The 144179-nt window shown below is 41.2% G+C and overlaps 3 protein-coding genes, 2 long non-coding RNA genes and 1 pseudogene across 7 annotated transcripts; 3 read left to right on the top strand and 3 right to left on the bottom strand.

Moving 5' to 3' along the window:
* The first annotated feature begins 16939 nt into the window (after positions 1–16939).
* On the top strand, positions 16940–19792 carry LOC118643841 (annotated as a pseudogene).
* A 2842-nt stretch (positions 19793–22634) lies between these two features.
* Positions 22635–23185, bottom strand: LOC118643840 (ferritin, heavy subunit-like). Its single transcript, XM_036282206.1, has one exon. It carries the CDS (start codon positions 23163–23165, stop codon positions 22635–22637), a length of 531 nt encoding a protein of 176 aa, XP_036138099.1. The 5' UTR covers positions 23166–23185.
* Positions 23186–33336: 10151 nt separating this feature from the next.
* Positions 33337–72908, bottom strand: LOC118643839 (zinc finger protein 709-like). The gene is made up of 5 exons (XM_036282205.1): positions 72828–72908; positions 35401–35527; positions 35137–35197; positions 34464–34759; positions 33337–34382 (listed from the first exon to the last, which is right to left on the bottom strand). Exons 1-5 carry the CDS (start codon positions 72906–72908, stop codon positions 33337–33339), a joined length of 1611 nt encoding a protein of 536 aa, XP_036138098.1.
* A 10352-nt stretch (positions 72909–83260) lies between these two features.
* On the top strand, positions 83261–89452 carry LOC118615642. The gene is made up of 3 exons (XR_004956464.1): positions 83261–83351; positions 84365–84540; positions 89338–89452. It is a non-coding gene; the product is annotated as an uncharacterized LOC118615642 (long non-coding RNA).
* A 6226-nt stretch (positions 89453–95678) lies between these two features.
* Positions 95679–99110, top strand: LOC118615641. Of its 2 annotated transcripts, none has more exons than XR_004956462.1 (3): positions 95679–95809; positions 96049–96146; positions 98489–99110. It is a non-coding gene; the product is annotated as an uncharacterized LOC118615641 (long non-coding RNA). The 2 variants fall into 2 exon arrangements; XR_004956463.1 differs by having other exon boundaries at positions 96049–96258.
* Positions 99111–130976: 31866 nt separating this feature from the next.
* LOC118616034 (olfactory receptor 7A10-like) lies at positions 130977–136086 on the bottom strand. 2 transcript variants are annotated; one of them, XM_036241379.1, is made up of 3 exons: positions 135954–136086; positions 131676–132074; positions 130977–131390 (listed from the first exon to the last, which is right to left on the bottom strand). In XM_036241379.1, exons 1-3 carry the CDS (start codon positions 136069–136071, stop codon positions 131161–131163), a joined length of 747 nt encoding a protein of 248 aa, XP_036097272.1. In that variant the 5' UTR covers positions 136072–136086; the 3' UTR covers positions 130977–131160. The 2 variants fall into 2 exon arrangements, with proteins under 2 accessions (XP_036097272.1, XP_036097271.1); XM_036241378.1 differs by having other exon boundaries at positions 130977–132074.
* Between the last annotated feature and the right edge of the window lie 8093 nt (positions 136087–144179).

Raw genomic sequence — 144179 nt, 5'->3', positions numbered from 1 at the left:
GCTCTAACCACCAAGCCAAACCAGCCAGGGCCTCAATGGGGATTTAAATTTCCTTGAGAACTAAAGAGGTTCAGCATCTTTTCATGTGCTCTTGGCCATTTATATATCTTCCTTGGGAAAATGTCTATTTATATCCTTTGACAGTTTATAATTTGATTATTTGGGTTTTTATTATTGAGTTATAAGAGTTTGTTACTTTCATTCTGTGAATTGTTTTCACTCTCTTGCTTCAAAATTTTACTTTTAATTGTAGTAATATGTACCTAGTATAAAATTTACATCTTAAGTGTACAGTGTAGAAGTGAGCAGTACATTGACATTGGGAAATTGATCTCAGAACTCTATTCATCTTAAACAAATTTAAAAATTTTAATTACAGTTGACATACAATATCATATTAGATTCATGTGTACTACATGGTATTAGACATTTCTATAATTTGCAAAGTGATCATCTTGATAAGTCTAGTACCCATCTGACACCATACACAGTTGTTACAATATTATGGACTCCATTTCTTATGCTGTAATTTATATCCTGTGACTATATTTATAACTGGCAATTTGTACTTCTTAATCCCTTCACCTTTTTCCAAACCCCCCAAATTCATGGCAACTATGAATTTGTTCTCTGTATCTATCTGTTTCTTCATTTATTTTGTGTTTTAGATTCTACATACAAATGAAATCATATGGTACTTACCTTTTGCTGTCTACCTTATTTCACTTAGCATAACACCCTCTAGGTCCATTAATGTTGTCACAAACGGCAACATCTCATTCTTTTTTATGGCTGAGTAATATTCCATTGTTATATGTACAACACTTTCTTTATCCAATCATTTATTAATAGATACTTAGGTTCTTTCCATATCTTGGCTGTTGTAAGTATTCTTCTCAAACTATTCTAAAAAATTAGAGGAAGGAAGGGCTCCCAAATTCATTTTATGAAGCCAACATTACCCTCAAACCAAAAACCTATTAGAATAAATGAATTCAGTAGTGTTTTTATTTTTCAAAACAGAAAATCCCTACACATTAACATCTCCCTATCCCAGCTTCCCTTAGGAACTGGCAACCACCATTCTACTTTCTGTCTTTAGGAATGTCACTATTCATGGTCAGTATCTCACACAAGTGGATTTATATAGCAGTTTTTCTTTTGTGACTGAAAATCCTCTCAAATGACATAAACACAGAAAGATACTACAAATATCTGTGGTCAAAATCAATAGGACCCTGGCAAGTGTGATTCAGTTGGTTGGAGCATCGTACTATGCACTGAAAGGTCATGGGTTTGATTCCCCCTCAGGGAATACATACCTGGGTTCGAAGGCAACTGATGAATGTCCCCCCCAACCTCCCTTCCTCTCTCTAAATCAATAAAAAAAAACATATCCTCGGTGGGATTGAAAATAAACAAACAAATAAAATAAAATAAATAGGAAGTCTCAAGTTCCAGAAAACAATGTCCAAACTTATGACCACATGTTATATACATACATTTGTAACAACTGTATAATTGAAGATGAACCATGTCTGTATCTTTATCTCTATGGTGAATCTTTATTTTTAAAATTAATTAATTTATTTTTGTTATAGATGTTTCCCCCCGCCCCTGACTCCCCCCCATCCCTGCCCTTTCCCCAGCTTTGTTGTCCATGTTCATTGTTCATGCACACATGCATATAAGTTTTGTGGTTTATTTCTCCCCTACCATCCCCTCTTCTAGGGGTTGTCAGTCTGTACCCCACTTCCACGTCTCTGGGACTACCCCATTCCTCAGACTGTTATGTTCATTATATTCCACAAATAAGTGAGATCATATGATACTTGTCTTTCCCTGTTTGGCTTGTTTCGCTTAGGATAATATTTTCCAGGTCCCTCCATGTCATCTCAAAGGATAAGAGATCTTTCTTTCTTACAGCTGCATAGTACTCCATTGTGTATATGTACCACACCTTTTTTTTTGGAACTTATAGAGAAATGAAACTTTATTTGATACAGTAATGACCTGTGGTGTATCACTTGAGAACTACAGTCACAATCCCACTCTTTTCAGAACACTGGCTCATCCTGGCTGCTGAAAATGGTTTTGAGCTTCTGGGCCCCAGTTCTGGAGGGCAGAGACTCTTGTCCAGACCACTGATTTTGGTTCCTTTGCAACAAAAGAGAACTTCTTATACAGGAATTTTTGTTGTTGTGGTTGCAACTGTTGCTTATAACATACACTGTATAGAATGTAGTGTGCTTTTTTATTTATTTTTATTTTTTGCTATTTTATTTTATTCATTCATATTTTTAAAAATTAATTTATTTTTGTTACCAATGTGTCTCCTTTCCCCCCCACTGATTCCCCCCTTCCTGCCCTGTCCCCAGCTTTGTTGTCCATGTCCATTGTTCATGCATATATGCATATAAGTTCTGTGGTGTATCTCCCCCCCCTTTCAGGGGACTGTCAGTCTGTACCCCACTTCCACGTCTCTGGGACTACCCCATTCCTCAGACTGTTATGTTCCTTATATTTCAAAAATAAGTGAGATCATGTGATATTTGTCTTTCTCTGCTTGGCTTGTTTCGCTTAGGATAATACTTTCCAGTTCCTCTATGTTGTCTCAAAGGATAAGAAATCTTTCTTTCTTACAGCTGCATAGTACTCCATTGTGTATATATGTAACACAGCTTTTTTATTCATTCGTCTACTGATGGACATTTGGGCTGTTTCCAGATCTTAGCTATTGTAAACAGTGCTGCTACGAACACAGGGGTACATATATTCTTTCTGATTGGTGTTTCAGGCTTCTTAGGGTATATTCCTAGAAGTGGGATCACTGGGTCAAATGGCAGTTCAATTTTTAATTTTTTGAGATAACACCATATTGTTTTCCATAGTGGCTGCACCAGTCTGCATTCCCACCAACAGTGTACTAGAGTCCCCTTTTCTCCACACCCTCGCCAACACTTGTTTTTTGATGATTTGTTGATGGTGGCCATTCTGACAGATGTGTTGTTTTAATTTGCATCTCTCTGATGATTAGTGATGATGAGCATTTCTTCATATGTCTCTTAGCCATTTGTATGTCCTGTTTGGAGAGGTGTCTATTTAGTTCCTCTGTCCATTTTTAAATTAGGTTCTTTGTCTTCCTTTTGTTGAGTTGTATGAGCACTCTCTATATATTGGAAATTAACTCCTTATCTGATATATCATTGGCAATTATGCTCTCCCATAGAGTGGGTTGCCTTTCCATTTTATGATTGTTTCTTTTGCTGTGCAGAAGCTTTGGAGTTTGATGTAGTTCCATGTGTTCATTTTCTCCTTTGTTTCTGTTGCCTTATGTGATGTATCAGTGAAAATTCTGCTGCGTATGATGTCTGAAATTTTGTTGCGTACATTTTCTTCTAAGATTTTTATGGATTCATGAGTCACATTTAAGTCTTTTATCCACTTTGAGTTTATTCTTGTGTATGGTGTAAGCTGATGGTCTAGTTTCATTTTTTTGCATGTAGCTGTCCAATTTTCCCAACATCTATGGTGAATCTTTAAAGTGAATCAATGAAAACAGGGCATTCTGTATTGCTGCCTATATTTATTTCCATAGTCAAGAAGTTCCTGCAACAGTGTTTAAGATGTATTACATGGTCGAAATCCAAGTAAGCAATAATGATATCTTCCTTCACTGAGGCTGCTACTCTTATAGAACAGAAATATATACACACTACCCTCCCTATTATGTAATATCAATTTTTACTTTCCTTCACAGCCCTCATTTCCTTCTTATAAACTAAAGCTTTACCATTTGTTGACCATCTCTCTTTTCCCACAAAAACATAAGCACCAGGACTACAAGAACAAGGTTGTCTCATGTCACTGTATCCAGATCCTACAGGGCCTTGATTATTTGTGCTTAATTGGATACAATGACTCTAAAATGCATGGAATTGAGGGATGTTGAAATATCAGTGTCAAGAGTACAGTGTCTGAGCAAGAAAGGACTGATTGGACCAGTGGTCCTGTCTTCTCTCTTGCTAGGTTTGTATTTGCTCACCATTTACCTAAACTTAGAGGTCTCAGTCGAGTCAGAAAGGTGATATTAAAAATATTATGCAGTATACTAAGAAGTGAATTTATATATTTTAACTGAGGTACTTTATGGTGAATGTTCTAACAACCATAGGGAATGCATCAGTGTTCAGATAATAAATACTAAAGCAAAAGTTTCAGAAGGCGGGGAGCTGGCCCACAATCACTGCATGGTCAAGTCTCATCCTGTTGAGAAAGATATCACAAACCTCCTTCATCAAAGCTACTGGGTGACTGTAATGAATTAAGACAAAAAGAAATATATTTTGTAACCATGTCTCAAAAAATGGTAAAAGTGATAATTTCAAATCATAAAACTATTTCCTTTTTCTTACTAATATGATTGACTGCAGCTTCTTACAAATTAAGTTAGCTTCACTATGTTGTTTTTGCCTTCTAGAAGACAAGGTTTATGATTACCAATTACATAATAAGTTTACCTCCTCATAGCATTCAATGTACAAAAACATCACAGTGCCTTGGATAGCCATCAAATCATCTAACACAGGCCAAATTCTATAAAAGTTCTGAGCCCACCCCAGTCATGTGTATTTTGTGGTCATTCTTATTATTAGAATTCATTACACCTCTCTCTTTGACTCCATTCATGATCCTGCAGGTCACTGGTAACAGGGCACCAAAACCATGATTTAAGGTTTTGTTATAAGTGAATGAAAATTAATGGCAATGTAACCATGGAACCAGCTCAAATTGAGCCCTTTACTGCTCCTAACTAGATACTAAGTTGTTTTTCAGAGATAACAGAACAAGACTGCAAATCAGACAGTTGGACAGTCAGCCATGGGCATTAGAGAGAGAATTCATTCTAGAATAACCTTCCAAAGTCGCCAGGTCCACCAAATCCACTGGGGACTGCATGCTAACCCCCCCAAATTCAAACATGGGAAGCATGAAAAGCCCTAATCCTCCTACCCACTAGGCTCTCATTATATTGAAGCAATGTAAGTATAGAAGATGCATAAACCCTTCTTCCTTTAAATGTAACCCAAAAACTTCAGTGGGAGAGACAGATTTGAGCCTTGCCTCCTGCCTCTTTGCTAGTCAAATATGCAATAAAAAGTCTTGTCTTTTCTCAAATCCATTCCATAATATTGATTTCTATTCATGTCAGGCAGTGAGCCCTTGCTCAGTGACAATTTTGGCAACCGAGATGGGACTCAGGCCTTGTGACCACCTGCCTGAGGCATTGTAGCCCCCACAAGGTGTAGGCCCTTGCAAATGACCCTGAGTGGCCACCTAGGCCAGTTTGTCTAGAGGTTCAGCTGCTGGGTTTCTGTTTCCCCCACTATGTGCTCCAGGCCCCTTGCACTACTTTAAGTTGTGAGGGAAGAAACAGTTCTTGGATCAGACAGCTCCTGGGTGAGAGATATTGCTAACATGCTCTTGTGCCTAAATTGTTGAGAAATTTCTGGGGGATGTGGGCTCAAGTCACACCCTAGGGAGACTATTGGAAGAAAGGTTACAACTATTGAGGTCTTCAAAGGTCAGGTTCAAGATTTGCACCTTGGGTTCAAATTCCAGAGTCTTGGATTTCTTTGCTTGGAAGAACACGATTCAATCTACTCTGTTGTATATGTGTTGAACTTGTTTCCTGCGCACTTTGTTCAATCCAAAGTTTCTGTAACTTGCCACATATAAAACCCTGGGGTAGTTGCCAGCAACTGCCAAGCAGGCCTAACTCAGGGTGGCTGTTCATTTAATTTCCACCGTACTGAGTGAATACTGGAGGTCAGCCCTCCCCACCCTGACTGGATATAAAGTGTCTGGCAATGGCAAGGAGAAGCCTGGGTTGTTAGTTCACCCCAGTGAGGGGATCAAACTCAGGGTCCAAAGCCTTGTAGTAAGTTCAGATACTGGAGCCCCCCCATTAATTGGCTTGAAAGTGGGAAATCATTGAGCCAGACACCTTAAACAAAATTCTCTCAAAATCACAGGGTAAATAAAATGGACATTGATGGGTTCAATCAAAAGTTTTTAATACAGCACTACCTAAGATAGGGTGATCTAAAATAAACTGCTGGCCAGCCACCATCTAGCACCCCTGCAAGATTTATAGTCAGGTAGATTGCAACTGGCTTAATCCATGAACAAGAAATATATGAGGTAACTTAAAATGTTTTTGGCCAATTTGGGGCTCCTTTTGAAATTTCCAAATTAGCTTATTTGAGATCTTAACCCAAACAGCGAGGCTTTCGAACCTGCCAAAGAAAATGGGAGGCTTTCTTTAATTGGTTATTTCGAGGTCTCACAATGAAACTAGGAGGCAACTACTGTCTCCCTCCAAGAAAATAATTCTTAATGTAATAAATGCCTCCAGAAATTTGAAGATAAAACTTGCGTGAGGATCCTTCTCTTCCAAAATTCCTCTTCTCTTCCAAGCCTTCAGCCCTCCTTTAGCTACCTCCTTCAGCCCACCAAGCCTACAGCCCACAGCTGCCTGAAACTAAACTAAAGGGGACAAAAAAAAAAAAAAAAGGTGGGGTGGAGAGAGAAGACAGCTTTTTAAAACAAGCAAAAGTGGCTGAAAAGGCTCCATTGCCTAACCAACCCCCATCCCCCAGTTTCCTTAACAATTGTTTTATCAAGGACAAATAAAAATCTTAAAAGCCTTAACCATCTAAAGAAATAAACTTAGCTTATTACAACTGTTGTAAATTAATATTTTTGTTGTTGTACTTGTTTTATGGCTAAAATATTTTTAAGTGAAATTATCACACTTCTGGTGTGTCTGTCTATGTATATGTATGTTTGTCTATCTTTGGAGGAAATTATTAAAATTGGTTAATATAAAAATAGCTCTGTTAATTGGCTTAAATCAATTAAGTGCTTATATAAATTAATATAATAGAAACTAACTCAAATGCTTTTCACAATCACATGATCTGGGAAAATATTTGATATTAAAGCTGGTGTAAATCTGGTTTGGTTAAATAGAAGTTTTTTAGAGTTAACATTAAATATATTATTTTGTTTTACCTGGGTTTACAAAAATAGATTGATGTTGTCTCTGTTAAAAAATAACTTGATATAATGAAGTTTCAGAAGTAATCTGGACATAATTGTTGACAGCAAATAAATTAAACAGATGTAAGTAAAATGTTTTTATTTTTTTATTTTTTTGAAGAGAGAGAAGAAAGGAGAGGGAGAGAGAGAAACATTGATGTGAGAGCAAAACATCAATTGGCTGCCTCCTGCATGTCCCCCACCAGGGATCAAACCTGAAACCTAGGCATGTGCCCTGAATGGAAATCGAACTGGCAACCTTTTTGGGCATGGGACAATGCCCAACCAATGAAGCCACACTGGCCAGGGCAGTAAAGTTTTTAGATGAAACTGATTTTTAGCAATAATTATATAATATATGTACTTTGAAATGGTTTCCTAGGTAGCTTGAAACTTTAAAGTTTATGGGCTAAACTGGGTGATGGATGGCCATTAACTGTCTAGATTATTTCTGGATAAGATAAAAATGCCCAAACAGCCCTGGACAGGTGACTCAGTTGGTTGGAGCATCATCCCATATACCAAAGGGTTTTGGGTTTGATTCCTGATCATGGTACATATCTAGGTTGCAGGTTTGATCCCCGGTCAGGGCACTATGGAAGGTAACCAATCAATGTTTCTCTCTTGCTCTAAAAAAAAAAAAAAAAATGCCCTGGCCAGTTTGGCTCAGCGGTTAGAGCGTCGGCCTGCGGTCCGGAGAGGCCCGGGTTCGGTTCCCGCTCAGGGCACGTACTTCGGTTGCAGTTTGTCCCCGGCCCTGGTTGGTCGTGCGGGTGGCAGCCACTCGATGTGTCCCTTCACGTCGATGTTTCTCTCTCTCTCTCCCTTCCTGTCTCTCCCTCCCACTCTATCTGTACAAAAAATGGAAAAATATCCTCGGGTGAGGATAAAAAAAAAAAAAATCAATAAAAACATATTCTCGTGTGAGTATTAAAAAAATAAAAGCCCAAACATTAATTTGTTAGATTAATTTAAGTTATCTATTTTTGGCTTGTTATTAGAGATATTAAGAGATAAATTTGGATCTGTTGCTGATTGTCTTGTACTTTGTTGAGGAAACATATTTCTAATTTATGATTCTAGACGTTATAAAATATATTCATAAGTTTGTCAATCTAAAGAATACTAATTGTTTACTTTTTAGTTTTCATTAGAAATTAAAGTTAAAAATGCCAATATACAAAGTAGGGAAAAAGTAGGTTTACAGATGTTCATATGGAAAACAATAGAACTAATAAATAATAATACAAGAATAAACTTTGTTTAGAGTACTCACAAATATAAACCTATTTTTTTCCCATAGTAGTAATTAAAACTGCTATGAATAATAAGGTAAATAACTTTGCATACAACAAATTATATATTTTTGGTAATAAAAAGTATAAGGTATGAAAATACATCTTGAAAAAAAATTCTTGCCTGAGGACATGCTTAGAAAAAGAAAGAGAGAGAAAGAAACATCAATCTGCTGCTGCCTTCCATACTTGTCCCAACCAAGGATCAAACCTGCAACCTGGGTATATGCCCTGACCTGGAGTCAAACCTGCAACCTTTCAGTGCACAGGATGCTGCTCAACCAACTGAGCCACTCTGGGCTGAAAATACATCTTAAATTAAGAAAATTAATAGAAAGTGATTTGTTCTGAGCTGTATACTTCTAGATAAGCATTGAGACAAAATAAAAATGGAAGGGAGGGAAGGGCTTACATTCACAGACAGCAAAAAAAGACAAACTAAACTGGACAAGGAAAGTTATAGAATGTTTATGAAAAGAAATCTTGAGAAAGAAAATTTTATATATGGTCAAGGTGAATAAGATTGGAATAAATTTAATAAAGTAAGTTAATTTAAGTATCAAAAGTAAGCTAATACAGAATGTTTCTTTTTCACTCTATTAAAAGGACAAAGTTTTCCTGTATTGTTCTGTCCAGATATTATGAAGTTTCCTGCTTAGAAAGCAAAGATTCTGTGTTTTATTGAAATAGTATCCTGACATAGAAAACCCTAAAGACTCCATCAAAAATCTACTAGATTTAACAAATGAATTTGGTAAAGTAGCAGGATACAAAATTAACATCCAGCAATTAATGGCATTCTTATACACCAATAATGAACACTAAGAAAGGGAAACAAAAACAAAAACAAAACCCATTTACCATGGCAACAACAACAACAACAACAAAATACCTAGGAATAAACTTAACCAAGGAGGTAAAAGACCTATTCTCAGAAAACTACAGGACATTGAAAAAAGATGTAGAGGAAGATATAAAAATGTGGAAACACATACCATGTTCATGAATTGGAAAAATCAACATCCTTAAAATGTCCATATTACTTGGGGGTGGGGTGGGGGAGGAAGGGAATGGGATCAGGAAAAGGATGTCTAGGTGGGAAAAAGGAGAAACATCTGTAACAAAAATAAATAAATTAATATAAATAAATAAAAAGAAAAAGAAAAATGAGCCCGGCAGGTGTGGCTCAGTGGCTGAGCATCGACCCATGCACCAAGAGCTTGCCAGTTCAATTCCCAGTCAGGGCACATGTTGTGGGCATGATCCCCAGTGGGTGGCATGCAAAAGGTTGCCAATCTGGCATAGGTAAATGCAGTATCACCTCCTCCCACAATCACATCAAAATTACAACTGAACTACAACACAGCCATCATTCAGAACCACCTGAAATTGAGCTGAATGGAAGCCCTACAACTACAAAATTAAAGCAGACGCCACACCGAGACTGGTAGGAGGGGTGGAGGAGTGGAAGAGTTGGTCCCACACCCATGTGTGGTGGATAATAAACATCAGGAGGGTACATCAGCTGGGAATGTCCTCACTGAGGAGTGAGGGGTCCCCATCCCACACCAGGCACCCAGCTCAGGGTTCTGGTGCCAGGAAGAGAAGTCCCCATAACTTCTGGTTGGAAAAACCAGCGGGAATTGAGGCTGAGAGAGGCTGTGGCTGTGGGAGCCCCAGGCAGATCCTCTTAAAAGGCCCACTCATAGACTTACTCGAACTTGCTCCCTCTAAGCTCTGAGGGGAGGCAGCTTGAGGGGTGCCAGAGACATACAGGAAGAACTAAGTTGTTGGCCTCAGGATGAGGGCTGGAGAGGTGGCTTTCTCCTGGATAGACTGCTGGTGGAGGCAGATGTTCCTTTGGTGGGCCCTTCCCTGGGGTGGCAGATGGTCACCATTTCTGGGATGCCAGCAACCTGGCTCACACTGTTTGCCCCACCCCAGTCATTCCCTGAGGCCCTGATCCACTCAACTTTTGGGCCAACCCAAGGTGTTTCCAAAGGCTTTACCATACAATTGGCCTGTATTGGATCCTGCTCCAGAGTTCCCTAAAATCTCTCAAACAAGCAGCATCTGGTCTCAGCAAGCCCCATACCTCCTATTATGTGACCCCAGGCCTGGCACTAGAACCAACCAGCCTTGGTCCACAACTTGACTTTTTCTGGGCACCTTTAAACCCAGCACAAGAAGCAGCCATCTGCAGATCACTCTGTAGCTTATTCCAGGTGGCCAGGGATAGAACACAGGCAGTGGCTGACCTTGCCCCAGAGCTAGCACACCCAGTGGACAGCTTCAGACCACATCAAAACATCACCACCCAACCATCTCCACAAAGGACACATTCAATGAGCAAACTCAGTGGGTACTAGAGCCCTGATGAAGTAAATTTTGCTCTGTGTGGTGGGTCCCTATGCAGCTGATCCTCCAAGGAAGTCAGAGGCCAGTGGTCAGTGGGCAAAGCCAGTCCCAGTAGCTAATCAGCCTGAGTAAATCCCTCCCATTGATGTGCCAATAGCAATCAAGACTCAATTACAACAGAAGGGTGTACAGTCCACACAAGGGGTGCACCTCGAGGGCCCAGCTAGGGTGATCAGGGAGGCTGTGCCACTGGATCCTTCAGGACACCTACAACAATAGGCAACCCTATGAGGCCTAGGAGACATAGCAACTCTACTTAATACATAGAAACAGTCACAGGGAAGCAACCAAAATGAGGAGACAAAGAAACATGTCCCAAATGAAAGAAAAGAACAAGACTCCAGGAAAAGAATTAAACAAAATGGAGATAAGCAATCAATCAGATGGAGAGTTCAAAACACTGCTTATAAGGTTGCTCAAGGAACGTGGTGAGACATTCAGGGAACCTAGTGAGACCTTCAAGGAACTTAAGGAGACCTACAAAGAACTTAGTGGGAACATCAACAACCTAAAAAAGGACCAGTCAGAAATGAAGAAAGCACTAACTGAAATAAAGAATAATTTATAGGGAGTCAAAAGTAGAGTAGGTAAAGCCAAGAAGCAAACCATTGATTTGGAATATAAGGAAGCAAAAAACACCCAATCAGAACAGCAAAAAGAAAAAAGAATCCAAAAAAATAAGGATAGTGTAAGGAGCCTCTGGGACAACTTAAAGCGTGCCAACATTCACATCATAGGGGTGCCAGATGGAGAAGAGAGAGAACAAGAAATCAAAAACCTATTTGAAACAATAATGGCAGAAAACTTTCCCAACTTGGTGAAGGAAACAGACATACAAGTCCAGGAAGCACAAAGAGGTCCACACCAAGACACATCATCATCAAAATGCCAAAGGTTAAATACAAAGAGAGAATCTTAAAAGCAGCAAGAGAAAAGCAGTTAGTTACCTACAAGGGAGTTGCCATAAGACTGTCAGCTGATTTCTCAAAAGAAACTTTGCAGGCCACAAAGGAGTAGCAAGAGATATTCAAGGTGATAAAAAGCAACAGCCTACGACCAAGATTACTCTATCCTGCAAAACTATCATTTAGAGTTGATGGACATATCAAGAGTTTCCCAGACAAGAAAAAGCTAAAGGAGTTCATCACCACCAAACCAGTATTATACAAAATGTCGAAGGGTCTTCTTGAAGGAGAAGAAGAACAAAACTATAAACAATAAAATGAAAATTAATACATATCTATCAACAATTGAATCTACAAACAAAATGAGCAAGCAGAACAGAAACAGACTCATAGATACAGAGGACTTTTTGTTGCTTGCCAGATGGGTGGAGGCTGGGGGGATGGGTGAAAATATGAAGGAATTAAAAAGTACAAATTGATTGTTAGACTGATGAACCTCAAAGGGGAGAGGGGAGAGGGGAGAGAAGGTGGGATGAGATAAACCAAACTTCTATGCATATATGCATAACCAATGGACACCAACAAATAGCAGGGGAAGGCAGGAGGGAGGTGGGATTGGGGAGGAGGTGGTCAATGGGGAAAAAGGGGGGGAGGGCATCTGTAATACATTAAACAATAAAGATGAATTAAAAAGAAAAAGAGCCCTGGCTGGTTTGGCTTAGCAGTTAGAGCATCGGCCTGTGGACCAGGGAGTCCTGGGTTCAATTCTGGCCAAGGGCATGTACCTCGGTTGCAGTTAGTCCCTGGCCCTGGCTGGAGTCGTGTGGGTGGCAACCAATCAATGTGTCTTTCTCACATAGATGTTTCTCTCTCTCTCTCCCTCCCTTCCTCTCTGTCTAAAAAAAAAAAAAAAAAAAAAGATAAAAGAAAAACAGAATCCATATTACTGAAAGCAATCTACAGAGTCAGTGCCATCCCTATTAAAACACCAACAGCATATTTCACAGATCTAGAACATATACTCCAAATATTCATATGGAATCATAAAAGACCCCAAATAGCTACAGCAATCTTGAAAAAGAAGAACAAAGTGGGAGGGATCACAAGACCGGATATCAAGTTATACTACAAAGCCATTGTAATCAAAGCAGCCTGGTACTGGCACAAGAACAGGCAAACAGATCAATGGAACAGAAGAGAGAACCCAGATATCGACCCAAGACAGAATGCAAAATTAATATTCAACAAAGGAGAAAAGACAGTTTCTTCAACAAATTGTGTTGGGAAAATTGGACAGCTACATGCAAAAAAAAATGAACGTAGACTACCAACTTACACTATACACAAGAATAAACTCAACACGGATAAAAGAATTAAATGTAACCTGTGAAACCATAAAACCCCTAGAAGTAAATGTAGGCAGAAAAATCTCAGACATCGTATGTAGTGGAATTTTCACTGATACATCGCTTAGGGAAAGAGAAACAAAGGAAAAATTAATAAAGGGGACTATTAGAAAGCTTGTGCATGGCAAAAGAAACCAGCATCAAAATGAAAAGGGAACCCATATTTACCAATGATACATTGGATAAGAGGTTAATATCCAAAATACATAGAGTAGTCATACAACTCAACAAAAGAAAGACAAACAATCCAATTAAAAAATGGATAGAGGACCTGAATGGACATTTCTCCAAACAGGACATACAAATGGCCAGGAGACATAAAAAAAAATGCTCAACATCTCTAATCATCAGAGAAATGCAAATTAAAATGGCTATGAGATATCACCTCACACCTCCAGAATAGTGGCCATCAAATCCTCAAATAACAAATACTGGCAAGGATATGGAGAAAAGGGTACTCTAGTACATTGCTACTGGGAATGCAGGCTGGTGCATCCACTATGGAAAACAATATGGTGTTTCCTCAAAAAATTAAAAATGGAAATGCCATTTGGCCCAGTGATCCCACTTCTTGGAATATATCCTAAGAAACTTGAAACACTTATCAGGAAGAATATATGAACTCTTATGTTCACAGTTTATAAGAGCTGAGATCTGGAAATAGCCCAAGTGCCCATAAGTAGATGAGTGGATAAAAAAAGCTGTGGTACATTTACACAATGGAATACTATGCAGCTGTAAGAAAGATCTCTTACCCTTTGAGACGACATGGAAAGACCTAGAGGGTATTACTCTAAGTGAAATAAGCCAATCAGAGAAAGACAAATATCACATAATCTCACTTATTTGTAGAACATAATGAACAAAATAAACCAAAAGAGATCTAGAGTCATGGAAGTAGAAAAGAGATTAACAAACCTCAGAGGGATGGGGTGTGGGAGAGGTGGGAAGAGATAAACCAAAGAATTTATATGCATATATACGCAAGACATTAGGTTGGGGAAACCAGGAGGGCGGTGGGAGCGGGAAGGAGGGGGTCAATGGGAAGAAAAAGAGGGACATCTGTAATACTTTTAACAATAAAAAAAAAAAAAGTATCCTGCGTATACATTTTCTTAATCAGGTACTTGATTACTCAAGAAAACAATTTCAATCCTAAGAACTAAAGTCTTGCTAACAATAGGCAACCTATGTTTATGTTTGATAGCTCTACTTACACTTTGGATAAATGAATAACTTAACATGATCTTTTTGGTCAGGCATGTTTGACAAACTCCTCAAGGTTCAGGTTTTAGAAGGAGACTTTTCCTTAACTTGGATATGGCTTTGGGTTATTACAGAAGGCCCCTGAAATACTTAAAAAATTTGTTCTAACCTAGTAAAAGAGAAATTTCAAACTAAATAGGTCTATTTGATATACTAAAATTTTATGGAAAGATTTGTCAAATAAAAATTGTTTTATTTGTACACATATATTCTTTTTTTTTTTTTTCTTGTGGGTGATGGAATGGTTTTGTATCTTTTTTTTTTTTTATGAATTTTTATTTATTTTTTTGTTACAGATATTTTACCTTTTTACCCCATTGGCACCCCCCACCCTACCCCCCCTCCACCCTGACCCCGGCTTAGTTGTCCATGTCCATTGGTCATGCATACATGCATATAAGTTCTGTGGTTTATCTCTTCCCACCCCCCCACCCCCATCCCCTCTTCTGAGGGATGTCAGTCTATGCCCTACTTCCATGTGTCTGGGTCTACTGTATTCCTCAGACTGTTATGTTCATTATATTCCGTATATAAGTGAGATCATGGGTACACATATATTCTTATTACTAAAAATAAATGTTCTCAAGATTATATAAAAATCTCCAATCATCTACAAAGTCCTGATATATTTTCTTTTGTAATAGTAGGCATCTTAAAAATATAATGTTACAGAGAAAAGCAAACTTCTTTGTCAACTGAATTATAACCAGATCTATAACTGTCATTTTGAGTTATTTTGTCATTTATAGGCAGTCATTGTTTTACTTTGATGATTTTACAAATATGTTTCATCTTTAGGAAGATCAATGGAGAGGACTCTAACTTATTCAAAAATACAGGTTTCTGATAATAAACTTTCAGATCAGACTTTTAAACTAGATAAAGATTTATAGAACTTGAAGGAATAACTGGATTTGTGAAAATGCTGGCAAATAATCAAGATAAGAATAGATTATATACAACTAAATGAACTGAGGTTAATAATATTTTTTTAAAATTCTCACCCGAGTACATTTTTGCATTTTTCTTGAGATGGAGCAAGAGAGAGAGAAGGAGGGAGAGAGGGAGGAAGAGAGAGAAACGTTGATGTGAGAGAGACACATCAAGTGGTCGCTACCCACACGACCCCAACCTGGCCGGGGACAAACTGTAACCAAGGTACATGCCCTTAGCAGGAACTGAACCCGGGACTCTCTGGTCCATGGGCCAACGCTCTAACCGCTGAGCCAAACCAGCCAGGGCGATAATTTTTATGATTTTTGTTTGAAATATTGCCTTTTCAATTTTTTATTTTTCAGATACAAGGAAACTTGTTTCTCTTAAACTACCTATAACTTAGAGCAATTTGGTAAATTACACCATTTTCTTCCTATCTGATCCCTCCAGAATTTGGAAACTCTTAATAGTATTTTTATTTTCATGGTGATATGATTATTTGCGTTAAGTTCAATACGAACCTGTTATCTTTATAGCAGATCGCAATTGTAGACTAGCTTTATTACCAAGGTTTTGACTAAAATGTCATGTTTGACAGAGACATGCATAGACTCAGCCTTAAGGAATTGACTGATTTTGGAAACTAATTAAAGCCCCTTGGGAAAAAAGCGTGATACCTTGCTTGTATAATTCTCAGCAGTCATTCCAGGTGAAGAATAAAGGCTGCTTTTTGGGAGATGCAAAGAAACCTCAAGATATATTGGAGAACTGGAGAAGAGAGGAATTCACCCAAACCTATACATTTTGCAGGCGAAGGCTGATGGTAAGTATGTGGCTTGGCTTTGTTATAATGTGTCAGTGAGATAATCAGAGACGCACAGCCAAATTGTAAAGGAGCACTTCATTCTCCCTGGCGAGCTGCAGAGGGCATAGTCTCCCCTCAGATCAGCAGCCAGGATTCTTCCTGCTTGTGGATTTTAAAGACAGAAGCCCCATCCTCCTTTTTCCCCCCTTCCCTCCAAGGACCGAGGACTGGTACAATAGTGGGTGTGACAGCGATTACAGAAGTCAAAATTAGCAATATTCACCAGGCTCACCAATACCTGCAAATGCCTGCAGTTACCGATACTGGAAACTGCAAATGCCTCCCAACACGTGGAGCAACTATAATCTTAGGGAAAATTCCTTTACTTCTGGGGGTAATTAACCTATTATTGGAAAAATATTGAAGAAGGTCCATTGATGATAAAAATGGAGTTATTGAGTTGCCTTAGCCAAGAGGCCTACATGAGAATGGAATCTGGTTGCCTTAGCCTTGGGGCCCAGGTCAGCTTCTTAGCCTTGAGATGTATTTAAAGTTCAATCTGGCCCAGCCGGTGTGGCTCAGTGGTTGAGAGAAGACCCATGCACCAAAAGATCGCTGATTTGATTCCCGGTCAGGGCACATGCCCAGGATGTGGGCCAAATCCTCAGTGAGGGGCATGCTGGAGGTAGACAATCGATGTTCTCTCATCGATGTTTCTCTCTCTCTCTCCCTCCCTCAAAAATCAATTAAGAAAAAACAAAAGTTCAATCTGAAGATTCCTTATAAGCATATTTAAAAGCCTATATGGGCCTCTGTGCCTGGGCACCCCTGCAGCCCCTGTGTAGTAAATGCAAACATTTACTTTCCCCATCCACTTCCCGCAGAGGCCGTGGAGCTGGCAGGGTCAAGTGTGCTGCAGAGCCGTGTGTCATGGGCAACATCCAGAAGATGACAGGCAAAAGTGAGGCCAGCAAGAGGCTGGAGAGGGGTGCTCCGGCAGGGTCACGTGCCAGGGGCCAGTGCAGATAAGCAGGGCTGCCCGCAGGCCCCAGCCACAGCTGACAGTGCCCATGGGCACCCAGGTGGTGGGAGGGGTGCCTGAGACCCGGTCACAGCCCACGCATCCCTGAGGCCAACGTGTTGCCTCCTGCCCCTGCTGCCCCAGTGGGCCCCTTGGCCTGAAGAGCCAGGGCAAGGAGCTGTTCAGAACTGAGGAAGGGGCACTCAAGTATTCCCATGGTGGTGATAGTACAGCTGGAGCCAGCAGGAGTTGGAAATGCAAATGATCTAAGTCTTTTATATTCAAATAGAGCAGCATGTTATCTAAAGGAAAGAAACTACAGTGGCTGCATTCAAGATTGTAACAGGGCTCTGGAACATCATCCATTCTCAATTAAACCTCTTCTTCCTGAGCAATGGCTTATGAAACTTTACAGCAGTATCAGAAAGCCTACTTGGATTATAAAACAGTGTTGCCAATAGACTAAGGAATCCAGATAGCGAATGACAGTATTAATAGAATAACAAGAATTTTAGTCTGGCTGGTGTGGTTCAGTGGTTGAGCACAGACTCATGCACTAAGAGGTCACCGGTTTGATTCCGGTCAGGGCACATGCCCAGGTTGTGGGCCAAATCCCCAGTGGTGGGCATGCAGGAGGTGGCCAGCTGATATTCTCTCTCATCAATGTTTCTATCTCTCCCTTCCTCTCTCTGTAAAATAAATAAATAAAAAATTAAAATTAATATATATTAAAAATTTTTTTTAATGGATCGGGATAGACCAAGCAGGCAGGAGAAGCTGTCACACATACCTTCTGTGCCCACTTCTGCACAGTTGTGAGCTTGGCAGCCTACAGCAGAGATGCCCCCAGACCAAGTGGGAGATTTCTGTAGCCATCACCAATGGGGCAGCATAGATGAAAAAAATGTTTAATACCCTTAAAGAAGAATAAAATCAATGTGTAAAGAACAAAAACTATAAAGATGTTCTTAGTAAATGTTAGGACTTACATGGCAATATAATTCCTAATGGACATTTTGCAAGCTTCCCACCATGGGAGAACAAACTTCTGGCCACAGGAGAAATGGCTGATAAGAAATGCAGGACACAAAGAATCAATCAAACCATATAAGGAACTAAAACTGCAAAATAAGCACCCGAGTGCACATCTGCATTCCTGTAGACCCAACACTTCTGCCCAAACCCACCAACTAAGACCCCAAAACCCACTGACAACAAAAGCTTCCCTCTAGTGGATGCACATAAGCATAGAGGGGCTGCCATCATCGACCCAACAACCCATGGCTCGGTACTGTGTAACCCTTCCCTTTGGATATCTCCTTTTCTTTAAATAAACCCAATTTTTCTTTATTCATCATCTGAGATTGCTACTTAGCATGCCTGCACACTGGGAACCACCAACTCTAACCTTTCAGTAAATACAGTGAATGTTTAAAGATGAATAATAAAGAGTGTGCCATTTATACAAACAGAACTCTCTGTTACATGAAGCTGTCCAGTTTTTTTTTTAATCCTCACCCGAGGACATTTTTCCATTTTTTGTTCAGATAGAGAGAGAGGGAGAGAGAGGAAGAGAGACAGAGAAACATCAGCGTGAAAGGGACACATCAAGTGGCTGCCACCCGCACGACCCAACCAGGGCTGGGGACAAACTGCAACCGAGGTACATGCCCTTAGCGGGAACCAAACCTGGGTCTCTCTAGACTGCAGGCTGATGCTCTAACCACTGAGACAAACTGGCCAGGGTGAAGATGTGCCAGTTTTAAGAGGTGAAGCAGGACTGTGACTAGGTGCTTCAGACAGATAACGGAAAAGTGTGCTATAGATGAGCTCTTGCTCATGAAGGACTCAAGGTGAATGAAGGCCATGAAAAGCTTGAAAGTACGCCCAAGGAGGTCTGCACTGGCTGCCATGCTTCTGAGCAGGAAGACACAAGCCCCGGGCTACCAGAATACTATGAGAAACTACCGATCACCAAGCCTAACAATGCCTACAAATCTGGGCAGGTTATAAACGCTATCAGTACTAGAAAAGATAAAGAAACTTGTGCACATCTGTTAGCCATCACTGAACCAAAAGATTTGCCAATGTTGTTGAGTAACAAAGTTGAAGGGGATATATTCCTTCTCATTCAGTCTCTGAAAAATGATCTTATTGATAAAGATCCCTCACTGACATATAAGCATCTTTTTTCAAAAAAATCTTTTTAAAAAATCCTCACCCAAGTATATTTTCCCAAATATCTTCAGATAGAGTGGGAGGGAAGAAGGAAGGGAGAGAGAGAGAGAGAGACACACACACACACACACACACACACACACACACACACACACACACAGAAACATCGATTGGCTTCCTCCCCCATAACCCTCACCAGGGTTGGGGACGTGCCCTTGGCCGTAATTGAACCTGTGCCTCTCTGCTCCGTGGGCCAACACTCTAACCGCTGAGCAAAACCGACCAGGGCAACATCTTTTATATCCGAGTAAAGCAGAAGGTTTAAGATGATGTTGACACTAATTCGCAAGGGCCAAAAGGAACAAATTGAACAGCTTTTTGATGACCTCGCAGACACACCAAAGAAACATTTTACCTTAGAAGATGTACAAGCCCAGAAAAGGCAGTATGAGCTTTAAATCATGATTATTGTTAGATTTCTTCCATGCATGCATGTGTTCCAGTAATACTGATGAGATGGTATTGTAGTACAGTTGCATGGATAAAACCTTGTCTAGAAAAGATCCCTGGGTCTGGAGATAAAATATTTTACTTATTTTTATACATAAAACATGTATATTCTACAATCTGCTTTTTATTAGTTGTAAATATTTTCTTAGGTACCAGAGCTAACATCTTTATATTTAATAAGTATATTTGGAAAATATTAAGATACATTTTACTTTACATTATATATCTTCTTTTATTAACTTAAAGTATGAGTTAAATTACATTTCTTTGGGCTATGAAGGAGTTCACTTAAGTGACAAAAATGTATTTCTTTATATTTTTCCATTTATTTTCAGATATAGTAGGAGGGAGAGAGAGAGAAACATTGGTGTGAGAGGGACACATTGACCGGTTGCCTCCTGCACAACCCCAACCAGTGCCGGGGACGAACTGCAACCGAGGTACTTGCCCTTGACTGGAATCAAACCTGCGACTCATTGGTCCGCAGGCCAACAGTCTAACCACTGGGCCAAACCAGTCAGGGCTAAAATGCATTTTTAAAAGTGATTATTAGATCACTTTTTTTTTTCCTGCTAACATATTTTATACTACTTGTATATTGCCTTCTGCTAAGATAAAATGCAATGCTTAAAGCCATAATATAAAATAATTTAAATAAATTGTGATGATCAATTTAGAGCTATAAGAGGAACTTATTTTTTCTAATATGGAAGCACTGCCTAATAATTAAGAACAAAAATTGCCAAATTTTCTGCCACATTTTACTAGACTCTGAAAAACTTCTTTCCTTATAAATTGCTTATATAAGCATAAACAAAACAACAAATATATCAAAGCAAACTAAGCCTTCATTTCTGTATGAATTGTCATCCCCATATTTTTCCCAAATATTTAAATGTCTTCTTCCTCCCTCTTTTAAGCATGACCATATTTATTCTCTTAATATAAAAGGGAAAGGGAAAGTGAAGAACTCATTATATTGAAGCTCTTTTGTTAACCGAGTCAAAGTATTTTTTAAAACATTTGGGTTTCTATCGGTAAAAAAACAAACAAAAAACGAACCTATATGATTGTTTCTTCTTGTATTTATTCAAATAATCAGGCCAAATTTATTGAAAGCAGACTCACACAATAAACAAATTAGTCTTAATTTGCCTATCTTTATTAAAAACAAAGATAGTTTTAAGGATAAAAATTGTTTCAATAGAAAGTGTAGCCCTGGTCAGTTTGGCTCAGTGGTTAAGAGTGTCGGTCCGCGGACCAGAGTTGCAGTTTGCAGTTTGTCCCCGGCCCCAGCTGGGGTCATGTGGGTGGCAACCACTTGAAGTGTCTCTCTCATGTCGATGTTTCTCTCTCTCTCTCTCTTCCTCCCGCTCTATCTGAAGATAAATGCAAAAATGTCCTCGGGTGAGAATTAAAAAGTGTAATACACTTACGGATATTAGATTTTAGATCAGTTCATTTTCTTTTTTTAAATCTTTATTGTTGAATGTAAAATGGATTACAGATGTTCCACATTTTTTCCCCATTGACCCCTTCCTCCCCACTCCCGCCCCCCTCCCACCTTTTCCCACACTATTGTCTGTGTCCATTGGTTATGCATATAAGTTCTTTGGTTTATTTCTTCCCACCCCCCCAACCCCTTTCCCGTTGAGGTTTGTCAGTCTAGCAATGAATTTGTACTTCTTAATCTCTTCACCTTTTTCACCCATTTCCCCAACCTCCCTCCCAACTGGCAACCAACAAAATGTTCTCTGTATCTATGAGAATGTTTCTGTTCTACCTGTTCATTTTGTTTGTAGATTCCATTGTTGATAGATATGTATTCATTGCCACTTTGTTTGTTCATATATTTTATCTTTTTCTTCAAAAAGACCCTTCATCATTTCATATAATAACGGTTTGGTGGTGATGAACTCCTTTAACTTTTTCTTGTCTGGGAAAGTTTTTATATGTCCATCAATTCTAAATGACAGCTTTGCAGGATAGAGTAATCTTGGTTGTAGGTTCTTGGTTTTCATCACTCTGAATATTTCTTGCCACTCCCTTCTGGCCTGCAAAGTTTCTTTTGAGAAATCAGCTGACAGTCTTATGGCAACTCCCTTGTAGGTAACTAGCTGCCTTTCTCTTGCTGCTTTTAAGATTCTCTCTTTGTCTTGAACCTTTTGCATTTTGATGATGATGTGTCTTGGTGTGGGCCTCTTGGGGTTCATCTTGTTTGGGACTCTCTGTGCTTCCTGGACTTGTATGTCTGTTTCCTTCACCAAGTTAGGGAAGTTTTCTGCCATTATTGTTTCAAACAGGTTTTCGATTTCTTGTTCTTGCTCTTTTCCTTCCGGCACCCCCAAGATGTGAATGTTGGCACACTTGAAGTTGTCCCAGAGGCTCCTTACACTATCCTCATTTTTTGGATTCTTTTTGCTGTTCTGATTGGGGATTTTTTGCTTCCTTATATTCCAAATCGATGGTTTGTTCCTTGGATTTACGTACTCTATTATTGAAGCTGTGTAAATTATTCTTTATTTCAGTTAATGCCTCCTTCAATTCTAACTGTGCATCCATGATTTCTGACTGGTCCTTTTTTATGCTCTTAAGGCCCTCACTAAGTTCACTGAGGTTCTCACTAAGTTCATTGAGCATCCTTTTTTATTTATTTTTTATAATGCAAAAACAGGTTTATTTGTACACACACTAATGAAGGAAAGCCATCTTCTGTCAAATGGAGACAATTAAGATTCTTAAGTAGCTGATTTTGGGACCTACTACAATGGAAGACCTGCTTTGTTGCCTTCAGACGTCTGTCTCTTTACCTGACACTTGAGCAGGCTTTTTAAAAGGGTCTTCCTCCTGGGCCTGTTGTTCTAATCTCTTATGATATGCAAGCTGTTGTTTCAGGTAGTTTGTGTTCCTCTTCTGTTTATCCAGGTACTTTCCCATGAAGTGTAAGAGATCGGTTTCCTCATTGGCAGAAGCTATGGTCTTCAGGTTTTGCAGGAGGTTGGTTAACTTGTTCTCCAACTCCAGAGGAGACTCTAGAGCTTGTATTCCAGTTCCCCAGTTATCTATGTCAGGCCTCTTTATCACCGGAAGACAGATTTTACTCTCCCGTTTTCTTAGATATCTTAGGAATTGCTTTGCATGTTCCCTCTTCACCTCAGCTTGGTCTTCAAAGAATGCGGCAAAAAGAGGTGCTCCTATGTCTTGGTTGTAATAACAGGCCATAGATAAATAAGCATCACTGATGTGCAGCTCATAAGATGCCACATGATTAATAGCAACCCTACAGTCTTCAGAGAGGAGGTTGTGCCTCGGGGAGGCCATCTCAGCGTCAGAGAAAACCAGGCAGAAGCAGTGCTCTCATTGAGCATCCTTATAAGCAGTATTTTGAACAGTTCTTTTCTTGGGGTTTTGTTCTGTTCTTTCATTTGGGACCTGTTTCTTTGTCTCCTCATTTTAGCTGCCTCCCTGTGTTTGTTTCTGTGTATTACTTAACGACAGGTATGGGGCTAGCTGAGACCAGATGCTGCTCGTCTGAAAGAATTTAGGAAAAATCTGAAGCAGGATCCAAGACAGGCCAATCCTATGGTTAAGCAAGTGGCAACTGCTTGGGTGGGCCTGAAAGTTGGGTGGGGCGGGGCGGGGCCTCAGGGAGTCAGCAGGGCGGGGCTACCAGTGTGAGCCAGGTTGCTGGAGTCCCAGATATGGCTTCTGTCTGCCGCCCCAGGGAAGGGCTCACCAAAGGAACAAAGGCCTCCTACAGCACGTTTGTCCCGGAGAAAGCCCCCTCTCCAGCCCTGGCTCCAGTGCCAAACAGCTCAGTTCTTCCCTGTATGTCTCTGGCGCCCCTCGAGCTGCCTCCCCTCCAAGCTTAGAGGGACAGAGTCCGATAAGTCTGTGTGCGGGCCCTTTAAGGAGCTGCCTGGGGCTCCAGCCGCTTCAGCTTCCCTGAGCCTCAGTTCCCGCTGGTTTTTCCAGCCATAAGTTATGGGGACTTCTCTTCCTGGCACTGGAACCCTGAGCGGGGCACCTGGTGTGGGACAGGGACCCCTCAGTCCTCAGGAAGGACCTTCCCAGCCGAGGTGTCCTCCTGATTTTTATCCTCCACATGTGGGTGTGGGACCAGCCCGTCCCGTCGCTCCGTCGCAGCCGCCCCTCCTACCAGTCTGGATGTGGCTGCTGCTTTAATTCTGTAGTTGTAGGATTTTTATTCGGCTTGTTTCAGGTGGTTTTGAAAGATGGTTGTTCTGTAGTTTAGTTGTAACTTTGATGTGGTTGTGGGAGGACACGATACCGCGTTTATCTACGCCGCCATCTTGACCGGGAGTCTCAGTTCATTTTCTTTGAGGCTTTATTTTCACCTGTAAACTGGGCTGCATCCTGAATTCTAGCTTTCTTTTTTTAAAGTATGTTTTATTGATTTTTAGAGAGAGAGTCAGATAGAAACATTGGCGTGAGAGAGAAACATTGATCGGTTGCCTCCTGCATGCTCCCCACTGGAGATCAGGCCCACAACCTGTGCCCTGACCGGGAATCGAACCAGCAACCTCTTGGTGCATGGATCGATGCTCATCCACTGAGACACACCGGCCAGGCTTTTCCACTTTTTAACTTTAAGTTATTGAAAACTAATACCACCCTTTTCTCTGAGCTTTATAATTACAAACTAAAACTAGACAATGTGATATAACTTCAAAGAAATTGCTACAGCAACTCATGTTTAGACAATTTCAGTGATTGATGCTTAGTAAGCCACCGTTTACCTGAGCACATGATGCAATCATCAGAGACATTTCAAATTGCAAAAGATGCTTCTAGCCTTACATCTAGAAATCTTGACAGACAGTTTTACAGACTCAGGGCCTGGTTTATAATTTACTCTGATCATTAACATCTGTTTTTCTTTTGTTTTCATAGACATACCTGTTATTAAATACCTGATTACTTTATTTATTTATTTATTTTTTTTATGAATTTTTATTTATTTTTTTGTTACAGATATTTTACCTTTTCACCCCATTGGCACCCCCCACCTCCCCCCTCCACCCCGTCCCCGGCTTAGTTGTCCATGTCCATTGGTCATGCATACATGCATATAAGTTCTGTGGTTTTCTCTTCCCACCCCCCCACCCCCCATCCCCTCTTCTGAGGGATGTCAGTCTATGCCCTACTTCCATGTGTCTGGGTCTACTGTATTCCTCAGACTGTTATGTTCATTATATTCCGTATATAAGTGAGATCATGTGGTACTTGTCTTTTTCTGCTTGGCTTCTTTCACTTAGGATAATACTTTCCAGGTCCCTCCATGTCGTCTCAAAGGATAAGAGATCTTTCTTTCTTACCGCTGCATAGTACTCCATTGTGTATATGTACCACAGCTTTTTTATCCATTCGTCTACTGGTGGACATTTGGGCTGTTTCCAGATCTTAGCTATTGTAAATAGTGCTGCTATGAACATGGGGGTACATATATTCTTCCTGATTGGTGTTTCAGGCTTCTTAGGGTATATTCCTAGAAGTGGGATCACTGGGTCAAATGGAAGTTCAATTTTTAATTTTTTGAGGTAGCACCATATTGTTTTCCATAGCGGCTGCACCAGTCTGCATTCCCACCAGCAGTGTATTAGAGTCCCCTTTTCTCCACACCCTCGCCAACACTTGTTGTTTGATGATTTGTTGATGGCGGCCATTCTGACAGGTGTGAGGTGATACCTCATTGTTGTTTTAATTTGCATCTCTCTGATGATTAGTGATGTTGAGCATTTCTTCATATGTCTCTTAGCCATTTGTATGTCCTGTTTGGAGAGGTGTCTATTCAGCTCCTCTGCCCATTTTTTAATTGGGTTCTTTGTCTTCCTTTTGTGGAGTTGTATGAGCACTCTGTATATATTGGAAATTAACCCCTTATCTGATACATCATTGGCAATGATGTTCTCCCATACAGTGGGTTGCCTTTCCATTTTGATGATTGTTTCTTTTGCTGTGCAGAAGCTTTTTAGTTTGATGTAGTCGCATGTGTTCATTTTCTCCTTTATTTCTGTTGCCTTAGGTGATGTATCTGTGAAAATTCTGCTCCGTATGATGTCCGAAATTTTGTTGCCTACATTTTCTTCTAGAATTTTTATGGATTCACGGGTCACATTTAAGTCTTTTATCTATTTTGAGTTTATTTTTGTGTATGGTGTAAGTTGATGGTCTAGTTTCATTTTTTTGCATGTAGCTGTCCAATTTTCCCAACACCATTTATTAAAGAGGCTGTCTTTACTCCACTGTATGCTCTTGCCACCTTTGTCAAATATTAATTGAGCGTATTGCCTTGGGTCCATTTCTGGGTTTTCAGTTCTGTTCCACTGGTCTATATGCCTGTTCTTGTGCCAGTACCAGGCTGTTTTGGTTACAGTGGCTTTGTAGTATAACCTGATATCTGGTATTGTGATCCCACCTACTTTGTTCTTCTTTTCCAAGATTGCTGTGGCTATTCGTGGTCTTTTTTGGTTCCATATGAACTTTTGAAGTATTTGTTCTAGTTCTATGAAATATGTTGTTGGTATTTTGATGGGGATTGCATTGAATCTATAGATTGCTTTGGGTAGTATGGACATTTTAATGATGTTAATTCTTCCAATCCATGAACAGGGTATGTGCTTCCACTTTTTTATATCTTCCTCTATTTCTTTTTTCAATGACCTGTAGTTTTCTGCGAATAGGTCCTTTATTTCTTTGGTTAAGTTTAGTCCTAGGTATCTTAATTTTTTTGGCGCAATGGTAAATGGGATTGTTTTTTCAGTTTCTCTTTCTGTGAGTTCATCATTGATGTACAAGAATGCCGTCGATTTCTTGATGTTAATTTTGTATCCTGCTACTTTGCCAAATTCATTTATTAAGTCTAATAGATTTTTGATGGAGTCTTTAGGGTTTTCAATGTACAATATCATGTCATCTGCAAATAATGACAGTTTCACTTCCTCCTTTCCAATTTGGATCCCTTTTATTTTTTCTTCACGTCTGATTTCTGTGGCTAAGACTTCCAGTACAATGTTAAATAAGAGTGGTGAAAGTGGACATCCCTGTCTTGTTCCTGTTCTTAATGGAAATGTTTCTAGTTTCTGTCCATTGAGTATGATGTTGGCTGTAGGTCTTTCATATATGGCCTTTATTATGTCGAGATATGATCCCTCTATTCCTACATTGCTGAGCGTTTTTATCAAAAATGGATGCTGGATTTTGTCGAATGCTTTTTCAGCATCTATTGATATGATCATGTGGTTTTTATTCTTCATTTTGTTTATGTGGTGTATCACGTTTATTGATTTGCGAATATTGTACCAGCCTAGCATCCCTGGAATGAATCCCACTTGGTCATGGTGAATAATTTTTTTGATGTATTTCTGGATCCGATTTGCTAATATTTTGTTCAGGATTTTGGCGTCTATGTTCATCAGGGATATTGGCCTGTAGTTTTCTTTCTTCGTAGTGTCTTTTTCTGGTTTTGGAATTAGAATTATGCTGGCCTCATAGAACGTGTTTGGAAGTCTTCCTTCTTCTTGAATTGTTTGAAATAGTTTGAGGAGAATGGGTGTTAGTTCTTTTTTGAATGTTCAGTAAAACTCCCCCGTGAAACCATCTGGGCCTGGGCTTTTGTTTGCTGGGAGAGTCTTGATTACCTCTTCAATTTCCTTAGTTGTTATTGGTCTGTTCAAGTTTTCTATCTCTTCCGGGAATAGTTTTGGGAGATTGTGTGTTTGTAGAAATTTGTCCATTTCACTTAGATTGTCGAATTTGTTGCCATATAGTTGTTCATAGTAGTTGTTAATGATCTTTTGTATTTCCGTGGTGTTGGTTGTTACTTCTCCTCTTTCATTTCTGATTTTGTGTATTTGGGTTCTCTCTCTTTGTTTCTTGGTGAGTCTAGCTAAGGGTCCATCAATCTTGTTTATCTTTTTGAAAAACCAGCTCTTTGTTTCATTGATCCTTTGAATTGATTTTTGGTCTCTATGTCATTTATTTCTGCTCTGATCTTTACTATTTCCTTCCTTCTACTTACTCTGGGGTTTTCTTTTGGTTTGCTTTCTAATTCTTTAAGTTGTGAGGTTAGACAGTCAATTAGAAATTTTTCTTGTTTTTTGAGGTAGGCCTGTAGTGCTATGAACTTCCCTCTCAGAACTGCTTTCGCTGCATCCCATAGATTTTGTGTTGTTGTGTGTTCATTTTTATTGTTTTCCAGGAAGTTTTCAATTTCTTCCTTGATCTCCTCGGTGACCCATTCATTGTTTAATAACATGCTATTTAGCCTCCATGTGTTGAAATGTCTTTGCATGTTCTTGTTGCAATTGATTTCTAGTTTCATGCCATTGTGATCTGAGAAGATGCTTGATATGATTTCAATCTTCTTGAACTTGTAGAGATTTAGTTTGTGTCCTATCATGTGGTCTATCTTTGAGAATGTCCCCTGTGCACTTGAGAAGAATGTGTATTCTGTAGTTTTGGGGTGTAATTCTCTGTAGATATCTATTAAATCCTTTTGGTCTAGTGCTTCATTTAGAGTCTCTGTTTCCTTGCTAATTTTTTGCCTAGAGGATCTATCCAGTGCTGTCAACGGGGTGTTGAAGTCCCCTGCTATGATTGTATTGTTGTCGATTTCTCCTTGGAAGTCCTCCAGAAGATTTTTAATATATTTTGGTGCTCCTATATTGGGTGCATATATGTTTATCAAGGTTATATCTTCCTGTTGGATAGATCCTTTCAATATTATGTAGTGGCCGTCTTTGTCTCTAGTTATGGTCTTCATTTTGAAATCTATTTTATCAGATATGAGAATTGCTACCCCAGCTTTTTTTTGCTTTCCATTTGCTTGGAAAATTTTTTTCCATCCCTTCACTTTCAACCTATGTGAGTCTTTTGTTGAGAGGTGGGTCTCTTGTAAACAACATATAGATGAGTCATGCTTTCTTATCCAATCAGCTACTCTGTGTCTCTTTATGGGAGCGTTCAATCCATTTACGTTTAAGGTGATTATTGATATGTACTTATTTATTGCCATTTTTGTTTAGTGTGGTTCTATTTTTCTTCCATTTCTACTGCTAATTACAGCAGTCCTTTTAACATTTCTTGCAGTGCTGGTTTGGTGCTCATGTATTCCCTTAGCCTTTTGTTTGTCTGGGAAGCTCTTTATTTGATCTTCTATTTTGAATGATAGCCTTGCTGGGTAGAGTAGTCTTGGATTCAGATTCTTGTTTTTCATGACTTTGATTACTTCATGCCATTCTCTTCTGGCCTGTAGTGTTTCTTGTGAGAAGTCAGATGAGAGCCTATGGGTTCCCTTTGTAGGTAACCTGTTGCTTATCTCTTGCTGCTTTTAGGATTCTCTCTTTGTCTTTAATTTGTGGCATTTTGATTACTATGTGTCTTGGTGTGGGCCTGTTTGGGTTCTTCTTACTTGGGACTCTCTGTGCTTCTTGAACTTGAATGCCTTCTTCCTTCACCAAATTAGGGAAGTTTTCTCTCACTATTTTTTTGAATATATTCTCTATCCCTTGCTCCTTTTCTTCTTCTTCGGGGACTCCTATGATGCGAATATTATTACGTTTCCAGTTGTCCCATCGTTCTCTTAAGCTGTCTTCCTGTTTTTTAATAGTTTTTTCCTTTTGTTTTTCTGATTGGTTGATTTTTTCTACCCTGTCTTCTAATTCACTGATCCGGTCCTCAGCTTCCCCTACTCTACTTTTTAAACCTTCCAATGTGTTTTTCATTTCTGATATGTCATTTTTTATCTCTTCTTGTTGGTTTTTAATTTCCAATTGGCTTATTTTCAGTGTCTCTATGTCCTTACTCATGGTATTCAGCTTCCTCAAGATCATGGCTCTGAATTCTAGCTCTGTTAACATGCCTAATTGCTCCACATTGATCTCATCTTCGGTGGAGGTGTCTTGCTCTTTCATTTGGCTTCTGTTTCTGTGTTTCACCATTTTGGCTATCACTGTGGGCTTTGGAGCCTGTCAAGTTCTCCCTGTGGGTGTTGGTGTTCTGCTGTTTGTGGCTCCCTCTCCTGTGTTTAGATGAGCGAGGGAGGATCCACGTTGAACACCACTGTCAAGTCTTACTTTCCTGGTTAAAGTTGCCAGCCCAGGAAACGTACTGTTATCCTCTAGCTTTTTGCCTGGAGGCTAGCAGTCTAGGTTAATTGATGAGTTTTGGGTTGTCAGTTGATTGAAAAACTCCCTTTGGTGCTCAGCCAAGGGGCTTTCATGAGGGTGGGGCAGATGCTGGTTGTTAGTGAGCCTCAATTAGCACTTCAATGGCCCACAGGGTGGGGTTGGATCTCTGAGGGAGGGGCTGCTGCCTCTCCTCAGAGCCCTGGGAAGGAGCAATGTGGCCACCATCCTGAGTGGCTGCACTCAGCCAAAGCTCTGAGCGCCCTCCAGATCCCGAGTGTCCCGACACAGTTCCAGTCCAGCCTGCCCTCCCTCTGCCGGAACCCAAGGTGAGTGGCTGTGGCTGTTTCAGCCTCTGTCCCGGCTGCGCTGTGGGGCCGCCTGGGAGTGTAACCCGAGGGCGCTGCTTCCAGCTGAGGCCGCTGCCGAGCTGCTGACCGTGGGCTCCCAGCCCCGGCTCGCGCCTTCGCAAGCCTACCGGGATGGAGTCAGTGTCCCTCATTGTAATGTACTCGCAAGCTGCTTTTCAGTTGGTTTTTCCCGTCGATTTGTCTGTGTTATAGTTGTAAATCCAGTTTGGTTCTGGGAGACGGTCTGTGTAGCTCCATTCACTCCGCCGCCATTTTTCGGTTCCTCCAATACCTGATTACTTTAATAAATGTATGTCAGCTCTCCCATTCACAACCCTACAAATAGAACTACATATATTAAAGATGGAACTGGTGAATATTTGCAACTAAATGCAAAACAAGTTAATTCTTCAAACCCGGACCTGTGCCCCTTATCAGCAGGAGGAAACTAGTTTCAATATTGAAGAATGAACAACAAAAAGGGGAAAGGTTTGTAACCATAGAACAAGCTCAAATTGAACCCTGTCCTGCTTCTAACTGGATACTAAGTTGTTTTTTTAAAGATAACAGAACAAGCCTGCAAATCAGGTAGTTGGACAATCAGACATGCTCACTAGAGAAATAATTCATCCTAGAAAAACCTTTCAATGTCATGGGGTCAAAATCCACAGAGGATTGCATACTACTCCCACCCCAATTTAAACATGTACTACAGAAAAGTCATGATCCCCAAGTCTCTGCCCACTTGGCTCTCATTATGTTGAAACAATGTTACTCTACAGAATATACATAACTCCCCCTCTCTGCTGCTGCTGCTTATTTTTAATCCTCACTAGAGAATATGTTTTATTGATTTTTTGGAGAGAGGGGAAGGGAGAAGGAGAGAGAGAGATCAATGTGAGAGGCAAACATAGATAGGTTGCTTCCCCTAAGTACCCTGACAGGGGGATCAAACCCAAAGCTAGGTAGGTGTCCTGACTGGGAATAAACTGGCAGTCCTTTGGTGTGCAGGACAAGGACCCAACTAACTGAACTACCTAGCTAGGGCTCCACGTCTTCAAATGTAACCCAAAACTCTGCTGGAGACACAGACTTGACCCTTGCACCCTGTCTCTTTGCTGGCTGACTGTGCAATAAAAAGCCTTTTCTTTTCCAAAGTATTGGCTTCTCTGTGTGTTGGGTAAAGAAGTAAGCTCTTGCTTGATAACATGACAAAAACTCTAACTATAAAAGAAACCAAATATACCAGGAGAAATATTACTTAAGTTTTAATGCACATGATAAAATTGACTCATAGAGTATAATGATTATAATAAAAACCTACTGAAACTTGAAGAAAACATAACCAGTCAGTAGGGTCTATGGAAGGAGCTAGGGCTCATGGAAGTTCTCACGCTGTATGTAATCGCGAGAACCTTACAGCTCTATGGTTGTAATACCTCCTTCTCTTAACTTCCTTTGACCTTCCAGGAATGCTCCTCTGTCTTGGCACACAGAGTGCACGTGGCTGCCACGTCTGCATGCACTGGGATGCAACCCTTTCTTTTTCCTGAATGAATCCTTTTTGGTGAAAAAAACACCTAGTTGATATTAATTTTTAGTGGATCATTCTATAAAGAGATTTGCAAAGTTTATTTGAAAATATATAATTATAATGGGGTATTTTAACACACTTTCTCAGGGAATGAAAAACACAATATTTGATAGCATAGAACAGCTGAGAAAACAGCTACTGAAATGTTTTTATGAAACAGCTACAGAAGTGTGCATTTGACAAAAAATACACATATTTTTAATCATATACAATCAAACAATTGAAAACATACTGACCTCCTAACACAGAACAAATAAAAAAAGCATTATAAAAATTTAACTTACCTGTATATAAGAAATACACTTTAATTCACTCATTGGATCTAACAGGCTTCAAAATGGTGAGGAAGTATTATATGTTTTAAAGAAACACCACTACCTATTAATCCTATGTGCTACTGTTGAAAAAACAACAACAAAACTCTCAGAATTATCACACCTGACTAATCATTTCTGAAAGTAATTAGAAGTCCACACTCCAATGATGCACTTTAAACAAATGTTTAATAAACACAATCTATTTACAACTTTAATAAGAGCTCTTTCATGCTGAAATTTTTCTGGCACCTTATACAGAGATTAATTTCTATCAAGCTTTCTCATGTTACTTACATTTCTATTTGTCTTCCATGGGAGTTTTCACATGTAAGAATGTGGACTTCAAATGTTTCCCTGTGTTTACATTCAAGGCATTTGATCCACTGAGTCTTTTTATGCTTTTGATAGGCAGCGGAATAACTGAAGCCTTTCCCACATTCTGTACTTTTATGTTTTTTTCTCCAGAGTGCCCTGTCATGTGTTTTCTAAAGGTTGTGGTCAATGAAGGCTTTTCTATATTTCTTACATTCATGGGGTCCCTTTCCAGTGTGAGTTCTTTCATCTGTTTTGAAGGAACTGTGATTGCTGTAGGCTTTACCACATTGTTTACATTCAAAGGGTTTCTTTCCAGTGAGAGTTCTTTCATGTTTTCAAAGATAACTAAGACAACTGAATGCTTTATATATTTTTAAAAATACATATGATTTCTCTTCAGGTTGATTCCTTTCATGGGTTTAAAAACTTGTTAATATCTGAAGGCTTTTCCAATTACTTATCATCACAGGGTTTTTCTCTAGTTGGAGTCATTTTGTACTTCTCTGAAAGGTACTGCTATGTCTATAGGTTTTCTCATGCTTCGCATGTTCACAGGGTTTCTTTCCAGTATGAGTTCTTTCATGTGTTTTTAAGGAACTCTGACTTCTGTAGGCTTTACCTTCATTGCTAACATTCATAGGGTTTTTCGCCAGTGTGAGTTCTGTCATGTGTTCCAAGATCACTGGGATACCACATATCTTACATTCATAGTGTGTCTGCAGTGTGACTTCCTTTATGTATTTGGAAATCCTTATGAAAACGGAAAGTTTAACCACATTGCTTACATTCATAGGGTTCCTCTCTATTATGTCTTCTTTCATGTTTCTGAAGATAACTGTGATCTCTGAAGGCTTTACCACATTGTTTACACTCATGGGGTTTCTCTCCAGTATGTGTTCTTTCATGTTTTTGAAGATAACTGTGATCTCTGAAAGCTTTACCACATTGCTTACATTCACAGGGTTTCTCTCCTGTGTGAGTTTTTTTGTGTATGTGCAAGGAACTGTAAAATTTGAAGAATTTATTACATTGTTTACATTCATAGGGTTTCTCTCCAGTATGTGTTCTTTTATGTTTTTGAAGAGAAGTGGGGTAAGTGAATGCTTTGCTACATATTTTACATTTGTAGGGTTTCTCTCCAGTGTGAGTTCTTTCATGTATTTGAACATAACTGGATGAACTGAAGGCTTTATCACATATTTTACATTCATAGGGTTTTTCTCCAGTGTGAGTTCTTCCATGTACTTGAACTTGACTGGAAGAACTAAAAGCTTTACCACATATTTTACAGTCATAGGGTTTTTCTCCAGTATGTGTTCTTTTATGTTTTTGAAGAGAACTGGGATAAGTGAATGCTTTGCTACATATTTTACATTCATATGGTTTCTCTCCAGTATGAGTTCTTTCATGGGTTTTTAAGGAACTGTGATCTCTGTAGGCTTTACCACATTGTTTACATTCATAGGGTTTCTCTCCAGTATGAATTCTTTCATGTATTTTTAAGGAACTGGGATCTCTGTGGGCTTTACCACATTGTTTACACTCATAGGGTTTCTCTCCAGTGTGAGTTCTTTCATGGGTTTTTAAGGAACTGTGATCTCTGTAGGCTTTACCACATTGTTTACATTCATAGAGTTTCTCTCCAGTGAGGGTTATTTCATGTGCTTGAACATGACTAAAAGCATGGGAGGTTTTATCACATATCTTACATACATAGGGTTTCTCTCCTGTATGAATCCTTTTGTGTCTCTGTAAGGAACTGTGGTCTCTGTTGGCTTTACCAGATTGTTTACACTCATAGGGTTTGTCTCCAGTGAGAGTTAGTCCATGTAATTGAAGTGAACATGGACAACTACAGGCTTTCCCATGTTCCTTATGTTTGTAGGATTTCTCTACACTATGATTTACTTCATGTTTTTCAAAATACTGCAGATAACTGAAGGCTTTCCCACACTCTTTGCACTTATATGACTTCTCTCCACATTTTTGAAATTCATATGTTTTGTGTCCAGTGTGACATCTGATGTGTCTACTAAGGGATGAATGATGCATGAAGACTTTCCCACACACACTGCATTCACATGGCTTCACTCCAGTGGTTTTCTTGTTCAGATTGAGATTTGAAGAAAGGCTGAAGTTTTCTCCACATTTACCCTCTTTACTTCCACAGACTTTCTCTACCATGTGACTTCTGTAAACAATGAAAAGTAAAGTATTAATGATTCTTTACTGATAATTTTATATTCATTATATTTTTACGATTTACAGGAAAAGTATAGGTACTCTGTCTTGCCTGCGTTGTCTGAAATTAAATATACTGAATGTTCTTTAAAAAGACTTCATCCTTGCTATTATCAAACTGTGATATTCATATATAGGGTTTATTATATTGTTTACAAGTGAATTATTTTGCAAACACTGAACATGTATGGCACATTTAAGAAAATATTTTTGGTAAAAAATTTATAAGAAGACATTTGAAGCAGGGTTTATTAGTTTTGCTTCTTTTAAAATTTTCACAACATACTAGAATTCCCACGAGACAATGCTTTCTACTGTGCAACTCACCTTATTTTTCTCCCCTGGCTTTTGTAGTAATTTTCAATGTCATGTTCTTCCCACCTTTTCCCTAAAATGCAGACCCAGAAAAATGAGTCCAAAGAATTCATATTATAGAAAAAGAATTAGCTTCTAGACTTTTGATGAGCTGTGACCATGCCAAGTTAATTTACCAACGTCCTCCTTTTCCACATTGCACATCTTGGAACAACACTGATGAGACAGAAACAATTGTTCTCTAATTGACAAATGAAGAAATGTCATCATCCTTACCTATGGAGGCCAGGTTCCTGAAAGTTTCTCTCATCACATCTCTGTAGAGTTTCCTCTGTGAAGGATCCAGTAAGGCCCACTCCTCCAGGGTGAAGTTCACAGCTACATCCTCAAAGGCCACTGAGTCCTAAAACACCCCAATTTGTGTAGAGTAGGGTGTGTGAGACTGACAGCACTGGACACCCAGACTCCATTTATAGGAAGGTTACATATGGTTCTCTCATCTCCAAACATTTTATCTATGACTTGATCATCAGAAACTTATTCTCTGTCCACACTTACTTTCTCATAAATTTAATATAATCATGAACACATGGAAATGACTTACATATTGTTACCATGATCACATTCCATTTTCTTTTCTAATGGCAGGGTTCAGAGAATGTTTGGAAATGACAGAAATGCTATTCAAACGAAACAAATATTATTTTAAGACCATCAATTTCTTGTGAGAAAATTATTTCATGTTCTTCTTTATTATCCACAATTTTCAGCACTCCATGAGGTAGAGGCTTAAACCTGCATGAAGTGTTAATAAATAAAATATAGTGAAGAACTGGAAGCTTTTCCTTCTATTCCTATCACCAAAAAAGAGAGTCCAGGAGGCCTGTGTGAATTACTTTCAACAAAGCCAGCTGACCATGTCATCCTAAAGTCCTCCAGGCCTTTACTAGCAATCAGGTGTGGCTGGCTCAATGTAAATATGCTTGTGGAGAATCATTACTTGTAGCTTGTGTAGTCTGTATCACAGACTAGGTTTTTCCTTTCTCTCTCTGTCCAATTTAATGGGTCTGGAGAATTATTTGGAGCTTACAGCCAAGACACAATGAAGGTGTGAAAAGTTAGACCACAAAATCCCTATACTCATGTGCTCAGGGCTGAGAGTTCATTTAAGTCCACATAATTTGATGATAAATTTGCCTATGATTGTAGAATACATAAAAGGACAGTGCTCTCCTCTAAAAGAACACAACATTCCCATTCTTGAATTTCTGGAGAAAAAATTTTTCTGAAAAATCATTTTAGAGGCTGCCCTGTTCCCTTTTGGCACTTAAGGAACTTGGGAGCTGCCACACTCAATTTCAGAGAGAGAGGGAGAGAGAGAGAAGAAAAAGAAAATAACGTAAAACGAATTACTCTCCTTAGAGCCACCAGAATTAGGAAAGAGAAAAGATGGTATTTGGAACTATGCTCCAATATATTCTTTTTTTTTTTTTTTTTTTATCCTCACCTGAGGACATTTTTCCACTTTTTGTTGAGATAGAGTGGGAGGGAGAGAGAGGAAGAGAAAGAGAGAGAGAAACATCGATGTGAAAGGGACACATCGAGTGGCTGCCACTCACACGACCAACCAGGGCTGGGGACAAACTGCAACTGAGGTATGTGTCCTTAGCGGGAACTGAACCCGGGTCTCTCTGGACCGCAGGCCAATGCTCTAACTGCTGAGCCAAACCGGCCAGGACTATTTTTAATGAGGTCTGTACTAAAAAAAATTCGATTTCACCAGAGTCTAATGCAAAGACAATGAACAACAACAACAACAGGACACAATGTCCATGAAGCCTAAAACAACCTTCCTCAACAGGAGGATAGGAATAAACATAATGGGAATATCTGAAAAAAAGAAAGACAGAAACAGGAGATAAGTGGAGTAATTACACTGAAATTTCCTAAAATGAATGATAGATAACACACTGTAGATTCAGAAAGCTCTAAAACACTAAAAATGCACAACCAAGTACATCCTACTTAAATTAGACAAAAGGAATATATTGAAAAAAGCCAGAGGAGAAAACAGACCTTAGGTATAAACCAAGATCTGAATTACATCCAACTTTTCAGAAACCATGCAAGCAAGAACAGAATGGAGTAAAATACTGAATGTTTTGGAATTAATAAGACACTGTGCAAAATGTTGTATCAAGAACAATAATCTTTAAAAAAATAAAAAAGCAAAAATGACTTTCTGAGACAAATATTGAGGGGATTAGTCACTAGTATACCTACTTTAAATGAAATATTAAAAAATTCATCACAAAGAATATAAATGATAAAAGGGGAAGGATTAGAAAAGAAATAAATAAAGATAAAAATCTTTTGTATTTCTTAAAATATTAGCAATATGTATTTGGTATTATAAGCTTATGTGTAGTAGAAATAAATGACAACAATGTGCCCTGGCCGGTTTGGCTCAGCAGTTAGAGCGTTGGCCTGTGGTTCGGCTCCCTCTAAGGGCGCATACCTCGGTTGCAGTTTGTCCCCAGCCCTGGTTGGGTTATGCAGGTGGCAGCCACTTGATGTGTCCCTTTCACATCAATGTTTCTTTCTCTCTCTCCCTCCCACTCTATCTGAACAAAAAATGGAAAAATGTCCTCAGGTGAGGATTAAAAAAAAATGATAACAATGTGACAAGGGATAGTGATGGTGGAATTAGGTGGTAGTGTGGTAGGAGATACTTGCACAAACAGCAAAGTGGTACAGTGTGACTTGACAGAGGATGTGGGTTAGTTGTAAATGTATATTCAAAAATTAAGGGAAACCAATATAAAAGCTTTTTATTTAAAATTTTTCACTATTATTATTTTTAAAGTATTCTTAGTTCTTTTTTTAAATAATATTTTTCTTTAATGATTTTAGAGAGAGAGGAAGGGAGAGGGAGAGAGATGGAAACATTGATGAGAGAGAACATCGATTGGTTGCCTCCTGAATGCCCCCCACTGGGAATCTGGCCCACATCCTGGGCATGTGCCCTGACAGGGAATTGAACTGCTGACCTCTTGGTGCATGGGTTGACACTCAACTGCTGAGCCATATTGGCCGGGCAATATAAAAACTTAAAAAAAAAAAATGCCACTGATTTGCAGAGAGAGGAGAAAAACAATTAGGAAAATCCCCAATTAAAGCCAAAGAAGACCAAAAAAAAGGCTGAAGACAGAAACAAATAACAAGGGCAACAGACAGAAAACAGTTAAGGTTTGGCAAATATAAATCCAATTGTATCAACAACCACTTTATTTATTTATTTATTTATTTATTTATTTATTTATTTATTCCTCACCTGAGGATATTTTCCCATTGATTTTTAGAGAAAGTGGAAGGGGTATTGGGGGTATTGGTGGGCGTTGGGGGGGGGAGAGAGAGAGAGAGAGAGAGAGAGACATTGATTAGCTGCCCCCTGAAGGACCCCAACTGGGGTTGAGGATTGAATCTGCAACCCAGGTGTGTGCCCTTGACCAGAATCAAACCTATGACCCTTCAATCTGAGAGCCAATGCTCTAACTGTTGAACCAAACTGGCCTGGACTCAAAAACCACTTTAATCATCAAAGGTCTGAATAGAATTGAAAGATAGAGGATTCAAAAATGGTGATGGAATGAATGGAAACTACACAGACCATCTCCTGGACCAAACTGAAATTACAACTAAAATAAAGACAAATTGTAGGCAAAAAGCAACAGAAAAGCAGCTGGAGAGGACCCATATAACCAGGGACAGGATAAAGGACACCAAATCGATCCTGGTAGGACCTGTGGAGGTGTAAGAGGGTGGGCTGGGAGCCCACGGACAGCAGATATTTTAGCTGTGAGCAGCTGCCTCAGGGTTAAAATCCCAAGCTGGCTACACACCACAAAGGGCCAGGACAGAGCACTAAATTAGGTACAGTCACTCACCTTGGGCTCTGGCAGAGGGAGGGTGGACTGGTCTGGAACTGTGTGGAGAGACTCGGGATTTGGAGGGAACTGGGAGTTTTCTGCTAAATCATGCCCTCACAGGACAGTAGACACAGGACAGAAAGGGCTCTTCCTAAAGGAGCCCTTTCCCAGAGCCTGGGGGAGAAGCAACAGCCCCTCCCTCAGAAATTTAAAACCACCCAGCTGGGCCAGAGAAATGCAAATTGAGACTCATTAACAGCCAGCATCTGCCCCACCCTCTGGAAATCCTCTTACCCTGAACACCCGAGAAAGTTTTTCATTCAGTTAAGGGCTACAACCCAAGCCTCATCAAGTAACTGAGACTAGTAGCCTCCAGGCAAAAAGCTAGAGGACAACTGAACCTTTCCTGGACTTGCAAATCGACCCAGGAAAGTAAGACTTGACAGTGGTGTTTAACATGGGTCCTCCCACACTCATCCAAATCCAGTAGAGGGAGCCACAAACAGCGAACCATCCACACCCACAGGGAAAATTTGGCAGGCTCCAAAACCCACCGAGACAACCAAAATGGTGAAACAAAGAAACAAATCCCAAATGAAAGAACAAGAGATCTCTACTGAAAATGAGATAAATGAAATGCAGTTAAGCAAGTTATCAGAGGTAGAGTTCAGAGTGATGACAATGAGGAAGGTCAACAGCATTACTAAAGAGCTCAATACCATGAGTAAAGATATAGAAACATTGACAATCAACCAATTGGATATGAAGAATGACATAGCAGAAATAAAAAACACATTGGAAGGACTAACTAGCAAAGTAGAGGAAGCCGAGGACCAGATCAGTGAAGATAGGGTAGAAAAAAATTACCCAATCAGAAAACTAAAAAGAAAAAACAATTAAAAAACAGGAAGACAGCTTAAGGGAACTGTGGGACAACTGGAAACATTCACATCGTAGGAGTGCCAGAAGAAGAATAAAATGAGCAAGGGTTACAGAATACATTTGAAGAAATAGTGACAGAAAACTTCCCTAACCTGGTGAAGGAAGAAGGCATTCAAGTTCAAGAAGCACAGAGAGCCCCAAGTAAGAAAAACCCAAACAGGCCCATTCCAAGATGCATCATAATTAAAATGCCATAAATTAAAGACAAAGAGAGAATCCTAAAGGCAGCAAGAGATAAGCAATAGGTTACCTACAAAGAAATCCCCATAAGGCTATCAGTTGACTTCGCCACAGAAGCTCTACAGGCCAGAAGGGAATGGCATGACATAATCAAGGTAATGAAAAATAAGGATCTGAATCCAAGACTACTCTATTCAGCAAGGCTATCATTCAAAATAGAAGGTCAAATACAGAGCTTCCCAGACCAAAAAAAAGGCTAAGGGAATACATTAGCACCAAACCAGCACTGAAAGAAATGTTAAAAAGACTGCTATAATTAGTAGAAGAAATAGGATGAAAAATATAACCCCACTAAACAAAAATGGCAATGAATAAGTACATATCAATAATCACCTTAAATGTGAATGGTTTGAATGCTCCGATAAAAAGACACAGAGTAGCTGACTGGATAAGAAAGCCTGACTCATCTATATGTTGTTTACAAGAGACCCACCTCACAACAAAAGACTCACATAGGTTGAAAATGAAGGGATGGAAAAAAATCTTCCAAGCAAATGGAAAGCAAAAAAAAGCTGGGGCAGCAATACTCATATCTGATAAAGTAAATTTCAAAATGAAGGCCATAACTAGAGACAAAAAAAGGCCACTACATAGTATTGAAAGGATCTGTCCAACAGGAAGGTACAACCTTGGTAGACATAAATGCACCCAATATAGGAGCACCAAAATATATTAAAAATGTTCTGGAGGACTTCAAAGGAGAAATCAATAGCAATACAAGCATAGCAGGGTACTTCAACACTCCACTGATCCTCTAGACAAAAATTAGCAAGAAAACAGAAACTCTAAATGATGCACTAGATCAAATGAATTTAATATCTACAGAGAATTATACCCCAAAACTGCAGAATTCACATTCTTCTCAAGTGCACCTGGGACATTCTCAAAAATAGACCACATGTTAGGACACAAACTAAGTCTCTACAAGTTCAAGAAGACTGAAATCACATCAAGCATCTTCTCAGATCACAATGGCATGAAACTAGAAATCAATTACAACAAAAACATACAAAGACATTTGAACACATGCGCCTAAATAACATGTTATTAAACAATGAATGGGTTACCAGGGAGATCAAGGAAGAAATTAAAAACTTCCTAGAAACTAATGAAAATGAACACACAACAACACAAAATTTATGGGACACAGCGAAAGCAATTCTGGGGGTAGTTCATAGCACTACAGGCCTACTTCAAGAAACAAGATAAATTTCTAATTGACTATTTAACCTCACAACTTACAGAACTTGAAAGGAAACAAAAAGGAAGCCCCAGAGCAAGTAGAAGGAAAGAATGACAGACCTCGGGGTGGGTGGATGAGATGAACCAAAGAACTTATATGCATGTATGGTAACCAGTGGCCATAGACATCAATGGTGGGGGGGATGAAGGGGTGGGAATGGAAGGAGGATGACTAGGGGAAAAAAGGAGAAACATCTGTAACAAAAATAAATGAATAAAAATTGAAAAAAAGTAATATCAGATTAAAAACTACACTTACATGTTTTCTATGAGAAACACACTTTTTAAAATATATTTTATTTATTTTTTAGAGGAAGAGGGAGAGAGAGAAGAGAAACATGGATGTGAGAGAAACATTGATCTGTTGCCTCCCAAACACACCTCAACCCAGGATTGAACCTACAACCTGGGTATGTGCCCTGACCAGGAATCAATCCACTGAGTTTTCAGTGCACAGGGCATTGCTCACCAAACTGAACCACACCAGCCAGGGCAAGAAACACACTTTAATATGAAGACACAGAAAGATAAAAGATAAAGAGATGCAGAAAAGACCATACCAACAGAAATCAAAGGACACATATATGAATTATAGATAATAAAGACTTCAAACCAAGGAAAACTCAGAGAGACATTATATAATGACTAAGGGGTCCATTTCCAAGAACGCACAGCTATCCTTTAGGTGTATATGCATAACAACACGGGTCAAATTACATAAGTCAAGAGCTGATAGAACACAGGAGAAATACACGAGTCTAAAGATTTCAGACATCCCCTTACCATGAATTATAAATTCCAGTAGTAGAAAATTAGGAAGAACAGAGTAGAGCTGAGCAGCACTATGAAACAACTGAAATTAATTGTAATCTGTGAAATACTATATGCAACAACAGAATACACATTTTTCTCAAGTTCACATGGAATGTTCACCAAGACAGAAGAGATCCTGAGACATAAATCACACCATAACAAATCTGAAAGAACAGAAATCATATAAAATATACTCTTAGACCACACAGAAATTAATCTAGAGATCAGTAACAGAAAGATAATTGGGAAAGCCCCAAATACATGGAGATTCAACAACACAATTCTAAATAACATATAGGATCAAAGATAAAAAATCTCTGGAGAAACAAAAAATTATTTTGAACCAAATATAATAAAAATACATCGTAATCAAACTTTGTGAGATACAGCAAAAGTGGCACCTACAGGAAAATTTAGGCTATTAAATATACTAGAAAAAAGAAAGATTGATAATCAGTAAGGTAAGCCTCTACCTCAGGAAATAATAAAAAGAAGAGCAAATTAAGCCCAAAGTAAGCAGAATAAAATGAATAATAAAAATTAGGAAAGATCCCAGCCAGTGTGTCTCAGTGGTTGAGACTGTTCTGTGCACTGAGAGGTTGGAGGTTTGATTCCTGGTCAGGGCACATGCCCAGGTTGCAGGCTCCATCCCCAGTAGGGGGTGTGCAGGAGGCAGCTGATAGAAGTTTCTCTCTTTCTCTCTCTCTCTCTCTCTCTCTCTCTCTCTCTGCCTTTCTCTTCATCTCTCTCTCAGAGCAATTAAAAAAAAAATACAAAAATTAGAAAAGCAATATGAGCCCTGGCCAGTGTCGCAGTGGTTAGAGCATTGGACCCTGCACCAAAGAGTCTTGGGTTCGATTCCCAGTCAAGGGTATGTACCTGGGTTGAAGGTTCGATCCCTGGCCCTGGTCTGGGAGTGTGTGGGAGGCAACCATTGTTGTGTTCTCTCTCTCTTCCCCTCTCTTTAAAAATCAGTGAACTTGTCCCTAGGTGAGGATCAAAATCAAACATTTCTTCATATGTCTCTTAGCCATTTGTATGTCCTGTTTGGAGAGGTGTCTAGTTCCTCTGCCCATTTTCTAATTGGGTTCTTTGTCTTCCTTTTGATGAGTTGTATGAGCACTCTCAATATATTGGAAATTAACTCCTTATCTGATATGTCATTGGCAATTATGCTCTCCCATACAGTGGGTTGCCTTTCCATTTTGATGACTGTATCTTTCACTGTGCAGAAGCTTTTGAATTTGATGTAGTCCCATGTGTTTTCTCCTTTGTTTACCTCAAAAAATTAAAAATTGAACTTCCATTTGACCCAGTGATCCCACTTCTAAAAATATACCCTAAGAAGCCTGAAACACCAATCAGAAAGAATATATGTATCCCCATGTTCATAGCAGCACTATGTACAATAGCTAAGATCTGGAAACAGCCCAAGCGTCCATCTGTAGACAAATGGATAAAAAAGCTGTGGTACATATACACAATGGAGTACTATGCAGCTGTAAGAAAGAAAGATCTCTTATCCTTTGATGACATGGAGGGACCTGGAAAGTATTATCCTAAGAGAAACAAGCCAAGCAGAGAAAGACAAGTATCAAATGATCTCACTTATTTGTGGAATATAATGAACATAACAGTCCGAGGAATGGGGTAGTCCCAGAGATGTGGAAGTGGGGTACAGACTGACAATCCTAAGAAGAGGGGGTGGTGGGGGAGAGATAAACCACAGAACTTATATGCATGTATGCATGAACAAAAGTCATGGACAACAAAGCTGGGGACAGGGTGGAGGAGGCAGGGGTGAATCAGTGGGAGAAAAGGAGAAACATCTGTAACAAAAATAAATAATTAAAAAACAAACAAACACACAAAACATCATACAGCTAAATGTAAAATGCAAAAGTAATAAACCTCTACAAGATAATGTATGAGAAATTCTAGATGCAAATAAAAGAACAATGAGGCATCATTACACATTTATTATATGGCTGAAATTAAAAGCACTCAGAACATCAAATCTTGGTGGAGATGTGAAGCTGCAGGTGATCCTGTTCATTGCTGGTGGGCATGGAATTGGGATGCCTACAATGGAGACAGGAACCTTCAATACTAAATGTACTCTTTTTTTTTAAAATGAATACTTACAAATTTCTTTTCTTTGATTTTTTAGCAAGAGAGGAACAGAGAGGGAGAGAGAGAGATAGAGACATCAATGAGAGAGAATGTCAGTTGGCTGCCTCCTGCATGCCTCCCACTGGGGATTGGGCCCACAACCTGGGCATGTGCCCTGACCGGGAATCAACTGGCGACCTCTTGGTGCATGGGTCAGCGCTCAACCACTGAGCCACAAGGGTTAACTGAGCCACAAGGGCCGGGCAATACTAAATGTACTCTTTTTTTTATTTTTTTATCCTTGCCTGAGGACACTTTTTCCACTTTTTGTTCAGGTAGAGTGGGAGGGAGAGAGAGGAACAGAGAGAGAGAGAGAAACATCGACTTGAAAGGGACACATCGAGTGCCTGCCACCCGCACAACCAACCAGGGTCGGGGACAAACTGCAACTGAGGTACGTGCCCTTAGCGGGAACCAAACCCGGGTCTCTCTTGACTGCAGGCCAACACTCTAACCGCTGCGCCAAACCGGCCAGGGCCTAAATGTACTCTTACTATGCATAGTAAGATCCAGCAATCACGCTCCTTCAGTGTAGACCTAAATGAATTGAAACCTGATGTTCATACAAAAACCTGTGTATGAATATTTGTAGGTGCTTTATTCATAATTATCAGGAGTTAGAGTTAAGCAAGATGTACTTCAAGAGGCAAACAGACAATCAGTTGTAAATCCATGCAGTGAAATATTTTTCGGTGATAACAAAGAAATAGGGTATTAAGCCATGAAAACATAGGAGGAACCTTAAAAGCACAATGCTAAGTGAAAGAAGCCAACCTGATAAGGCCACACATTGTATAATTCCGAGTATATGACAACCTGGAATGGAAAAAATTATGAGTCAATACAAATCTTTGGGTTTGAAGGATTTAGGAGTTGGAGGGAAGAATGAATCTAGGTGGAGCAACTCTCCACTCCATCATGTAGTGTGCGTACTGTTCTCCTGAAAGTCTGTGCATTCTCCAGTGCTGTGCATTCAGTGAATTCCAAAGAACAGCCCAGGGGCAACCTCCTCCAACACCATAGTTTATTTTTCTTTTAACCTTCACTTGAGGACATGCTTAGAGAGACAGAAAGGGAGAGAGATGAGAGAGGAGGAGAGGGTAGGAGAGAGGAGAGAGACAAACATTGACTCACTGCCTCCCATACGCATTCGACTGGGATTAAACCGGAAACTTGGGTATGTACTCTGACCTGGAATCGAACCTGAAACCTTTCGGTGTACTGGATGACACTCCAATAAACTGAGTCATCTGGCCAGGGCACCATGGTTTCTTTCACAGGATTGGAGTAATAAGGATCCTTTTTCCTGTGGATGATGTGGAGGAAAGACTTTTCCATGAAGTGACTGCTGCTGAACCTCTGAGCTAGACCCTCAGAGACTGATCTTAATCGATGTTTTCCTTCGGACATAAACCAGTACGTCTCCACTGTGTTCCATGGCATGCTGGTTACTTGAACAGGCCATCATCCTGACCAGGTCAAGCATGGAAAACATTTTCCCTGGGCACGGGAATATCAGGCCACTAAGAGGGTTAGAGGCCTCCTCCATGACAACTGGTTGCTGTAGAGAGTTTAAGTACCCTGCATGTAGGCAGGGTTTGAACTAATCCCTTTCTGTGCCAAGCTGAAAGGATGGTGTTGTTCACTGTAACCCAGACGGTCAGGATCTTTGTTGCAATAGATGAAGGGGCAGCAGAGTTACTTAGGGGTCCTGGTGAGCCCTCTGGAATCTTGACACCCACTGGCTGCTGTCCCTGTCTCTTCTCTTTAAGGTGTGACCATCTGATGGGCTTACCTTATTCACAGGGTATAAACAGCCTCATATTCTTCCCTCCCCTCCCTCCACCCCCAGCCAAATCTCCCCCTAATGTGTGTGCAAACCTGGCCTCAGTCACACCTTCACGCCAAACACACAGTAGGGGCATCAACCCAGGACTACTGTAAGAAGGGCTCCATCGCTACACTCTGCTCTCAACTCAAAGTCCTCTAACTGTAAAACTCAGGCCCAGTGGAGTAAACAATACAACTCAGGGCAGCACAGCTCACAGGAGGGCTCCCAGCAAGCAGCAGCTCACAGAGCAGGAGCCTCCAGGTCCTCATCAGCCTGACAGGCAAGGACAGGGGAAGAGGATGGGGGAGGCTCAAGTTTTCAGTCAAACGTCAGACATGTGAAGCCTGACCACTGGTGACAAGAACAAACACAAATGTGGAAAATAATGCACTCGTACTGTCTTGTTTTTATATGAAGACCCTCTAACAGGATGAGCAGGACATGATCAAAACAGGTCACGGGCGTGTGGCTGGAGGATGAGCACAGAAGTGGAGCAGGATGTGCAGGCAGCGACCTTTCCCAGTTAGTTTCCTCTCTGAGGAATGTTTTAAATATTCCAATGCATTATTTATTTCAAATAAGGAGAGAAATTTATACACAGTACATTTTCCTATGATTGAGAATGATTTTAAATTAATTTTGCTTTTAATATTCTTTTTTTAATCCTCACTGGAGGATATTTTTCTATTTATCTACAGATAGAGTTGGGTGGGGAGCGAGAGAGAGAGAAAGAGAGAAAGAAACATCAACATGAGAGGGACACATTGACTAGTTGCCTCCTAGTCAAGACCAACTGACCAGGGCTAGGGACCAACTGCAACTGAGGTACGTGCCCCTGATGGGAATTGAACCCATGGCTCATTGGTCCGCGGGCTGACACTCTAACCAGTGAGCCAAACCAGCCAGGGCAATTTTGCTTTTAATATTAATTAAATTTTAATTTTTCTACATAGAAAACTGCTCCAAGATTTAATCCTTTAAACACTAAATGATATAAATGCGCAGACCATAAACAATATTTTACAAATCCCTTCCTAACTAAAGGAACAAAAAAGCATTATAATAGTTTTACTTTTACTGCTATTTTTCACACTGCAGATATTTTCAGGTATGAGGAACATATTATAACATTAGAGGTTTGCAATTAAGCCCCGAAATATACTAGAAATTTCAAATATTTACATAAGAGGTGTTTTTCTCATGAATAAAAATAAAAATTCAAAAAATTTTCCTCACATCTATTAAAATAGGAATTCATTTTCCTTATGAATAATTTACCCTTTTCAATGTCAAAGATCCCTAGGGGTCCGAGTACACAAAAAAATGATCTAAAAAATGAAAAAAGTACCTGAGAACTTAAAAACACCCGTCTGTCATCTTCAGGTTCTCTTTCCTAAATGAAACCAAAATTCTACTTATTTCCACAGTTATCTTACCTTATTCAAATGGTATCTCTCCATCAAGTTATATTTTAAAGCCCAAATGCTAATGGAAACTAGAATCAGAGGGCTGCAATACTCGATTGACAAGGGAATCCAAAGGAATGAAACAAATACTGGAATGAAAACTGATAAGCAGTCTGCTTCCCTACAGTTAGGGGAAATAACCCCACGTTCAGAAAGTAGAACAGAATCACAAACTTAAAGTCTACGTACTCCAGCTTGAGAGAGAACCAATGGAGTTGGTCAGTCCCTGGGGAAGGAAGGGAGGGACACCTGAGCAGTCCCCAGGAACGAACTCTGGGAGCTCCACACACCACCTTTCCTGTAAACAACTCTCAGTTAGATAGAGCTTAACTTCTGACCCAGATGATCTCCCCAATTCATAAACATTTTGTCCACGAGACAGAACCCCTGATATTCATAGATCTCAATGTGCACAAATTACACTAAGCACACCTACACTGTGGTTGGGAAACTCAAACATAAGATCTAAAAATGTCTAGGCCTAAGAAACCACAACCACAACTTCAGAAGGACATCATCCCTCCTTCCCCCTCCTGTGCGGGTGCACTTCCAGCTTTCCAGGGCTGTAAAGAAAGCTTTACAGCTTCTCAGTGTAAAGGCTCCTTCCCTAGTGGGTGTGAGCAGGTAGGAACCTGCAGGGGGAGGCTCCCCAGGAACAACTGGGCCTTCAAGTACTTCCCTTTGAAGGCTCAAGGGTCATTAGCTCTGGTCACTGACCACAGGCCTCTGCTCCAAACTGGAGTGGTTTTGGAACACTGTTGATATTGTAAAAAACACAAACCCAGTGTCTGAACAATCCAGTAAAATCACTTAAACTCAACATTTATAGAAAAAGGAAGAAAATTGTAAGGGTCTTTTATTCAACTAGAAACCTGCAAATATCGATTTTATTCAGGAAAACATGCTATTTATATCTCTAGAAAAAGAAACTGGTTGGTAAATAATCATACTTGAACATGTCTGCTCTGCAGGTCTAAATCCTGCAATTTATTTGAAAACACCCGATCTAAAAAAAAAGAAAAAAAAAAAAAAAATGACCTCCCTGATTTACTACACAGACTCAAGGTAAGAAAGAGTGAAAGAAGAATTCTATCAAAAAATAAAATGTAATCATGGAACATTTTCGTTTTTCTAAAATTCACCTGTTTTTTTTTTTCTTTGCCTGTTTGGAACTATTTTATAGTCTTACAGGCTCTATTGATTGAATACATTTTACCCCTATTAAAAAATGAACTTTTAATTCAACGAATCTTTTCAAGGTGACAAGCCCAGGGAGAAGCTATGCTCACAGGACAAAACACCCAGGAAAGTTTCCAAACAGGAACCTTCACTCAAAGTACTTCCTCTAGGATTCTGTACCCAGGGAAGATTCCTGGTAGGGTGCAAGGATTTCAAGCAACATTGGTCCAGGTGATTATTCTTGCCTTTCCTCTCATGTAAAATATCCAAACAAAATATAAGTATCTAAGAAATAGCCATCTATGACTCTGGAAAAAGAATAAACAATTAAAATATTGGGTCTGTTTGAAATGCACCACGGAGGTCAAATAGTTGATAATGATATTGTGAATTGCAGAGGGGAAGTTGGCTTGGGATTTCGAAGAGGGATCTGGAAATTTAGGGACTTGTTGCTAGTCCCAGGAAGAGACAGGCTAGGGCACTGAAATATTTGGAAAACTCAGGAGAAAAGGGCCCCGTAGGGAGAAAGAAGGGACTGGGGACCACACAGACCGCAGCTCCTCCCACGCACAAACCCGGGAGACGAAGTCACAATTGTCCCCTGATGACCCTCCGGTGGTCACATTCTGGGGAGACGTGGGGCTGCCTAGAGGGGCTCTGGGACGGGGTCCAAGTCGCCGCGCGCGGTGACAGGACAGGATGTCTGGGGCTACCGGGCCGGCCCCTACACTGAAAGCCGGAGGGGACCGAAGTGGACTCGGGTCCGCAGACTGGGACCGCGGACAGGCCGTCCCGCCACAGCCGATTCCAACCGGTTCCAACCAGCTTCTCGTCCCCATCTCTGCACCCCAGCGGCACTCACCATTTCTAGGTTTCCTGGGTCTCCCTGAATCCTGCCTACGGGACTCCTACAACCCGATTACAGCCCGACTGCAGTGCGACACACCGTGCAGCAGAGCAACCTGGGACCCTGAAGGACAGGCGACACCCGATCCTCAGCGCCGCTGGAACGAGTTGGGAAGTCCAGGACTTCTCCTTGCGTTACTCCACCCACCTGCCCCAGCGGCGCCTCTGACTGGACAGTTCACAAGGCCACGCCTTCTTGTTCCTGAGTGACAACCGACCGGAGGACGCGTGGCTTCGCGAAGCAAATCCCCACTGGACAGCGGGGGCCTGACCTCGCGAGTTTCTTTGCACTCAAACCGAAGTTTTTCCCGGCCTAGGGCAGCCTCTGTTGTTTTCCCTGAGCAGTTTGTGAATGCGAGGGCACAGGTTTGCACAGGGAATTACTAATTGAGTTTCCAAGTGGTGCAAGTAAGTGCAGAGCAGGAGGGCCAGGCCACAATGGAACAAGAGGCTCTTATGTCTAATAGGGGTCAAGGGCTTGGCTTCGGTTGTGAGGCCACTCATGGAATTCTGACCTTTGTTTAGAAATTCACTTCAGTGCAGCCGCACCATCTGTAATGAGTCTCGTCCTGATTCAGTGTTTGATCCCTGCAGCACTTGCACCCCATCCCTTCCCCACCCCTCTCATTTGGTCCTTAAGAAAAAGAATTCCAGCCCTGGCCGGGTAGCTCAGTAGTTCAGTTGGTTAGAGCAGCCTCCTAACATTCCAAGGTTTGATCTCAGGGCGAGGTACATAAAGAAATCAATCAATGAATGCATGAAATGGGTGGAGCAACAGGTCCATGTTTCTCTCTAAAATCAATCATTCAATAACAATTTAAAAAAGTTTTTATTGATTGTTTAGAGAGAGAGGTAGAAACATCCACGTGAGAGAGAAACATCTATCAGCTGCCTCCTGCACAACCCCTACTGGAGGTGGAGCTTAAAACCCAGGCATGAGCCCTGACTGGGAATGGAACTCAGACGGCTCAGTTCATGGGACAAAGCTCAATCTACTGGGCCACGACAGCTGGGCCCAATAACATTTTTTAAAAAGGTAAAAGAATCTGCCCCTGCTGCGGTGGCTCAGTGGTTAGAGCGTTGACACGCGCATAGAAGGGTTTCGGGTTTGATTTCCAGTCAAAGGCTGGTACCTGGGTTGCAGGATCGGTCCTGGCCCTGTTGGGGTGCTGGGGGAGGCAACCAATTCATGTGTCTCTCTAACATCAATGTTTCTCTCTCTCTCATTCCCATCCTCTCCATCCCTCTCTTCCACTCTAAAAATCAATGGAAGAAATATCCTAGGGTTAAGATTAACAACAACAACAAAACAAACAAACAAACAAAAAAGGGAGGGAAAGAATTCTAGAGCACTTGGCTCTGGTGGGAAGTTGGAACCTGGCATCCCTAGCCTGGGCACTAGGACTCTTTTCAGTCTAACCACAGGGTGTGAAATGTGTTCATTATTCTCAGGTGTATAATTTGCACAGGAAGGACATTTAATTTAGATGAGTTTTTGCATTAGTCCCTAGAGAATTTTGAAATGTAAATGGCTATAATATCCTAAGACAATTGATTTCTATTTTTTTAAAATCCTCACCAGTGGACATGGATAACAAACTGGGGAAAGGGCAGGGAGGGAGGAGGAGGGGGGAATCAGTGGGGGAAAAAGGAGAAACATCTGTAACAAAAATTAATTAATAAAAAAATAAATAAATTAAAAAAAGAGAGAATTTTGAAATGTAAATGGCTATAATATCCCTAAGACAATTGATTTCTATTTTTTAAAAATCCTCACCCAAGGATATTTTTCCATTTGTCTTCAGATAGAGTGTCAGGGGGAGAGAGAGAGCGAGAGAGAGCTAGAGACATTCATTAGTTGCCTTCCACATGACCCCAACCAGGGCCAGGGATGGAACTGCAACCAAGGCTGTGTTGGAGGCAACCAATCGATGGTCTCTCTCACATTGATATTTCTCTCTCTCCCCCTCCCTCCCTTCCACTCTATATAAAAAGTCAATGGAAAAATATCCTTGGGTGAGCCGCCCCCACAAGTCTCTTGGAGTTTTGAGGTGCCATCTTGGGTTTTCCCAGAGAAAACCAGCTTCTTGGTATTGGTCCTTGGATTTCTGATCTTAGCTAGTCCTGAAATTTCCACTTTTTTATTTTTTCTAATTCAGTCTACTTTTGTCAGGCAATATGTTGAAGAGAATATAAGAAAGTAGTAGAAGTTTAAAGATTAATTAATGATATGGTGGCACAACCTGGTGAGAGTAAGGATATCAGGTGGTGGATGTGTTAATTAACCTGGGAACTCTAATATGTCTAAGAGATTGGATTGCAAAACTCTTTTGCATTGCCAAACTTTAAAAAACATTTTATTGAATTTATTGGGGTGACATTGGTTAATAAAATTATTAACAATTCTATAATTTAAAAAAATGTTTGATTGATTGAGACAGAGAGAGAGAGAAACATTAGTTTGTTGTTTCACTCATTTATATATTCATTGGTTGATTCTTGTATGTGCCCTGACCTAGACTGAACCTGCAACTTTGGTGTATTGGGAGGATGCTCTAACCATCTGAGCTACCTAGCCAGGGCTACAATTCTGTAATATGTAATCCATGTAGTGTATTATCGTTCACCACGCAAAGTCAAGTCTCCTTGCATTGTCAAACTCTTTTGAAACATTTTTTAATTTATTGATTTGAGAGACAGAGAAAGAGAGAAAGACAGAGAGAGAGAGAGAGAGAGAGAGAGAGAGAGAGAGACATATATTTTTGTCATTCTACTTATTTGTTGATTGATTCTTGTATGTGCCCTGACTGGAGATGGAACCTATATCCTTGGTGTATCAGGATGATGCTTTAACCAACTAAGCTACCCGGTTAGGCTTGCATTGCCAAACTCTTAATGACTTTATTTATTTTTGTAAATTGATTTATTTATATGAACAACTTTTATTGAGATGTATGTGGGAGGAATACAATTTCTTCTACCCCTAAGGTTCTTCTGGCTGGTCTAATAATCAGATATGAGAGAGATTATCAAGAGAAAATAACCAAATTTAATACATACATATGTATGGGAACCCCACATGCAGGAGAGATTCAGAGATGGGAAAGGGGACTGAGGTATACAAGGCATTCTAAGCTAGAGATGCAGTAATGCATCTTGGGGGCTTCAAAGGGTCATTGCAGATGATAGAAAGAGCAGATGTTTAGTAAATAAAAGTTTGTCTTGTCATAATCTCTTTGAAAAGATTATCACTGATAATCTCATAGTCAGGCCTCTATTCAAATTCTTCTAAGCACTTAAGGGTGGGGGGTGGGGCAGAAGTTTCTCCTGAGCCCTTGTCTAATGTTACCTTTAGCTCAAAACAATTGGCTCAAAACAATTGACACAGAAGTAAATCTTGGGGTGACTGATTCTGGGCCCCCACAGATGTAATCCGTATATCATGCACTATACCTCATTAAAGTGTACAAGTCAATGTTTTCAGTATATTTGCATTGTATGTACAATCATCACCACAGTTAACTTTTGGACATTTTCATCAGTTCAAAAAATCCCCAAACCCTCCCAAACTTCCCATCTTCCTCCCCAATCCCCAGCCCCAGGCAACCCTAAATTTACTTTTTGTATCTACAGATTTCCATATTCAGGGCTTCATATGAAAAAGAATTCTATTACCTGTGGTCTTTGTGATAGACTTTATTGATACAACATAATTTTTATTTTTATTTTTTTTCTCAAATCTTTATTTTTGGATGTAAAATGTATTACAGATGTTCCACATTTTTCCCCCATTGACCCCCTCCTCCCCACTCCCGCCCCCCTCCCACCTTTTCCCACACTATTGTCTGTGTCCATTGGTTATGCATATAAGTTCTTTGGTTTATTTCTTCCCACTCCCCCAACCCCTTTCCCTTTGAGGTTTGTCAGTCTAGCAATGAATTTGTGCTTCTTAATCCCTTCATCTTTTTCACCCATTCCCCTAACCCCCTTCCCAACTGGCAACCAACAAAATGTTCTCTGTATCTATGAGAATGTTTCTGTTCTTCCTGTTCATTTTGTTTGTAGATTCCATTGTTGATAGATATGTATTCATTGCCATTTTGTTTGTTCATACATTTTATCTTTTTCTTCAAAAAGACCCTTCATCATTTCATATAATAACGGTTTGGTAGTGATGAACTCCTGTAACTTTTTCTTGTCTGGGAAAGTTTTTATATGTCCATCAATTCTAAATGACAGCTTTGCAGGATCGAGTAATTTTGGTTGTAGGTTCTTGGTTTTCATCACTCTGAATATTTCTTGCCACTCCCTTCTGGCCTGCAAAGTTTCTTTTGAGAAATCAGCTGACAGCCTAATGGGTACTCCCTTGTAGGTAACTAGCTGCCTTTCTCTTGCTGCTTTTAATAGTCTCTCTTTGTCTTGAACCTTTTGCATTTTGATGATGATGTGTGTTGGTGTGGGCCTCTTGGGGTTCATCTTGTTTGGGACTCTCTGTGCTTCCTGGACTTGTATGTCTGTTTCCTTCACCAAGTTAGGGAAGTTTTCTGCCATTATTGTTTCAAACAGGTTTTTGATTTCTTGTTCTCTCTCTTCTCCTTCGGGCACCCCCAAGATGCGAATGTTGGCACACTTGAAGTTGTCCCAGAGGCTCCTTACACTATCCTCATTTTTTTGGATTCTTTTTTCTTTTTGCTGTTCTGATTGGGGATTTTTTGCTTCCTTATATTCCAAATCGATGGTTTGCTCCTTGGATTTACATACTCTATTATTAAAGCTGTGTAAATTATTCTTTATTTCAGTTAATGCCTCCTTTAATTCTAACTGTGTATCCATGATTTCTAACTGGTCCTTTTTTATGCTCTTGAGGCCCTCCCTAAGTTCACTGAGGTTCTCACTAAGTTCATTGAGCATCCTTATAAGCAGTATTTTGAACTCAGTGTCTGTTAGGTTGCTTATCTCCCTTTCGCTTAGTTCTTTTATTGGGGTTTTGTTCTGCTCTTTCATTTGGGACCTGTTTCTTTGTCTCCTCATTTTGGCTGCCTCCCTGTGTTTGTTTCTGTGTATTACTTAATGAGAGGTATGGGGCTCGCTGAGCCCCGATGCTGCTCGTTTGAAAGAATTTAGGAAAAACCTGAAGCAGGATTCAAGACCGGCCAATCCTATGGTTAAGCAAGTGGCAACTGCTTGGGTGGGCTTGAAAGTTGTGTGGGGCGGGGCGGGGCCTCAGGGAGTCAGCAGGGCGGGGCTACCAGTGTGAGCCAGGTTGCTGGAGTCCCAGATATGGCTTCTGTCTGCTGCCCCTGGGAAGGGCTCACCAAAGGAACAAAGGCCTCTTACAGCACGTTTGTCCCTGAGGAAGCCCCCTCTCCAGCCCTCGCTCCAGTGCCAAACAGCTCAGTTCTTCCCTGTATGTCTCTGGCGCCCCTCGAGCTGCCTCCCCTCCGAGGTTAGAGGGAGAGAGTCCGATAAGTCCGTGCGCCGGCCCTTTAGGGAGCTGCCTGGGGCTCCAGCCAGGTCAGCTTCCCTGAGCCTCAGTTTCCGCTGGTTTTTCCAGCCATAAGTTATGGGGACTTCTCTTCCTGGCACTGGAACCCTGAGCGGGGCACCTGGTGTGGGACGGGGACCCCTCTGTCCTCAGGAAGGACCTTCCCAGCCACGGGAGCCTCCTGATTTTTATCCACCACGCTTGGGTGTGGGACCAGCCCATCTCCCCGCCGCGCTGCCGCCACCCCTTGCGCCGCTGCGCCGCCAGTCCTACCAGTCTGGATGTAGCTGCTTTTTTTTTTTTTTTTTTTTTAATTCCGTAGTTGTAGGACTTCCATTCAGCTTGATTTCAGGCGGTTTTGAATGATGGTTGTTCTGTAGTTTAGTTGTAACTTTGATGTCGTTGTGGGAGGACACGATACCACGTTTACCTATGCTGCCATCTTGATCGGAAGTCTCCGATATAACATAATTTTTAAAAGTCATTCATTTATTTACTTTTATGGCCAAATAATATTCCACTGGATGGATAAAACATGCTAATTATCTATTCATCCATTAATGTATACTTGGTTTCTTCCCACTTTTTGACTACTATAAATAATGTTGTTATAAACTTCATTTATAAGTTTTTGTTTGACCATGTTGAACATGCTTTCTTATTTTTCTTGGACATATACCTGTGAGAGAAATTGAGAAATCATATGGTAATTCTAAGTTTAATTTTTGTTATACTACAGTGTTGGCCTTTTAAAAAAAATCCTTGCCTAAGGACATGCTTAGCAAGAGGAAGGGAGGGAGAGAGAGAGAAGAGAGAGAGGAGGAGAGAGAGAGAGAGAAGGAGAAAGGGGGGAGATAAGAGAGAGAGAGAGAGAGAGAGAAACACTGACATTTGAGAAAGAAACATTGATCAGTTGCCTTCCATATGTGCCCAAACTTGGGATTGAACTGGCAACCTTTTGGTGCACAGGATGACACTCAACCACTCTTTTTTAAAAAAATTTTTTATAATTTATTTATTTATTTTTGTTACAGATGTTTCTCCTTTTTCCCCCACTGATTCCCCCCTCCCCCCTCCCTCCCTGCCCTGTCTCCAGCTTTGTTGTTCAGGTCCATTGTTCATGCATACATGCATATAAGTTCTGTGGTTTATCTCTCCCCACCACCCCCTTTTCTGGGGATTGTCAGTCAGTACCCCACTTCCATGTCTCTGGGACTATCCCATTTCTCAGACTGTTATGTTCATTATATTCCACAAATGAGTGAGATCATAGGATACTTGTCTTTGTCTGTTTGGCTTGTTTCACTTAGGATAATACTTTCCAGTCCCTCCATGTCCTCTCAAAAGATAAGAAATCTTTCTTTCTTACAGCTGCATAGTACTCCATTGTGTATATGTACCACAACTTTTTTATCCATTCGTCTACTGATGGACATTCGGGCTGTTTCCAGATGTTAGCTATTGTAAATAGTGCTGCTACAAACACAGGGGTACGTATATTCTTTCTGATAGGTGTTTCAGGCTGCTTAGGGTATATTCCCAGAAGTGGGAGCACTGGGTCAAATGGAAGTTCAATTTTTAATTTTTTGAGGTAACACCATATTGTTTTCCATAGTGGCTGCACCAGTCTGCATTCCCACCAGCACTGTACTAGAGTCCCCTTTTCTCCACACCCTCGCCAACACTTGTAGTTTGATGATTTGTTGATGGCGGCCATTCTGACAGGTATGAGGTGATACCTCATTGTTGTTGTAATTCGCATCTCTCTGATGATTAGTGATGTTGAGCATTTCTTCATATGTCTCTTGGCCATTTGTATGTCCTATATGGAGAGGTGTCTATTTAGTTACTCTGCCCATTTTTTAATTGGGTTCTTTGTCTCCCTTTTGTTGAGTTGTATGAGCACTCTATATATGTTGGAGATTAACCCCTTATCTGATGTGTCATTGGCAATTATGCTCTCTCATACAGTGGGTAGCCTTTCCGTTTTGATGATTGTATCTTTTACTGTGCAGAAGCTTTTGAGTTTGATGTCGTCCCTGTGCTCATTTTTTCCTTTGTTTTTGTTGCCTTAGGTGATGTATCAGTGAAAATTCTGCTGTGTATGATGTCTGAAATTTTGTTGCCTACAGTTTCTTCTAGGATTTTTATGGATTCATGAGTCACATTTAAGTCTTTTATCCATTTTGAGTTGAGTCTTGTGTATGGTGTAAGTTGATGGTCTGGTTTCATTTTTCTGCATGTAGCTGTCCAATTTTCCCAACACCATTTATTTATTTTTTATCATCCTCACCCGAGGACATTTTTCCATTTTTTGTTCAGGTAGAGTGGGAGAAAGAGAGAGGAACAGAGAGAGAGAGAGAGAGAAACATCGACGTGAAAGGGACACATCGAGTGGTTGCCACCCTGACAACCAACCAGGACTGGGGACAAACTGCAACCGAGGTATGTGCCCTTAGCGGGAACCGAACCTGGGCTGCAGGCTGATGCTCTAACCGCTGAGCCAAACCGGCCAGGGCCCAACACCATTTATTAAAGAGAATTTCTTACTCTAGTGTATGCTCTTGCCACCTTTGTCAAAAATTAATTGAGCATATTGCCTTGGATCCTTTTCTGGGTTCTCTGTTCTGTTCCACTGGTCTATCTGCCCTTTCTTGTGCCAGTACCAGGCTGTTTTGATTACAGTGGCTTTGTAATATAACCTGAAATCTGGTAATGTGATCCCTCCAGCTTTGTTCTTCTTTTTCAAAATTACTGTGGCTATCCGAGTTCTTTTTGCGTTCCATATGAACTTTTGAAGTATTTGTTCTAGTTCTGTGAAGTATGTCGTTGGTATTTTGATGGAGATTGCATTGAATTTATAGATTGCTTTGGGTAGTATAGACATTTTAATGATGTTAATTCTTCCAATCTATGAACAGGGTATGTGGTTTTACTGTTTTATATCTTTCTCTATTTCTTTTTTCAACAACCTGTAGTTTTCTGAGAATAGGTCCTTTATTTCTTTGGTTACGTTTATTCCTAGGTATGTTGATTTTTTTGCCGCAATGGTAACTGGGATTGTTTTCTTAGTTTCTCTTTCTGTGAGTTCATCATTGGTGTATAAGAATGCCATTGATTTCTTGACGTTAATTTTGTATCCTGCTACTTTGCCAAATTCATTTATTAAGTCTAGTAAATTTTTGATGGAGTCTTTGGGGTTTTCTAGGTATAGTATCATGTCATCTGTGAATAATGACAGTTTCACTTCCTTCTTTCCAATTTGGATCCCTTTTATCTTTTCTTCCTGTCTGATTGCTGTTGCTAAGACTTCCAGTACTATGTTAAATAAGAGTGGCGAAAGTGGGCATCCTTGCCTTGTTCCTGTTCTTAAGGAAAATGCTTTTAGTTTTTGCCCATTGAGTATGATGTTGGCTGTAGGTCTTTCATATATGGCCTTTACTATGTTGAGACATGATCCCTCCATTCCCACATTGCTGATGGTTTTTATCAGAAATGGATGCTGGATTTTGTTGAAGGCTTTTTTGGCATCTATTGATATGATCATGTGGTTTGTATTCTTCATTTTATTTATGTGGTGTATCACGTTTATTGATTTGCGAATATTGTACCAGTCTTGCATCCCTGGGATGAATCCCACTTGGTCATGGTGGATAATTTTTTTGGTGTATTGCTGGAGCCGATTTGCTAGTATTTTGTTCCGGATTTTGGCGTCTATGTTCATCAAGGATATTGGCCTGTAGTTTTCTTTCTTTGTAGTGTCTTTTTCTGGTTTTGGAATTAGAATTAGGTTGGCTTCATAAAATGAGTTTGGAAGTCTTCCTTCTTGAATTTTTTGAAATAGTTTGAGGAGAATGGGTGTTAGTTCTTCTTTGAATGTTCAGTAAATCTCCCCCGTGAAGCCATCCGGACCTGGGCTTTTGTTTGGTGGGAGAGTCTTGATTACATCTTCAATTTCTTCTGTTGTTATTGTTCTGTTCAAGATTTCTATCTCTTCCTGGTTCAGTTTTGGGAGACTATGTGTTTCTAGAAATTTGTCCATTTCACTTAAATTGTTGCCATAAAATTGTTTATAGTAATTTTTAACTTTTTATTTTTTTTATTTCTGTGGTGTCAGTTGTTCCTTCTCCTCTTTCATTTCTGATTTTGTGCAATTGGGTTCTCTTTGTTTCTTGGTGAGTCTAGCTAAGGGTCCATCAATCTTGTTTATCTTTTCGAAAAACCAGTTCTTTGTTTCATTGATCCTTTGAATTGCTTTTTTGGACTCTATGTCATTTATTTCTGCTCTGATCTTTACTATTTCCTTCCTTTTAATTGCTCTGGGGGTTTTCTTCTTGTTTGCTCTCTAGTGTTTTAAGTTGTGAGGTTAGATAGTCTATTAGAGATTTTTTTGTTTCTTGAGGTAGGCCTGTAGTGCTATGATCTTCCCTCTCAGAACTGCTTTCGCTGTATCCCATAGATTTTGTGTTGTTGTGTGTTCATTTTCATTGGTTTCCAGGAAGTTTTTAATTTCCTTCCTGATCTTTTTGGTAACCCATTTATTGTTTAATAACATGCTATTTAGCTTCCATGTGTTGAAATGTCTTTGCATGTTCTTGTTGGAATTGATTTCTAGTTTCATGCCATTGTGATCTGAGAAGATGCTTGATATGATTTCAATCTTCTTGAACTTGTAGAGATTAGTTTGTGTCCTATCATGTGATCTATCTTTGAGAATGTCCCATGTGCACTTGAGAAGAATGTGAATTCTGTAGTTTTGGGGTGTAATTCTCTGTAGATATCTATTAAATCCATTTGGTCTAGTGCTTCATTTAGAGTCTCTGTTTCCTTGCTAATTTTTTGTCTAGAGGATCTATCCAGTGATGTCAGTGGGGTGTTGAAATCCCCTGCTATGATTGTATTGCTATCTATTTCTTCTTTGAAGTCCCCCAGAAGATTTTAAATATATTTTGGTGCTCCTATATTGCGTGCATATATGTTTATCAAGGTTATAGCTTCCTGTTGGTTAGATCTTTTCAATATTATGTAGTGGTCTTCTTTGTCTCTAGTTGTGGCCTTCATTTTGAAATCTATTTTATCAGATATGAGTATTGCTACCCCAGCTTTTTTTTGCTTTCCAATTGCTTGGAAGATTTTTTTTCATCCCTTCACTTTCATCCTATGTGAGTCTTTTGTTGTGAGGTGGGTCTCTTGTAAACAACATATAGATGAGTCATGCTTTCTTATCCAATCAGCTACTCTGTGTCTTTTCATTGGATCATTTAATCCATTTACATTTAAGGTGATTATTGAATATGTACTTATTTATTGCCATTTTTGTTTTTGTGGTTATAGTTTTCTTCCTATTTCTCCTGCTAATTACAGCAGTCCTTTTTTTTTTCTTGCAGTGCTGGTTTGGTGGTGCTAATGTATTCCCTTAGCCTTTTTTTGTCTGGGAAGCTCTTTATTTGACCTTCTATTTTGAATGATAGCCTTGCTGGGTAGAGTAGTCTTGGATTTAGATCGTTGTTTTTCATGACCTTGATTACGTCATGCCATTCCCTTCTGGCCTGTAGTGTTTCTTATGGGAATTCAGCTGAAAGCCTAATGGGGTTTCCTTTGCAGGTAATCTGTTGCTTCTCTCTTGCAGCTTTTAGGATTCTCTCTTCATCTTTAATTTTTGCCCTTTGATTACTATGTGTCTTGGTGTGGGCCTGTTTGGGTTCTTCTTACTGGGGCTCTCTGTGCTTCTTGAACTTGAATGCCTTCTTCCTTCACCAAATTAGGGAAGTTTTCTCTCACTATTTCTTCAAATATATTCTCTAACCCTTGCTCATTTTCTTCTTCTTCGGGGACTTCTATGATGCGAATGTTATTATGCTTCCCGTTGTCCCACAGTTCTCTTAAGCTGTTTCTCTGTTTTTTAATTATTTTTTTCTTAGTTTTTCTGATTGGTTGATTTTTTCTACCCTATCTTCTAATTCACTGATCCTGTCCTCAGCTTCCTCTACTCTGCTATTTAGACTTTCTAATGTGTTTTTTATTTCTGAAATGTCATTCTTCATTTCTTCTTGCTGGATTTTAATTTCCAACGGGTTGATTTCCAACCTTTCTATGTCTTTACTCATGGTGCTCATGTCATTACAAATGCTGTTGAACTTCCTCAAGATTTTGGCTCTGAATTCTAGTTCTGTTAACTTGCTTAACTGCACCTCATTTGTCTTCTCTTCGGTAGAGGTCTCATGTTCTTTCATTTGGCTTTTGTTTCTGTGTTTCACCATTTTGGCTATCACAGTCGGCTTTGGAGCCTGCCAAACTTTCCCTGTGGGTGTTGGTGTTCTGCTGTTTGTGGCTCCCTCTCCTGGGTTTGGATGAGGAAGGGAGGACCCAAGTTAAACACCACTGTCAAGTCTTACTTTCCTGGTTAGAGTTGTTAGCCCAGGAGTGGTACAGTTATTCTCCAGCTTTTTGCCTGGAGGCTATCAGTAGTGATTACCTGAAGAGCCTTGGCTTCTGAGTTAAATGAAAAACTCCCTCAGATGCTCAGAGTATGGGGATTTCCAAACGGTGGGGCAGATACTGGTTGTTAATGGGCCTCAATTTGCATTTCAATGGCCACCGGGTGGGGTTGAATCTCTGAGGAAGGGGTTGCAGCCTCTCCCCAGAGCCCTGGGAGGGAGTAAGATGACCGCAGACAGTCCTCTGTGGCCGCAACTTAGCAAAAGCTCTGAGCGCCCTCGAGATCCCGAGTGTCCCCACACAGTTCCTGTCCCGTCTGCCGGAACCCAAGGTTAGTGGTTGTGGCTATTTCATCCTCTGTCCTGGCTCGGCACTGTGGAGCCTCTTGGGAGTTTAACTAGAGGGCACTGCTCCCAGCTAAGGCTGTTGCTCACAGCCAAGGCTGCTGCTGTCTGTTGGCTCCCAGCTAAGGCCGCTGCCGACCGTGGGCTCCCATCCCCCCTCTCCCCTCTCAGCAAGCCTACCAGGATTGAGTCAGTCAGTGTCCCTGGTTATGTGGTCTTCTAAGCTGCTTTTCTGTTGCTTTTTCCTGACAATTTGTCTTTATTTTTGTTGTAATTTCAGTTTGATCCTGGGAGATGGTCTGTGTAGCTTCCATTCACTCCGCTGTCATTTTTTTTTTTTTTCTTTCTCTTGTTGACCTTTTTTGATAGGCTGATTTCACTTAGCTTGATGTCCTTAAAGTTATTCCAGGTTGTAGCATATGTCAAAATTTACTTTCTCTTTTTTGTTTTGTTAATCCTCACCCAAGGATATTCTTGCTATTGATTTTTGGAGAGGTGGGAGGGAGGGAGGGAGAGGGAGGGGAAGGGGGTGGAGAGAGAGAAAGAGAGAGAGAGAGAGAGAGAGAGAGAGAGAGAGAGAGAGAGGAGTGAGAGAGACACATCAATTGGTTGCCTTCTGGGGATGGAATCTGCCACCCATGTACATACCTTTGGGAATCAAACCTGCAACCCTTAGTTCTCGGGTTGATACTCTAATCACTGAGCCACATCAGCCAGAGCTGGATTTGCTTTCTTTTAAAAGCTGAATGCTATTCTGTTGTATTGATGTGTCAATTTTTTTGATCCATTTATATGTTGATGAACACTTGGGTTTTGGCTATTATGAATAATGGTAATATGAACATGAGTAGACATACATCTGTTTGAGTCCTGGTTTCCAACTATTTTGGGTTTTTACCCAGAAGTAGAATTACTAGCTCAGATAGTAACTCAGTTTTTAATGTTTCAGTGAGCCACCATGTTGTTTTTCATATTGGCAACCTGATTTTATATTTCCAGCAATAGTACACAGGGGTTTCTGGGTATTTTCACTTCCTGGATAGTGTCCTTTGAAGCACAAAAGTCATTAACTTCATGAAGTCTAAATTACCAAACTTTTCCTGTTATTGCCCTTTGTGTCATATCTAACACTATTTTGCTAAATTCAAGGTCAGGAATTTTCTCCCTGTGTTTTATCTAGGTTTGTTGTAGTTATGTCTGATGTTTAGGTGTTTGATCCTTTTGTGTAACTTGTAGTATGTGGTATGATGTGTATGGTACAGCTTGTTTCTTTTGCATGTGGTTGTCCAGTTGGTCCACCACCAATTTATGGAAAAATTTCGGAAACAGCCCTGGCCAGTTTGGCTCAGCGGTTAGAGCATTGCCCTGCAGTTCAGGGAGACCCGGGTTTGGTTCCCACTAAGGGCACGTACCTCGGTTGCAGTTTGTCCCCGGCCCTGGTTGGGTCGTGTGGGTGGCAACCGCTCGATGTGTCCCTTTCACATCAATGTTTCTCTCTCTACCTCCCACTGTATCTGAACAAAAAATGGAAAAATGTCCTCGGGTGAGGATAAAAAAAATAAATAAATAAAAATAAATTTGCCATCTTTAAAAAAAAATTAGAAAACAATATTCTTTTCCCATTTTTGGTACCCTTTTCAAATATCAGTTGACCACAGATGCAGCAATTTACTTCTCCAATATCAATCTGTTCTGCAGATCTGTATGTCTATCCTATGTCAGTACCGGACAATCTGGATTGCCTTTGGTTTGTACAAAGTTTTGAGGTCAAGAAATGTTAATCCTACTAATTTATTTTTCTTTCTCAAGAATGGTTTGGTGATTCTGGTTCATTTGCAATTCCACATAAATTTATGAAATAGCTTGCCAATTTCTATAATGAGTACAGCTGGGTTCATGATAGGTATTGCATTGAATCTCGATCATTTTGTGGAGTAGTGGCATTTCAAAAGTGTTTGTTAAGTCTTCTGATCCATAATATTGGGATGCATTCACATTTATTCATACATTTAGTAATTTCTTTTAACCATGTTTGGTAGCTTTCAGAGTATATGTTTTATGCCTTTTCTGGTTAAATTTATTTAAGCATTTTATTCCTTTTGATTCTATTGTAAATGCATTTCTTTCTTAATCTCATTATCAGATTGTTCATTATAAGTATATAGAAATACAATTGATTCATATATATATTTTAAATTATAAGAGAAAGTTTATTTAGAAAATTATAGAGGTAGTAAAAGTGATCTGTAGGAAAAATGGGCTACGGAAAGAAGTTACAGAGGACAAAAGAAGGGGCCTTAGAGATTAGTAGAGAAAGCAAAAGTTAAATAACTGAGGGGGGTGGGCAGGGAGAAGTGAGGAAGGAAAAGGCACAGGTGTGCTTCTGAGAGGAATAGAATGTCTATTAAAAAAAAAAACTATTAAAAAATAGATAAAAAAAAAAAAACCCTCACCCAAGCTCTGGCCGGTTTGGCTCAGTGGTTAGAGCATTGTCCTGCAGTCCCGAGAGACCCGGGTTCGGTTCCCTCTAAGGGCATGTACTTTGGTTGCAGTTTGTCCCCGGCCCTGGTTGGATGGTGCGGGCGGCAACCACTCGATGTGTCTCTTTTTTTTCTCCTTTTTAAGAATTTAATTAAGCCCTGGCCGGTTTGGCTCAGCGGTTAGAGCGTCGGCCTGCGGTCCTGAGAGACCCGGGTTCGGTTCCCGCTAAGGGCATGTACCTTGGTTGCAGTTTGTCCCCGGCCCTGGTTGGTCGTGCGGGTGGCAGCCACTCGATGTGTCCCTTCACGTCGATGTTTCTCACTCTCTCTCCCTTCCTCTCTCTCCCTCCCATTCTATCTGTACCAAAAATGGAAAAAATATCCTCGGGTGAGGATAAAAAATAAAAAAAAAAAATGTATTAAAGCCCTGGCCAGTTTGGCTCAGCGGTTAGAGCGTTGGCCTGCGGTCCGGAGAGACCCGGGTTCGGTTCCCGCTAAGGGCACGTACTTCGGTTGCAGTTTGTCCCCGGCCCTGGTTGGTCGTGCGGGTGGCAGCCACTCGATGTGTCCCTTCACATCGATGCTTCTCTCTCTCCCTTCCTCTCTCTCCCTCCCACTCTATCTGTACAAAAAGTGGAAAAATATCCTCGGGTGAGGATAAAAAAAGGAAAAAAAAAAAAAAAAAGAATTTAATTAAGTTATTTATTTTTGTTACAGATGTTTCTCCTTTTCCACCCACTGATTCCCCTTTCCCCATCCCTTCCCCATCCTTTCCCCATCCCTCCCTGCCCTGTCCCCAGCTTTGTTGTCCATGTCCATTGTTCATGCACACATGCATATAAGTTCTGTGGTTTATCTCTCCCCTACCACCCCCTCTTCTGGGGATTGTCAGTCTGTACCCCACTTCCACGTCTCTGGGACTACCCCATTCCTCAGACTGTTATGTTCATTATATTCCACAAATGAGTGAGATCATATGATACTTGTCTTTCTCTGTTTGGCTCATTTCACTTAGGATAATACTTTCCAGTCCCTCCATGTCCTCTCAAAGGATAAGAGATCTTTCTTTCTTATAGCTGCTTAGTACTCCATTGTGTATATGTACCACAGCTTTTTTATCTATTCCTCTATTGATGGACACTTGGGCTGTTTCCAGATCTTAGCTATTGTAAATAGTGCTGCTACGAACATGGGGGTACATATATTCTTTCTGATTGGTGTTTCAGGCTTCTTAGGGTATATTCCTAGAAGTGGGATCACTGGGTCAAATGGAAGTTCAATTTTTAATTTTTTGAGGTAACAGCATATTGTTTTCCATAGTGGCTACACCAGTCTGCATTCCCACCAGCAGTGTACTAGAGTCCCCTTTTCTTCACACCCTTGCCAGCACTTGTTTGATGATTTGTTGATGGCGGCCATTCTGACAGGTGTGAGGTGATACCTCATTGTTGTAATTTCCATCTCTCTGATGATTAGTGACATTGAGCATTTCTTCATATGTCTCTTGGCCATTTGTATGTCCTGTTTGGAGAGGTGTCTATTTAGTTCCTCTGCTCATTTTTTAATTGGGTTCTTTGTCTTCCTTTTGTTGAGTTGTATATATATTGAAAAGTAACCCCTTATCTGATAAATCATTGGCAGTTATGCTCTCCCATACAGTGAGTTGCCTTTCTATTTGATGATTGTTTCTTTTGCTGTGCAAGCTTTTGAGTTTGATGTAGTCCCATGTGTTCATTTTCTCCTCTGTTTCTGTTGCCTTAGGTGATGTATCAGTGAAAATTCTGCTGCGTATGATGGCTGAAATTTTGTTGCCTACAGTTTCTTCTAGGATTTTTATGGACTCATGAGTCACATTTAAGTCTTTTATCCATTTTGAGTTTATTCTTGTGTACGGTGTAAGTTGATGGCTAGTTTCATTTTTTCGCATGTAGCTGTGCTATTTTCCCAACACCATTTATTAAAGAGGCTGTCTTTACTCCACTGTATGTTCTTGCCACCTTTGTCAAATATTAATTGAGTATATTGCCTTGTGTCCATGTCTGGGTTCTCTGTTCTGTTCCATTGATCTATATGCCTGTTCTTGTGCCAGTACCAGGCTGTTTTGATTACAGTGGCTTTGTAGTAAAACCTGGAATTTGGTAATGTGATCCCTCCAACTTCGTTCTTCCTTTTCAAGATTACTGTGGCTATTCAGGATCTTTGTTCGTTCCATATGAACTTTTGAAGTATTTTTTCTAGTTCTGTGAAGTATGTCGTTGGTATTTTGATGGGGATTGCATTGAATCTATAGATTGCTTTGGGTAGTATGGACATTTTAATGATGTTGATTTTTCCAATCCATGAACAAGGTATGTGATTCCACTTTTTTATATCTTCCCTTTTTTTTTTTTCAACGACCTGTAGTTTTCTGTAAATAGGTCCTTTATTTCTTTGGTTAAGTTTATTCCTAGGTATCCTAATTGATTTGCTGTGACAGTAAATGAGATTGTTCTTTTAGTTTCTCTTTCTCTGAGCATCATTGTTGTATAAGAATGCCATTGATTTCTTGACGTTAATTTTGTATCCTGCTAATTTGCCAAATTCATTTATTAAGTCTGGTAAATTTTTGATGGAGTCTTTGGGATTTTCTAGGTATAGTATCATGTCATCTGTGAATAATGACAGTTTTACTTCCTCCTTTCCAATTTGGATTCCTTTTATTTTTTCTTCCTGTCTAATTGCTGTTGCTAAGACTTCCAGTACTATGTTAAATAAGAGTGGCGAAAGTGGGCATCCTTGCCTTGTTCCTGTTCTTAAGGAAAATGCTTTTAGTTTTTGCCCATTGAGTATGATGTTGGCTGTAGGTCTTCCATATATGGCCTTTACTATGTTGAGACATGATCCCTCCATTCCCACATTGCTGATGGTTTTTATCAGAAATGGATGCTGGATTTTGTTGAAGGCTTTTTCGGCATCTATTGATATGATCATGTGGTTTGTATTCTTCATTTTATTTATGTGGTGTATCACGTTTATTGATTTGCGAATATTGTACCAGCCTTGCATCCCGGGGATGAATCCCACTTGGTCATGGTGGATAATTTTTTTTGGTGTATTGCTGGATCCGATTTGCTAGTATTTTGCTCAGGATTTTGGTGTTTATGTTCATCAGGGATATTGACCTGTAGTTTTCTTTATTTGTAATGTCCTTTTCTGGTTTTGGAATTAGAATTATGCTGGCCTCATAAAACGAGTTTGAAAGTCTTCCTTCTTGAATTTTTTGAAATAGTTTGAGGAGAATGGTATTAGTTCTTTTTTGAATGTTCAGTAAAACTCCCCTGGGAAGCCATCCTGGCCTGGGCTTTTGTTTGGTGGGAGAGTCTTGATTACATCTTCAATTTCTTCTGTTTTTATTGTTCTGTTCAAGATTTCTATCTCTTCCTGGTTCAGTTTTGGGAGACTCTGTGTTTCTAGAAATTTGTCCATTTCGCTTAGATTGTCGCATTTGTTGCCATACAATTGTTTATAGTAGTTTTTAACGTTCTTTTTATTTCTGTGGTGTCAGTTGTTACTTCTCCACTTTCATTTCTGATTTTGTTTATCTGGGTTCTCTATCTTTGTTTCTTGGTGTGTCTAGCTAAGGGTCCATCAGTCTTGTTTATCTTTTTGAAAAACCAGCTCTTTGTTTCATTGATCCTTTGTATTATTATTATTTTTTGTCTCTATGTTATTTATTTCTGCTCTGATATTTACTATTTCCTTCCTTCCACTTGCTCTGGGGTTTTGTTTTTGTTTGCTTTCTAATTCTTTAAGTTGTGAGGTTAGATAGTCTATTAGAAATTTTTCTTGTTTCTTGGGGTAGGCCTCTAATGCTATGAACTTTTTTCTCAGAACTATTTTTGCTGCATCCCATAGATTTTTTTGTTGTTTTGTGTTCATTTTTATTGTTTTCCAGGAAGTTTTTAATTTCTTCCTTGATCTCCTTGGTAACCCATTCATTGTTTAATAACATGCTATTTAGCCTTCATGTGTTCAAATGTGTTTGCTGCAATGGATTTCTAGTTTCATGCCATTGTGATCTGAGAAGATGCTTGATATGACTTCAGTCTTCTTGATCTTGTAGAGATTAGTTTGTGTCCTATCATGTGGTCTATCTTTGAGAATGTCCCATGTGCACTTGAGAAGAATGTGAATTCTGTAGTTTTGGGGTGTAATTCTCTGTAGATAGCTATTAAATCCATTTGATCTAGCACTTCATTTAGAGTCTCTGTTTCTGTGCTATTTTTTTGTCTAGAGGATCTATCCAGTGATGTCAGTGGGGTGTTGAAGTCCCCTGCTATGATTGTATTGCTATCAATTTCTCCTTTGAAGTCCTCCCGAAGATTTTAAATATATTTTGGTGCTCCTATATTGGGTGCATATATGTTTATCAAGGTTATGTCTTCCTGTTGGATAGATCCTTTCAATATTATGTAGTGGCCTTCTTTGTCTCTAGTTATGACCTTCATTTTGAAATCTATTTTATCAGATATGAGTATTGCTACTCCAACTTTTTTTCCCTTTCCGTTTGCTTGGAAGATTTTTTTCCATCCCTTCACTTTCATCCTATGTGAGTCTTTTGTTGTGAGGTGGGTCTCTTGTAAACAACTTATAGATGTGATGCTTTCTTATCCAATCAGCTACTTGTGCCTTTATATTGGAGCATTAAGTCCATTTACATTTAAGTTGATTGTTGATATGTACTTATTTATTGCCATATTTGTTTAGTTTGGTTATATTTTTCTTCCTATTTCTTCTACTAATTACAGCAGTCCTTTTAAAATTTCTTGCAGTACTGGTTTGGTGTTAATGTATTCCCTTAGCCTTTTTTTTTTTTTTTTGGTCTAGGAAGCTCTTTATTTGACCTTCTATTTTGAATGACAGCCTTGCTGGGTCGAGTAGGCTTGAATTCAGATCCATGTTTTTCATGACCTTAATTACTTCATGCCATTCCCTTCTGGCCTGTAGTGTTTCTGTTGAGAAGTCAGCTGATAGCCTTATGGGGGTTCCTTTGTAAGTAAACTGTTACTTATCTTTTGCTGCTTTTAGGATTTTTTTCTTTGTCTTTAATTTTTGGCTTTTTTTTTTTTTTTTTTTTTTTTTTTTTTTTCCTCACCCGAGGACAGTTTTCCATTTTTTGTTCAGGTAGAGTGGGAGGGAGAGAGAGGAACAGAGAGAGAGAGAGAGAAACATTGATGTGAAAGGAACACATCGAGTGGCTGCCACCCGCACAACCGACCAGGGCCGGGGACAAACTGCATCCGAGGTACGCGCCCTTAGCGGGAACCGAACCCGGGTCTCTCAGGACCGCAGGCCGACGCTCTAACCGCTGAACCAAGCCGGCCAGGGCTTTAATTTTTGGCATTTTAATTGCCATGTGTCCTGGAGGTTTAAGTCTGTTGAAAGAGAAGCAAAAGGAAGGAAGAAACCAGGGGAGTGCAGGAGGATGCTCTGCTGGTGGCGGGAGGAAGACTGCACTGCTAAACTTTGAAGGATTTCAGGCTGGTGTAAAGTAACCAAGTGAAGGGGAAATAAACTTTTTCTTTGTTGGCAAACCCCTTGTCAGCATGAGAATGGGCTCTGCGAATTTGTAGCAAGAGAGTTGGATAAGACCAAGGAGGAGGATCTTAGAAAAATTACAAATCTGGTGGTCAGCATTTCGCATTCCTGCTGTCGCGTAACAGACCACAGTGTCTTGGCAGCGTCTGTACCCATGACTCTGGGAGGTTAGGGCAACTCTGAATCCTCTTTTCCCCCCGCCCCTCTCGACTGAGACATTTGGATTCAAAGACTGGGAACCTGAAAAGCCATCTATGGGCCTCTGCATCTGGAAAGGTCTCTTCTGTCCTATGATTCTCCCCTCAGTGTAATAGTTCTGGGGGATAGCGAAGGAAGAAAAGGGAGAGAAAAGGGAGAAAAATGGGGGCTCCTCTGGCTTTGACAATGAAGTCTTTCTTGTCTTATATCTTTTTTTTAAATCCTCACCCGAGGATATTTTTCTATTTATCTTCAGATAGAGTGGGAGGGAGGGAGAGAGGGAGAGAGGAAGAGAGAGGGGGAGAGAGGGAGAGAGATGGAGAGAGAGAGAAACATCGACGTGAGAGAGACACATCGACTGGTCATCTCCTGCATGACCCTGACCAGGGCTAGGGACGAACCACAACTGAGGTTCGTGCCCTTGACCAGAATTGAACCCGTGACTCATTGGTCCACAGGCTGATGCTCTCCCCCCAAGCCACACCAGCCAGGGCTCTTAATATCTTGAAAACAGGCCATGCTTTGTAGCTCTCATCCTGTGGTGTTCCAGATTTATTTTTTATAACAGATACTTTTGTGGCGTATGCTTACAAATGTATCTCCTCCTTTATTATCTCCTTGTTTAGGGAGGGCCCTTCTTTGAATGTGCTCTACCTTTAGTAAGTAATTTAAGAGACATAGACCCTTGGTCTGGCTAAACATTAGCAAACAGTGTAATTAAAGGGACGTGTTTAATTGGGAAATTGACCCAGAGCCCAATTTAGCATCATCATCTAGGCCAGATAGGGCCAGGCTGACGTCAGCAGGAGTCTGGCTGTCTCAGGAGTTGGGGACAGAGCTTGCTTGCTTAAGATGTTTCCTGGGAAATGGAATTAAGCCTAATGATTTCCAATGGAAGGGGCTGCTAATTGGGGAGGCAGTGCTACTTAATTGGGACACCTGCAGATAATTAGAGGCTCCCTCCCAATGGCCTTCTCTGTACTCATGACTCTGGGAGGTTAAGACGATGTGGAGAATGTAGGCGTTCTCAGCCCAGGACTATGTCTGTCCCTTGACCCTCTGTTCAAGGCCACTCAGCTAGGCCACCTTTCCACTTGTAGGCAAACAGCGCTTTGAATGAGGCCTTCCCTGGACCTTAGGAACTTGGGTGAGTCTAGGTGTCTGGAGCTGAACTTCCGCCAGGGAGTCTGGTAAGCTCCCTGGAAATGGGAGAAAAAGGCACTGAGGTAACATTGAAGTGCCCTGTGTTTTGATTTTGACACCCTGACCCCAGAGACCTCTGTGTCACATGACTCTGGCCAAATGGGACTTACGGTGTCACCTTCTGCAGAGATGGGCAGGCCCAGCCCCATGTGGGAAGGAAACCCTTGTGAGAAATACTCTGGAGTAGGAGTTGGATAAACTGATTTCGGGCACTCACCTCTATTAGGGCTCAGTTTTTCTCAACTGTAAAATGGGAATGATTCTACCTAATTACGAAATGATCCTTTCGTTCTACGTGCTGGGTAAGAGACTGAAGAAGGATGGAATTTTAATCTGTGTTCCAAGGATCTCAAGGCTACCAGGGTAGACAAATCTGTAAACCAGCACTTGCAAGTTCAGTGTTTAGGTCCTACTGGACAGTGGAGGGGGAGATCAGTTATCAGAGAGGATCAGAGAAGGCTTCAAAGGGAGGGGACATTTAAGTTAGTGTTTTGGGAGAATTAGGAGTGGATAAGGCTGGGGGAGAAAGCATCCCAGGCAGAGAAACGGCAACGCAAAGGCACGGGCGTGAAACCCTGTGGCACGTTCCAGGTTGTCCATTTCTGTTCTGTGGGAAGGTCATGCATGGTGGGGAAAGAGAGGAGGAGGGGGTACAAGGCAGTGGAGGTCACAGGAGATGCATGATAGAAGGCCATGTTGTCACTTTGGGAACCTTGGTTGGACTTTCTCTAATAGGCAGTGGGTGGTTGTTGAAGAGTTCAGTGTAGTAGTGACAGAGCCATACCTGAGTTCGAGACAAGTCCCTCTGATAGCAGGATGGTACCAGTCTGGGAGCTGATTGGAAGGGAAAGGCCGGAGGCAGGGAGATTGCTGCCATAGTCCAGGAGACAAACGGCAAGTCCCTAAATTCAGGCGAAGGCGGTAGGGAGTGAGAAGAGGGAACGGTTTGAGTTTATATCATGAATTTCTTTGTTTGTTGGTGTTTATATTTTTCAAGTGTCTCAGAACTCTGCAGTCACAATCCTCGTTATAGCCCTTGCTTTCTCCAGCCAAAGGCCCTAGTCCACACTTCTTCACCTGCTCTGACGTCTGCAAAGAGAAACTCCTGGGACTGGACTCCTTACCCAGTGTCCTCACAGAGGAGTGAGATGGGACAAGAATGTGGGGCCTCTGGCTTACCCAGGGGCTTAGGAAAGAGAGTGCTGAGAACAGGCAGGCATCCAGTTTAGTGCTGGCATTTCTGCAGGTTTGGACAAACCTGATTGAAAGCAGCCCAGATGGGGAGGCTCAAAGGTGAGCTGGGGCCGTGGGTGACTGCGGCTTTCAGTGTGGCCGTCATCTTACGTTCTCTCCTTTAATAGCTGCAGTTTGGGTGGTAGCACAGTATTCATGCCTCAAGGGATAAGGTAGGGATCCATTTCCAATTTTTTTGAAAAGCGGTTCTTAAGGGTTCGTCACCTTAAAGGCTCAGTCTGTTGGTGTGAATACAGACTCTTGGGACTAAAGCTATTACCTTCTTTGCCTCATCAAAAAGCATCTTCAGCCCTGGCTGGTTTGGCTCAGTGGTTAGAGAGTTGGCCCTCAGACCAAAGAGTCTCGGGTTCGATTCTGGTCAAGAGCACGTACCTTGGTTGTGGTTCAGTTTCTGGCCCTGGTCAGGGTCTGGCGGGAGGCAACCAGTTGATGTCTGTCTCTCTCTCTCTCTCTCTCTCTCTCTTTCTCTCTCTCTCTCTCTCTCCCCTCCCAACCCCACTCTATCTGAAGATAAATGATAAAATATCCTTGGGTGAGGATTAAAAACAAAAAGCATCTTCAGTGTTGAAGGTTTTTGAAGTGTTCAGTGATGATCCCCTCTGTACAGTGCTTCTGTGAATAGCCCATGTGCAGGGTGTGAGTTAGTGGGGATGAAGTAAGCTAGATGGGGAACGTCTTGCTTTTTATCTGGACAAGCAGAGATCCATCTCTCCTCCTCTTCACTGTTGCAGCACTATCTGGACCACTCTTAGCAGCGAGTACCTTAGACTGAGATTGAAATACGTGTGTGCCCATGTGAAAAGTATTGCTTGATACATTAAAAAAATTTTTTTTTCTTTATTGATTTTAGAGAGAGAGGAAGTGGGAGGGAGAGAGAGATAGAAACATCGATGAGAGAGAACATGGATTGGCCACCTCCTACGTGCTCCCACTGGGGATTGGGTCTACAACCTGGGCATGTGCCCTGACAGGGAATGGAACCGGTGACCTCTTGGTGCATGGGTCAACACTCAACCACTGAGCCACACTGACCAGGCACTTGATATATATTAAGAATTCTCATTGCAAGGTGAACTTCAGGTCCTTTCAACTTGTTTTGTTTCCTTCTGAAGTCCTAAGTTAAAAGAACCCTATTAGAACAAAAGTCCTGTTTAGGGAACCTCAGGTTGACCTGCCCTTTCTATCCAACCTGTCGAGGTCAGGATCTTGGATTTACTGTGGCCTCCATGTGCCCAGGCAGAGTGAGCGCCCAGTAGTTCCTTAGGACATGCTGGACCATTTACCATGTGAGACTGATTTCACTCGTGGTGTGGAAGAGTTAGTCTTATTACCTCGGTATGTACTGGCCACATGAATGAATGAATTTACTTTATTCTAGGAAAGTGTTTCCCATGAGGGAAAAGCAGGGACTGTGCTGTAAGGTTTTCCCCAAACCATAGAAAGAGCAGTCCTGCATTAGTAAGTGACTCCCCATTGTGCTCGGGAGGAACTCCAGCTCCTTTTCTGTGGCCTGCCCAGTCTGACACGACCCAGCCTCTGTGCACCTCCTGGACTAACCCTGCTCTGCTGTCCCCTTTGCTAACCCTGTGTCAGCTGCTCTAACCACTTGTCACAGTCCCACCCCAGGGACAAGAACAGTTTGTGCTTCTGCCTGGGGTGCTCTGTTCCTCCAGGTCCAGCTAATTCTCACTAATCCTTCTGTTGGCCATAGGGAGGTCTTCTCTGACCCCAAATCTAAATCGGGCTCCCTCTCTCCACTCTTCATGCCCTACACTCTCACTTAAAGCCTTTATTAAGATTCCTTGGGACATATCTGCATGTGAGATTATCGGCGTAGTGGGTCTCTCTGTCCTGACGCTAAACTCCTGAGCAAGGACCTCACATTCTCTACTAAATTCTAGTGCCCAGCATAGTGCCTGGTACATGGCTGGTGCTTAACAAATATCTTTTGAGGAAACGATTCATGTTGACTTTTAGTTCGTGTGTCAGCCAAGGTGGGCAGAGCTGGGAAGATTTAACCGTAGTGCTGGCCCATCCCAGACACATCGATGGCCACAGTGCTTCTAGAACTTTCCCATATCTCCCTGTAGGGCCATCAGAGTGGGGCACAGAGTCTCATGCCAGGGCTTCGATACCTTTGACTCGACAGCAGTCTGCGTTTGCATCGCCTATCCTCTGAGTCTTGAAAGTGCCCTTGGTGTTTTCTCTGTTCCTGTAGGGTGGAGTGGTCTGGTGGGCTGGGAGCCAGGGCGGGAAGGGAGGAGGAGGAAATTGTTGGCCAGATTGGAGGCTGGCAGAGCACTTTTCTTAACAGGATGTCTGTTGATGAAATACCTAGTGCCAGTGGTGAGAGGTTATTAATCTCAGTTAAACCTGATTAGGAAGAGATTGGATTTGGGCCGAGACTGTCCAAGTCAAGCCTGGCCCACTCGGCAGTGTACTCAGCGGCCTGCTTGTTTCACACAGGCTGGCATCTGCCCGGGACAGAGAGAGCCTCTAGCACCCGAGAAGGGAGGGTTTGGTGCCATGAATATCCAGGCACCCCCACCCTGGGGACTTCACAGATTGTAAGGGCTTAATGGCTGCTGGCTTCTTGGGAAGATGTGACATTCACTATGGGGGGATTATTAATTGTCACAGTTATGGGAATATTACCTTGAAAAAAAGTCACTTTCATCTTCTTTCTAGTGAGATTGCGCTGGGAGAGGACTGGTACTGAGTGTGGAGCCAGGGGAGCCAGCCGGCAGGGGCTTCCTGGCTCATGCTGAGGGCCAGGTGGATGCTTCAATAGACGGGAGTATTCACCTGGCCGGCGGGCTGCTCAGGGCTCCAGCTGTTGAAAATCACAGCTCAGCCTGTTATTATCTTAGGGAAGATGAATGGGGTCATTAGCATGTGGGCCAACCATGAAATTATTAGTGCAGCCTGGACTAGAACTGCCGAAGCCTGGATCAAACCAGGGCCTCTCCGTCCATGGGATGATGCTCAATCCATTAAGCCACACTGGTCAGGCAATAATACAATTCTTTAAACCTTTTACCATTTAAACATAAGTTTAAATAATATGTAATGTTTCATGTGTATTATTTTACTTTTATTTATTTATTATTTTTTTAAAAATCCTCACCTGAGGATGTGTTTATTGATTTTAGAGAGAGAGGAAGGGAGAGCGAGAGAGAGAGAAACATCAATGAGCAAAAGAATCACTGATCGGTTGCCTCCTGTATATGCTCTGAACAGGGATCAGTTCTACAACCCTGACCAGGAATCAAACCTGTAATCTTTTGATGTAAGGGACGATGCTCTAATCAGCTGAGCCACTTAGCCAGGGTTCATATGTGTCATTTTATTTTATTTATTTATTTGTTTTTATTTTATTTTTGTTACAGATGTTTCTCTTCTTTTACCCCATTGACACTCTCCTCCCCATCCCCCCTCCCATCCCCAGCTTTGTTTTCCATGTCCATAGGTTATGTGTACATGCATATAAGTTCTGTGGTTTATCTCTTTCCTCCCCCCTACCCCTCTTCTTCTGGGGATTGTCAGTCTGTACCCTACTTCCCTGTTTCTGGGTCTACCCTATTCCTCAGACTGTTATGTTCATTATATTCTACAAATAAGTGAGATCATGTGGTATTTGTCTTTTTCTGCTTGGCTTGTTTCACTTAGGTTAATACTCTCCAGGTCCATCTATGTCGTCTCAAAGGATAAGAGATCTTTCTTTCTTACAGCTGCATAGTACTCCATTGTGTATATGTACCACAGCTTTTTTATCCATTCGTCTACTGATGGACACTTGGTCTGTTTCCAGATCTTAGCTATTGTACATAGTGCTGCTATAAACATGGGGGTACATATATTCTTTCTGATTGGTGTTTCAGGCTTCTTAGGGTATATTCCTAGAAGTGGGATCACTGGGTCAAATGGCAGTTCAATTTTTAATTTTTTGAGGTAACAGCATATTGTTTTCCATAGTGGCTACACCAGTCTGCATTCCCACCAGCAGTGTACTAGAGTCCCCTTTTCTCCACACCCTTGCCAACACTTGTTTGAATGTGTGTCATTTTAAAAAATAAAATTTATGCCCTGGCCGGTTTGGCTCAGCAGTAAGAGCTTCGGCCTGCGGTCCAGAGAGACCTGGGTTTGGTTCTCGCTAAGGGCACGTACCTCGGTTGCAGTTTGTCCCCGGCCCTGTTGGGTCGTGCGGGTGGCACTACTCCATGTGTCCCTTTCACATCAATGTTTCTCTCTCTCTCTTCCTCTCTCTCCCTCCCACTCTGTCTGAACAGAGAAAAAAAACAAAACAAAAAAGGAAAATGTCCTCAGGTGAAGATAAAAAATAAATAAATGAATAAATAAAAAAAATTTACACCCTGGCCGGTTTGGCTTAGCGGTTGGAGCGTCGGCCTGCGGTCCAGAGAGACCCGGGTGGGTTCAGTTCCTGCCAAGGGAGCATACCTCGGTTGTAGTTTGTCCCTGGCCCTGGTTGGGTCGTCGGGTGGCAGCCACTAGATGTGTCCCTTTCACATCGATGTTTCTCTCTCTCTCTTCCTCCCACTCTATCTGAACAAAAAATGGAAAAAATGTCCTCGGGTAAGGATTAAAAAAAAAAAAATTAAAATAAAATAAAATAAAATTTACTTTTATCAAAGTAATACATATATTCTGTCATTCAATGTTCATAATGAAAAGTAGTAAACTTCCCACCCCTCATTCCTTTTCAGTGTTGTCCCCAGAGTAAATTACTTTTAATGCTTTTCATATTTCTTTGGGTATTTACTTCTATATTAACAAATAATATGTTAATACTGCAATTTCTTGATTTACTCATTTTGGATATTATTGAATTATTTAATTGGTGTATGGGTAGATTTAGAAGGCTTTCTTATACCTTCTACCCACCTTCCACACCCCCCATCACTGCCATGTTCCCATTCTTCCAGTATAATTATGTGATGTATTTTGGTTGAGTTAGAAATCTAGGGTTACATTACTATGATTATGTATATGTAATTTATTGATAAACCAAGTATAGTACTATGATTGTTTTTTGGGGGGGGACTTTATTTTGTTTTTCCTAGAGTTGACGTCTTTTTTTTTCTTTTTTACTTGTAGAGCTGTCTTCTTTTTTTTTAATCCTTACCCGAGGACATTTTTTTCATATTTTGTTCACATAGAGTGGGAGGGAGAGAGAGAGAGACAGAAACAGCTACCTGAAAGTGACACATCGAGTGGTTGCCACCTGTACAACCCAACCAGGGCCGGGGACAAACTGCAACAGAGGTACATGCCCTTAGCGGAAACCGAACCCGGGTCTCTCAGGACTGCAGGCCAACGCTCTAACCGCTGAGCTAAACTGGCCAGGGCTAGAGCTGTCTTTTTATATAAACTCAATTTCTTTTTTATTAGTAATTTTTACACTTCTATCAAATTTTTTTTCCTAAATAATCACACACAGTCTATCAGTTCTGTGCTGTTGCATTCATCCTGGAGTCCTCCTCCTGGAAACTACCATCTCACTGATTTGGATTTGTACTGACTGTTCTCTAGACCTGTTGTACAGCATTGCCCAGGGATGCCATTGCTTTTCTGCTTCAGATTCCCTGCCTACGTTTTAAGTTATTTCAAGTCTGAAAATGAATTTGTTTATGCTCATATAAATGATAGTTTAGCTGGTTATAAAAATCTCAGGTTAAAAACTAATTTAAAAGCATTGCTCAATTATCTCTGCACCCATGTTCAATTTCTCCCTTTCTTTGATTTCTCTTTCCAGAAAAGAGGAAACTAGTGGGAAAAAAATCTGTTTTGGAGTAAATTCTTTATCTTTATTTTTCAAGTTTGCCATTAAATTTTTTATTTGGGCTACCTTATTTTTAATTTTAAAGTCTTTCTTCAACTCTGTTTCCATAAAAAATGAAAGAATCATATTTTGTTTCTTGAATGTATTATCTTATTTTTTAAATTAAAATTTGATAGTTCTTTTTCTTTATTAGCCCAGTTTTCCTGGCTCTTTTCTTTTTTCTATTTGTTCTGTGTTATTTCTCCACATCACAGGAATTCCTCAAATATTAAATGATTTTTGGTTGGCTGTTAATATTTACCTGCAGGTTATTAAGATTTTTGGCCTGTGTGTGAGTGCGTGCTTGCTTGTGTGAGTGGTCGATTATTAGGTTTCACTGTAGTGATACCAGGCAAATCTAATAAAATGATCATCTTTTCTCTGGCATGAATCCTCTTAGTCTTCAGCCTGGGAGGAAAAGGTCTTGTTTCCAGCTTTCCAGGAATGAAGTAGGAGAATGGGATCTGCAGATTGACTTCAAGTTAACTTTAAGTTAACCTACCGTTATCTGTAACATGCCTGATGTTCTTGAGACAATCTGGATGAACTTGGTCAGAGAATAAACCTTTGGGGATGAGTGCATGGAGTTAGTCAACTGGCTGTTTGAGGTTGTGGAGGGAATCTTAGGGCACAATACCTCTGTACTGTGACCGTCAGTAAGTCCTCCTGTTTTCAGCATTGTGCCTCATGCTCCCCACCTCTGTCTTTCATGGCACCTAGAACCTTAAATCCTGAGTCTTTCTGGGGTTCTGTGCTGAGGCAAGGGGGGAAGGGATTATTTTATGTCTCATGGATTTTTCCATTTTGTGGGCACATTGTGGTAGCTTATTTCTGCCTTGCTGTACAAGTACCAATCCTCCATCTACTTTATGTCTTCCAAAATGTGTGGAAAATTTTTATTTACTGATAACTCCTTTCTCATTCTCTTTTTTCTTGGTAGTTATACTTTAAAAAATTACTTTACCATTAATTTAGTGCAGTTTTAAGAAGGAGAAGAGATAAATGCTTGTGGCTAATTGGTCATATTGAACTAGAAGTCTCTTTTGTTAATTTGTTGTTCTTTTTCAGAATTGAACATATCGTTGATTGGCTTAAGTCCATTGAATACCATTGGGTCTAAAGACGTACTGCTTTTGGCTTACCAGATAATTCTCATGTTTTTATACTTTTTATACGATATATATTTAGTAGCAGGCCTTTGGTGTTTCTTTCCTCTCATAATCTAATATTCAAGCACTTATCAAAATAAGGAACTATATACACATATAGTAAAGTTAACAAAATAGAACTATTGTTTGGGGATCAAGGCCACTCAGTAATAGCCTGAAGTGTTTGTCCATCAGTTAGGAAAGTTCACTTTGGGAGTACAAGGACAGCCTGGAGATGACAGTGTATAAGGTACAAAACTCATAGACATGCCCATTAAGGACTGTTGGTAGATCCAAGAGTTCACAACTGAAGTTGGCATGTGTTTCTCACCAACTGCCTTCATTTCCAGTGTGTCTATGTGTTTCCCTAGACTTCTAATTCAACTAAAATACAGCACATAATTATACTGGAAGAATGGGGACCTGGCACTGAGGGGGGTGTGGAAGGCGGGGAGAGGGTATAGGTAAATCTACCCTACACCCATTAAATAATTCAGTAATGTCCAAAATGAGTAAATCAAGAAATGGCAGTACTAACATATTTATTAATATGGAAGCAAATACCCAAAGAAATATGAAAAGTATTGGAAGTAGTTTACTCTGGGAGACAAAACTGAAAAGGAATGAGGGGTGGGTGTTTGCTACTTTTTATTATAAGTATTTGATGACAGACCAAATATACGTATTTATAGTGCATATAATTTGCAAGTGCCTCCATGCTTTGGTCATTTACAAATAAACCTGGTGTAAGGTCCTTAGCAGATACTCAGTGTATCCCTGGTAATTAATGGATGAAATGGTCACATTCTCTGGCCACTGGGTCAGGCTCAGGGCTTGCCTTCCAGCGGTTGGCATTCCTAGTGTAGGACTCAGGTCTTGATATTGATGCCATTGTTGCATGTCTGTGCTGAGGTTCTTCTCTGCCCCCTATCCCACCTGCAGCAAGACCAAGCTTGGCAGCGTTAGAGACATCTGCTGTAAGAAGGCGAGAGCTAAGGGAAGAGATGTAGTGAAGACCACTGATGGTTTATGGGGATGGCTGTTCCTATGGGACACATCAGACCCCTAATTCAGAGCTCAGTTTCTGGTGTTTCCAACCTATTATTTTGCCAAGTAAACATATGTTTGACTACCACCCACTATCATGATAATTTCATAAAAGACATATGTTAATGTAATTTAAGAATAAGATTAAGGATAGCCTCAGAATAGAGGACATCTCTTTTCAAGAAAGAAGAGTTGAAACTTCACACCATATGTGTACCCCACAATACACACACATGTGTAGTTTACTTTTTTTTTTTTTTTTGCATTTATCTTCAGATGGAGTGGGAGAGAGAGAGGAGGGAAGACAGAGAGAGAAACATCGATGTAAGAGAGACACATCGACTGGTCGCCATCCACACGACCCCAACCTGTGCCGAAGATAATCTGCAACCAAGGTACATGCCCTTAGCGGGAACTGAACCTAGGACTCTGGTCTGGGGGCCGACGGTCTAACTGCTGAGCCAAACCAGCCAGGGCTGTTTTTCTAATTTTCCTGAAGACCAGTGAACAATCATCACAGCTCAGCACCATTTCATGGAAGAGCATTGGAAAAAAACAAAACCAAAAAAACCACAAGAGGATTTGAAAAAGAAAACATGAGCAAAAGAAGCAGTTGGCCCTGCCCAGGACAGAGAGATTATCCTGCGGAGGAACTATCTGGGCTGGGTTCTGAAGGATGAAAAGAGCCCCAGCTAGTGGGGTTGCTAGAGCCTTGCCAACCATAAATCATCAGAAATTCATGGATGGTCTTAGTGAATCTGTGAGCCTCTTAATATTGTGTGCAAAATCTTGTATGTGTTTGCCGTAAGTGCATTTACATGGGGAAGAGTTTTCATAGCTATACGTTTAAAAGGCGAAGAACCACCAAAGAAAATGAAGCCTGGAGCTGTGCATAAATACATCTGAATGTACATGCTAAGCCGGGGAGTGCTGTATGAATGCAAGGAATGATTATGCTTGTCTGCAGGAGTCTTCTGCTTTGGGATACCGATCCTTAATGTTTACTGCCATCCTTTCCTGGCAACTCCATAGCTTCGGATCTATGGTTACTGGAAACTGCTCCTGGAATTTTAGAATTGGGGGCACTGAGGTTGGTGTGTGATCCTGCAGCACCAGGTGACTCAAGAGACTTTTAGGTTAATGACTAACTGGATTGGAAAGAGTGTTTTGTTTCACAAACATGAACATAATTCGTTCTTACTTACTTTTAAATTATAAATAATTATTCAGTAGTTTTCCCCCTCCTTCCTAAATAAGCTCTTGAAAACATTGCGTTAATGAAAAATAAAACTTAAAGCCCTGGCCAGTTTGGCTTAGCGGTTGGAGCATCAGCCTGCGGACCAGAGAGTACCAGGTTCGGTTCCTGCTAGGGGCATGTACCAAAAAAAAAAAAAAAAAAATAAATAAATAAATAAATCGTAAAAGCAGCCATGTGGTATTGGTATATAATGACTGAAGTATAAATGAGAGTCATAATTATTCCCAATTAGACATTGGAATGCCAACATAGGAACCCCAATCAACTCAACCCAGGCGAGGTGGCATCAAGTCTGAGACAGGGACAGGGCATGGGGTGGGAAGGGTTGACTTGAGGACCCCTGAGCGTCCTGGTTTTGTTGTGGGATGGGACAACTAAGGATAGATTTCTCATCTGTGGTGGGATCAGAGGAGGAAGGTCCTTACCTTCCCAGGCTCTGGGAGGAGAGAGAGCCCTGCCCAGGGAAAGATGTTCCTGAATAATGTTTCCCTGACGACTTGTGAGTCTTATCTACTCGAGAGCATACAGACAGCCTAGAAAAAGTCCTTCCCTTGTAAAAAGGTAACTCACTTGAGGGCATATCAGGGGCCAGTATCCCTTCCCCTGTGGCCTATAGAGGCCCCATGACCTGGCATAGTTTTCAGGTTGCCAGCCCTCCTCACTCCCTTAATTTTGTGCTGACTAAGTTATACCCTTATTTCCCATGGCCTCTCCAGAAACCTTTCCTATCCCTACCTTCACTTCTCACGGTTAACATGACTAGGGTTCCATGACTCAGTGGCTCTGCCATTAGCTCATAAATGAACCCGAGCTATGACAATACTGTGTTCCGAACATGAAGAGCAGTGAGTTAATGTCTGAACCACCTGACTTTCTGGGCTGGTCCTCCTGATGGTGTTATTTCCCCTTGATCCCTTCTCTTGCGATTGGGTGATAATGGTGCCTGGATCAAGGTGGGATTAGGAGGCATATCTGAGAAATGGCATGCCTGGTTGACCCGTTCATTGGGTGCACAGTCACATGTGACAGAGCCATGGTGAAATGTGCTAAACAGATCCCTTACTACCAGCTCATGGCAGTGGACTTTGACAGTCGGGTTTTATCTACCAGTATGTGCTCACTGGGAATTTTATTTTTTTTCCCAGCAGGCTCACTGGGGTTTTGAGTGAAGACGAGAACTGGCCGGAGCTGGGCTTTAGAATATTTGTCAGGCATTCCATTTGTGGGGGCCGAGAGGTGAGGAAAACCTGGAAACAGAAAGTTGTATGGAGACCACTCCTACAGTCCAGGGGAAAGTGGTGATGGACTGGGAGCAGGCAGGCTGTGGGCCAGTGGAATAGTGGGATTGGGAGGTGGGGGGGGGGCAGCAGTAGAGACCAGGTTCCTAGCAGGATGGTATGGGGGAGTTGGGAGGAGGGGCCAGTCAGCCACCTTGGGGTTGGGATCTCTCTATATTTTTAACCCAATTAAAATGGGGAACAATTTTATTTAATTTATTTAAAAAGAGAGAGAGAGTATAAGGGAGAGGTAGAGAGAGATAGAAACATCGATGAAAGAGAACATCAACTGGATGCCTCCTGCATGCTCCCCACTGTGGATCTGGCCCACAACCTGGGCATGTGCCCTGACTGGGAGTTGAACCAGCAACCTCTTGGTTCATGGGTTGACGCTCTACCACTGAGCCACACTGGCTGGGCGGGGTTGCGATATTTTGAACTTAGTTAATTGGAAGCATTATTAGAGAGGGAAGAGGGGAGACTGGATAGTGAGAGGAGGGAGAGAATGTTTTTGGGATGACTCATATTATTAGAGAATGTCTATTTGGAAGTGTCCAGCCATGTTAGGAGTATGCGAGTTGGGTTGGGGCTTCCTTGGCAAGAGAGCAGAGTGGAAATATAAGAGGACTAGGAACCAGGTTCCTGGGGGATGCCATGCAAACCCCGGGCAGGACAAGAGCCAGGGGGAAATCAGTCCTGCTGTGAGATCTAATGGTTTTCCTTGGATCTTCATCTGTAAGGACTAGCAACAACTGGGAATTGGGTCTGTAGACTCATTGTGACTCTTGTCTTCAGACTATGACAGGAAGCTGCTGTGCTGGTTAGGAGGCTCTGACCCTGAAACTGGGCAGATCTGCGTTCTAATCTCATTGCTGCTACTTCTAGCTGTAGAACCTTGGCTAATTCATTTAACCTTCTGAACATCAGTTTTCTTATCTGTCAAATGGGATAATAATAGGGCCTTTCTCACAGGTTCATGGAGCAGATATTTCCAGAGCCACTTTTGTGTGCTAAGCACCATGGGTTTGCAGAGATAAGATGTGACACGGTCCCTGCCCTCAAGCCACTCACTGCTATAGGGCAGAACACCAAGTGCAGTGACATGCAGGTGCTGCAGAGACTGGACCAGGGAACTGAGGAGCTCGTGAGTGAGTGGCCTAGACTTTGTATATTGGGGGCGGGGAGGGGAGACAGAAGAAGTTTTCTGCTTCCTGGAGAGGATGTTTCAGCTGGACTTGAAGAAAGGGTTGGAGTGAGTCCAGTACCTCTCAACACTGGTTGCATATGAGAAATCACCTGGGAGGCATGGCCTCTGCCATGGCCAATCAGGGGAGTGGGGGCAATGGGGGCATCGATATATATGTGTGTGTGTGTGTGTGTGTGTGTGTGTGTGTACACACACACTTATATGTATATATACTTATATTTAATGCTCACGTTAGGATATTTTTACAGACAGAGTGGGAGGGAGGGGGAGGGAGGGGGGAGAGAGAGATTAGGAGAGAGAGAGAGAGGGAGAGAGAGAGAGAGAGAGAGAGAGACATCGATGTGAGAGAGACACATCGACTGGTTGCCACCTGCACAGCCCCAACTGGGGACGGGGACGAACCGCAACCGAGGTACATGCCCTTGGCCAGAATCAAATCCAGGACTCTTTGGTCCGTGGGCCGATGCTCTAACCACTGAGACAACTGGCCAGGGCTTCATTGATATATTTTTGAGGCAACCTGCGTGGTTCTAATGTGCAACCAAGGTTGAAAACAACTGACTCAGCAGAAGAGTGGGGGAGCCTAGGGGACAGATAGGAAACTCCAGAAAGGGTTGCCTGCATGAGGTCTCAGAGGGACAGGAGGAAAGATAACTCAGATGGACCACAGAAATTGCTTTAGTGTATTGTTTTACAAACTGTAGCTCCTGATTTGTTATTGGGTCATGAAACCAATTTAGTGTGCCATGAGCAGCTTTAAAAGCAGATAGAATGAGATGGAGTTGCCAACATCAGGGCTCATGGAATATAGTAAGGAATGCAGTGTCCTGAAACTCCTGTGTCACAAGCCTATGTGGGTGTGTGCTCTGGGCCTCCGGCAACATGTGTTTCTTGCCGTGAGCACAGTCACAGGTTTCTGAGAAAGGCAGGGTCAGGGGAGTGAGTGCGGGGAGAGGGCAGTGAGCGGGAGGCTGGGCAGGACTGTGGAAGTTGCGTGAGCTCCGTCCCCAGGGCCGTGGAGCCGTGAAGGGTTGGCGGGTTTTCCACAGAGAGCAGCAAGGTGAAGGCTGCGCTGCGGCGACCCCTCCCCTGCAGCTGGGCCGTGGGGTGAGGCTGCCCTGGGCCGATGGCCCCCGTGAGAGCTGACGGCAGCCCTGGGAAGGAGTAGTGGGGCTGAAATGTAAGGAGAACCCTGGGGCCACACTGATGAGCCTTTTCTCTTACTTGCTGCTTCTGGGGCCGCTCCCTGGCCTGCACAGCCTGTCCCATCAGGCCCAGTCACAGGGCCCATTCAGGACCTCAGGAGTGTTTCCTTTCATCTCTCCAGCTCCTGGAAGTTTCCATGTGGGGAGCTCAGCATCACTTTCATGATTCAAGCAGGAAGAGAGAAGCCTCCGGAATCTTCTCTAAGCAGAGGCCCCGTTTGGACTTCCCGCTCCCCTAGATGCAAAAATAGCAGAACAGCTGTAACTGATGCTTTGAGAGAACATTTCTTTAGAGCTGGTATCAAACATAAATGTTGGGCCCAGAGGGGATGTTCGGAAAGTTCGGGGTTGGAAACCTCTCCATTTTATCTCACTGAAGAATGGGCGCTCCCTGGGCTTCCCCTCAGGGGCACGGTTTGTGGGGTCTTTGTGGTGCTTGGGGCTCAGGGTAGAGGTGGGAGCAGCCAAAGTGAGCTTCCCCCCACCTTTCCTCAGAGGCTCGGCCTGGGGAAGGAAGATGGGTGATGGGCAGTCTGCTCCCGAGTGCACACGTGGGAGAGTGAATGGCAGCCCGGTGCAGTCCCTGCCGTGACCCTTCCCTCCACTGCAGCCACAGGGGCCTTCCTGCTCTTCCTGGCCCAACCGACTCCTGCCATAGCCTCTCGTGCCTGCTGTTCTTTCTGTGAGGACCATTCTACCCCAAATCATCACAAACGTCTCTGCTCCAATGTCACCCTTCCTGCAGGTGACCATCCACATGGTTTTTTCCTCCAACCTTTTCATTCCCTTCTCTTGCTTTACTTCTCCGTAGTCGCCCTGAGCCCTGCCTGAAGTGATTCACTGGTCAGTGTTGGTGGTCTTCTGTCCCCACGAGAGGACGCGCGTGTGAAGGCAGGGACCGCGTCTGTGGCTGCCTGGGCCCTGCTGCAGTTCCCGTGCTGGGCTAGTTGCAGGCCTGTGGCAAGCAAGGGGATGAATGTGGTGGTGGCCTCACCAACCGGTTGGCTCATTGGTTCGTTTTTCTTTCTACCATGTACCAGGCACATTTCCTGCTGGTGAAGGGAGTCTGGGAACCTTGGGTCATGTTCTGGGGCTTTTGGGAGGACAGCCCCTTGCAGGGGGGCATGGCATGGGTCTGCACCCCAGTGTGTTCCCCTGAGGCCGGAATTCTCTGCTCAGAGGCACCCTGCTCCCTTGGGGGCTTCTGGGTGGCCTTTAGTGGTTGGTCCTGGGGGACTGACTATTGGGGTCCAGATACCTACTGAGACCAATAGGGAAACTGCATCCAAATAGCCCTGTTTCCTATCCCACCAGTCCCAGCCTGGGGCACATTCACACTCCATTTTCTGCCCCGAGAGCTGGTTGGCAACCTCCTCCCGTGTGTTCTCAATTTCCCCTGTCGAGGCCGGGAACCTACACTTCACTTCTTGTTCCCTTGGCCATTCGTTCAGCTAGATTTGAGGCCAGTGGGATCTTTGATCACAAACTCAGATGTGTAACATGTCTCATTTTCTGTAAATCTGAGGCCCCACCCTACCAGGCTGGTAGAACCTCTGCCTCAGTAATCCTTGGGCACTGCCTCTGCTCCTGGGAGGGGTCAGGGTGCCAGGTCTCAGGCGGCACCAAGAGGTTGGCAAGGCCTGGCCACTGATCCCTGAGATGCTCGTTCTTCCAGCCACACGGTCCCCAAGTCCGTGCTCCTGCTCTTTGTTTGTTGGTTTGTTTTTTGCTGCACTTGGAGCCCCCGAGTCTCATGTCCGAAATGCCTGCTGCATAAGGGTCTGTGTTCTCACCGAGCACCCACCACATGTGTGTTTACCAAGAGAAACAGGAGCCCCCTCCTGCCCTGGGGACCAGCTTGTCCAGCTGCCATGTAAAAAGGAGAAGTGATACTTCCAGGAGCAGATCAAGTATTCACAGGACCAAGGACTCCCGCAGATGGGAGGGAAGTGAGAGCAGGGAATTTTGGAGAGATGGTGGAGGGCTCCCTGGAGGAGGCAGTGGAGACCGTGTACTTGGAAGGTGGGCTGATGGAGAGTTCTCTTTGGGGAAAGATGGATCCCCATGCCAGTATGATGCCCAGCGTGAGGTGCATGTGCTGGGAGGAAGAGCCAGCTGAACTGCTGAACTCGGAGGCCGTGGAAAAGCGCACCTGCCTCGGTGCTCTCCCCTGCTGCCGGCCAGGCCTGACCAAGCTGGGTTTGGGTGCTGCAGGCCCTGGATGGAAGTGCCTCTTTCTGAGCAGTGTGGCTTTGAAATGTGATACAACAGGTTCACCTGTCACAGGCCTGAGCGGTTCCTCAGCTGTGCCGCCCGCTCAGCTCATGCTGCGCAGGGGCCACCTCAGAGGTTAACCCTGGAGCAAATGAATCCGGAGTCCCTGAGACGGCAGGTGCTTTTGATAGTGCTCAGCCCGGTCTCAGTGGTTCCCGGAACCGACCAACACCTCTCAAGGCAGCGGCGTCTCTGGACAGTGTTTTGAAAAGGGTTCAATCCTATTTCAATGATGGCATTTTGAGTATTTTTCACATTCTGTACCCTGTGTCTTCCTTTTTATTTTCTGTAGGAAAAGGGAAAATGTGAATTAAAATATCCTGGAAAAGTCTAGGCATACATATTAAAACATTTGGCTGCTAGTTGAAAGGAATCTATGTCTGTGTTTCCTCTTTGTTGCGGAAACTTGCTGTGGTCCTGGTGGAGGTGGTTTTTCCAGGCCTCAGAAGATGTCCTTCTTGGGGCTTTCTCCCTCTCTCTCTAGCTCCTCCTCTGTCCCTTCACTCTGCTCCCACCCCTGTGTCTGGTGGTCTCAGAAAGACGTGCCCATCATCTGCAAAGGAGGCGGGTGGGACTCCAATGCCCATGGGGCCCAGCAGGTAAATCAATGAGTGACGTATGCTGGGGGCCTGGAGTGGACTGGAGGGGACGTGTCTGTCTGGAAGGACCGTGACTACTGTGCCGGCTGAGGGTTGCCACAGGAATACAGATGCTTGTAGCCAGGGTCCCAAGTTTTCCAGGGAAGCTGGAATCCAGATTTTAAGGTGAAATTTTTTTATCTAAAAAGGTAGGCAGCTAAAAAAAAAAAAAAAAACAACCCCACTGGGTGGATGGAATAAAACTCACATACCAGAGTCGGCCCATCGGCTACCAGTTTGTAGCCTCTGCCATAGCTGTGTCAGGTTCTCCTGGCCCAGGACAAGCTGGGTTGCCTCCCTGTATAGGGAGTTAGTTCTCTGTGCCCCCAGACCTGCTTGGGTCAGCAGCTGTCTCTTCTAGAGATGGTTTAGTTTGACAGAGTGACTTTGTCTTATGGAGGGAAGAGTCTCAGCAGGATCTGCATTTTTGTTTACACTTTGGAGCTGAGTGACCTTGTGCGAGTCACTTGGGTCCCATGGGTCTCAGTTCCTCGATTATTTCAAATAAGGAAAATTATATCTGAATTTCCTGCTAGGTTCCTTGTGAGGCAGAAGTATAACATCCATGACCATGATTTGACAAGTACAAATGCCAGTCGCTGGTCTTATTTTGTGTGACAGGCATGTGGTGTGAAGGGATCATGGATTTGAAGAGGACAGTCTGCTTCGTGCCTGTCCAGATTCCTGCCTGGTTCCTACACCCACGGAATGGGAGCCTCGGGCTTTCTGTCTGCATCTGTCAGCGTGGTTCCCAGATCAGGAAGGAAGGCAGGAGGGGGCGGCAGGAGGTGGAGGCTGGGTACAGCAGATCTCTTCAGACGCCCCTGTGCTGTCTGGCTCAGAGCATTCTTGAAAATTGGTGAGTTCACTAGTTTGTTTAAATAGAATATTTAAAAATAAGAACATGATGCAGGATAGTGTTTCTCAAACTGGTGTTCAAAGGCACACTACTCTCCCTAGGGCGTTGAAAGGAGTGAGAAAGGGGTTTCACACTGAGGTCAGCTGACACATGTTGGAGTGAAGTTCAGTGAGTTGCTTGCAGGACTCCTCAGAATTTTAAAAACACTATGCTGATGTGTATTGTGAGGTTAGAGCAAAGTGTTTCTCAAACCTTTGTTCACTGAATACATGTGAACATTTCCTTAGATCGTTTGAGTGATGCTGACCCAGGTCAGTGAGGCAGTTCTTCACCCCACATGTTTGTGCTGTGTGCCAAGCGAGGGCAGGCATGGGATAGAGTGGCGAGTGAAAGCCGACCCGCCGCAGCCCTGCCCTTGTGTTGCTGGCCGTCTAGAGGGGCACCCGGCATGCATCACGTGAGCTTATTCCTGGGGTAAATGTACAACAGGACCGAGCTTGCCCAGGGAGGATATGGTGCCCTGGGGGTGGCCCATCTGTGGGGTGGCTCAGAGGGAGAGTGAGAGGGGGAGGGGTTGTGAAGGATGCGGAGGCACCAACCAGCCTGAGAGGCCACAAGTCAGCCCCGTGGGCCCTGCCTGGCAGTGGAGAGAGGGTCAGTATGGCCAGAGCAGGGGGAGGGCTGGAGGGAGCCCGATGGAGATGATGAAGCCTCCCTCAGCCCTGACCTGGTGGGGCCATCGCCTGAGGTGACCGAGTGTGAGGGGCCCTGGAGAGTGTCTACACAGGCTGCTTCCCTTTCCCACCCCATCGCAGACCTCCCTGGACTGAGCACAGGAACGAGGAATAAACTCTGGCTGCCCGGGCAGTACTTCACTTGCTGCCGCGTCTGGCCCCTGACCTGTGGGTGCAGTCAGCCTTCCAGCAGATGTGATTTCCCCAGGGCCGGGCGCTGCTGCCTGCGGGGAGCCTGAGGACCGACCCCAGAGGCTGGCTCAGTTTGCCCGAGGTTCTCCTTGCTTTTCTTTGCCCTGGAATCAAGAATCTGTTGATCGTGCCTCCTCAGGGACTAACATTCTCCTGAATTTCATATTCTTCGGAGTATAAACCCTGCCAGCACAGCATCAATGTCCTCCATCCATTCAAAACCCACTGAGTGAATATGTATTGAGTGTTCTGCTGTGCGGGAGAGGTAGAGGGTGAACAAGACAGTTGGGATCCCTGCTCTCACCAGGCTCTCCTTCGGGGGGAGGGGTGGGGTGGTCAGTTAAACAGGGCCCAGGAGAGTGAGGGTGGTGGGAGCACCTGGCCTCATTCCGAGGGAGCCGGGGAAGGCTCCTGGGGGGGATGCTAAGGGGAGACCTGGAGAAGGAGGATGTGCTAGCAGGGTGAAGCCAGGGACAAGAGAAGAGGGGACAGGGTGCAGTTCTAGAGAGGGTCACAGGGCTCAGTCATGTGGCTGGGGTGGGCCCAGGGCTGACAAGGATACTTTGTAAGATTTCACTTTTCCTTGCTCTTCTGGAGAAGCTCCCCCAGAATTTGTGGGGGAGGCCTGAGAGGCCTTGGTCATAGTAATCCAATGCAATCCTGTTTCTCTTCCGAGCACATCTATATTAGGGGATTGTTATACTTGGCAGTGTAAGAAATTGCAGGAAGTGATTATTGCAAATTCTCAGAGCTTCTGTGCCTCTAAGAAGCCTCTGCATGGACACCCTGAGCCCTGTCCTGATGAGTGCATATAACTGCAATGACAAGGGACAACTTTTATTCATTTAACAAGAGGGATGGGGGTAGCGGGTATATATTGGCTGCAGTGACCTTTCATGGTAAGCAGAGATATAGATGCCAGTGTGGAAACAATTATCTCAAGTGCCCACGGGTACCAGCTTCCTGTTGATAACATGTGGTGCTAATTACCGGGAAGGATTCAGGGCAGATGTTGGCGTCTGAAATTAATTGGCCAGCAGAAGGGCTGAGCCTGGCTCAAGACCCGAAAAATGCTGGGGCAGCTCCACCTTCTCACTTCCCCCTTCACGACTGCAGCCGCGGTTCCTCTCCTCCAGACGCTGTGCTTTACTGCACTCTCATAACCTTCTCAGGGAACCCAAGCTGCGATCGGCTGACTAGTCGCCCTCTCTGTTTACAGCCTTCTAGACCTTCAGGAAGGAACAGGATGGCCAGTTCATCAAAATACTCCGTGTGGAAAGGTCAGCCTGGTGGCACTCCTACTGTCTATTTCCCCAGAATGGGGAGTATTAACAGCCTGCCTCCATGTTCCTGTCAGCATTGCCACGTGGAACCCTGTGGTCAAGAAACTGCATCAGTGCTATGGATCCCTGATGACTGTGATTTTAGTTGGAGACTAATGGTGCCTCGTCTGGTCCCATTTCTCCTTCTTCCTATTGGACGACTTATCTGGAAAACTGTGCGATGACCTTGGAGCATGCTCAGTGCCGTGAGCTTCCAGTCTTGGCTCTCTGCACTCTGTTCTTTCACAACAACTTGTTACAGGTGTAAATGCTTATGACAGTGTTCATTAACCTTCATCTGGGGTCACATTGTGCCAAGCCCGCACCAAGTATGGCACATGCACCATCTCATTTAATCCCCATAACAACTTCAGAGGCTTATTATGCCCCTTTACAGACAGGGATGCTGAAGTCCAGAAGGGTTAACATACCCAGGCCACCCAGCTAGTCAGTGAGACAGCAGGACTTGAACTCAGGGAGTCTGACTCCAGAGCCACCTTTGTATCATTTTCTAACCCCCTCCCCACCACCAGATCCTGAGTTCCATGAAGATGGAGACAGCACCTGTCTTGTTCATCTCAATACCTCAGTTCCTAATGGAAGCCAAGCAGATAGGGAGGCTCAGTAAGTGTTAAGTGAGTAAACGAACTTAAACCCCAAACCTTGCTTTGGTGTAAGAGCAGGAAAGGCATGTCCAAGGCACAGGATCAGGGCTGAGAGGATTTGCTGTGTTTTGTAGACATAGTCTGGAGGGCTGACGTGTGTGAGGGACCAGGCAGAACGGTGGTGGTGGGTTTGCCACTCTTGTAGAATCAAATGAAAACGGCTTTATTTAGTCAAGGAAAGCTTACTTTTTAAGAATGAAGAAATGTTCCAGTTAAAGGTAGTGAACCTTGTGGACCATTTGTATCGTTTGTTATTTTCCAAAATCTTTAGCTTTGAAAACTCAGTTCATAATAGCAAACTAACCAAAAATGAGAGAAAACTCTAGACATAGTCATTCGCTTTTCAAACGTCCTTAGAGAATCTTGCACGCTGAGTCGTGTGTGTGCACGTGTGCATGTGTGTGAGCATCTCCATTGCTGCTAGCACATTAAATGGTCTGCAGTGAGTGCTTCTCATTTCTACCATGGAAAGTTGTTTCCTGTTGAAAAGTAAATTGTATAAGCAAAACAGAAAGGCATGAAGGATAAAGTAAAAATCACTTGAAAACATACCACCTAGAGCTAATTAGATAATTTGAGGAACATCCTTTCAATTTTGTGTATGTGTAAAATACAATTTTATAGAGAGCAGAAAACTGTAAATACTGTTTTGCAGTCTGAGTTTTTTCCCTATTTAATATAGTGTGCAGATCTTCCCATGCCAATGAAGATGGTGTTACATCACTCTTTTTAACGTCTATGTAGGACTCTATTGTATGGCCATTTCGTGATTAATATAACCTGTCCCTTATGATGTATACTTACCCACATTCATATGGCACTATAATTATCCATTTAATCATCTTTCTCTCCCTGGAGGCTGTGAGCTCATTGCAAACAGGGAAATTGCTAAATTCACAAGCATCCAATAGGTGTCCAATAAATTATGAATGGATGGATGAGTGAATGAGAAGGAGAGGAAGAGGTTTTGTTTTGTCATTGCTGTGGTCCATTTCCAGTGAAACTTATGTTCTGAACGACAGCCTGCTAACCCAGGGCTGGTGAGGGCATTTTAGCAGGTATACAGCTGGGCTTCTGCCGTTCTTTGGTGTCTCGGGTTTACATCCAGGTGCCATAAGGAAGTATTTATGATACCAATTAGCTTAAATTCTGCTCTTCTTGAAGGAAAGTCCTTGGTTTCTTAGCCCTGTGGTTTCCTTTCTATGCAGTGACATCCTCTCCTCTGCTCATCTATTCCAACGCCACATTGGCTGGCCAGGGGGGATACCTCTTACACACTTAGGAAAGCAAGACTCGATTTTTCCAGGGGAGGGGGCAGTGTTAGGCATAATGAATCCCTCCTCTTGTCTTTTCCTAAAGTTACGAACCAGATGCCTCAGCCCCATTCCAGCAGTATAGACTGAGCTGAAAATGAAGATGAAAAACCAAATCTCCATGATCATAAAAAATAAACTTAAAATTCTAGATGATTGTTTCTGGAGAGAGTGAAAGATATTTTTAAGCTGGGGTTCTTAACTGGGGGTATACCAATAGGGGGCATATGGATCCCTTTATCTTCTCTGCTAATCTCTTGAAATAGTATACAGGACTTTGTATTATGTATGATATATATTAAATTATATATGCATATATATTATATTTGTATTATAACTTTTAAGCATGTGTGTTTTTCTGGTCTAGGGGTTTATAGTGCTTTTCAGATTCTCAGAGGGTTTGAGACCTCAGAGTTTTAGAACCTGTATTTTGGAGGAAAAGTAATTTAAGTTCACAAACCTCATTTTTCTTATCTATAAAATGGAGTGAAAACTCCTATCTCATGGAGTTATGTGAAAATTTGTAAAAAAGAATATAAACTGCCTGGCTCAGGTGTCCAGTAAATGGCCACTTGTTACTGATACTCACAAGGTAATAGAGCAGGACCTTTCTCTGCTCACGGGTGACTGTCCAGCACCACTGTGTGTGTGTGTGTGTGTGTGTGTGTGTAGGGGCTGTGACCAGAGATGTACTTTCACAGTCTTGCTTTGTTTGCCCCAACAAACAAAGTGGTGGTCCCATGGATGAGAGAGAGGGAGGGAAGAAGGAGGAGAAGGGGGATGAGGAGGAAAAAGAAAAAGGAAGAAGAGGATGAGGCAGGAGGAGGAGGAGAAGGAAAAGGAAGAAGGAGGAGGAGGAGGAGGAGAAGGAAGAGGAGGAAGAAAAAGGAAAGAAAAGAAATAGAGGAAGAAGAAGGAGGAGGAAGGGGAAAGGAGGGAGAGGGGATGGGGGAAGTGGAGGAGAAGGAGAAAAAAGAAAAAGAATGAAGAAGAGGACAAGGCAGGAGGAGGAAGAGGAGGAGGAAGGGGGAGCAAGAAGGAGGAGGTGAAAGAGAAGGGAGGAGGAGGAGAAAAAAAGAAAAAAAGAAGAAGGAGGAGGGGGAGGGGGGAGGGGGAGAGGAGGAGGAGGGGAGAGGAGGAGGAGCCTGAAAGACAGTTAGGGATGTCTTATTGTCTGGGCATGAAGTTGCAGTACTGGGGCTGGAGAAAGCAGAAGCCAGCAGGAAAGACTCATTAGGATTTGTGACTGGGAATGGAGTTGGAAGAGGAGTTAAGAGGATTTTGAGGGTCTGTTTTCCTCTGGGGAGAATGACAATTTTGCAGGAAGGGTTCAGTTTACCTATATTGAACCTAGGGAGAGATGGGCCATCTGAATGGAAATGTAGGTCTTATAGGAAATATAGGTCTTAGAGACATAACACTTTAGAAACCTTTAATTTTTGATTTGCATGAATTATAATTTATGGGGCTTTTTGGTTTTTGCTTGAAAGAAGGGAGCTGACTTCTGGGTGGAGAGAAAATACGGAGCAGAGTGAGAAGGGGAGGACAAGGCCGGGAGAGGGAATGCTCTGGTGTCCCCTACCAGCCCCTTCACTTGAGGGCGAGAGGGCTTAGAGCTGAAGGCGAAGATGCCATTTTCACAAAGGACTTCATGAGCCATGGTGGTGCTGGAGGATGCTCTGGTGCCCACATGACAGAGTGACGCAGGTTCCTGGAGAGGGCTTTCTTCCACGTGGATATGGAAGGTGTAACTCTGTGAGCTTTGGGGCGTCAGGAGAGAGCACTTTGGGCATCGATGTTGGCATGGATTGGTGTGGTCTGATGAGCATTATCAGAAGCCACAGGATGAGGCTTTCTTATTGCAGTGTAAGGGGAGGACAGTGATAAGGCAGAGGAGGGACAGGGCCTACACAGTAGCTGCAGATGATACACGGGCCTATGAGCCTTTAAGGGGTGCTCCTCAGGGACTGTTAGGGGATGGAGGATCTCCAGGGACTAGAGGACTTTTGTAAGCAGATGGGGCAAGAATAGGGAGCTTGAATTTTTGAGGTCCATGTGCCTTCATTTCCACCTACAGGCTGGAGAGGCCAGGGGATTTTTGGATAATGAAAGTGGCTATCTGAATGTCGAATTCAAGGAAGCTCAATTCAAGAGTTTGGGGGCTCAGTTGATAACTTTATTCCTTGTTCTTAGCTTTTCAGTCCTTTGGAAATTGATCTTTCTCTCTTCTCTCTCTCTCCCCCTCAGAGCTAGAAAAAGCAGAGGATCATTAGCCTCCCAGTCTTTCTGTGCCCACTGATACAGACCCATCTCTTGGGGCTTCATTGCCTCACAGTCTTCCTCAGGTATGAGTGTGTGTTCTGTTTTCCTGGAGTGTGACTTTGTGGGTAGAAGCATCTGGAAGCCCTCTGTTGAGAAGGTGCCCTGACGAGGGCCGGGGATGGAACCGCAACTGAGGTACGTGCCCTTGACCAGAATCGAATTCGTGACTCTGGTCTGAGGGCTGACGCTCTAACCAGTGAGCCAAACTAGCCAGGGCTGATTTTCCATTTTTTAGTATATTTACCCTAATTTTTAATTTTTTTTAAAGGTTAAATTCTCAGGTGTGAGATTAATAGATCAGATTGTACAGTTTTTTTTTTTTCCCCTAAACTTTTTTTTGAAGCTAATTTCTTTGACAATACCAATTGTTGAGGACGGAGGAACTAGAACTCTCACATATTGCTTGTGAAAATGTAAAATGGTACCATCTCTTTAGAGAATAGTTTGGTAGTTTCTTAAAAAGCTAAACATGCACCTACACTATGACCCAGCCATTATTCCTAGGTATTTACTCAAGAAAAAGGAAATATATGTCTACACCAATACTTGTACACGCACGTTAATAGCAGCTTTATTTATAATAGCCTAAATTTCAAAATAGCCCAAATCCCTTCAACTGGAAAATGGATAAACAAATTGTGGTATATCCATGTAATAAAATACTACTTAGCAATGAAAGGAAAGAAACTATTTCTACTTGCAAAAACATGATGAATCTTAAAATCACGATGCTGAATGAAGCCAGCCAATAAAAGAGCACATGCTATATATTTGCATTTATATAAAATTCTAAAAAGTGCAAATCTCTAGTGACAGAGAGCACATCAATGGTCGTCTGGGAATGGGGAGTAGGTGGTAGGGAGAGTTTACAAAGGGACACAGGAACCTTTGGGGGAGTGATGCCTATGTTCACTGTCTTGGTTGTGGTGATGGTTCCACAGGTATACACATCTGCCAAAGTACATCAGTAGTACACTTCAAATACGTGTAGTTTATTATACAGATAAAACTATTTTTTTTTTAAAAAAAGACCTTGTTACATATGGCCATATTTCTTTCTAGGAACACAGTGCCAGTTTATCCTTCAACTAAAAGTATGTAAATGCTTTTCTCACTGGATTCTTGACATTATTCAGTCTTATAAATTTTAACCATCTCTGACCAGTTGGATATTACCTAGCTGTTCAATTTTATACATGTTTGGTTGCTGGTGAGTTTGAACTTTTTTTATTTATTTATTTTCTTTATCCTCACCTGAGGACATGCCTCCATTTTTTGTTCAGATAGAGTGGGAGGGAGAGAGAAGAAGAAAGAGAGAAAGAAACATTGACATGAAAGGGACACATCTAGTGGCCGCCTCCCGCACGACCCAACCAGGGCCAGGGACAAACTGCAACCAAGGTACGTGCCCTTAGCGGGAACTGAACCTGGGTCTCTCTGGACCGCAGGTCAACGCTCTAACCGCTGAGCCAAACCGGCCAGGGCATGAGTTTGAACTTTTAAAATTGTGTATTGGTTAATTTTCCTACTGAGCCTTTTTTGTGCACATCCTTTATTACTTTGGGGCTCTCTTGGTAGAGAATTTTTGACACAGGACTTTTTCAAAGTTCTATGGTCAAATCAATTGAGTGCTTTCTTTATGTTTTCCCACCTTCTTAATTTCCAACTATTAATTCTGGAAAAGTGGGTCATCAAGCTTCTGAAGACTTCTTACTAGATGAGGGTCACTGAGGCTGTAGTGTGGGCCTGTTGAAGAACTCTTTTGAATGTAAAAATCATTGTGGGCCCCTACATGGCAGAGATTATACCTTTAGGGTCTGTTTATGGAGACTGTATAATGACAAAAACTGCAAATTAAGTTATTGGTAATATGAATTGGCATTATATTAATCATCATAGCACGCACATACATTTGAGAAACAGTGTACCTATTGTGAAGCATGTCTTCTGTCTACAGACAAAGTTTGGTGTGCATGTGGATGTTTGATTCCCCTGTAATAATTTTAAGGACCTCAGGTTTGGGAGCCCCCCACTGGAAACTGTATCTTAGTAGGTAGAGCAGGGACCCAGACCTTTTGCATGTGCTGAAACCCGCCCCTTTCTCTTAGCTCTCTTTGGCTGGGAATTTTGAGAATGTGAGCTTAGGGCTCTGGGAAGCCTGAATCTGGGATAAGTGGGAGAATTATTAGGCTTTAAAAAAAATTTTGTCTCCAACCCACCTTTTTCAATTTTGAAAGAATGTCTTATTCAAGTAACCCTGGATTGTGTGAGAAAGACATTGACCGTACTCTCCGCAGCCGTTTTCTTTCCAAATGAAAGTGTCTTCACCCAGAATAATCTTGGCCCCTTTGTCATTTTCTCACAGGGAACTCAGAACGTACCTGTTTAAACGATATGATGTCTGTGAAGCGCCTAGCACGGGACCTGTCCTACAGCTCATGCCCAAAGACTGTTTCTCTCCTTCCTCCTCTGTTTGACAGCAGGTTCCAAGCTCACTTGAAAATGTAGCATTGATCCCACAGCAAATATGTTTTGGCTTAGTGATGAGTCCACTCAAAAGAAGAGAGAAAATTATCTAACTTATTGAAATACTTTAATCCATGAACTCACATAAATATTGTTTTGAACTAATAGTTTTATATACTGTGGCATCTGTGTTCCATCTTTTGGGTGGTTAATGTCTCTTGCTGTCATGTACTTAAAAATGTCAGACTTTCGGTATTTTCTTTTATGTTAAACTTGCAATGGAGTGTTGGATTCCTTGGTTCATTTTTAAAAAGCCCTTTATCAAAATGTTAGCTTGGTTAATTTGCATAAAATATTTCCTCGGCAATTTACTCTGTATTACTTTTGAAACGCAAATTGCCTCTGCTGCAGTGTGGGATGGCTGTAGGTTGTAACAGCATGTCAGCTATGACAGCTTTCGATTCCTGGGATGAACCAGTCTCAGGTTTGAAGCTCAAGCAAATAAATTGGAATCTTGCCTCGCCTCACTCTCTTGGGTGATCTGAACTCATATGAAGAAGAAAAGGAAGAAAAGGAAGCAGGGGTCACAAAGAAAAGGTTCAAAGGCCTAGGTTAAGAATTTAGAAGTATGTGGTTGGGAGCTGGGTGTGGCTGTGGGCTCTCTGGTGTGTGCTCAGGGGGTGGGGGAGGAAGAAGCGCTTTGGGGTGTCTCCAGGAAGAGGATCAGTGACAGCAAATCTAATGAACATACACAACACAGCCAGGTTCTGCCTAGGACACTGCTCCCATCCACCATTCCTTTGCTCCACAGCCTTGACTCCCTCCCTCCCAGCCTGGAATCAGCTCTGCATTTCAAACAGGGAATTGACTTAGCTGGTGGAAGTCAATCCTGAAGGAAAAGAACAAGCTTCAATGCATCAAGTAGGCTGTCAGGAAATCAGAGGCAGAGAGACTTTTCTGGGAGGGTCCTGCCTTTGCCTGGAGACCCCAACTTCAAACCTGGGTGTTGACACCTTCCCCTCCAGTGCAGGGCAGCAGAGTAGAGCTTGTCTGTCCTTAGTAACAACTTCCCGTTAAAGCAAAGCTGTTCAGTCTGAAAAACACTGATAGTCACAAATAGCAGATGGGCAGGCCAGGCTGCAATTAGGCAGCTGCTAGCTCCTCACACTCCCATTTTCTTAGAAAGGGCAAGACTCACAGGAGAGAGGGAGGGCTTCCTTGTTGGAGAAGAATCTTTCCTTTGCACAGGAGAAGCTCTTTCCTTGACTCACCCTAGGCCTTTTCTGAAAGCTAGAAGGGGCCAATGTTAGTAGAAGCAAATGAATGTATTCGACGAAAGATGGGATTTGTGTGCAAGGAGATGGAGTTATATTTAGACCTATGTAATTAAAGATCCATTCATGACTGAGCATCCTTAAACAGACAAACATAAAACTCATGAATACCAAATTCTACCTGGATAAGTGGCTGGAAGCGCGCACACTCACACACACACACTCTGAGACTGTTTATTCAAGTAGAAGGAAAAGCCACCATCAGTCTCCACTCAGGTCTGATGAATTTCAAGCCTCACTACTTAGGGCTATAATAAAGAACCTTGTATTTTTGGCTTAAAAAACACACACACACTTGTGTGTGTGTAGCCATTTTAGCAGCTGTGAGCTGATACCTCATTGTAGTTATAATTTACATCTCTCTGATGATCGTGACATTGAGCATTTTTTCCTATGTCTCTTGGACATTTGTATGTCCTCTTTGAAGAAGTGTCTATTCAGGTCCTTTGTCCATTTTGTAATTGAATTGTTTGTCAATATATATATTATTGTTGACAATATTACAGATGTCCCCAGTTTTCTCCCCCTTTATTCTCCTGCAACCAACCCCTTCCCCATGCCAGGCCTTCATCGCACTATTGTCTTTGTCCATGGGCTATCCATGTATGTGTATAAGTTCTTTAGTTACTCTCTTACCATGCCCCTCCTCTTCCCCGCCCCACGTCCCTCTGAGATCTGTCAGTCTTTTCCATGCATCCATGCCTCTGGACCTATTCTGTTCGTCAGTTCATTTTGCTCATTAGATTCTATATATAAGTGAGATCATATGATATTTGTCTTTCTCTGACTGGTTTATTTCAGTAAGCAAAATCCTCTCCAGATCCATTCATGCTGTCACAAAGGGTAAGACACCTTCTTTTTTACAGGAATACAATAGTATTCCATTGTATACCACTACTGTTTTATCCACTCATCTACTAATGGGCATTTGGGCCGTTTCCGGATGTTAGCTATGTAAATAACGCTGCTATGAACACGGGTGCATATATTCTTTCTGATTAGTGGTTCAGAATTCTTACACTATATTCCTAGAAGTGGGATTGCTAGGTCAAATGGCAGTTCCATTTTTAATTTTTTGAGTAAACTCCATACTGTTTTCAATAATGGCTGCACCAGTCTGCATTCCCACCAGCAGTGTGCTAGGGTTCCCTTTTCTCCACATCCTTGTCAGCACTTATTGTTGTTTGTTGATTTATTGATGGTAGCCATTTTAGCAGGTGTGAGGTGATACCTCATTGTAGTTTTAATTTACATCTCTCTAATGATCGTGACATTGAGCATTTTTTCCTATGTCTCTTGGACATTTGTATGTCCTCTTTGAAGAAGTGTCTATTCAGGTTCTTTGCCCATTTTATTTAATTGAATTGTTTGTCATCTTTTTGTTGAGTTGTATGAGTACTCTATATATTTTGGAAATTAATTCCTTATCAGATGTATCAGTGGCAAATCTGTTATCCCACACAGTGGATTCCCTTTTCATTCTGATGCTGGTTTCTTTTGCTGTGCAGAAACCTTTTAGTATGATGTTTTTTTTGTTGTTTTTTTCTTTTGTTTCTCTTGCTCTAGGAGATGTATTAGCAAAAACTCTGCTATGTGAGATGTCTGAGATTTTGCTGCCTATGTTTTCTTCTAGGATTGTTATGGTTTTCTGACTTATATTTTTTTTTCTTTTTTTTTATCCTCACCCGAGGACATTTTTCCATTTTTTTTGTTCAGACAGAATGGGAGGGAGAGAGAGGAAGAGAGAGAGAAACATCAATGTGAAAGGGACACATTGAGTGGCTGCCAGGGCCAGGGACAAACTGCAACAGAGGTATGTGCCCTTAGCGGGAACCAAACCGGGTCTCTCTGGACCGCAGGCTGACGCTCTAACCATTGAGCAAAACTGGCCAGGGCGGTTTTGTGACTTATATTTAAGTCTCTTATCTGTTTTGAGTTTATTCTTTTGTATGGTGTATGTTGGTGGTCTAGTTTCATTCATTTGCATGTACCTTTCCAATTTTTGAAGAGAGCGTCTTTATTATATGTTCTTGCTTCCTTTGTCAAATATTAGCTAATCATAATGGCATGGGTCATTTTCTGGGGTCTCTATTCTGTCCAGTGATCTATATGCCTGTTGTTGTGCCAACATGAGATTAGATTAAACATTAGATTAAAATGGCTTTGTAGTATAGCTTGCTATTAGGTATTGTGATCCCTCCAACTTTGTTCTTCTTTCTCAAGGTTGCTGTGAATATTCAGGATCACTTTTGGTTTCATACAAATTTTTGGAGTATTTGTTCTAGATATGTGAAATATGCCATAGGCATTTTAATGGAGAGTGCATTGAATCTACAGATTGCTTTGGGCAGTATGGACATTTTAATGATGTTAATTCTTCCAATCCATGAACATGGTATATACTTCCACTTGTTTGTATTTTCCTCTATTTCTTTTTTCAATGTCCTATAGTACCTTCTTGGTTAAGTTTATTCCTAGGTATGTTATTTTTTTGTTGCAATGGTAAATGGAATTTTTAAAAATTTCTCTTTCTGAGAGTTTATTATTGGTGTATAAAAATGGCATCAATTTCTTGATATTGATTTTTTTATCCTGGTCTTTGCCAAATTTATTTATTAAATCTAGTAGTTTTTTTGTGGAGTCTTTAAGATTTTCTGTGTATAATATCATGTCATCTGTGAATAATGACAGTTTTACTTTCTCCTTTCCAATTTGGATGCCTTATATTTTTTCTTCTTGTCTGATTGCTGTGGCGAAGACTTCCAGTCCTATGTTGAATAAGAGTGGTGAAAGTGGACATCCCTGGCTTGTTCTTGTTTTTAAGGGAAACACACTTAGTTTTTGCCCAATCAGTATAATGTTGGCTATAAGTGTGTCATATATGGCCTTTATTATGTTGAGGTATGAGCCCTTTACTCACACTTTGGCAAGTATTTTTTTTTTTCTTTCTTTAATCAAAAATGGGTGCTGCCCTGGCTGGTTTGGCTCAGCAGTTAGAGCATTGGCCCACAAACCAGAGAGTTCCGGGTTCGGTTCCTGCTAAGGGAATGTAACTCAGTTGCAGTTTCTCCCCGGCCACTGTTGGGGCCGGGAGGGTGGCGACCACTCGATGTGTCTCTGTCATGTTGTTGTTTCTCTCTCTCTTTCCCCCTCTCTCCCTCCTGCTCTAATCTGAAGATAAGTGCAAAAAATGTCCTCAGGTAGAGATAAAAAAAAAAGGGTGCTGATTTTGTCAAATGTGTTTTCTGCATCTATTGGTGTGATCATATGATTCATTCCCTTCATTTTGTTTATGTGATGTATCATTTTTTTATTAATTAATTTTTGTTACAGATGTTTCTCCTTTTCCCCCCACTGATGTATCATTTTTAAAAAAATCCTCACCCAAGGATATTTTTTTATTTATATTCAGATAGAGTGGGAGGGAGGGGTAGAGAGGAAGAGAGAGAAACATTGATGTGAGAGGGACACATCGACTGATTGCCTTCCTGGCAACCTTGACCAAGGCTGGGGATGAACTGCGACAGAGGCACATGCCCTTGACCAGAATTGAACCTGTGACTCTTTGGTCCATGGGCCGATGCTCTAACTGCTGAGCCAAACCAGCCAGGGCAAAAATTATTTAATTTTTAAATCATATATATATATCTCTATATATAATTTTTATTTACTCAAATTTATTTATTTTTAAATTGAGATATAATTGACAGAGAACATTACATTAGTTTCAGGTATACAACATAATGATTCAGTATTTGTATACATTGCAAAGTGATCATCAAAATAAGTCTAGTTAACATTCATTACCATACATAGTTACAATAAAATTATTTTTTCTTTTGATGAGAACTTTTAAGATCTATTCTCTTAGCAACTTTGAATATGCAATACTGTATTGTAAACCATAATTACCATGCTGTACATGACATTCCCATGACTTACCTATTTTATAAGTGGAAATTTGTACCTTTTTTCACCCATTTTATCCACACCAGTATTGTCTTTTCTGTTTTTGATTTCTGCTTTTATTTTCATTATTTCCTTCCTTCTGCTTACTATGGGCTTAATTTACTCCTCTTTTTCTAGTTTTTAAAGATAGATGCTTACATCATTGATTTAAGACTTTCATCTTTTTTTTTTATATACTACTGATTTGGAAAGTTTTCATGTAATTTTTTTTTTTAATTAATTAAAAAAAATTTTTTTTGTTACAGATGTTTCTCCTTTTTTTACCTCATTGACACCAGTGTCCCCATTCCTCCCCCCCGCCCCGTCCCTGGCTTGATTGTCCATGTCCATTGGTTATGAATACATGCATATAAGTTCTGTGGTTTATCTCTTCCCACCCCCCACTACCCCCTCTTCTGAGGGTTGTGAGTCTGTGCCCTGCTTCCATGTTTCTGGATGTACCCTATTCCTCAGACTATTATATTCATTATATTCCATATATAAGTAAAATCATGTGGTATTTGTCTTTTTCTGCTTGGCTTGTGTCACTTAGGATAATACTTTCCAGGTCCTTCCATGTCGTCTCAAAGGATAAGAGATCTTTCTTTCTTACAGCTGCATAGTACTCCATTGGGTATATGTACCACAGCTTTTTTTTTTTTTTTTAATTTAATTTAATTTTTTAAAATTATTTATTTAATTTTTTGTTACAGATGTTTTACCTTTTTTACCCCTTTGGCAATCCCCTCCCCACCCCACCCCCGCCCCGTCCCCGGCTTAGTTGTCCATGTCCATTGATCATGCATACATGCATCTAAGTCCTGTGGTTTCTCTCCCCCCCCCCCCACACACAACCTCTTCTGAGGGATGTCAGTCTGTGCCCTACTTCCATGTTTCTGGGTCTACTGTATTCCTCAGACTGTTATGTTCATTATACTCCGTATATAAGTGAGATCATGTGGTATTTGTCTTTTTCTGCTTGGCTTCTTTCACTTAGGATAATACTCTCCAGGTCCCTCCATGTCGTCTCAAAGGATAAGAGATCTTTCCTTCTTACCACTGCATAGTACTCCATTGTGTAAATGTACCACAGCTTTTTTATCCATTCGTCTACTGATGGACACTTGGGCTGTTTCCAGACCTTAGCTATTGTAAATAGTGCTGCTATGAACATGGGGGTACATATATTCTTCCTGATTGGTGTTTCAGGCTTCTTAGGGTATATTACTAGAAGTGGGAGCACTGGGTCAAATGGAAGTTCAATTTTTAATTTTTTGAGGTAACACCATATTGTTTTCCACAGCGGCTGCACCAGTCTGCATTCCCACCAGCAGTGTATTAGAGTCCCCTTTTCTCCACACCTTCGCCAACACTTGTTGTTTGATGATTTGTTGATGACGGCCATTCTGACAGGTGTGAGGTGATACCTCATTGTTGTTTTAATTTGCATCTCTCTGATGATTAGTGATGTGGAGCATTTCTTCATATGTCTCTTGGCCATTTGTATGTCCTGTTTGGAGAGGTGTCTATTCAGCTCCTCTGCCCATTTTTTAATTGGGTACTTTGTCTTCCTTTTGTTGAGTTGTATGAGCACTCTGTATATATTGGAAATTAACCCCTTATCTGATACATCATTGGCAATGATGTTCTCCCACACAGTGGGTTGCCTTTCCATTTTGATGATTGTTTCTTTTGCTGTGCAGAAGCTTTTTAGTTTGATGTAGTCCCATGTGTTCATTTTTTCCTTTGTTTCTGTTGCCTTAGTTGATGTATCAGTGAAAATTCTGCTCCGTATGATGTCCGAAATTTTGTTGCCTACCTTCTCTTCTAGAATTTTTATGGATTCACGGGTCACATTTAAGTCTTTTTTCCATTTTGAGTTTATTTTTGTGTATGGTGTAAGTTGATGGTCTAGTTTCATTGTACCACAGCTTTTTTATCCATTCGTCTACTGATGGACAATTGGGCTGTTTCCATTCTTAGCTATTGTAAATAGTGCTGCTACGAATATGGGAGTACATATATTCTTTCTGATTGGTGTTTCAGGCTTCTTAAGGAATATTCCTAGAAATGGGATCACTGGGTCAAATGGAAGTTTAATTTTTCATTTTTTGAGGTAACACCATATTGTTTTTCACAGTGACTGCAGCAGTGTGCATTCCCACCAGCAGTGCACTAGAGTCCCCTTTTCTCCACACCTTCACCAAGTCTTGTTTGATGATTTGTTGATGGAGCCATTCTGATAGGTGTGAGGTGATACCTCATTGTTTTAATTTGCATCTTTCTGATGATTAGTGATGTTGAGCATTTCTTCATATGTCTCTTGGCCATTTGTATGTCCTGTTTGGAGAGGTGTCGATTCAACTCCTCTGCCTATCTTTTAATTGGGTTTTTTGTCTTCCTTTTGTTGAGTTGTATGAGTACTCTATATATTTTGGAAATTAACCCCTTATATGATGTATCATTGGCAATGATGTTCTCCCATACAGTGGGTTGCCTTTCCATTTTTATGGTTGTTTCTTTTGCTGTGCAGAAGCTTTTGAGTTTGATATAGTCCCATGTGTTCATTTTCTCTTTTGTTTCTGTTGCCTTAGGTGATGTATCAGTGAAAATTCTGCTGCGTATGATGTCTGAAATTTTGTTGCCTACATTTTCTTCTAGGATTTTTATGGATTCATGAGTCACATTTAAGTCTTTTATCCATTTTCAGTTTATTTTTGTGTATCGTGTAGGTTGATGGTCTAGTTTCATGTTTTTGCATGTAGCTGTCCCGTTTTCCCAACACCATTTATTAAAGAGGTTGTCTGTACTCCACTGTATGCTCTTCCCACCTTTGTCAAATATTAATTGGGCATATTGCCTTGGGTGCATTTCTGGGTTCTCTATTCTGTTCCACTGGTCTATATGCTTATTCTTGTGCCAGTACCAGGCTGTTTTGATTACAGTCGCTTTGTAGTATAACCAAATATCTGGTATTGTGATCCCACCTACCTTGTCCTTCTTTTTCAAAATTGCTGTGGCTACTCGGGGTCTTTTTTGGTTCCATATGAACTTTTGAAGTATTTGTTCTAGTTCTGTGAAATATGTCATTGGTATTTTGATGGGGATTACATTGAATCTATAGATTGCTTTGGATAGTATGGACATTTTAATGATATTAATTTTTCCAATCCATGAACAAGGTATGTGCTTCCACTTTTTTATATCTTCCTCTATTTCTTTTTTTAATGACCTGTAGTTTTCTGCAAATAGGTCTTTTACTTCTTTGGTTAAGTTTTTCCCTAGGTATCTTATTTTTTTTTTCCATGATGGTAAATGAGATTGTTTTTTCAGTTTCTCTTTCTGTAAGTTCATCATTGGTGTATAAGAATGCCGATTTTTTGACATTAATTTTGTATCCTGCTACTTTGCCAAATTCATTTATTAAGTCTAGTAAATTTTTGATAGAGTCTTTAGGGTTTTCTATGTATAATATCATGTCATCTGCAAATAATGACAGGTTCACTTCCTCTTTTCCAATTTGGATCCCTTTAATTTTTCTTCATGTCTGATTGCTGTGGCTAAGACTTCCAGTACAATGTTTAATAAGCGTGGCGAAAGTGGACTTCTCTGTCTTGTTCCTGTTCTTAAGGGAAATGTTTTTAGTTTCTTCACATTGAGTATGATGTTGACTGTAGGTCTTTCATATATGGCCTTTATTATGTCGAGATATGATCCCTCTATTCCCACAATGCTGAGCATTTTTATCAGAAATGGATGATGGATTTTGTTAAATGCTTTTTCAGCGTCTATTGATAAGATCATGTGGTTTTTATTCTTCATTTTATTTATGTGGTATATCACATTTATTGATTTGGAAATATTGTACCAGCCTTGCATCCCTGGGATGAATCCCACTTGGTCATGATGGATATTTTTTTTGTGTATTGCTGGAACCGATTTGCTAGTATTTTGTTCAGGATTTTGGCATTTATGTTCATCAGGGATATTGGCCTGTAGTTTTCTTACTTTGTAGTGTCTTTTCCCGGTTTTGGAATTAGAATTATGCTGTCTTCATAAAACGAGTTTGTAAGTCTTCCTTCTCCTTGAATTTTTTGAAATAGTTTGAGGAGAATGGGTCTTAGTTCTTTATTGGATGTTCGGTAAAACTCCCTTGTGAAGCCATCCAGGCCTGGGTTTTTGTTTGCTGGGAGTCTTGATTACCTGTTCAATTTCCTTAGTTGTTATTGGTCTGTTCAAGTTTTCTATCTCTTCCAGGTCCAGTTTTGGGAGACTGTGTGTTTCTAGAAATTTGTCCATTTCTCTTAGATTGTCGAATTTGTTGCCATATAATTGTTCATAGTAGCTATTAATGGTCTTTTATATTTCTGTGGTGTCAGTTGTTACTTCTCTTTCATTTCTGGTTTTGTATATTTGGGTTCTCGCTCTTTGTTTCTTGGTGAGTCTAGCTAAGGGTCCATCAATCTTGTTTATCTTTTTGAAAAAACAGCTTTTTGTTTTATTGATCCTTTGAATTGTTCCTTTGTTCTCTATATCATTTACTTCTGCTCTGATCTTTACTATTTCTTTCGTTCTACTTGTTCTGGGGTTTTCATTTTTTCCCTTTAATTAATTAATTTATTTTTTTGTTACAGATATTTTACATTTTTTTACCCTATTGGCACCCCCCGCGCCACCCCCACCCCACCCCGTCCCCGGCTTAGTTGTCCAAATCCATTGATCTTGCATACATGCATATAAGTTCTGTGGTTTATCTCTCCTCCCACCCCCACACCCTCTCTTCCGAGGGATGTCAGTCTGTGCCCTACTTCCATGTTTCTGGGTCTACTGTATTCCTCAGACTGTTATGTTCATTATATTCTGTATATAAGTGAGATCATGTGGTATTTGTCTTTTTCTGCTTGGCTTCTTTCACTTAGGATAATACTTTCCAGGTCCCTCCATGTCATCTCAAAGGATAAGAGAGCTTTCTTTCTTACCACTGCATAGTACTCCATTGTGTATATGTACCACAACTTTTTAATCCATTCATCTACTGATGGACACTTGGGCTGTTTCCAGATCTTAGCTATTGTAAATAGTGCTGCTATGAACATGGGGGTACATATATTCTTCCTGATTGGTGTTTCAGGCTTCTTAGGGTATATTACTAGAAGTGGGAGCACTGGGTCAAATGGAAGTTCAATTTTTAATTTTTTGAGGTAACACCATATTGTTTTCCACAGCGGCTGCACCAGTCTGCATTCCCACCAGCAGTATATTAGAGTCCCCTTTTCTCCACACCCTCGCCAACACTTGTTGTTTGATGATTTGTTGATGACGGCCATTCTGACAGGTGTGAGGTGATACCTCATTGTTGTTTTAATTTGCATCTCTCTGATGATTAGTGATGTGGAGCATTTCTTCATATGTCTCTTGGCCATTTGTATGTCCTGTTTGGAGAGGAGTCTATTCAGCTCCTCTGCCCATTTTTTAATTGGGTACTTTGTCCTCCTTTTGTTGAGTTGTATGAGCACTGTCTATATATTGGAAATTAACCCCTTATCTGATACATCATTGGCAATGATGTTCTCCCATACAGTGGGTTGCCTTTCCATTTTGATGATTGTTTCTTTTGCTGTGCAGAAGCTTTTTAGTTTGATGTAGTCCCATGTGTTCATTTTTTCCTTTGTTTCTGTTGCCTTAGGTGATGTATCAGTGAAAATTCTGCTCCGTATGATGTCCGAAATTTTGTTGCCTACCTTTTCTTCTAGAATTTTTATGGATTCACGGGTCACATTTAAGTCTTTTATCCATTTTGAGTTTATTTTTGTGTATGGTGTAAGTTGATGGTCTAGTTTCATTTTTTTGCATGTAGCTGTCCAGTTTTCCCAACACCATTTATTAAAGAGGCTGTTTTTACTCCACTGTATGCTCTTCCCACCTTTGTCAAATATTAATTGAGCGTATTGCTTTGGGTCCATTTCTGAGTTTTCAGTTCTGTTCCACTGGTCTATATGCCTGTACTTGTGCTTTTACCAGGCTGTTTTGGTTACAGTCGCTTTGTAGTATAACCTGATATCTGGTATTGTGATCCCACCTACTTTGTTCTTCTTTTTCAAGATTGCTGTGGCTATTCAGGGTCTTTTTTGGTTCCATATGAACTTTTGATGTATTTGTTCTAGTTCTATGAAATATGTCGTTGGTATTTTGATGGGGATTGCGTTGAATCTATAGATTGCTTTGGGTAATATGGACATTTTAATGATGTTAATTCTTCCAAACCATGAACAGGGTATGTGCTTCCACTTTTTTATATCTTCCTCTATTTCTTTTTTTAGCGACCTGTAGTTTTCTGCAAATAGGTCCTTTACTTCTTTGCTTAAGTTTATTCCTAGGTATCTTAATTTTTTTGGCACAATGGTAAATGGGATTGTTTTTTCAGTTTCTCTTTCTGTGAGTTCATCATTGGTGTACAAGAATGCCGTCGATTTCTTGACGTTAATTTTGTATCCTGCTACTTTACCATTTTCGTTTATTAAGTCTAGTAGATTTTTGATGGAGTCTTTAGGGTTTTCTATGTATAATATCATGTCCTCTGCAAATAATGACAGTTTCACTTCCTCTTTTCCAATTTTGATCCCTTTTATTTTTTCTTCATGTCTGATTGCTGTGGCTAAGACTTCCAGTACAATGTTAAATAAGAGTGGCGAAAGTGGACATCCCTGTCTTGTTCCTGTTCTTAATGGAAATGTTTTTAGTTTCTGTCCATTGAGTATGATGTTGGCTGTAGGTCTTTCATATATGGCCTTTATTATGTCGAGATATGATCCCTCTATTCCCACACTGCTGAGCGTTTTTATCAGAAATAGATGCTGGATTTTGTCGAATGCTTTTTCAGCATCTATTGATATGATCATGTGGTTTTTATTCTTCATTTTGTTTATGTGGTGTATCACATTTATTGATTTGCGAATATTGTACCAGCCTTGCATCCCTGGAATGAATCCCACTTGGTCATGGTGAATATTTTTTTGATGTATTTCTGGATCCGATTTGCTAATATTTTGTTCCGGATTTTGGCGTCTATGTTCATCAGGGATATTGGCCTGTAGTTTTCTTTCTTTGTAGTGTCTTTTTCTGTTTCTGGAATTAGAATTATGCTGGCCTCATTGAACGTGTTTGGAAGTCTTCCTTCTTCTTGAATTTTTTGAAATAGTTTGAGGAGAATGGGTGTTAGTTCTTTTTTGAATGTTCAGTAACACTCCCCCGCGAAGCCATCTGGGCCTGGGCTTTTGTTTGCTGGGAGAGTCTTGATTATCTCTTCAATTTCCTTAGTTGTTATTGGTCTGTTCAAGTTTTCTATCTCTTCCGGGTCCAGTTTTGGGAGTCTGTGTGTTTCTAGAAATTTGTCCATTTTGCTTAGATTGTCGAATTTGTTGCCATATAGTTGTTCATAGTAGTTGTTAACGATCTTTTGTATTTCTGTGGTGTTGGTTGTTACTTCTCCTCTTTCATTTCTGATTTTGTGTATTTGGGTTCTCTCTCTTTGTTTCTTGGTGAGTCTAGCTAAGGGTCCATCAATCTTGTTTATCTTTTCAAAAAACCAGCTCTTTGTTTCATTGATCCTTTGAATTGTTTTTTTGGTCTCTATGTCATTTATTTCTGCTCTGATCTTTACTATTTCCTTCCTTCTACTTGCTCTGGGGTTTTCTTTTTGTTTGCTTTCTAATTCTTTAAGTTGTGAGGTTAGACAGTCAATTAGAAATTTTTCTTGTTTTTTGAGGTAGGCCTGTAGTGCTATGAACTTCCCTCTCAGAACTGCTTTCGCTGTATCCCATAGATTTTGTGTTGTTGTGTGTTCATTTTCATTGGTTTCCAGGAAGTTTTTAATTTCTTCCTTGATCTCCTCGGTGACCCATTCATTATTTAATAACATGCTATTTAGCCTCCATGTGTTGAAATGTCTTTGCATGTTCTTGTTGCAGTTGATTTCTAGTTTCATACCATTGTGATCTGAGAAGATGCTTGATATGATTTCAGTCTTCTTGAACTTGTAGAGATTTAGTTTGTGTCCTATCATGTGGTCTATCTTTGAGAATGTCCCCTGTGCACTTGAGAAGAATGTGTATTCTGTAGTTTTGGGGTGTAATTCTCTGTAGATATCTATTAAATCCATTTGGTCTAGTGCTTCATTTAGAGTCTCTGTTTTCTTGATAATTTTTTGCCTAGAGGATCTATCCAGTGCTGTCAACGGGGTGTTGAAGTCCCCTGCTATGATTGTAGTGTTGTCGATTTCTCCTTTGAAGTCCTCCAGAAGATTTTTAATATATTTTGGTGCTCCTATATTGGTTGCATATATGTGTATCAAGGTTATATCTTCCTGTTGGATAGATCCTTTCAATATTATGTAGTGACCTTCTTTGTCTCTAGTTATGGTCTTCGTTTTGAAATCTATTTTATCAGATATGAGAATTGCTACCCCAGCTTTTTTTTCCTTTCCATTTGCTTGGAAAAATTTTTTCCATCCCTTCACTTTCAACCTATGTGAGTCTTTTGTTGTGAGGTGGGTCTCTTGTAAACAACATATACATGAATCATGCTTTCTTATCCAGTCAGCTACTCTGTGTCTTTTTATGGGATCATTCAATCCATTTACATTTAAGGTGATTATTGATATGTACTTATTTATTGCCATTTTTGTTTAGTGTGGTTCCATTTTTCTTCCCATTTCTACTGCTAATTACAGCAGTCCTTTTAACATTTCTTGCAGTGCTGGTTTGGTGCTAATGTATTCCCTTAGCCTTTTTTTTTGTCTGGGAAGCTCTTTATTTGACCTTCTATTTTGAATGATAGCCTAGCTGGGTAGAGTAGTCTTGGATTCAGATTTTTGTTTTTCATGACTTTGGTTACTTCATGCCATTCCCTTCTGTCCTGTAGTGTTTCTTGTGAGAAGTCAGCTGAGAGCCTTATGGGGTTTTCTGTGTAGGTACCTTGTTGCTTATCTCTTGCTGCTTTTAGGATTCTCTCTTTGTCTTTAATTTTTGGCATTTTAATTACTATGTGTCTTGGTGTGGGCCTGTTTGGGTTCTTCTTACTTGGGACTCTCTGTGTTTCTTGAACTTGAATGCCTTCTTCCTTCACCAAATTAGGGAAATTTTCTGTCACTATTTTTTTGAATATATTCTCTATCCCTTGCTCATTTTCTTCTTCTTCAGGGACTCCTATGATGCGATTATTATTACGTTTCCAGTTGTCCCACAGTTCTCTTAAGCTGTCTTCCTGTTTTTTAATAGTTTTTTCCTTTTGTTTTTCTGATTGGTTGATTTTTTCTACCCTGTCTTCTAATTCACTGATCCGGTCCTCAGCTTCCTCTACTCTGCTTTCTAAACCTTCCAATGTGTTTTTCATTTCTGATATGTCATTTTTATCTCTTCTTGATGGTTTTTAATTTCCATTTGGCTTATTTTCAGTGTCTCTATGTCCTTACTCATGCTGTTCAGCTTCCTCAAGATCATGGCTCTGAATTCTAGCTCTGTTAACATGCCTAATTGCTCCACATTGATCTCATCTTCAGTGGAGGTCTCTTGCTCTTTCATTTGGCTTCTGTTTCTGTGTTTCACCATTTTGGCTATCACTGTGGGCTTTGGAGCCTGTCAAGTTTTGTCTGTGGGTGTTGGTGTTCTGCTGTTTGTGGCTCCTTCTCCTATGTTTAGATGAGCGAGGGAGGACCCACGTTAAACACCACTGTCAAGTCTTACTTTCCTGGTTAAAGTTGCCAGCCCAGGAAAGGTACTGTTATCCTCTAGCTTTTGCCTGAGGCTAGCAGTCCAGGTTACTTGAAGAGTTTTGGGTTGTCAGTTGATTGACAAACTCCCTCTGGTGCTCAGCCAAGGGGCTTTCACGAGTGTGGGGCAGATGCTGGTTGTTAATGAGCCTCAGTTAGCACTTCAATGGCCCACAGGCTGGGGTTGGATCTCCGAGGGAGGGGCTGCTGCCTCTCCTCAGAGCCCTGGGAAGGAGCAATGTGGCCACCATCCTGGGTGGCTGGCACTCCGCAAACGCTCTGGGTGCCCTACAAATCCCGAGTGTCCCCACACAGTTCCAGTCCAGTCTGCCCTCCCTCTGCTGGAGCCCAAGATAAGTGGCTGTGGCTGTTTTAGCCTCTGTCCCGGCTCTGCGCTGTGGAGCTGCCTGGGAGTGTAACCCGAGGGTGCTGCTCCCAGCTGAGGCCACTGCCGAGCTGCCGACCGTGGGCTCCCAGTGGGGTTTTCTTTTTGTTTGATTTCTAGTTCTTGAAGTTGTGAGATTAGTCAATTAGAATTTTTTGTTGTTTCTTGAGGTAGGCCTGTAGTGCTATGAACTTCCCTCTCAGAACTGCTTTTGCTGCATTCCATAGATGTTGTGTTGTCGTGTGTTCATTTTCATTGTTTTTCAGGAAGTTTTTAATTTCTTCCTTGATCTCCTCGGTAGCCCATTCAAAGCAATGAGCATGCTATTTAGACTCCATATGTTTCCTTGATAATTTTTTTGTCTAGAGGATCTATCCAGTGGTGTCAATGGGGTGTTGAAATCCCCTGCTATGATTGTATTGCTGTTAATTTCTCCTTTGAAGTCCTCCAGAAGATTTTTAATATATTTTGGTGCTCCTATATTGGTTGCATATATGTTTATCAAGGTTATATCTTCCTGTTGGATAGATCCTTTCAATATTATGTAGTGGCCTTCTTTGTGTCTAGTTATGGTCTTCATTTTGAAATCTATTTTATCAGATATGAGTATTGCTACCCCAGGTTTTTTTCTTTTCGTTTGCTTGGATAATTTTTTTCTATCCCTTCACTTTCAACCTATGTGAATCTTTTGTTGTGAGGTGGTTCTATCCTAAACAACATATAGGTGAGTCATGCTTTCTTATCCAATCAGCTACTCTGTGTCTTTTTATGGGAGCATTCAGTCCATTTACATTTAAGGTGATTATTGATATGTACTTATTTATTGCCATTTTAGTTTAGTTTGGTTATATATTTCTTTCTATTTCTTCTACTGATTACAGCAGTCCTTTTAACATTTCTTGTAGTGCTGATTTGGTGCTCATGTATTCCTTTAGCTTCTTTTTTGTCTGGGAAGCTCTTTATTTGACCTTCTATTTTGAATGACAGTCTTGCTGGGTAGAGTAGTCTTGGATTTAGATCCTTGTTTTTCATGACCTTGATTACGTCATGCCATTCCTTTCTGCCCTGTAGTGTTTCTTGTGAAAAGTCAGCTGACAGCCGTATGGGGTTTCCTTTGTAGGTAACCTGTTGCTTCTCTCTTGCTGCTTTTAGGATTCTCTCTTTGTCTTTAATTTGTGGCATTTTAATTATTATGTGTCTTGGCGTGGGCCTGCTTGGTTTCTTCTTACTTGGGGCTCTCTGTGCTTCTTGAACTTGAATGCCTTCTTCCTTCAGCAAATTAGGGATGCCCAACCCCCAACACAGTGATCAGGCTGCTTTGCCATTGCTTATCTCTCTCTCTCTCTCTTTATTTTATTTATTTTTTGGTAAAATTTAATTTAATTGAAACGAGAAGAAACAGATTGACCCAATGTAGCTTGCAGCGTCTCTAAACATAATTAATTCTGGAGATTCTCAAAATCATGTGAGAGTTTCTTGCAGGCTCAGTAATAATTTTTTCTAATGACAACTTCTCAGATCAGATATGAATTTAATTAAAAGAATTAGCATGTCAGCAGCTTGAAAAAGACCTGCAGTTTGTTGTGGAAGTGGATGTCTGCCAGCTTGCCAGGATGCCCGGTGGGTTCCCCTGCTCACTACCCTCTTGCAGTCTGCAGACCATAGCAATGTCCTCCAGACAGAACGCTGGTCCATTGCAGTCAGCGAGCACTTCATTCCAATCAGGACCAGCTGGAGGCAGTCGAGTTAGCTTAGGACACAAGCCCTGGGACCAGACAAATTTCCAGTCCCAGCTTTACCCCTCACTGGCTTTTTGACTGAGGGCAGGTGGTTTAATTTCTCTGCATCTTAGCATCCCATTAAATGGTGCTGACAAGATCTGAGGATAGTTTAGAAGAGGAAAGAGCCTAGGAAAACCTAGGTTTCTAGGTCATAAGTGCTGTTTCTTTGGCTGGAGTGTGGCCCCATTAACTGAAACAGAAAATATCATGCAGAGGGAAGCAATATTCTTCTGCTTCTAGAAATTGCTAGTTGTTTATCCCTTGAAGTACAATTCACATCAGCAGGGTTTGGAGCCTTCCAAAATCTCCCTGTGGGTATCAATGATCAGCAGTTTGTGGCTCCCTCTGCTGGGGCTGGATGTGTATGGAAAGGACCAAGCTAAACATCAACATCTGGTTTCACTCTCCTGGGGCAGAGTCACAGGCCAGGTGAAGACTCAAAGCACCCAAAGATAAGTATTTACCTGCAGACTGGCTGTTAGTCTCAGTCACTTTTTGATCCTCAGATTGTAGTCCTCAGTTAGATGTAAACTCTACCTGGTGGGCAGGGTGAGATAAATTCCAGTGGTAGGGCATTTGCCATCCCCCCCCCCCACTAAAGTTGCTTTGATGGGAACCCTCTGCCTGAGAAAGATGGTTTCTTCAGCACAGGGCAATGGCTCATCACAGGGACCCAGGCAATGACCTTTACAGCTCTCCCCAGCACCATAAACCCCAGATTCACAGGACAGTCAAAGACCCAATTCACCCAAAGATCTGCCTCTGAATGTTAGTCACAGTAACTTAATGAACCTCAGGGTGTAGTCCTGGACCAGACATAAACTCCACCTGGTAGGCAGGATGAGAGAAACTCCAATATGGAGGGAATACCTTCCCCCTGGGCTAAAGTTGCTTTGATGGGAAAACTGCCTGAAAAAGATGGCCTCTGCAGTGCTGGACAACAACTCAGCACAGGGGCTCAGGCAGCAGCCCCCACAGCTCCCCACTCCAAGCCAGGAACCCTAGAGTCTCCACACACAGCTCCAGTCCACACTGCCTTCCCTCTGCCAGAGCTCGGGGTGAGTGACTGCAGACAAAATGTAGTGCGTTGGATTTTCAAGAGGGTGCCTGTGTTTCTAGCTGTCTCTCCCTGCTGGACAGAACCTTTGGTGCTTTACATAGCCTGGTGTTATGTGGGCACCTTTCCTAGTTGCATTGCTCTGGGCTGGAGAGCCAAGCTTGGGGTTTAGACCCTAGACTTCTCAGGGGAAACCTCTTTCATATAAGATATCCCTCTGGAACTTCAGCTGCTGCCTGTGGGAGCCCAGCAGCCCTCTTGTGCCTCTGCACTTCCTACCAGATTTGATGTGGGCTCCTCTTTATGTACTTGGTTATAGGAGTTCTCGCCAGCTAGTCTTTGATTGGTGATTCAAGATGATTTTTCTATATTTTAGTTGTAATTCCAGCTTGGTTCTGGGAGAAGGTCAATGTAGCTTCCATTCAATCCACTGCCATCTTGGAACCTCGTATTATTTATTACTTATTAATTATTGTATTATTTTCCATATGAATAACTGTAAACCTACTTTTGCCATACCCTGTACATGAAGGAGAATATCCTTACATGTCAGGGGACAGAAAAAGAGCAATAAAAACTTCAAAACCACAAATAACAACAACAAAAATTTTAGTATTTGCTTGAATTAAAATTAAGACTATTAAAAATAAAGGGCACAATAAGGAGAAACACCTGCAACAAAATTAAATTAAAAATATTAAAAAATAAAAATAAAGGGCACAATATAAATACAAATAGGTAGATATCATAATGGGAGGGGCTTAAAATATATATATTATAGCAAGAAGCCATGAAAGTCAACAAAATAAGAAGGCAATGGACAGAGAATCAGACAGGCAATTTAGAAGAGAAATATATAAAAAGGAACAAAGGTAGTACAAAAATATCCAAGATAATTAGTAATCACAGAAATAAAAAGTGAACAGAGATATTACTTTACTGGCATTAGATTGGCGAAATTAAAAATCTGTGTGCCCTGGCCAGTGTTGCACAGTTGTTAGAGCATTGGTCTGCACACTGAAGGATCACGGGTTTGATTCTCAGTCAAGGACACATATTGGGTTGCATATTTGATCCCCAGCCCCTACTTGGGTCATGTGGGAGGCAACCAATCGATGTGTTGCTCTCATATCCATGTTTCTCTGTCTCTCTGTCTCTGTCTCATACCCCTTCCTTCCACTCTCTAAAAATCAATGAAAACAATATCCTCTGATGAGAATTAAAAAAGAAAAAGGCTGAGTAAAATCAACTATTAGAGGACAGGGATGCAAGAATCTTCATGTCCTGCAGGTGGGAGTTTAAATGAATGAAGTCATTCTGAAGAACTTTTCATTTAAATTACTGATATTCACATTTTATGGATATCAGTAATTTAAAAGTAGAGCTTTTGTGTCCCTAGGTATAAATGTTTTCTTACCCTATCCATCTCCTCAAAGCAGACACAAATACAGAGAGCATACATTAAAGGAAGTTAAAGCATAATTCATGGGCATTAGAAATTGGAAGAACCTTCATTTACATTATTTGTTAGTGGAAGGTAAATTGTTATAAATAAATACTTTAGAGTATTTATACTCTAATACTTTAGAGTATTAGGCAATGCCAAAAGTAACAGAGTAGATATATGTGCAGCAACATAGATGAAACTTAAAATGATAATACTATTGAAAAAGAACACTAAAATAGATGGAGGCAGGCAGGACTGGAGGGAGGGTGAGTGTGTGAGAGAGTGAGCGAGGGTGTGAGAGGGTGTGAGGGAGTATGAGTGGACGTGAAGGTAGACGACCAAACCTGAGCAGTGCAGAACCCCGGAGCAAAAGGTTCCTGTGCTGTGGACGGAGCAGCCCGCTACCCCTGTAAGCGGCGCTTCAGGGCGCTTCTCCCTGCGCTGCCAGGAAGTCCCACCATTTTGGAACATCCCAGGTCTTCCCTGGGAGGAGGCAATGGGAGTGGCTAGGGCCCAGCAACCTGAGCCCACCAGTACACGTGGCACCATTGGACCAGTGGACACTCTGTGTCAACACAGACCGGTGCACAGTAGTGGAGCTCCCAAGGTGCCGGTCAAGGAAGCTGCAGACAGCCCGGAGCCAGCACCATCCCCCGTAGTAGCAGCCCAATCGAGATGAGATATACCCCCAGAAACAGAGGCTGTGGAGCAGACATCCATCCCCAGGCAACAGAAGCACAGACCAGCAGCTGAGACCCATCCCCCAAAACTACAGCAAAAGCTGAGCAGGAGTTGAGCCCCATGGGGCAGCAGCACTCACAACCTGCCAGTGATGGGACCTGGGGCTTCACAGAGGCCTGTGTGGTTCAGCAGCCCACAAGAGCAGTGGGAAACCAGAGCCCAAGAGAGACTGGTGTGATCCAGCTGCCTGCCCATGGGAACTACAGGGTTCGGGGGCACTAGTGAGGCCTGTGCAACCCAGCAGGGACTGTGCCATCCAGTTACCCACTATACCTGCAGGGTGCTGAAACACTAGAGAGGCCTGCGCGACCCAGCAGAGACTGCAATCTAGTTACCTGTGGGACCTGAAGGGTGCTGAAACACCAGAGAGGCCTATGCAACCCAGCAGAGACTGTGTGATCCAGTTACCCCTGGGACCTGTGGGGTGCTGAGGCACCAGAGAGGCCTGTGTGACCTAACAGCACATAGCATAGGCATAGAGCCAGGTCCCCAAAGGGACTGTGCGATCCAGTTACACGCGGGACCTGCAGGGTGCGGAGGCACTAGAAAGGTCTGTAAAACTGAGCTGCGCACAAGATAGGCTTAGAGGATGTGAAAATGGAGGCAGAGTGAATAGAAGCTATGCAGACGATCTCCCAGGTCCAAACAGGAATTACAGCTAAAATAAAGACAAATCCTCAGAAGAAAAGCAAGAGAACAGCAGCAAGACAGGACCATATAACTAGGGACACTGGTAGGATCTGCAGAGGCATGAGAGGGTGGCGGGCTGAGAGCCCAGGAACAGCAACAGTCTTAGCTGTGAGCAGCGCCCTGGGGGTAAAAGACCAACCCCACTCCACAGTGCAGAGGGCTGGGACAGAGCACTAAAATAGCCAGCCACAGCCACTCACTTGGGAGCTATGTCAGAGGGAGGGCAGACTGGGCTGGAACTCTGTGGGAACACCCGGGATTTGAAGGGCATTCAGAGTTTTTGCTGAGTTGAGGCCACAAAAGACTGTGGACAGTGTACTCCTTCCACGAGCTGAGGGGAAAAGCAGTAGCCCCTCCACCCACAGTGATTCAGCCATTCCCTGATGAGGCAAAGTAATTCAAATTGAGGCTCATTAACAACCAGCATCTATCCCACCCTCTGGAAATCCTCTTATGCTGGACACCAGGGCTACATTCCAAGGCACTGAGTAACTGAGACTACTAGCCACCAGGAAAAAGCTAGAGGATAACTGAACCTTTCATGGGCTTGCAAATCTACTCAGGAAAGTAAGACTTGACAGTGGTGTTTAATGTGGACCCACCCAGACTCATCCAAACCCAGTAGAGGGAGCCACAAACAGCAGAACACCAACATCTACAGGGAAAATTTGGCCGTCTCCAAAACGCACAGAGATAGCAAAAATGGTGAAACAAAGAAACAAATCCCAAATAAAAGAAAAAGAGACCTCTACCGAATATGATATAAGTGAAATGCAGCTTAGCAAATTATCAGAGGTAGAGTTCAGAGCCATGATCTTGAGGAAGCTCAACAGCATGAGTAAGGACATCAGCGCCATGAGTAAAGATATAGAAACATTGAAAACCAACCAAGTGGAAATGAAGAATGACATAGCAGAAATTAAGAACACATTGGAAGGACTAACCAGCAGAGTAGAGGAAGCTGAGGACTGAATCAGTGAATTAGAGGACAGGGTAGAAAAAAATCAATCAGAAAACCAAAAACCAAAAACAAAAAAACAAAAAAAAAACCCCACAAAAAACAAAACAAAACAAAACTCCACAGACAATAAAAGAGCAGGAAGACAGCTTAAGAGAATTGTGGAACAACTGTAAATGTAATAACATTTGCATCAAAGGAGTCCCTGAAGAGGAAGAAAATGGACAAGGGTTAGGGAATACATTTGAAGAAATAGTAACAGAAAACTTTCCTAACTTGGTAAAGGAAGAAGGCATTCAAGTTCAAGAAGCACAGAGAGCCTCAAGTATAAAGAACCCAAACAGGCCCACACGAAGACACATAGTAATTAAAATGCCAAAAATTAAAGACAAAGAGAGAATCCTAAAGGTAGCAAGAGATAAACAGTAGGTTACATACCAAGGAAACCCCATAGGGCTCTCAGCTAACTTCTTAACAGAAACACTACAGGCCAGAAGGAAGTGGCATGAAGCAATCAAGGTCATGAAAAACAAGGATCTGAATCCAAGACTACTCCATCTAGCAAGGCTATCATTCAAAATAGAAGGTCAAATAAAGAGCTTTTCAGACAGAAAAAGGCCAAGGGAATATATTCACACCAAACAAGCACTGCAAGAAATGTTAAAAGGACTGCTATAATTAGAAGAAGAAATAAGAAGAAAAATAGAACCACACTAAACAAAAATGGCAATAAATAAGTACATATCAATTATCACCTTAAATGTGAATGGTTTGAATGCTCCGATAAAAAGACACAGAGTAGCTGACTGGATAAGAAAGCATGACTCACATTTATGTTGTTTACAAGAGACCCACCTCACAACAAAAGATTCACATAGGTTGAAAGTGAAGGGATAGAAAAAAATCTTTCAAGCAAACGGAAAGGAAAAAAAAAAAAGCTGGGGTAGCAATACTCATATCTGATAAAGTAGATTTCAAAATGAAGACCATAACTAAGACAAAGAAGGGCACTACGTAATATTGAAAGGATCTATCCAACAGGAAGATGTAACCTTGGTAAACATATATGCACCCAATATAGGAGCACCAACATATATTAAAAATCTTTTGGAGGACCTCAAAGGAGAAATTGATAGCAATAAAATCATAGAAGGGAACTTCAACACCCCGCTGACATCACTGGATAGATCTTCTAAACAAATAATTAACAAGGAAACACAGACTCTAAATGAAGTGCTATATCAAATGGATTTAATAGATATCTACAGAGAATTACACCCCAAAACTGCAGAATTAACATTTTTGTCAAGTGCACATGGGACATTCTCAAAGATAGACCACATGTTAGGACACAAACTAAGTTTCTACAAGTTCAAGAAGATTGAAATCATATCAAGCATCTTCTCAGATCACAATGGCATGCAACTAGAAATGAATTGCAACAAGAACATTCAAAGACATTTGAAAACATGGCGGCTAAATAGCATGTTATTGAACAATAAATGGGTTACCATGGAGATCAAAGAAGAAATTAAAAACTTCCCAGAAACCAGTGAAAATGAACACACAAGAAGAGAAAAATCTATGGGATGCAGTGACAGCAGTTTGGAGAGGGAAGTTCATAGCACTACAGGCATACCTTAAGAAGCAAGAAAAATTTCTAATAGACTATCTAACCTCACAACTTAACAAACTAGAAAGCAAACAAAAAGAAAACCCCAGAGAAAGTAGAAGGAAAGAAGGAATTAGTAAAGATCAGAGCAGAAATAAATGACATGGAGACCAAGAAAACAATTCAAAGGATAAATGAAACAAAGAGCTGGTTCTTTGAAAAGATAAACAAGATTGGTGGACCCTTAGCTAGACTCACCAAGAAACAAAGAGAGAGAGAACCCAAATACACAAAATCAGAAATGAAAGAGGAGAAGTAACAATTGACACCACAAAAAATACCACGGATTGTTAACAAATATTATGAACAATTATATGGCAACAAATTCGACAATCTAAGCAAAATGGACCAATTTCTAGAAACACACAGTGTCCCAAAACTGAATTGGGAAGAGATAGAAAACTTGAATACCCAAATAACAACAGAAGAATTTGAAGATGTAATAAAGACTCTCCCAGCAAAGAAAGATCAGGCCCAGACGACTTCATGGGTGAATTTTACCAAACATACAAAGAAGAACTAATACCCATTCTCCTCAAACTATTTCAAAAAATTCAAGAAGAAGGAAGACTTACAAGCTCATTTTATGAGGCCAGCATTATTCTAATTCCAAAACTAGAAAAAGATACTACAAAGAAAGAAAACTACAGACCAATATTTCTGATGAACATAAATGCCAAAATCCTGAACAAAATACTAGCAAATAGAATTCAGCAATACATCAAAAAAATTATTCACCATGACCAAGTCAGATTTATCCCAGGGATGCAAGGCTGGTACAATATTCGCAAATCAATAAATGTGATACACCACATAAACAAAATGAAAGATAAAAATTATATGATCATATCAATAGATGCTGAAGAAGCATTTGACAAAATCCAGCACCCATTTCTGATAAAAATGCTCAGCAATATGGGAATAGAGGGATCATATCTCAACATAATAAAGGCCATATGTGAAAGACCTAAAGCCAACATCATATTCAATGGGCAAAAATTAAAAGCATTTCCCTTAAAAACAGGAACAAGACAGGAATGCCCACTTTTACCACTCTTATGTAACATTGTACTGGAAGTCTTAGCCACAGAAATCAGATAAAGACAAAAATAAAAGGGATCCAAATAGTAAAGGAGGAAGTGAGACTGTCATTATTTGCAGATGACATGATACTGTATGTAGAAAATCCCAAAGAGTCCATAAAAATTTACTAGACTTAGTAAATGAATTTGGCAAAGTAGCAGGATACAAAATTAACATCAAGAAATCGATGGCATTCTTATACACCAATGATGAACTCACAGAAAGAGAAACTGAAAAAACAATTCCATTTACCATCATGGCAAAATAATTTAAGATACCTAGGAATAAAGTTAACCAAAGAAATAAAGAACCCATTCACAGAAAACTACAGGTTATTGCAAAAGAAATAGAGGAAGATATGAAAAAGTGGAAGCACATACGTTGTCATGGATTGGAAGAATTAACATCATTAAAATGTCCATATTACCCAAAGCAATCTGTAGATTCAATGCAATCCCCATCAAAATACCAATGACATACTTCACAGAACTAGAACAACTACTTCAAAAGTTCATATGGAACCAAAAAAGACCTCAAATAGCACCAGCAATATTGAAAAAGAAGAACAATGTTGGAGGGATCAAATTACAAGATATCAGGTTATACGACAAAGCCACTACTCAAAACAGCCTGGTACTGGCATAAGAACAGGCATATAGACCAATGGAACAGAACAGAGAACCCAGAAATGAACCCAAGGCAATATGCTCAATTCATATTTGACAAAGGTGGCAAGAGTAAACAGTAGAGTAAAGATAGCCTCTTTAATAAACAAAAGAATAAACTCAAAATGAATAAAAGACTTAAGTGTGACTCATGAATCCATTAAAATCCTAGAAGAAAATGTGGGCAATAAAATTTCAGACATCATACACAGCAGAATTTTCACTGATACATCACCTAAGGCAACAGAAACAAAGTAGAAAATGAACACATGGGACTACATCAAACTCAAAAGCTTCTGCATAACAAAAGAAACAATCATTAAAATGGAAAGGCAACCCACTGTATGGGAGAGCATAATTTCCAATGATACATCAGATAAGGGGTTAATCTCCAATATATATAGAGTGCTGGTACAACTCAACAAAAGGAAGACAAAGAACCCAATTAAAAAATGAACAGAGGAACTAAATAGACACCTCTCCAAACAAGACATGGAAATGGCTAAGAGACATATGAAGAAATGCTCAATATCACTAATCGTCAGAGAAATGCAAATTAAAACAACAATGAGTTATCACCTTACACTTCTCAGAATGGCCACCACCAACAAATCACCAAACAACAAGTGTTGGTGAGGTTGTGGAGAAAAGGGGAATGCAAGACTGGTGCAGCCACTATGGAAAACAATATGGTGTTACCTCAAAAAATGAAAAATTGAACTTCCATTTGACCCAGGGATCCCATTTCTAGGAATATACCCTAAGAACCCTGAAACACCAATCAGAAAGAATATATGTACCCCCATATTCGTAGCAGCACTATTTACAATAGCTAAGATCTGGAAACAGCCCAAATGTCCATCAGTAGATGAATGGATAAAAAAACTGTGGTACATATACACAACGGAGTACTATGCAGCTGTAAGAACGAAAGATCTCTCATCCTTTGAGATGACATGGAGGGACCTGGAAGCTATTATCCTAAGTGACACAAGCCAAGCAGAGAAAGACAAATATCACATGATCTCACTTATTTGTGCAACATAATGAACATAACAGTCTGAGGAACAGGGTAGTCCCAGAGACATGGAAGTGTGGTACAGACTGACAATCCCCTGATGAGGGGATCTGGGGGGAGAGATAAACCACAGAACCTATATGCATGTATGTATGAACAATGGACATAGACAACACAGGTGTGGATAGGGTGGTGAGGGATGGGGAGGGGAGAATCAGTGGGGGAAAAAGAGAAATATCTGTAACAAAAATAAATAAATTATTTTTTTAAAAAAAGTGGCAGAGAGTCCAGCTTATGTGGCTCAGTGGATTGAGCGTTGTCCCGTGGACTGAGATGTCCTGGTTCAATTCCAGAGCATGTCACATGCCTGGGTGTGGGCTTGATCACCAATTGGGGGTGCTGAAGGCAACCAATTGATGATTCTTTCACACATCAACGTTTTATCTCTCTCCCCCTTCCTCTTTCTCTAAAACTCAATACAAACATAAAAAAAGGGGGGGGGGTAGAATATCTGAATAGACTCCAAAGAGGACATACAAATGGCCAAGGGACATGAAAAAATGCTCAATGTAATTAATTATCAGAGAGATGGAAATTAAAATCACTATGAGGCATCACCTCACACCTGCCAGAATGGCTGCCATCAACAAATCTTCAAACAACAAGTGCTGCTGAGGATGTGGAGAAAAGGGGACCCTAGTACACTGCTGGTGGGAATGCAGACTGGTGCAGCCACTATGGAAAACACTATGGTGTTACCTTATAAAATTAAAAATTAAATTGCCATTTGACCCAGTTATTTCACTTCTAGGAATATATCTTTAGAAGCCTGAAACACCAATCTGGAAGAATATGTGCACCCCTATGTTCATAGCAGTGCTATTTACTATAGCTCGAATGTGGAAACAGCCCAAGTGTTCATCAGTAGATGAGTGGATAAAAAAGCTGTGGTACATATACACAGTGGAATACTATGCAGCTGTAAGGATGAAAGCTCTCTTACCCTTTAAGATGACATGGAGGGACCTGGAGGGTATTATGCTAAGTGAAATAAGGCAATCAGAGAAAGAACAAAATCATATGATCTGATTTATTTGTGGAATACAATGAACAGAATAAGCTGATGAACATAATAGAGCCAGAGACATGGAAGTAGGGAACAAACTGACAAACCTCTGAGGGAAGAGTGGTGGTAGTGGTGGTGGGGGCCAGGAAGAGGTAAACCAGGGAACTTATATACATATATGCATAACCAATAGACACAGACCACCATTCTGTGAAGGTGGTGGTTGGGGGGATGGGAGCAGGAAGGAGTGTGACAAGGGGGAAAATAGACGGACATCTGTAATAAAAAATTAATAAATTAAGTATTAAAGAATAAAATAAAACAAACTAAGAATTTATGGAATAGAGATAATCAGTAGGAACAAAATTATGTTAAGTATAGGTTACAAAACAATTTTATGATCAAAATTGAATGTGAATCTAAAATTTAACTTATATAAAGTCTTAAAATAATATTTTAATGGTATTAACATGGGTCACTAATCCAGTAGATTTTCAAAGAACTGGAAATAACAGAATATAATACAAAAGTTTTTTAAAATGAGGAAGATGCAATCTCTCAGCTATAATTTCTTATGTAAAGATAGATAGCTTTAAATAGTATCTTTAGGACTTCCGGTCAAGATGGTGGCATAGGTAAACGCGGTATCGCATCCTCTCACAACCACATCAAAGTTACAACTAAACTACAGAACAACCATCATTCAAAACTGCCTGAAATCAAGCTGAATGGAAGTCGTACAACTACGGAATTAAAGCAGCAGCCACATCCAGACTGGTAGGAGGGGCGGAGGCGCGAGGGCCGGTGGCGAGACGGGCTGGTCCCACACCCACGTGTGGCGGATAAAAATCAGGAGGATACCTCGGCTGGGAAGGTCCTCCCTGAGGACTGAGGGGTCCCTGGCCCACACCAGACGCCTCGCTCAGGGTTCCAGTGCCAAGAAGAGAAGTCCCCATAACTTCTGGCTGAAAAACCAGAGGGAACTGAGGCTCAGGGAAGCTGAAGTGGCTGGAGCCCCAGGCAGCTCCTTAAAGGGCCCGCGCACGAACTTATTGGGCACTCTTCCCTCTAAGCTTGGAGGGGAGGCAGCTCGAGGGGCGCCAGAGACATACAGGGAAGAACTGAGCTGTTTGGCTCTGGAGAGAGGGCTGGAGAGGGGGCTTTCTCTGGGACAAACGTGCTGTCAGAGGCCTTTGTTCCTTTGGTGAGCCCTTTCCTGGGGCGGCAAATAGCCGCCGTATCTGGGACTCTAGCAACCTGGCTCACACTGGTAGCCCCGCCTTAGTGACTCCCTGAGGCCCCGCCCCGCCCCACCCAAGTTTTAGGCCCACCCAAGCTGTTGCCACTTGCTTAACCATAGGATTGGCCTGTCTTGGATCTTGCTTCAGGTTTTTCCTAAATTCTTTCAAACGAGCAGCATCTAGTCTCAGCTAGCCCGATACCTGTCGTTAAGTAATACACAGAAACAAACACAGGGAGGCAGCCAAAATGAGGAGACAAAGAAACAGGTTCCAAATGAAAGAACAGAACAAAACCCCAAGAAAAGAACTAAGCAAAATGGAGATAAGCAACCTAACAGATGCTGAGTTCAAAATACTGCTTATAAGGATGCTCAATGAACTTAGTGAGGGCCTCAAGAGCATCAAAAAGGACCAGTCAGAAATGATGGATGCACAGTCAGAATTGAAGGAGGCATTAACTGAAATAAAGAATAATTTACACAGATTTAATAGTAGAGTACGTAAATCCAAGAAGCAAACCATCGATTTGGAATATAAGGAAGCAAAAAACGCCCAATCAGAACAGCAAAAAGAAAAAAAGAATCCAAAAAAATGAGGATAGTGTAAGGAGCCTCTGGGACAACTTCCAGCATGCCAACATTCGCATCTTGGGGGTGCCAGAAGGAGAAGAGAGAGAACAAGAAATTGAAAACCTGTTTGAAACAATAATGGCAGAAAACTTTCCTAACTTGGTGAAGGAAACAGACATACAAGTCCAGGAAGCACAGAGAGTCCCAAACAAGATGAACCCCAAGAGGCCCACACCAACACATCATTATCAAAATGCAAATGGTTCAAGATAAAGAGAGAATCTTAAAAGCAGCAAGAGAAAAGCGGTTAGTTACCAACAAGGGAGTTGCCATAAGACTGTCAGCGATTTCTCAAAAGAAATTTTGCAGGCAAGAAGGGAGTGGCTAGAAATATTCAGAGTGATGAAAAGCAAGAACCTACACCCAAGATTACTCTATCTTGCAAAGCTGTCATTTAGAATCGATGGCCATATAGTTTCCCAGACAAGAAAAAGTTAAAGGAGTTCATCACCACCAAACCGTTATTATATGAAATGATGAAGGGTCTTTTTGAAGAAAAGGATAAAATACATGAACAAACAAAATGGCAATGAATACATATCTATCAACAATGGAATCTACAAACAAAATGAACAGGCAGAACAGAAACATTCTCATAGATACAGAGAACATTTTGTTGGTTGCCAGATGGGAGGGGGGTTGGGGGAATGGGTGCAAAAGGTGAAGAGATTAAGAAGTACAAATTCTTTGCTAGACTGACAAACGTCAAAGGGAAAGGGGTTGGCGGGGTGGGAAGAAATAAACCAAGGAACTTATATGCATAACCAATGGACACAGACAATAAGGAGGGAAAAGGTGGGAGGGGGGCGGGAGTAGGGAGGAGGGGGTCAATGGGGGAAAAATGTGGAACATCTTTAATACATTTTACATTCAACAATAAAGATTTAAAAATACATACATACATACATACATACATATATACATAGTATTTTTAATGTAGGAAAGGCAATCTTTGGTCAAATGTGAATATAACAGTTGGAGATGATTCAGGGTTTAGAAATAGATCTCATCACAGAGGCCAAGAAGAACAATAAGGAATAACAGATGTAAAAAAAAGTTAGAAATATGTACAAAAGTTGATGTATTAGCACTAAATATACAGAAGAACATTCTGGCATTTTTTCTCATATTTAAAGACAGCATTCATGGTTACTCTGTCATTTCAGCTTATTTCAGACAACATTTAGTTATTGATTTATTTAATTTTCAATGCTCTGGAGCAATTTATTTTATTTAAATGCTGAAAATAATATTAATTTTTAATTTCTTTTCTAAATTTTCTGGCATATGATTAGTATACTTTCTTGTTTTAATTTTATTTTTTAAATTACAGTTGAGACTCAATATTATTTTATATTAATTTTAGGTATACAGTATAGTGGTTAGACAATCATATAATTTACATACAAAGTGATCCACCCAAAATTTTAAGTACACACCTGACACCATACTTAGTAATAACTAAATTATTACTATATTAATGACTATATTCCCATGCTGTGCTTCTTATCTTGTGACTATTTTGTAACTACAAATTTGTACTCTTAATTCCTTCACTTTTTTCAGCCAGCCCCTGAACCCTGTCCCCTCTGGCAACCACCAGTTTGTATCTATGACAGACAGCTTGTATTTAAAAACTCTCACTGGGGGTTCATTTTCCTGTAACAAGAAGAATTTAAAGGACGTTCCTAAGTAGGAAAACTGGTGACTCTGATTCACATGATGGACAGGAATGAAAGCTCTCCTTTGAGTCATTCTTTGATCATAAAACATGGATAAAATCCTGAATATAATGGAGATATATGATGGACGATACTGATAATGATCTTTCACCATCCCTTCAGTGGTTATGGCAAAATTAAGAAGGAGGATATATTGCCTTTATAGCAACGAGAAAAGTCATATTATGGGCAGCAATGGAAGTTTTCAAGCAGAAACACAAAGATAATTCAATAAAAAATAAGAAAATACCAATCAGTTCTTCACCCATATGAATAAACCCCCTTACACATGGGCACTAATCTTTCATACATCAGTGACTAGATGTACAGCATGAAGAAAAAAATATTTTGCATTGTAATGCAATATATGCTTTAAATTTTGCTTCATCATATTGAAGGTCACCTGTGATTCTAAGATCATATTAGGTCAACTTATTTATTAAAATGTGTCTTTCAGTGAAGAGTATTCTTGGAGACATGGATTTGATCATCACTTTGCAAGCGGCTAAGGCAGGAATTGTGAGCACTGAGCTGAGAGGGAACAGGATCCTAACAAAAATAAAACCAACTGTCCAGTTATTAATCACACTGGTATGTTAGAGTCTACATTATCAAGAAGAACAGTTAAGACAACTAATATACAATGGAATGTCAAACATAAAAGTGAAAAACAGAAGTCTCAGATTTTCCCCTCTTATAAAGTTGTATAAATTGCCTTGGTCATTAAGTGTAGTTTTTCCCATAGGACTAGTACAATTTAGGATGGTTCTTTTAGTAAAAAAAAATTATTTGGTACTATATATGTCACTTGAGAAAAATTATTCCTTTTCTTTTTTCTATTCCTACCTGAGGATATTTTTCTATTTATCATTAGATAGAGTGGGAGGGAAGGAGAAAGAGAGAGAGACAGAGAGAAACATTGATGTGATAGAGCCACATCAACTGGTTGCCTCCTGCACAACCTGAACAGGGCTAGGAATGAACCAAACCACAACTGAGGTACATGTCCTTGACCGAAATCCAACCCATGACTCATTGGTCCCCGGGCCACCACTCTAACCACTGAGCCAAACTGGCCAGGGCGAGAAAAATTATTCTAAAAAAATCTATGTTATCTCATTAGGTAAATGGTATTTTCAAAACATTTCTTCTCCATGATGGTAATAAATTTTGGAAACTAGGAAAATAACAAAGGGAAAAACTGTGGAATATAAGAGAAGAAAGCTTAATAAAGTGAGTCCCTAAAATTAAATACAAAAGTTATGGTAAAAGAAATGGAAATTTCAGGAAATAAATGGAAAGAGAAAGTTCTACTTCTGTAGTCTGAAAATAATCACTATATCTGACTCCGAGCCTCTGACCTCTGCAATCATGGGCAGGTCTTTAGTGTTAGGACAACTTGCCTATTTGTAGTTTGCTTTACAAAGAATGTTTTCAGAGCCTGTTTGATGTCTTTGTTCCTGAGACTGTAGATGAAGGGGTTCAGCATGGGTGTGACCACGGTGTACATCACTGAGGCTATTGCACATGAGTGTGCATTGTGGGTAGCCGCAGAGCTGAGGTACACCCCTAGCATTGTACAGTAAAATAAGGAGACAACTGAGAGGTGAGATGCACAAGCAGAAAATGCTTTATACTTCCCCTGAACTGATGACATTCCATGTATGCAGGACACTATCTTTGAATATGAGTAAATGATCCCAGCAAAAGGACCACCTCCCAGCAGGAGAGCTGCAAAATACATCACCACCATATTAAGAAAGGTGTCAGAACAGGAGAGTTTGATCATCTGATTGAGTTCACAGATAAAATGGTGGATTTCCAAGTCTTCACAGAAGGATAGCCTCAATGCCATTAAGCACTGTAACAAAGAATTCAGGACACTCATGATCCAGCACATCAGAACCAGCAGTCCACAGAGCCGGGGGTTTATGATGACGGTGTAGTTCAGGGGGTGGCAGATGGCCACAAAACGGTCATAGGCCATCACAGTCAGAAGAAAAACATCCAGCACTGCAAAGAGTATAAGAAAATAAATTTGTGTGATGCAGCCTTCATAGGTGATGACTTTGCTCTGTGTCTGGATGTTCACCAGCATCTTTGGGACGGTGGTGGAGGTGAAACAGATGTCTACCAAGGACAGGTTGGAGAGGAAGAAGTACATGGGCGTGTGGAGGTGGGAGTCTGAGCTGACCGCCAGGATGATGATGAGGTTTCCCAACACAGTGATCAGATACATGGAGAGGAAAAGCCCAAATATGAGGGGCTGCAGCTCTTGTTCCTCTGAAAATCCCAGAAGAAGAAATTCTGAAATTTGTGTACCATTCCCTGGTTCCACATGGTGGAGTTGACTACTCAGAAAGAGAAGAAATAATATGACTAATTCACAAAAACTTTCATTACTCACATATTTGAAATGCTAAAATTTATATTTACAGTAAAAATTCATTTTAATATATTATATATGAATCTGGTCCCTTTCAGGAAAGCCCCATTCCACCTGTTTTATGAAAGTTTTGTATCAGTCACCTTTTTCCGTAAGGTATTATTTATTCCATAGTTTTAATGAGAAATCCTTCATGTATTTCAGAAATATAAATTGAGTGCTGATCATGTTTTTGGCACTGTCGGGTGTAAGTATAGTGTACTGAAGAACAACGGTTCCTACAATTCAACGATGGAGAAAGCATATAGAAGCAAATAATAAAAATACATCACATTTCACGTGGTGATAGGTGGTATAAAAAAAAGGAATGCAGGTATAACAAAATGAATAGGGTGTTTCATTTTTCATGAGCACTGAGGCAAGACTTGCGAACAAGATGACATTTGTACAGTGACTTCAAGTAAGAGCGGGAAGGAGATGGGAGGTTCTGTGGGAAAGTATGTGCTGGGCAGAGGGAACCGCCAGTGCAAAGATCCCAAGGAAGGTGTTTGTTTTAATGTTCAGCCAAAAAAAGAGAAATAAAAAAGGAAGCCAGTGTTGGAGGTGAATGAGCTCAGGTGAGAGAAGGTGTCAGACAAGTTGAGGAGTGAAACGGGCTCTTTGCTAATGCCGAAACCTCAAGCACAGGGACTTCTTTGTCCCCACTGCCTTTGCACTTTATTAATCTTGTTGCAAATGTGTCCCAAGAATGCAAACACAGATTCTCTCCTTAGCACCTTCTCTTGATTAAATCCTGGCCCCCGTATTGTAAGAGTTACCTTGGAATATATGATCCCTAGTCTCCCTCTTTTGAGGACTGCTCACATCTACAAGTAACACATATGTGTGCACACATGCACACACACACACATCCCATAACTATAATTGTATTATTTCTGTGTCTTTCTTATGCTGATTTGGCAAGGAGTGGCTGTAACGCAAGATGGCCAGATTGTTTCCCTGTACACTGTAGAAATGGCTCCTAGCAATTCCAATTCTGATACCTGCCTTAGACAAATAAACTTGGGCTCCATATTGGAATGAACACTTTGCTGTGTATTTAAACAAACATTAAGAAAATCTGTTTATATTTTGATTATTGTAAATAATGCTGCAGTGAATATAGGGATGCACATATCTTTTCAAATTAGTGTTTTTTGTTTTCTTCAGATAAATACCCAGATACCCACAAGTAGAATTGCTGGGTGTCCATCAATAGATGAATGGAAAATGAAGGGGTCACACACACACACACACACACACACACACACACAGAGCAGATTGGGGAAAAAGTAGGTTTACAGTTGTTCATATGGAAAATAATATAATAATTAAAAATAATAATAATACACGAATAAACGCTGTGTTCTGGGTACTCACAACTGTAAACCTAGTTTTGCCCTACCCTGTATATACAAAGTAGAATATGACTCAGGAATAAAAAAGAAGTACATCTTGCTATTTGCAACAACATGGTATGGGCCTTGAGGGCATTATGCTAAGTGAAATAAGTCAGAGAGAGATAGAAAAATACCTTATGATTTTACTTACATATAGAATCTAAAACAAAGCAAAACAAATAAACAACCAAACCAAAATAAAAATAAACTCATAGCTACACAGAACAAACAGATGGTTGTCAGGGGCGGGGCTGAGGGAATGGGTAAAAAAGGTGAAGGCGAATGAAAGGTACAAACTTTCAGTTATAAAATAAACCATGGATATGTAGTGTATAGTATGAGGGATATCATTAATAATATCTTGATTACTTTGCATGGTGACAGATAGTTACTAGATTTATTGTGGTGAACACATTGTGAGGTATGTAAATGTTGAATCATATTGTTCACCAGAAGTTAATATAAATTGTATGCTAACTATACATTAATAAAAGATAAAGAATAAAATAATAGTTGTAATTATATGAAAAGTCATTTTAGTAAACAGAGAGAGAGAAAGAAATGAAATGCAATGGACAAGGAGGAAAACATGATCTAATAAGGTCAGGCGTGAGGAAGAAGAATCTTTCTTGATTCTTGCAGCATTTGAACCCTAAACACATTCCCCTGATGCCAAGCAAAGTAATAAGAGAACAAAAATAAACTTCTAAAAGACAAAAGAGGTCACTTTATACATTGTACACCCAAAGCAAAGGGATAAACCAACACTTTACAAAAGAAAATATATAAAGTGTAACAAAAGCTGTGCTTTGAAAAAATTTTTGTTAATCCTCACCCAAGGACATTTTTTTCATTGTTTTTTTAGAGAGAATGGTGGTGGTGGTGGTGTGTGTGTGTGTGTGGGGGGGGGGTAGACAGAGAGAGAGAGAGAGAGAGAGAGATAGAGATGAGAGAGAGCGAGAGACATCATTGTGAGAGAGACACATCGGTTGGTTACCTCCCCCACACACCCAGACCAGGGATGGGTACTGAACCTGAAACCCAGGTCCATGTCATTGACAAAGAATCAAACCTGTGACCTTTCAGTGCACGGGCTGACACTCCAACCCCTGAGCCAAACTGGCCAGGGCAAAGTTGGGCATTTTTAGTATCAAGTAGTAGAAGACTTGTTTTTTTCTGTACATATTTCATAATTGTTTGACCAATTCATTTTCATTTTTATATGGTATGATAGAAGATAAGTCCCCTTTTCCTTTTTTTTTTTAATCCTCACCTGAGGACATTTTTCCATTTTTTGTTCAGATAGAGTGGGGGGAGAGAGAGAGAGAGAAAGAGAGAGAAACATTGACATGAAAGGAACACATTGAGTGGTTGCCACCTGCACAACCCAACCAGGGCCAGGGACAAACTGCAACCGAGGTACGTGGCCTTAACGAGAACCGAACCTGGGTCTCTCTGGACTGCAGGCTAACGCTCTAATCACTGAGCCAAACCTGCCGGGCTCCCTTTTCTTATGTGGCAATTTTTCTATTATTTACTGAACTTTGGGTTTTTTCCTCTTTTGTGACAAACCCATTTGGCATACTCTAATCCTACTTCTGGTCTTCATCCAATATGCAAAAACCTCCTTAGATCATGCTTTATAAATCCTTCCTACACCATGACAATTCTATCTATTTATACTGAATAGCTTTTTTTATATGATTCTTCCTGAGGACATTATTTTAAACACACATTTATTTCATTGTTCTCTGTCCTAATCATTATGCTGTATGATCCAAAAGAGCAGGGACTTCTGCTTTGTTCACATTTGGATTTTCATAAAGGTAAGTGAATATATGTGAACTTAAACAGAAACAAAACTAAGAATGTAAAAAGTGACAACATGGGAAGTATGAAGGGATAACGAAAACAGGTTGAAATTAGTTTCAAAACAACTATTAGTAAGCAAAATTGAATGAGGATGCAAATACTAACGGAAACAAGACAAAATAGCAATAATTTAATGATGTCAACATTGTAAAGCCTTAATAAATTGTAAAGCCTTAGATTTAAAATAATATAATGTTTCTAGAATATTCTGGCACATAGCAGATACTCAGTTATTATTTATTTAATGATTCTGGAATTAAGTCTTAATGTATATGAACATTGTATTTCAATTTAATAGTTAGTATTCCTCTAAATCAAGTATAATAATTAGTTACTTAACCAAGAATACAAACAGAGATATCTAGCCTCAGGGCTAGGCTAATTAAGTTTGCAATGACTCAGGTGAAGTCAGGTTCCATCCTCTCTGACCCTTTCCTGATGTACCTACTTGATTCTCAGACTCACCTGGATGGGGACTCTGAGAAGAATGTCTCCATGTGGAAGTTTGAATTGCTGCCTGGATGGTGGACAATGGAGACTGAAGCCCTGTCCCCACACAGGACAGCAGGAAGGAGTGAAGCATCAGTTTCTGAGACAGCTTACGAATCCAAAGCAACAACCATGTCCTGTCCACCAATGATATACAAGCCGACGGACTGCACAGGAAACATATTTACAGCTTTCTATCTGCTCATCAGGCACATTTCCCTCGTGTTATTCCAACTTCTGAGTACGTAATTTCCCTCTGGGCCTCTGGAATAAACAGAAAGGAAAGGTTTCCTAATGATCCTCTGATCTCAAGAGACCAGGTTAATAGTCAAATAAACTATTATTTCTGCTTGTCCTTGATCTTTTTGCTTTTCAGAGGTCGACCTCCTACCACCTTGTCCCAGCCCTGAGTTAACATTTTTTCCAATGTCTGACACTAAGAAACCTGTCAGGGCCAGGTCCCTTTCACCCTCAAGCACTGATTGCAGTGGGGGCACAGCCCTGATGTCTCCAGAGAATTGCTATTCTCCTCTCCAACAAGGGGAGAGCTGTGTTCTTTTGATATGCATTGCAATCCTGGCCACCACACTCTTTAGCTTCTTGACACCTTTGTCAAAATGATAAAGGATTTTGTATTTATTTCACAAGTTAAGAACTGTCATTTAGTCCCTCATTATGAAATATATGTTAATTATGAGAGATACACTTAGATATTTTTAAGCTGCATAACCTGAGCTTAGCATATTATAAGCATCATCTGGTTTAATTTTTTGGAAGTCCATTCTGTGAGGCAGTATTATTATGAACTCCACTTCCCTTTGCAGAAATGGGGTCTTAAGGGGTTTAGTGATCTGCTTAAAGTTACAAGCTGAGCAAGGAATGGGCCTTGTTTGGATTCTGTCAGGTTGCTTTCAGTTTTCAAACTCTGGGCCAGTGGTTCTCAACCTGAGGTGATTTTGCCCCTGGAGATATTTGGCAATGTCTGGAGGGAAACTGCTAAACACCTGTAACAGTCAACACAAATAATTATCCTGCCTCAACTGTTGACATGAGAAGGTGAGAGAACTTACTCTAGACCAGTAGTTCTCCAACTTCAATGTGCTATAAATCATTCGGCATTCTATTTACTTTGCAGATCCTGGTGGGCCCAGAGATTCTGAAAAGAAAATCTCCCAGGTGGTGTTGATGCTGCAGGTCCTGGTCTGAGGACCACTCTTTGACCACCAAGGTTGTGGCTCTGTGTCAGAAAAAAGTATAGGTATTCTTAGGTTTTCTGAACCAAAATTTTATTTGTATGTAATTGCAATGAATTAGCAATACACTTATTCCAGAAACTGTTATAAATTCTGTTTGGCTCTTTTAGATAAAGGTCCTTGAACAACTAATAAACTTTGATAAAGACTTTGTCCATTTTTTTAAATAAAGGCCCTAGAATGACATCAAATAATGTATTTCTGAAAAAGACTTTATAGTGGATAAATAGGAGCCTGTACAAGATGTCTGCGTTCTAATCCCCAGGCACATTGCATATGTTATTTTTATACTAAAGGAGCAATAAGGTAGTAGATGGAATACTTTTGCTAATCAGTTGACTTTTTTATGTTTATATCTTTGATGACCACACTTAATCTGTACAGAGAGAATAACAGTGCAATGATCTCTCTTTTATTTATTTATTTTTCATTAAAATTTTATTTGTTTTGCTTTTAATTTTTTCCAGCTTTATTGAGATATAATTGACAAACAACATTGTGTAATTTTAAGGTGTACAATGTATTGATTTGACACAAGTATAAATTGAAAATGATCACTACCACCGTGTTAGCTACCACCTCCTTCCCATCACATAGTCACCATTTCTTTTTTGTGGGGAGAACATTTAAGATCTCCTCTCTCAGCAACATTCAAGTATATGATGCAGTATTAGTAGCTATAGTCACCATGCTGTACATTAGACCTCTAAACTTGTTAATCTTATAATGAAAGCTTGTACCCTTAAACCAGTATCTCCCTATCTCTTCCTTCCCCTGCTCCAACTCCTGGTAACCTGCACTCTACTCTTTGATTCGGAGTTCATTGTTTTTAGCTTCCACAAGAGATATTCTGTTTGACTCTCAGAGTATTGGTCAGCATTCCCAAGCTAGATTTCCCATGAACTTTCAGATTTCTGAAAAATTTGAAAGATCTGATAACAGAGGGCCTACATTCCTCTTTTGTATTATGTGCTTGGAGCTGAGCAATAGTCACCCCTCTAGTGGGACCCTCCAAATTCAATTGTACCGGTCATTCCCTGTTGTCTCAGATTCACTTATTATTATACTAGCAATTTAATCTCTTCTACCCTCCTGTATCTTTCACTGGTATACATTTGATTATATAACCTCTCTTCTGACCATGAAGTAACCATGGTATGGCTCCAAGCAAAACTACAAAGCCTTCAGAGCATCCTACTTCTTTCTAAACTATTTCCCCTTATTTTAAAAAGATTTACCTTTACTGTTGCAAGTATTACAGATATCCTTCCTTCCCCTCCTCACTGACACCCTCTTTGCCAGACCCTCACCCCCTGCCTTCACTGCACTCTTGTCTGTGTCCATTGCTTATGTACATGTGTACCTAAGTTCTTTGGTTAATCTCTTCCCACCCTCACCCCCCAACTTTCCCTCTGAGGTTTGTCAATCTGTTCCCTACTTCCATGTCTCTGGATCTATTTTGTTTATCAGTTTAATTTGTTCATTAGATTCCATAAATGAGTGAGATAATGTGATACTTGTATTTCTCTGACTGGCTAATTTCACTTAGCATAATACTCTCCAGGTCCCTCCATGTCATTTCAAATGGTAAGAGATCTTCCTTTCTTACAGCTTGCATAGTATTCCAATGTGTATATGTATCACAGCTTTTTTTATCCATTCATCTACTGATGAACACTTGATAAGATAAAAAATTACTTTTTATCTTTACCGTTGAAGGTATTATAGATGTCCCTTCTCCCCCCGCCCCCTCCCCCGATTTATTCCTCTCTTCCCCACTCCACTGTTTCCAAATCTTAGCTATTGTAAATAGCACTGCTATGAATATAGGGGTGCGTATATTCTTTCAGGTTGGTGTTTCAGGCTTCTTAGGATATATTCCTACAAGTGGGATCGCTGGGTCTAATGGCAGTTCCATTTTTAATTTTATGAGGAAACATATATTGTTAACATCATATTGTTTTCCAGTCTGCATTTCCACCAGCAGTGTACTAGAGTCCCCTTTTCTCCACACCCTTGCCAGTATTTGTTTGATGGTTTGTTGATGACAGTCATTCTGGCAGGTGTGAGGTGATGCCTCATAGTCATTTTAATTTGCATCTCTATGATAATTACTTACGGTGAGCATTTTTTCATATGTCTCTTGGCCATTTGTATGTCCTCTTTGGAGAAGTGTCTATTTAGGCCCTCTGCCTATTTATTTATTTATTTATTTATTTATTTATTTTTTTCAATCCTCACTGGAGGACATTTTTCTGTTTATCTTCAGATAGAGTGGGAAGGAGGGAGAGAGAGAGAAACATCAATGCGAGACAGACACATTGACTGGTTGCTTCCCGCATGACCCTAACCGGGGCCAAGGACAAACTGCAATTCATACCCTTGGCCAGAATTGAACCTGTGACCCATTGGTCCACAGGCCGATGCTCTAACCACTGAGCAAACCAGCCAGGGTGGTCTTCTGCCCATTTTAAATTGGATTGTTTGTCTTCCTTTTGTTGAGTTGTATGAATAAATACAACTATCTCTGTATATTTGGGAAATTAACCCCTCATCAGATGTATCATTGGCAAATATGTTCCCTGATACAGTGGGTTCCATTTTAATTTTGATGCTGGTTTCTTTTGCTGTGCAGAAGCTTTTTAGTTTGATGTAGGTCCATTTACTAATTTTTTCCTTTGTCTCTCCTGCCCTATGTGATATATTGGTGAAAATTCTGCTACATGTAATGTCTGAGATTTTGCTACCTACATTTTCTTCTAGGATTTTTATGATTTTACGAATTACATGTACGTCTTTTATCCATTTGAGTTTATTCTTGTATATGGTGTAAATTGGTGTTCTAGTTTTATTTTTATTTTTTGCATGTACCTGTCCAATTTTTCCAATACCATTTATTAAAGAGGCTGTCTTAACTTCATTGTATGCTCTTGCCACCTTTGTCAAATATTAACTGAGCATAATATCTTGGGTAAATTTCTGGGTTCTCACTTCTGTTCCAGTGATCGATATGCCTGTTCTTGTGACAGTACCAGACTATTTTGATTATAATGGCTTTGCAATATAACGTGATATTTTGAATTATGATCCCTTCAAGTTTATTCTTCTTTTTCAAAATTGCCATGGCTATTCTGGGTCTTTTTTGGTTTCATCTAAACTTTTGGAGTATTTGTTCTAGATCTGTGATGTATGCTGTTGAAAATGTAATAGTGTTTGCCTTGAATCTGTAGATTGCTTTGGGTAATATGGACATTTAATGATTTCTTTCTTTTTTTTTTTAAACTTATATTTATTGTTGAATTTAATACAGATGTTCCCCCCCTTTTTTTCTCCATTAACTCTCTCCTCCCCAATCCTGCTCCCCTCCTGCCTTCCCCACACTATTGTCTGTGTTCATTGGTTATGCATATATGCATAGAAGTTCTTTGGTTCATCTCATCCCGCCCTCTCTCCTCCCTTCCCTTTGAGGTTCATCAGTCTAACAGTCAATTTGTACTTCTTCATTTCTTCATCTTTTTCACCCATCCCTCCAGCCCCCTCCCATCTGGCAACCAACAAAAAGTCCTTTGTATCTATGAGTCTGTTTCTGTTCTGCTTGTTCATTTTGTTTGTCGATTCAGTTGTTGATAGATGTATTAATTGCCCTTTTCATTTTTCATATTTTTGTTGTTCTTCTCCTTCAAGAAGACCCTTCAACATTTTATATAATATTTGTTTGGTGGTGATGAACTCCTTTATCTTTTTTTTTTGTCTGGGAAACTCTTGATATGTTCATTGATTCTAAATGATAGCTTTGCAGGATAGAGTAATCTTGGTCGTAGGTCATTGCTTTTCATCATCGTGAATATCTCTTGCCACTCCCTCTGGCCTGCAAAGTTTCTTTTGAGAAATCAGCTGACAGTCTTATGGCAACTCCCTTGTAGGTAACTGACTGCTTTTCTCTTGCTGCTTTTAAGATTCTCTCTTTGTCTTTAACTTTTGGCATTTTGATGATGACGTGTCTTGGTGTGGACCTCTTTGGGTTCATCTTGTTTGGGACTCTCTGTGTTTCCTGGACTTGTATGTCTGCTTCCTTCACCAAGTTATAAAGGTTTTCTCTCATTATTGTTTCAGATAGGTTTTCAATTCCTTGCGCTCTCTTCTCCATCTGGCACCCCTATGATGTGAATGTTGGCACACTTAAAGTTGTCCCAGAGGCTCCTTACACTATCCTCATTTTTTTTTTTTTTTTGATTCTTTATTCTTTTTACTGTTCTGATTTTTGCTTCCTTATGTGCCAAATAAATAGTTTGCTTCTTGGCTTTACCTACTCTACTATTGATTCCCTGTAAATTGTTCTTTATTTCAGTTAGTGCATCGTTCATTTCTGACTGGTCCTTATTTATGTTGTTGATGTTCTTACTAAGTTCCTTGGAGTTCTCCTTAAGTTCCTTGAAGTTTCTTGAGGATCCTTATAACCAATGTTTTGAACTCTGCATCTGATGGATTTCTTATCTCCATTTTGTTTAGTTCTTTTTTTGGAGTTTTGTTCTTTCATTTGGGACATGTTTCTTTGTCTCTTCATTTTGGCTGCTTCCCTGTGATTATTTCTATGTATTAGGTAGAGTTGCTATTGTCTCCTAGGCTCTGTAGGGTGGCCTATTGTTGTAGGTGTCCTGTAGGATCTAGTGGTACAGTTTCCCTAATCACCCCAGGTGGGTCCTTGAGGTGCACACCAAGTGTGGACTGTACACCTTTGTTATAATTGAGTCTAGATTGCTGTTGGCACATCAGTGGGAGGGATTTACTCAGGCTGATCAGCTGCAAGGACTGGCTGTGCCCACTGACCACTGGCCTTTGACTACCTTAGAGAATCTCCTATGAAGGGGCCCACTACACAAAGCAAGACTTAATCAGGGCTCTGGTACCCAATGAGTCCACTCATTGACTGTGTCACTCGTGGAGGTGGTTTGGTGGTGGTGCTTCGATATGGTCTGAAGCTGTCCACTGGGTGTGCTGGCTCTGGGGCAAGGTCAGCCATTGCCTGTGTTTTATCCGGGGCCACCGACATAAGCTACAAAGTGATCTGCAGATGGCTGCTTCTTGTGCTGGGCTTGGAAGTGCCCAGGAAAGGCCAAATTGTGAACCAAGGCTGGTTGCTTCTAGTGCCAGGTCTGTGGCCTCTTAATGAGAGGTATGGGGCTTGCTAAGAATAGATGATGCTTGTTTGAGAGATTTTAGGAATCTCTGAAGCAGGATCCAAGACAGGCTAATCCTATGGTAAAGCCTTTGGAAACAGCTTGGGTGGACCTGAAAGTTGGGTGGGGGAGGGCCTCAGGGAATCACCAGGGCAGGGTAAACAGTGTGAGCCATGTTTCTGGAGTCCTAGATATGGTGGCTGACTGAAGCTCCAAGGGAGGGGGCTGCTGCTCTTCCCCACAGCTCTGGGAAGGAGCACACTGGCCACTGTCCTTTGTGGCCACAACTCAGCAAAAACTCTGAATGCCCTCCAAATCCTGGGTGTCCCCACAGAGTTCTAGCCCAGTCTGCCCTCCCTCTGCTGTAGCCCCAAGGTGAGTGGCTGTGGCTATTTTAGCACTCTGTCCCGGCTCTCTGCACTGTGGAGCGGGCTTGGTCTTTATTCCCCAAGGGCACTGCTCACAGCTAAGACTGCTGCTGTCTGTGGACTCTCAGCCCGCCACCCTCTCATGCCTCCACAGATCCTACCAGTGTCCGTGGTTATATGGTCCTGTCCTGCTGCTTTTATGTTGCTTTTTTCCCGAGGATTTGTCTTTATTTTAGTTGTAATTCTTGTTTGGTCCTGGAATATCATCTGTGTAGCTTCCATTCACTCCGCCTCCATTTTCACATCCTCTACGCCTATCTTGTGTGCGAGCTGGGTTGCACAGACCTCTCTGGTGGCCCCGCACCCTGCAGGTCCTGCGGGTAACTGGATCACACAGTCCCTTTGGGGACTTGGCTCTATGCCTATATTAATGGGCTGCTGGGTCACACAAGCCTCTCTGGTGCTTCAGCATACCACAGGTCCCGTGGGTAACTGCATGGCACTGCCTCTGCTGGGTCGCACAGGCTTCTCTGGTGCCCCCGCACCCTGCAGGTCTCGCAGGCGGGCAGCTGGCTCACACCAGTCCCTCTCAGGCTCTGGCTTCCCACTGCTCTTGTGGGCTGCTGGACCGCACAGGCCTCTGTGGAGCCCCAGTTCCCACTGCTGGTGGCTGGGGAGTACTTCTGCCCGTGGGGCTCAACTCCTGCTCAGTTTTTGCTGTAATTTGTGGGAATGGGTCTCAACTGCTGGTCTGTGCTTCTGTTGCCTGGGGATGTCTGTCTGCTCCCCAGCCTCAGTTGCTGGGGGTATATCTCGACTCTGACCGGTCTGCTACTACGGGGGATGGTGCTGGGCTCCAGGCTGTCTTCGGCTTCCGCGATCAGCACCTTGGGAGTTCCACTACTGTGCACTGGTCTGTGTTGACACAGAGTGTCCACTGGTCTGATGGTGCCAGGTGCGCTCTGGGCTCAGGTTGCTGGGCCCTAGCAGCTCCCACTGCCTCCTCTCAGGGAAGACCCGGGATCTTCCAAAATGGTGGGACCTCACTGTGGTGCAGGGAGAAGTGCCTTGAAGGCCTCTTACTGTGGTAGCTGGCTGCTCCCATCCACAGCACAGGAACCTTCTGCTCCTCATCTCTGCACTGCTCGGGTTTGGCTGTCCACCTTCACGTCCACTCACACTTTCTCACACATTAGCTCACTCTATCTATCACACACTCACCCTTCCTCTGGTCCTGCCTGCCGCCATTTCCTGATTTTTTTTTTTTAGAGATAAATGAAAGAAGAGGGAGGGAGAGATAGAAACATCGACGAGAGAGCACATCATTTGGCCACCTCCTGCATATCCCTCACTAAGGGCTGGGCCCACAACCTGGGCATGTTCCCTGACCAGGAACTGAACCAG

The sequence above is a fragment of the Molossus molossus genome, unplaced genomic scaffold (assembly GCF_014108415.1).
Source record: "Molossus molossus isolate mMolMol1 unplaced genomic scaffold, mMolMol1.p scaffold_m16_p_4, whole genome shotgun sequence".
Lineage (NCBI taxonomy): Eukaryota > Metazoa > Chordata > Mammalia > Chiroptera > Molossidae > Molossus > Molossus molossus.
Note: the sequence above shows the minus strand (reverse complement) of the source record. Positions and strands in the feature narration are given on the sequence as shown.

Excerpts from the sequence above, each read along its gene's own strand:
- LOC118616034 (XM_036241378.1), bottom strand. The coding sequence starts at position 136,071 with ATGCTTCACTCCTTCCTGCTGTCCTGTGTGGGGACAGGGCTTCAGTCT. Across the intron at positions 132,075-135,953 it reads TTCTCAGAGTCCCCATCCAG|AGGAACAAGAGCTGCAGCCC; the intron begins GTGAGTCTGAGA and ends TGGGATTTTCAG.
- LOC118643839 (XM_036282205.1), bottom strand. The coding sequence starts at position 72,908 with ATGACGGCCACACTGAAAGCCGCAGTCACCCACGGCCCCAGCTCACCT. Across the intron at positions 35,198-35,400 it reads CAGGAACCTGGCCTCCATAG|GGAAAAGGTGGGAAGAACAT; the intron begins GTAAGGATGATG and ends TCTGCATTTTAG. Across the intron at positions 34,760-35,136 it reads AGCCAGGGGAGAAAAATAAG|AAGTCACATGGTAGAGAAAG; the intron begins GTGAGTTGCACA and ends CATTGTTTACAG.
- LOC118643840 (XM_036282206.1), bottom strand. The coding sequence starts at position 23,165 with ATGGCCTCCCCGAGGCACAACCTCCTCTCTGAAGACTGTAGGGTTGCT.